This window comes from Tenrec ecaudatus, chromosome 8, assembly GCF_050624435.1.
Source record: "Tenrec ecaudatus isolate mTenEca1 chromosome 8, mTenEca1.hap1, whole genome shotgun sequence".
Taxonomy (NCBI): domain Eukaryota; kingdom Metazoa; phylum Chordata; class Mammalia; order Afrosoricida; family Tenrecidae; genus Tenrec; species Tenrec ecaudatus.
In genome coordinates, this window is record NC_134537.1 from 161827046 (window position 1) to 161970205 (window position 143160).

The 143160-nt window shown below is 49.3% G+C and overlaps 2 protein-coding genes across 4 annotated transcripts; one reads left to right on the top strand and one right to left on the bottom strand.

Annotated features, from left to right (window-relative positions):
* The first annotated feature begins 12457 nt into the window (after positions 1-12457).
* PDIA6 (protein disulfide isomerase family A member 6) lies at positions 12458-44991 on the top strand. The gene is made up of 13 exons (XM_075557099.1): positions 12458-12591; positions 19798-19939; positions 24227-24284; positions 24746-24872; positions 27803-27897; positions 30930-31060; positions 31607-31721; positions 32152-32292; positions 36512-36596; positions 36696-36768; positions 37858-38016; positions 44060-44156; positions 44555-44991. Exons 1-13 carry the CDS (start codon positions 12573-12575, stop codon positions 44621-44623), a joined length of 1311 nt encoding a protein of 436 aa, XP_075413214.1. The 5' UTR covers positions 12458-12572; the 3' UTR covers positions 44624-44991.
* A 587-nt stretch (positions 44992-45578) lies between these two features.
* ATP6V1C2 (ATPase H+ transporting V1 subunit C2) lies at positions 45579-110887 on the bottom strand. Of its 3 annotated transcripts, XM_075557101.1 has the most exons (14): positions 110759-110887; positions 109135-109202; positions 77527-77612; positions 73521-73550; positions 66576-66670; positions 61986-62077; positions 59449-59547; positions 58688-58756; positions 54020-54112; positions 53828-53921; positions 51317-51454; positions 50407-50504; positions 45937-46069; positions 45579-45668 (listed from the first exon to the last, which is right to left on the bottom strand). In XM_075557101.1, the coding sequence occupies exons 1-14, from the start codon at positions 110885-110887 to the stop codon at positions 45579-45581; spliced, it is 1314 nt and encodes a 437-aa protein (XP_075413216.1). The 3 variants fall into 3 exon arrangements, with proteins under 3 accessions (XP_075413216.1, XP_075413217.1, XP_075413218.1); XM_075557102.1 differs by lacking the exon at positions 73521-73550; XM_075557103.1 differs by lacking the exons at positions 51317-51454; positions 73521-73550.
* Between the last annotated feature and the right edge of the window lie 32273 nt (positions 110888-143160).

The following is a 143160-nucleotide window of genomic DNA, read 5'->3' on the forward strand; positions in this document are numbered from 1 at the left end:
GAGAACCCCTGCTCTAGCTATATACACCCACAGTCTAGGCATCTTGTCTTGCTTACTCCCTAGCCCAGAAAAGCCTTGGAAAGCATCCCACCACTGTAACCTCTGCCTACCCCAACGAAGTTGGCATGGGAGTTTGTCTAACTTGGATCCACAATCAATGCTCGTAGAAGCAGCAGTCAAGAGATCAAAAGACATGTCTGGCATTAGATAAATCTGCTGCACGAGACCTCTTCAGGGTATTGAAGAGCAGAGGTATTATTTTCAGGACTAAGGTGCACCTGACCCAAGCCATGGCATTCTCCATTGCATCATTTGCACGTGAAAGTTGGGCATTGAATAAGGAAAACCATAGAAGACTCGATATATTGAATTGTAATGCTGGTCAAGAATATTGAAAGTACCATGAACTGCTAAAAGGACAAACAGATCTGTATTGGAAGAAGGCAGGCCATAGTGCTCCTTAGAGTCCAGGATGGCAAGACTTCATCTTACATACTTTGGACATGTTGTCAGAAGAGACCAGTCCCCGGAGAAGGACATCATGTTCGGTGCAGGGTCAGGGAAAAGAAGGAAGTCCCTACATGAGATTGGTGGCCACAGTGGCTGCAGCAAGGGGCTTGGGCATAGGAACAGTTGTGAGGATGGCACAGGACCACGCAGTGTTTCGTTCTGCTGTGCACGGGGTCACTATGGGTTGGAGCTGACTCGATGGAGCCTCACAAGAACAACGTGCCTATGGTTATGATCCCATTGTGGAGGGAGTTCTCCGCCATACTAATAGACAGGATTAAGGCGGGATGAAGTCTCCGCTTTAGTAGAGGGTATGAACCAAGTCATGACCCTCTGTTTCCTTGAGGCGGTGGTCGACCGAAAGCTAACAACAACACCTACCTCACAGCCCCTCCTCTGAGTTGGGGGTGCCTGTAAGCCCCTTTAATCATGAATATTGTCTGGGAGTATTGAACCCGGCAGAGAAGTTGAGCGCCCTGGGAGGAGCAGGGGTTGTCAAAACAGGTGAAGGAAGACAGAGGGTGGAGGCATGTCTGGCCTCTGTCTCATGGCCATGGGGAAGCCACAGAGGTCAACCATGGCCCCCACTGTGCCATTTTCTCACCTCCTCAGCTCATCCACTGTCTCAAGTTTGTCAGTGGTCCAAGAGTTCACTAGGACCACAGGCAAAGAAAAGCTAAACTTTGGAGACAAATCCTTTCAAAATGCAAGAGTAAATCAAAAAGCCTGGCTCCAAAATCAAAGAAGCCTTAATCAGACCAAAACATAAAAGGGGAAATGATTGTTTCCCAACAGAGCCCCATCTAGAGTCGGACACGCCCAGTGTCTCCGTCCGTTGTGACGTGTGAGGGAGTAGTTGGTTGCTGCCAATAGAGCTGTGTCTGCAGTATACGTTCATCGGGAGAGGAGGCAAGCTTGGAGCCCGACCGGCTGATGAAGCCGACGGGACTGAGCGTGTAGCCAAACCTACCGGGATTCTTGTCCCGGGAAGTGGCTTGTCCATCGTCGCTCATCCCGAGCTTGTCCTTCAAGCGGGAACACTAACAATGGAAGAGTGAGCTTGCGGCTGTCTTGCACCATAAATGTGTGCTGTCTTAAGCTTCTAAAAAAAAAATGAGGAGCTGATACCAAGGACTCCAGGAGAAAGAAAATGTGTTGAGAATGATGAGGGCAACAAGATTTACAAATGTGCTTGACACAAGGGATGGGAGGATTGTGATAAGAGCTATATGAGGTCCCAATAAAATGATTAAAAAAATAAAACATCAAAGGAATTAAAACGAACCAAACAACAGCCCCCCCTAGTCTCATACCCTTAAGAGGCCCTGAGCAGGGAAGCAGCTCACATCAACCACCAATAGGAAGGCTGCCAGGTCAAACCTACTCAGTGGCAATGCAGAAGTCTGGGAGTCTGCTTCTGTCGACATCAGCCGTGGCAAAGCCAGCCCTCCTCGGGCCCGCAGGCAGTCACCATGAGCCGATCCACTGGATGGCAGCCACTGGATGGTTATCTCTGGAAGCGCTCTTGAGTCGGAGGTTGCTGGGGACCAACCAGCAAGGAGTACAATGGTGGCACAGCGCCACTCCTCCCAGCAGAAGTCACGGAAACAAAGTCTCTGACGTGAGAGGGCGGGGGACTAAATTATGGGACATTCAGAACGAGACTACTAGACTGCCCATCTAGGCTTACGTTATTGAAGTGCATTTAATCGTGGCAAATCTTCGCTAAATGTTATGCTTGGAAAAGCATAAGGCCATATATGAGAGGGGTCAAAAGGGAGGTCAAATGACCAGGCAGGACACTTTAACCAATTAATTACATCTGCCACAATCGAGTTGATAATAGTCTCTGTCTGACAGCAAGGGTGTTTGCATCTCTCAACTATGGTCAGGGCGATCCACCAGAGGCTCAGTCGATGAAGGGACCCTGTAGATGGATTTGGGGGTTCCCACTGTCATCTGTAGCCTTCTGCAAATTGGATGCCCACAATTTAAACTGATACCTTTCCTTCCTTTGAATTTGGATTTTGTTATTTATCATCTTTGGATGACGCCGGCTAATGTGCTTCTTCCATGGACTCAGTGGATGGCTCGTTTAGAGGGTTGTTTGTTTGAACACAGGCCTCTAAGACCCCAGATGCTATTCTTTTTGATAGCTGGGCACCACCTGCTTTCTTCGCCACATTTTGCTCACGCATCCATGAGGGTGAGCATCAATCAGGGCCACGTCATAAGAACTAATTGTTCTTGGGTTGAGGCTGGAATTCAGTTCGAGCCCCAAATCCACTCCCTTACTTATGGATTATGTATGTCTCTGGTTTACTTGAGAGGCCTCGATATCATTCTATGATGAATAACATTATCAATCATCCCCCTGGGGTATAAGGTAATTTGATTAATAGTGTCATTAATTCATCCAAAGGCATAGAAGTTAGCACACTGTTGAGAAAAGGAGGTTATGCCAAGTATAGACATGCTCCAAACGGTGATGCCCGAGTTGTTGATTTATGCAGAGTGAACTCATAAATGACTAAGCACTGTTTATATTGACCGTGGAGACTGATAGGGGGACTCTTCCAGGAACATTCATTCACAAGGGCAGAACCTTGCCTAGCAGATGCCGTAGGAAAGCAGAGAGGCTATTAAACTAGCAAATATACGTCCCATGCACTTTCACTACTCCGAAGCCTTCCCTGGCCGGAACATGCCCGACACTTCGCTCGCCCAGCAGCCCCTCTGCAATACCAACAGCCCTCCTCCGCACAGTGAGTGCGTTCTGACCATGAGGCCTCAGAACTTTCTGTAGAAACCTTTATTGTAGCTGTGTGTGTAACTGCGTGTGTGTGTGTGGTGGTGTGTGTAGTGGTATGTGTGTATGTGTGTAGCAGTGTGTGTACATGTGTGTGGGTGGTGGTGTTTGTGGTGTGTGTAGTGGTGTCTGCATGTGTGTGGCAGTGGGTGTGACTGTGTGTAGCAGTGTGTGTGGTTTTGTGTATAACTGCATGTGTGTGTGCGCTGTGTGTGTGTGGTGTGTGTGTGTGTAGTGGTGTGTATTAGCAGTGTATGTACTGGCACGTCTGTGTGTGGGTGGTGGTGTGTGTGTGTAGTGGTGTGTATTAGCAGTGTATGTACTGGTACGTCTGTGTGTGTGTGGTGTGTGTGTGTGGTGGTGTGTGTGTGTGGTGGTGTGTATGAGCAGTGTATGGACTGGTACGTCTGTGTGTGGGTGGTGGTGTGTGTGTGTAGTGGTGTGTATTAGCAGTGTATGGACTGGTACGTCTGTGTGTGGGTGGTGGTGTGTGTGTGTAGTGGTGTGTATTAGCAGTGTATGGACTGGTACGTCTGTGTGTGGGTGGTGGTGTTTGTGGTGTGTGTAGTGGTGTCTGCATGTGTGTGTGTGGTGTGTGTGTGTGTGGTGGTGTGTATTAGCAGTGTATGGACTGGCACGTCTGTGTGTGGGTGGTGGTGTGTGTGTGTGGTGGTGTGTATTAGCAGTGTATGGACTGGCACGTCTGTGTGTGGGTGGTGGTGTTTGTGGTGTGTGTAGTGGTGTCTGCATGTGTGTGGCAGTGGGTGTGACTGTGTGTAGCAGTGTGTGTGGTTTTGTGTATAACTGCATGTGTGTGTGGTGTGTGTGTGTGTGGTGGTGTGTGTGTGTAGTGGTGTGTATTAGCAGTGTATGTACTGGTACGTCTGTGTGTGTGTGGTGGTGTGTGTGTGTGGTGGTGTGTATTAGCAGTGTATGGACTGGCACGTCTGTGTGTGGGTGGTGGTGTGTGTGTGTAGTGGTGTGTATTAGCAGTGTATGGACTGGCACGTCTGTGTGTGGGTGGTGGTGTGTGTGTGTAGTGGTGTGTATTAGCAGTGTATGGACTGGCACGTCTGTGTGTGGGTGGTGGTGTGTGTGTGTAGTGGTGTGTATTAGCAGTGTATGGACTGGCACGTCTGTGTGTGGGTGGTGGTGTGTGTGTAGTGGTGTGTATTAGCAGTGTATGGACTGGCACGTCTGTGTGTGGGTGGTGGTGTGTGTGTAGTGGTGTGTATTAGCAGTGTATGGACTGGCACGTCTGTGTGTGGGTGGTGGTGTGTGTGTAGTGGTGTGTATTAGCAGTGTATGGACTGGTACGTCTGTGTGTGGGTGGTGGTGTGTGTGTGTAGTGGTGTGTATTAGCAGTGTATGGACTGGTACGTCTGTGTGTGGGTGGTGGTGTTTGTGGTGTGTGTAGTGGTGTCTGCATGTGTGTGTGCGCTGTGTGTGTGTGGTGTGTGTGTGTGTGGTGGTGTGTATTAGCAGTGTATGGACTGGCACGTCTGTGTGTGGGTGGTGGTGTGTGTGTAGTGGTGTGTATTAGCAGTGTATGGACTGGCACGTCTGTGTGTGGGTGGTGGTGTGTGTGTGTAGTGGTGTGTATTAGCAGTGTATGGACTGGCACGTCTGTGTGTGGGTGGTGGTGTTTGTGGTGTGTGTAGTGGTGTCTGCATGTGTGTGGCAGTGGGTGTGACTGTGTGTAGCAGTGTGTGTGGTTTTGTGTATAACTGCATGTGTGTGTGGTGTGTGTGTGGTGGTGTGTGTGTGTAGTGGTGTGTATTAGCAGTGTATGTACTGGTACGTCTGTGTGTGTGTGGTGGTGTGTGTGTGTAGTGGTGTGTATTAGCAGTGTATGGACTGGCACGTCTGTGTGTGGGTGGTGGTGTGTGTGTGTAGTGGTGTGTATTAGCAGTGTATGGACTGGCACGTCTGTGTGTGGGTGGTGGTGTGTGTGTGTAGTGGTGTGTATTAGCAGTGTATGGACTGGCACGTCTGTGTGTGGGTGGTGGTGTGTGTGTGTAGTGGTGTGTATTAGCAGTGTATGGACTGGCACGTCTGTGTGTGGGTGGTGGTGTGTGTGTAGTGGTGTGTATTAGCAGTGTATGGACTGGCACGTCTGTGTGTGGGTGGTGGTGTGTGTGTAGTGGTGTGTATTAGCAGTGTATGGACTGGTACGTCTGTGTGTGGGTGGTGGTGTGTGTGTGTAGTGGTGTGTATTAGCAGTGTATGGACTGGTACGTCTGTGTGTGGGTGGTGGTGTTTGTGGTGTGTGTAGTGGTGTCTGCATGTGTGTGTGCGCTGTGTGTGTGTGGTGTGTGTGTGTGTGGTGGTGTGTATTAGCAGTGTATGGACTGGCACGTCTGTGTGTGGGTGGTGGTGTGTGTGTAGTGGTGTGTATTAGCAGTGTATGGACTGGCACGTCTGTGTGTGGGTGGTGGTGTGTGTGTGTAGTGGTGTGTATTAGCAGTGTATGGACTGGCACGTCTGTGTGTGGGTGGTGGTGTTTGTGGTGTGTGTAGTGGTGTCTGCATGTGTGTGGCAGTGGGTGTGACTGTGTGTAGCAGTGTGTGTGGTTTTGTGTATAACTGCATGTGTGTGTGGTGTGTGTGTGTGTGGTGGTGTGTGTGTGTAGTGGTGTGTATTAGCAGTGTATGTACTGGTACGTCTGTGTGTGTGTGGTGGTGTGTATTAGCAGTGTATGGACTGGCACGTCTGTGTGTGGGTGGTGGTGTGTGTGTGTAGTGGTGTGTATTAGCAGTGTATGGACTGGCACGTCTGTGTGTGGGTGGTGGTGTGTGTGTGTAGTGGTGTGTATTAGCAGTGTATGGACTGGCACATCTGTGTGTGGGTGGTGGTGTGTGTGTGTAGTGGTGTGTATTAGCAGTGTATGGACTGGCACGTCTGTGTGTGGGTGGTGGTGTGTGTGTGTGGTGGTGTGTATTAGCAGTGTATGGACTGGCACGTCTGTGTGTGGGTGGTGGTGTGTGTGTGTGGTGGTGTGTATTAGCAGTGTATGGACTGGCACGTCTGTGTGTGGGTGGTGGTGTGTGTGTGTAGTGGTGTGTATTAGCAGTGTATGGACTGGCACGTCTGTGTGTGGGTGGTGGTGTGTGTGTGTGGTGGTGTGTATTAGCAGTGTATGGACTGGCACGTCTGTGTGTGGGTGTGCTTTCTGCCTTCTCATTTAGACTGAGATCTTTACGGACAGGAAATGTCTCTTCACCATCTTTGCGTCTCCCGGATCTAGTACAATGCCTAAAGTAGAGTGAACAGTAAACACTTGTCGAGTTAATAAATAAATAAATGTGTGGATCGACAGTTGTCCTTTCCTTTGTTTGCATCTGTAGTAAATGATTACAGTCTCCTTTAGTTAGTTTTAAGATTCAAAGTCTTTCTTAAAGGAGAGCCAGGTGGGGGTGAGTCTACAACCTTGCAAGCAATCATTCAAAGCACAATAATTTGTCTCTATTACCTACAGCCATTGGGTTGCTAATTTCAAGGTCAGCAGTTCAAAATCACGAGCCGTTCCTTGGGCAAGACAAGGTTTTCTCCTGTAAACAATTACAGTCTCAGAAACTCACAGGGGCAGTTCTACCCGGTCCTGTAGGGTCGCTGTGAGTCAGAATAAACTCCATGGCCGTGCGTTTTATTGCCTAGATCAGTGGTTCTGAACCTTCCTCGTGCGCAACACCTTTATACAGTTCCTCACATGTGGTGACCCCCCCAACCATAACATTATCTTCGTTACTTCAGCACTGTAATTTTGCAACTGTTACAAATCGACCTGTAAATATCTAATATTCAGGATGTATTTTCACTGTTACAAATTGAACATAATTAAAGCATAGTGATGAATCACAAAACAATATGTAATTATATATTGTGAAATATTTGTGTGTTTTCCGATATTCTTAGGAGACCCCTGTGAAAAGGGGTCGTGACTCACAGGTTGAGAACTGCTGGCCTAGAGCAAGAGGAAGCAGGAGCATGGAGAGCACAGGGAGGATGTGGAATGTGTGCTTACTCACCTGCATAAAAAACTACCTCCTTTGTCAGGGAAAAAGAAAAGCTGGCTCATGACACCATTACGGGACATTTTGTTCAAAGGTTCTTTTATAGAATGATAGATTCATGATCAGGACGGGGAATGTGCAGGACAGAATTTCAAATCCTCTAGACCATGGAGACCAGAAGAACCCTTGACACTTTGGCCCCAAGATCATCTTTAAGTTTTAAACCAGAAATGGTCCGCAGAGTCTTCTTAACATCAGACAGGAGTCTGGTTTACCTCCTACAGAATGTCTGCCGAGAGCAGTGATCGATCTTTCACAATCTAGCTGTATGGGACCAAACTGACCACAGCGATTCAACATTCAATCAGAAATGTAGGTGTCAGTGAATTTATATTAATAGGGTAGAAATCACTTGGAAGGGGGGGGGTGAAATTTGTTGCACAATTTGAAGAATGGGATCAATGCCCTGAATTGAACCTGTAAAAATGGTGTGCTGTGCTCTATGTAGTCTCAACATGAACAAAATGATTTCTTTAAAAGATGAGCCAAGCTATTTGTGACAGTTAGGTTTCTTTGGTGTCAACATGGTTCCTCCCAATCAGGCGCAGCTTGATTGGAGGGCGACTGAGACAAGGAGCTGGAGGGAGGCCTCCCTCTGCTTTCACCTTCCTGTTGAGGAGCCAAGCTGATGGCAGCCAGCGTCCTGGAGGGGTGTCCCCGCCACTGGATCCACCAGTCTTTAAACCCACGGGCCTGTGATCTCCCTGCATTCTGCATCATGGTACGAGGCTGCGTGAATCCGAAGAGAGAGTTATGGACTAGTATCGGACTTGCGGACTTGAGTTGGACTGGGCTGGGATGCTTTCTTGCTATTCAATGACTCCTGGATCTAAAGCTCTTCCTTACATACAAGTGTCTCTGGATTTGCTTCTCTAATCAACCAGGCTCAATACTTCTAATTCACAGTGTGCTTTTAAATCGGGTTTCTATGGTTGAAACCGTGTTGATTTTTGTTTTATTGGTCTCGTTTATGCTTCCCATTGACGATAGGATGAACTATGTGCCTAATTTCACGAGATATGCCAATTTTTTAATTTTTTTTGAACACACATCCATTGTCCTCAGTGAAAGCCCTGGTGGCATAGCAGTTATACACTGGGCATGGCACATACACTGGGCATGGCGCATGCACTGGGCATGGCGCATGCACTGGGCATGGCGCATGCACTGGGCATGGCGTGTATACTGGGCATGGCGTATACACTGGGCATGGCGCAGACACTGGGCATGGCGCATACACTGGGCATGGCGCAGACAGTGGGCATGACGCATACACTGGGCATGGCGCATGCACTGGGCATGCGTATACACTGGGCATGGTGTATACACTTGGCATGGCGCATGCACTGGGCATGGCGTATGCACTGGGCATGGCGCGTGCACTGGGTATGGCGCATACACTGGGCATGGCATATACACTGGGCATGGCGCATACACTGGGCATGGCGTATGCACTGGGCTGCCCACTGGAGGGTCAGCAGTTGGAGACGACCAGCCACTCATCAGAAGAAAGACATGGTTTTCTAGTCCAGTAAAAGAGTGACCATCTCAGTAAAGCACAGGGGCAGCTCTGTAGGGTCTATAGGGCCACTATGAGTCGGCACCGACTCCATGGCTGTGAGTTTGGCTCTTTTTGGTTTGGCTGGGTCAGGAGTCAGGATGGTTTGGCTGGCGAGGCCTGGTAATCCCCCCTGAGGTGACCTAACAAGTCCATGACAGGCTCTGCAGTGAGCAGCCAGTCATAAGGAGACTGGAGCGCAACCCTCGTATGACGTCACAGCCCTGATGCAATCGAAAGGAGGTGTCCTCAGGGATGTGGCCGACGTTTTCTGGAAACAGATGATGTGGAACTCTTGCTTGCTGCTTGCTGGGCCGGGAACATGCTGTGGCTTCCCTACCTTTGAGCTTGAGCCAATGGTCTGCCATCTGGTGTACTTGCCTCTGCAGTCACCAGCTTGCCACTTGCCTGCCAGTTGGGGGTTCATCAAACCCTGACTTGGTGAGTCAGGACAAGGCTCTAGACTACCATCAGGCCATGGACTTGTTACCTGCATAGACTTAGACATGGCCTCTTCTATAGCTGGGTGAGCTACTGTTTTGATATACAATCACACACTTCCGTAAACCTCACTGGTTTCGCTTCTCCAGAAAGCCCAGTCTAACACAAGTACGGAGAGTAGGTCCAGAAGATTTGAATCCTAAGGGTGAGTGTTCTGGATGGGTTTCGCCCTCGTTTCTGGGAGGCAGTATGTGTGCGAGATTGGGTCTTCTTCAGCTTTTCCCACTCACACACCTTCACCGGGAAAACTTGCAACCCAGGTATAAGTGGTGCAAGGGACCTCTGGGATTCACGGGATGTTTGATTTTGAATTCTTCTTAGGTTACTGCCCATTCAGAAGCCTTTTACCCTTGTCAAATGTTTGTGCTCCCCAACATTTATTTACATGGCCCCATATGAGGTTGAGACCCACAACTTAGGAAACTTTACACATTCGCACCCGATGTCTAGTGCCGTGTCTCATCACCAGGATTTGCAAGTCCAGGGACCAAGGGCTAGATATGAAAGCGGCATCACCAAACTGGTCCATTTGCAAAGTGTTTGCTCCTGTCTCTGCAGCCCTATGCTCTAAGTTTGGAAAGGAGAAACACTTCCAATGGAAGAGACAGCGCTGACTCCTTTGCCCTGAAATTTAAGAATGATTGCATCACTTAGGGCTCCTCGTGCCTCTGAATCAACTGACAACGAAGGACATTTGTTTGGATGGTGTGGTTGACCCTGATCACCAAAGGGTCATTTTATTGTTTGAAGTAAGGAAGCGTATGTCTAGCACACAGGGGCTGCTGTAGGGTGTCTCTGAGGACTATGATGCTCTGTGACTAAGGCCACTAGAAAACTACAGCAGAACCAATGCTAGCAAGACTTCTGGGAGCCCCAACCCTTCGGGAAGGCAGCTCTGGGTCAGTCCACCAGCAAAGACTCACAGTCAGCTAGGGTACTTTTGGAGGGAAAAGAGAATGGGGACCAGAGACAATCATGTGACTAGTTGTAGGGACAAGGACTGTCATTGTTTTGAGTATCCTCTTTGTTGTATTATGTTTCTGTGTGTATACACATCTATATAGGACAAATAGAAAAGATCTTTTTCCCCCTTCTGTGTACAAAATAGTCATCCTTTTCTTAAAATGTCTACATGTTAGTCCTATCATGCTGTGTAGAAGTGATGTAATTGTCATTATTTGGAATGTATATGTGGTTTAAGAAGACATGTATCAGCACCCCATCACTGGCCTGTCCATTTGATAGGCCACATCTGCTGTTATTTTATAATTACCCATGTGGTGTTGGCAGTTTGTTTGTTTTGCTTACTTTTCTGTATTGAGGTTTTTGTTGGTGAATTTACTTTTAATTTCTCTTGTTGGTTTTGTGTCTACTGAGTCTGTTTTTCTTCTGTTTTATGTTGATACATAGGTTTATGAACTGGGCTTGAGATTTACTTTCCTCTAAGGCCAAAGCAGTCCTTAATTTCTTCATAGCACCTGACTTGTCTCCATATGACTGTTCTAGAATGACCCCATCTATTGCCCCTTTTTGTTTTGACATTTTCATCATTTACAGATTGACTTGCCTGGTTCCGTGTTTGCAGTCTTTTCACTGTAACTGTGGAATTCACTTTGGAGTATCTGGGCTGGTATTTGGCTGATGCTAACCTGTGTCCTAATCCTAGATGGTTGTCTTGGTTTTTGGTATCAAGGACTCCCTTTCATCTTTCTTAAAGGTGTAGCCTAGCTTTCACAGTTTCCCCTTTCAACTTCTGTGCTTCCGGCATTATTCACTATTTTGCCATAGAATTTTTCAATACTGTAACTCAGTTCTTTTATCTTGAGAAGTGCTAAATGCATTCTTCCTTTTGGGTTTCCTAATGTCAGCTCTTTGCACATTTCATTGTAATACTTTTTTTCCCCCCTCTTCTTGAACCACCCTTTGAAACTTTCTGTTCAACTCTTTTGCTTCAGTGTTTCTTTTATTAAGTTCAGCTACATTCGAGACAGTTTCCCTCTCTTCTGCCACCCATGTTGGCCTTTTCTGTCTTTTTAATGAACCACCCGGCCCGCAGCTCCCGTAAATAGTTACAGTCTCAGAAGCCCGCAGGAGGATCACTACAAGTCGCATTAACTGGATGGCAGCGAGCTCTTTGGTGAGTTCAGAGCAAGCTGCTTGCATCCCACAGGAACCTAGAAAGCTGCTGCCCATGTGTCTTAGTCATCTGGTTCTGCTACAACGGAATAGAAGTGGAAACCAGAGGGGGGAGGTAACATTTGGTTTTCACCCGCTGGGCGTCAAATATTTAACTTTTGCAAATTTTACGACATTCTAGATCGTGTGAACCCCTTGCTAAGGCTCCTCCCAGGGTGCAGAGGGTAACCTCCTAAGTGAGGAAGCTGAAGCTCCCACCCCATGCTCCTCCCGGAGAATGAGGTCCTAACCTAAAGACTTTGCAAACTGTTATACTCCAGAGCATGGGGCCGTTTAAAAGTCACGGTACAACATCAATATTGGCTGGTTATGTCGTTATTGTATTTTTTTTGGACCGAATATCTGTCTGGACCCAAGGAACGTGACTACTGCTCTCCGTCTCTCGCCCCTGCACAAAGAGGATGAGGAACAGGGTGGGGAGGCCGGGGGCGAGAGAGGACCGGAGAGAGGCACGTTCAGGAGGGAAAAGCGCACAGTCGCTGAGCACGACGAACACCAAGAGCTCGACTCCAGGTGGAAAGTAAACGCACGCGCACGCAGCGCCCGGGAAACCCTGGGGGACCTAGAGCAGGACACCGGAAAAGAGAGGGTTACCCTTGGGTCAGCCCCAGCGGCCGTCAAGCCCCTCCTTCCGCCCATTCTCACCTCCCCTTCCCTCCTCCTCCCACCCAAAACCAAACCGGCAACCTATACCCGGCTACCTCCCATTGGCTGGGTCCTCGAGCGAAGTCTACCTGGACCAATGAGCTGCGGACACGGCGCGGCGGGCGCCTTGAGACACGCCCCCTGGGCGCGGCCCCGCCCCTCCCGGCTGCCTACCTAGTGGGACGAGGGCGAGGGCGGGGCGTGCGGAGCGGCGGAGGCGCGGCGCGGCGCGGCGGACGGACTGACGGACGGACGCAGTGTGGCGGCGGCGGCGCTCAGCATGGCTCGCCTGGTGCTCGGTAGGCGCCGCGGGGCCCGACCGTGGGGCCGCGTGAGGGGCGGGCAGGGACCGCGTGAGGGGTCGCCCGGTCCCGGAGGGGCGGTGTCCGGGAAGGCGCCCGGGGCCCGGGACGGGGGTTGGGGCGGGCCTCGCCCGGTGCCGGGGGGCGCGGGGACGCGCCTCGACCCCCCCACCGGCGCCCCGGGGACGCGGGCTTCCCCGCCGGCCGGCCCTGGGGGTGGGCGGGCGCGTTGCCCCTGCCCAGCCCACGCGGAGTGGGGTCTGCAGGCCGGACCCACGCGGAGGGTCCCGGGCTTTGTCCCGGCTGCGGCGGGGGCCGCGCGGAGGGGAGGGAGACCCTGGACCAAACTTTCCCCCGCGAAGAAACTGCTCTTCCCGGCCGCAGTCGAGCGAGCGTTGGCTTGGGAGGGTGCGGGCGCCCTTGGGTGGAAGGGGCTCCGCGCACACACGGGGCGGGGCGGGGCGCGGACCAGCGCCACGAGGACTCCCCCACCCCCTTTCTCGGTGAGCGGGGGCGGTGGGAAGGGGCGCACTTGGTCCATTCCCGCTTTTGAAGTAGCCCTACCGCACCCCCAGTTTCCGTGGCGGCGGCCGGAGTGGCGGGGACAAGGGGGAGACACGCTCCTGAGAAGCAGTTTCCATGTTTGGTGGGAGAGAGAGGTCCCTAAGATCTGCTAATGGCTTAATTCTTGGGGGTCATCAGGACCACCCCCAGCTTCCCGAGGCGGGGAAGGGGCCTGAAACCGGAAGGGAGGACCCTGTACCTCTCCAACTCTGTGCTGGAGAGCAATAACACGCTCTCCAGACACCAACTTTTTTCGAGGGTCCCCCGTTTTACATTGTTCCAGCCGACAGGAAATATGCAGAAATCGGTTCTGAAATAAAGACTTGTTCGTTCATTAGAAAGGGGCACAGCATAGTGCCGCCCAAAAATAACTCGCCCTAAGATGCAGGAGTACTTTAAATGTGATAAAACTTTTAAACGAAAAACTGAATTCAGCCCAGCCTGTGTGAGAGACGGTGATGAGCAAAAGTTGAGGGCCTGGGCTTGCCTTGACCATGTCCAGGACTCTGACTGTCAGTGACAGCCCATCTTGACCAGCCCGTGGGCCTGACCCCCAGCCTGACCTGAGCGAGTCCTGCAACCACTGTGCAGTAAAATGGGGCTGATGATGGTATTCCCTGGGCTGTCCTGAGCGTATGAGTTAATACATGTACGTGGAAGGTGTTTGCCAGAGAGCAGACAAGACATAGATGTCACTAGGAAGAGTCGATGAGGGGAAAGGATTTTATGTTGCTGTAATTTCCTGTGAGCGTACTCTGACTTATTTCCTGAACATTCTGAGATTCTGTTAATTAGCTCATTGTTTTAATAAATCTAATCAGGCATTTGGGAACTATCTTGGATACTTGAAGGCTGTTTGGGGACCATCTACTCTTGCGAGCATTGTGGGTGGCACCAGGCTATGACTGATGTGGATTTATAACATCCGTCAATTCTGTGGAGGAATGGGAAAGCTGCAGATGGGAAAACCATCTGCTCTCATCAATTCTGGATGCTCAGTTACTCCGATTTCCCGTTGGTGCTCATTATCAGTGAGTGGAGTAGTGCTGTGAATTTTAGAAACAGGTTTATTGGTCAGCACTGACCCACTTTGTCATTTTAAATGAGCCCACGGTGTTGTGTTTGGGGGACTTGCGGCGGGAGGTGGTATTGGCTACTTTATATGATCAGTTTATACATCATCTCTTTCTGTTTCATTTCATTGTTATCTGTACTAGGTCTTACTGTCGTAAGGATTTCAGTTTATCTATTTCATCGAATAACCACTTAAAAATAGGGTACTCTATTGAGGACTGGGCAAAATGAACAAAACTCCATTATCATAACTAGAAAAAAAGTTGGCCAAGCCCCCTGTTCTCCTCCATGTCTTAGTACGGAAGGGGAGCGTGTTCCTGAATTAAAATGCCCAGCTCTTTTGGGGCCCACAGTGCTTGAAACAACCGGAAGAGGCAAGTATAGCCATCTTCTTTATCGTTGGCCCTTAGTGGAAAGCGAAGGGAAAGAACTAACAACCTCACTGTCCTTTAGTTAGACACTTTGCTTGTAGGTTTCTTTTTAATTGTGAATAAGTTACTCGTTCTGTTAAACTGATGAGACATATCACACAGGTTATTTAAGGAGTTCATACTGTAGAGGTTTTAGAACAGTGCCCGGTACGCGGCAAGTGTCATGTACTCAAAATTCCAAACCCTCTTCGATTGACCTTATTTTGACTCATAGCAACCCTACAAGGTTTCTGACGCTGTAGATCCTCACAGGAACAGACTGCTTCCTCTTTGGTTTTGAACCCCTGTCCTTGTGGTTAGCAGTTCAGCACTTAACCCACAGGGCCACCAGGGTTCCTATGTGTCATATATACCTTAGCTATTAAAGGCATCCCTCAGACATGTGCGGTTAAGTTTAAGTTGGTAACAATTCGAGGTAGGCCTGTCCTGTTACTATGTTGTAATGCCAAGAAAAACCCACTTTCTGGAAGATAGTTGAGCATATTCAAGAGAACATCAAACTTTTTCTTGCAAAACTGGACTGAAACAAGGACTCCCTGCTGTCGAGTAGATTCCGACTCGGTGACTAGAAGACAGAAGAACTGCCATCAGGAAGGGTAGTCATCAAAATACTGTTCATTTGCGCAGGACTAGCAACTCTTCTTTGGCCTTTTTCCAAATTGAATGTATTGAGTTAGTATCAATACAATATCCATTTTACCCTCCTAAAAGACAAACATTTAAAAGTAGTGTGGGAGTTGTATAATCGTTTGTCACTTTGAGGATTAAGAGTGTAGGGGTGGAGTCTAGTCTGTCAATCAGAACACAGCCAGTGAGGCTTCTGTGGGCATGTCCTTCCCCTGAGGAGTCTGGGAAAAGTCTGGAATTAACTCCTTGGAGACAGGAGACATTCTTTCCTTTGGTTCACTCCCTGGGAGCCATTGCAGCTGACAAGACACGTGGAACTATGCTAGTGACCTGAGCTGGAGAAGCCACATGGACCCACCCTGATGCAGCCAGAACCCTGGGCCTGGAGAAGCCACGTGGAGACCCCTGCCAGCAGGAGATGCTTACAATGCCACTGGACGTGTAAGACTTCCCACCGGTGACCTGTGATCCTCCTGCATTCACCATCATTGCATGTATTTCCTGAGTCTGGAGAGCACTTTATAGTTTGGTATCAGACATATGGGCTAATATTGGACTTCTGGGCTTGGACGGGACTGGATTGGGATGCTTTCTCAATGTACTATTACCTTTATATAAAACTCCCCCCCAAGCCCACAACTCTCTCATACACATATGAGTGTCTGTGAATTTGTTTCTCTAGTCTACCCAGTCTAACACAAGTAGTAAGGTCCTTAGAGGTTTATTTAGCCAGGTCAGTCTTACTTTCAAGAACCAACTTCTGTCAACTTCTATCGTACTTTCAAACTTATTCCTAGTTAGAGCTGTCTCTGCTTCTAGTCTTGACATATCTCTTAAAGATATACTATTGAGATATTTTAAATCCCCCAACCACTCAAGATCCTGGAGAATTAGGTGTGCCTTTTATACTTCAACACATCTGTTAGGGTGGCTGTGTATGGCTCAGTCACTGCCATTGAGTCAAATTCTGGCTCAGTGAATCCTATAAGACGGTAGGTTTCCAACGCTGTAACTTTACAAGCGTAGAAAACTGAGGAGCCTGCGTTCCTGCTGACTCAGGGCATGGTCCTTTAGTCCCTGGGCTTCGTCTTGTGCTGCTCCCTAGATAGAGATACGTAAATTTCTTCCCTTCAGGCTCCCATCTTTTTAAGAACCTTCCTTCTGCCTCATTTGCTGCTGTCTATAATGAAACGTGTTTAAAGAATTCTCTGTACTCTCTCCAACATGTTCCCTCCCACTCATAAGTCTACGGCAAATGGGCTCCTCACTACACTGTGTACCAGTTGGGACCTTGGTGGCACTGTGGGGCACGTGATGGACCGCAAGCCACCACATTAGTGGGTCAAGCCCATCAGTTGCTCCAGGAGGGAAAGATGAGGCTCTCTGCCCCCATAGAGATTTCCCCCTCAGAAACTGTGTGTGTGTGTGTGTGTGTGTACTCACTGTAAGTTGGCAACCCAATGACAGTGGCTTTAAAAAAAAAAAAAAAAGCTAATACTGTCCTACCAACTCGGTCACTACATTCAATAGACAATTTTTAGCCTTTTCCGTGTAACCTCCCAAACTAATCATTAGCTGTTAGCCATTCCACCGTATCCTTTATGTGGGAACCACTCCTGGTTTTCCATTTTCTTTCCTCCATCCCGCCCTCCGCACGGCAGCAGGACTCTTTCAGACAGTGGTTTGATAACCCTTTTGTGACTTCACAACACTTTTCAAAGCCCCCACTGTAAGTTCCTAAGATAGTGGCAGCATCTATAACTCAGATATAATTGTCTATTATAGATTGTTTATTCGTGCCCATTGTATTTTGAGCACTTAAAAAACAGCGTGGCTTTAATGGAGAAAATTAGAAACAGGAGTTAGAGAGCAGGTCTGCCCACTCGCTATCGAGACAAAAAGCGGCTCAAAGCCCTGTGGCTTGCGGGGGCTCCGTGTGTCTTCCAGCAGACACATCGTGCATCTGTCTTGTGGCTCGGGTTTTAGAATGAGGTCTCCAGACTGTCTTCCAAGGTACTTCTGGGTGGATTCTGAGCCAAGCGCGTGAATGCTTGCTCCGCCCTCGGACTTCACTGGTTATGGGTGTGACCACAGCCCACTGGTCCCCTCCTGCCTTTGCTTCTTGTGTGAGGTAGGGATGATTCTAGTCTTATAACCTCCTGCTGTAACAAGTCCGGTCCGCTAACACATTTGACGGTGCTGTAGTGCTGGCGGTGCAACAAGCAACCTTGGTGTGTGCTCCTTCCAAAAGAAATTGATCTCTGGCTATTTTTACAAGTTTCATCTGCAATGTCCACATTCTCTTTCTGAAGTGAGCATACAGAAATCTAAGCAGCGGCTCACTCACACACACAGCCTTAGAGGGTGGGCTGTTTCCACTTATAATTTACTGTGTCAAAAGATAACTTCATCTTTGAATATTAAAAGACAGGTTTTCTAGCATGGAATGCAAACATCTTTTCAGCCCAAAGTCAGCATCATGCGTATTGGGAACATTTCTATTAAAGAACAAGCCAAAAATAGTATTATCTAGCATTATTCTGGAGATACTAAGTACATATATTAATCAGAAAAGATAAAGCCATTAAGATACCTACAAATTAAAAGGTGGTGAACTTGTATTCAACTTGTAGTATTACCAAGTTGAACAACTCTATGTTCTTACAATATTATTAGTAAGTTCAAAATTTGTTTTTTAATACAGTTCTTGAGCTACCAGAGTAGCCAACAAAAATACACTTGGTCAGCTTTCCCCACGCAGGCCGCTTGGAGTCAGCTTGTGGGTCTTGGCCTCAAAAATTGAGCGACACCTCTCACCCAGAGACCAAGTCCAGTGCTTTGCTGCCGTCAACATGCCACAGAAGCAGCATAACGGTTACACTGTTGTGCCCAGGGTACCGTCTGTGTTACCAAGCGAAAGAAGGAAGGTAAGCAGGCTCATGAATGCTCAGAAAAGACAAAAAAGATACCTGGTGTGCAAGCCAAACTGTAATAAGCTGCATCAGGCAAATGAGCAAGACCATCGAGGTGCATGAACAGACAAACACCAAGCAACTGGTGAGAAGGCTGTGCCAGGTGCAGTGCGTGCCTGTCTGCTGGACACACGGGCGGGGGGCTGGGGGGGTGTCTCGAGCTGCAGTACTTTGCCAGTAGGACTAAACAAAAGGAGAAGAGAAGTCCCTTTGCCCACCGTCTGTGCCCAGAGGAACTCAGAGCCTGAAAGTTACCTCAGCAGGAAGGAGAAAGGAGGAGGCATGGGAAAGGGCGGTTACCAGAGCCTGCTTGGATGGCTTCGGCTTGACACGAAACAACCGAAATACGAACGATCCATCAGACTTAAGGGGCGCATGTTAAGAGCCCTGAACTTAAAGCCATCCTTGCTTATCAATACTTGGTGTAAAGGAGAAACTCTTGACCCCACCGTATACAAGGTTGGTGTTATTACCAAAGGTACCGTCAGGAAAGTGACTGAGCGATTGGGCCTTGGGACACGGAGGCAAGGTTGGGAGAAATCGGCCCAGGTGACCACCTGTCCTGAAGATGATGGGTCCCTGAGTGCTCTCTTATGGGTTTGATGGCAGTTTCACACCAGGAGCTCCCTTTATTGTTTGTGAGGACACGACACCGGTCGTTACCGGGTTACCACCCGGCAGCCTTAAACGTTTGAGGTCAACAAGAAAACTGTTTAGATAAAAATAAAGCACCAGCGTGGAAGGAAAAAATACACTTGTTCCATAATGTGGCTAAACTGAAGACTTCCTGTAGAACTTCCTGTAAAATGCTTTCTGAGCTCACCCAGCAAAATTCAGAGTGCCTGGCAACCACCAAAGGATAGTTATAGATGAAATAGAAAAGAGAGCTATTGCCCCTGTTAAAGGCACGGTCTAGGGGAAGGATGGAGATTTATTTTCCCTTCTTAAAAGTGTTGCAATAAAAGGCATGTACTAATATCTGAATAGTAGCGGGAATACATGTTTGGTGGACGCCATGGTCACAGCTAGATACAGCCTCCTCATTCACTGTGTCACACAACAGAAAATGTCAGTAACTAGTCCCCATGCTTCAGATAGGTCTGTCTCTTGGTGGAGAACGATCAAGAGGAGGAAGGTTCTCCTGTTGGAATAATGCGCTCCAGTGTAGCCTTTGTGAGGGTGGTCTGAATGGGGCGGTAGTTCCTTGTTGGATGGAGACTCGCTATCAGTCGGAGTGGCTTGATGACACCTAGCACCAGCACAGCAGCAGCCCTTGGAGTGTAAAAGGTAAACATGTTCCCACATGTAAAGCACAGTATTTCTGTTGGTTTGCCTTGCTGCTCTAGGGACGAGAGTGAGCGCTGTGTTCCCTTCCTGCTGGGGCTGTCCCAGTGGGAGTGAAACTGCAGGGGCTGCTACAGAGACGGGAGAGGTTTGGAGACAGCTGGCCCAGGCTGACCAGCGGAGAAGGCTTTGTTGCCTGGCGGGCGTTAACCTCCTCTTGACGGTGTGTTTTTTGTGTGTTGTTATTCCAGGTCTGGTGAGCTGTACCTTCTATCTAGCTGTGAATGGTCTCTATTCCTCGGGTGGTGATGTAATCGAATTGACACCATCCAATTTCAACCGAGAAGTTATTGAGAGCGATAATTTGTGGCTTGTAGAATTCTATGCACCATGGTAAGTGTTGTAAAAGAGTTGTAGATTATCTATGTACTTCATCGTGTGTTGTGTAGAAAATACTACCTATATTAAAGTATGGTTTTATTCATCTAGCTTTTCCTGATTTTTAAGGTGAAGTCGGGCGGGAAATGGGAAACTCCCCACAGTACCTATTACAGTTCAGTAAAAGCCACGGAGATAGAGAGGAGAATAAAAAAGTAAGAGAAGTAGCTAATTGGAAGAAAGAAAAACTCAATTTTTCAGATGTAAACTTGTGCTGAGAGTGATAGAATGGAGATAAAGGGAAACTTAATTTTCTGAGGGAGGACTCCTGGGCAGAGGAAGTGGAAGAACCCGGGAAGGATTGACTTTATTCTGTTTGTGGAAGAGGATTATTTCTGGAACCATGTCATTAGGAAAAATCTGATTTCATTTTTAAGTTCTCCTGTTGGCTCATAAGAATAATCCATCGCTGGAGACAAGTATAATGGATGGTACACAATTCTATAACTTCTAATAGAGATTAGAGAGGAACCCGGCTGGCAGGGAGGGGAGCAGTGGGTGTCTACAAAAGGCAGGGAGACTGGGTGCAGGTGGTGGACTGGTGAGCGTTTGCTGTAGGTTCACCACAGCCACAGAGGCGTCATGGTGGGGACCACTTGGTTTATCTTCCCCAGTAGGTGGAGTTGGCTGTGTTAATCCCACTCAGGACTTGAGGCTTGATAGCGTTACAACAGTGTCGATCTCCTGTACATTCTGCATGATTTTCATTGATGAACTCTACTCTTGTGCTTATTGTTGTTTCTAATAAATCTTTAATTCCGTAAACATTTTAGTACAATACTGTATCTTCACTGTGCTCCAGGAAACCTGGAGAACTGGGACTCAAGACTCCTCTGCATTTCGGGTCTGCCAAGTTCTCTACCACTGCTAGGGTGTGGTCTTGCCACTTTGTCATGGCTCGGTTCATTGGGAAGTATCAGAAATGCCCTTCCTTGGCAGGCTCTGCCTTGTGCAGGTCCCTGGGATGGCAGGTTCATTGGCGTTCTCAGGTGGCCTTTTCACCTTGATCACGTATAGAGCTAAATCCTCAAAGAGCTAAATGCCCAGAGCAGACATTTTTTTAGTAAACTCTTGTTCAGTGTTCAAACTTCATGGGATATTTTTTGTTTTAAGGTTTAAAGATCTTGGGACAATATTTTGGGGGGTTCATCTTGCTTCCATGGCTCCAGAACGTCTGGACGTTGGGAACTTCAAATTCTTTTCTGTCGAATACTGCTTTTTTAATCAGAAGTTGCATCAAATAAAGAGTAAACATGATTTTTTTACATGTGAAAAATCCTTTAGAGGCTGAAGTAAGAATGGGTGTATTTTAGAGCATGCTGGGTAAAAGTTTATTGCTTTAGGATTTTTCTGTTGGAAACTCAGTTTGGAAAACTCAACATCAATCTTACTGGATTATTTCATGTAGCAAAGATGTCAAAGCCAAGCAGTAAAGAGTGTATTCACCCCGGGGAAACGCCGTCAGCTAGATGAGTGACAGGGTGACAACGATTCATCTTGATGCCTTCTGCTGTTTTTAAAAGACTCCTGATAGGTTATGTTGAATCCAAATGATCATTGCTGTGTGGGTGAGCATGTTAATGTCAATAAAACAGTACGGACAGCATCAAAAGGCAAGATGTGGGCCACGTAGTTATTAATTACCAGCGCCCAGGCGGAGTTGACTTCATGGTGTTCCCAGCAAGAGAACGGCTGACATTAACCCCTTCTTCCGCCCTGGACTCTTCTGGCAACCTGATAGAGACTTGAAGCCCTTGTGGAACAAGTTTCTTGCGTACAAAAATAAAACATGTAGGCTAATAAGCAAAACCTAAAACGGTGAACTTTAAAAACAACCCAAACCCACTGTTGTCAAGTAGATGCCAACTCACAGTGACTTGTGGGCCACAAAGGCCTTCTTGCTGCTTAGTTTCCCAGGTGGCCAAACATTAGAGAAGCAGACTGCCTCCTCTTGACCCAAATAATGAAAATGAATGACACAGAACAAGTACATCTTTACTTAGTCAACAGTGCCATCATTTTGAAGTCCTGATGGGTATAAACAACGTCCAAAGAGAAAGATGACCATGATAGGAAAATAGCTGTAACTTACCGTCTGACAGGTGTACACAGCAATCAACTGGCATGATGATAACGTTGCCTGCCTTTAGGGGGTTGGACAACTAAAATAGGAATAATGCCCTTCGTGATGGCCGCACAGTTTTTGTTACTAGGCCCTTAGCTAGTAAATAAACTGTAAACTGATATTTTCATACACTGAGTGTGAATGGTGTACAAATACAATGAATGCAAATGAAGAAAGTAAATCATCTAGTTACCTAATGCCTGAAGGGGTCTTAGATACCTAACAGGCTGAATGCTGCTTGCAAAAGTTCAAGGTGACTGTGCCTTGTTAGGCTAGCTGCCAATGCAGCTGCCTGTCTTGTCTCCTCCCTCGCTGCTTTGGTTCCGCTTCTACCTTAGTCAATATTCAATCCACTTCTCTCTCTCTTGTTTCCTTTGAAGCTGGGGCCTCCAGGGCGATCCTCACTGTTTGTCAGGCCTGGGTCAAAGAGGCCTGTGTAGTGTATCTGCCTAGTTCTTCATCTTGCCAGAATCCTGTGTATACAATTGTAAAATACTGTTTTGAGGTGTGGTATGCAAGGATAAAAGTCAAAAAGCATTGCTTCCAGGGTTCCACTTCCTACACGCACGATTATTGCAAACAAAATGTGCTTAAACCTGTCTGGTCAGTAGAGGTTTGCAGGCAGGTTCTCAGTAAAAACCTTCGGGTGAAAAAGTCCAATCAGGCGGCTTCCAAAAGGATCCGGTAGGCCAGTTACATTCAGAAGCCAATGGAAACTATTTGGGGGAATTCTGATCTTGATCAGAATGTCTTGGTGGAGAACATAGGATCACCACAGGAGCTTATTACAAAGACATTTAAAGCAAATTGATATTTGCTTTGGTGAGAGCAAAAGGCCAAGAAAGTTGTGCCGACTTAAGATGGAGCTGTTCATTCTTCAAGGGTAGCAAAGGCTGCCCTATGAGAACTCCACTGGGGACGTTACTCTGTCACACTAAAGCCCTGATCTTGCCTCTTCGGGCTTCTTTTTGCTCCCAAACTCAAAGAACACTTCCAAGGAGCAAGGCGCCTCGGTGGCCCTGTGGGATAAAGGCAGACCTGTGGACTGCAAGAATGGTGCTTCCACCTCCCAGCCACTCCCTGGGAGGAAGCTACGGGTGTAGGCTTCTTTAAAGATGTATCAACAACATAATGGTGGTTGGTTTGATTTGGTTTGGAATTGGGGAGTAATGGCAAAATTTTAAACTTTCTATCAGAGACCTGAGTTCAAGTCCCAGTTAATACATTTCAAGTGCAGTCACCACCTGGACGTTGGTGGGAATTTGCATGTTTGTGATGCTTAAAGGCTTCACTGAAGCTTCCAGACTAAGATGGGTTAGGAAGAAGCGCTTGGTGATCACCATGCAGAAAGCTGGGTGGGTTACGGTCTGATCTGCACCTGTCATGCCCTGGCGTAAGTCAGGGCAGCATTTTGTTTTGTGCACGTGGTCCCCAGATTTGAGAGCCAACCTGATGGCAGCTAATAACCATAGTATCTAAAAAAGGTCGTGCTTAGTTTTCCTTGTTTCTCTTTTTCGTCACCACCTGTAGTAGCACCTGCTTTTTGCCTTCTTAGAGGAGCTAACTTAGTCAATCTGTGCTTTTTTAATCTAAGAAGCAGCCTATTTTGGAAGCAGCTCAGCTGTAAACCCAGGTGGCTGGCCCCCACAATGCAAAGGCTGGATCAGGTCAGGGAAAGTAAGCCTTCAGAGGTGTAAGAACCAGTAGTGGCGCTTTGAACATGCAGCTTCCCGAGCCTCTGTCCGGGAAATCTGCATTTGCAGGGCGGCCCTTGCTTGTGTTTTACCAGACAACCACCCACAGAGGCACACTGGACCCAGTGAACTCTCGGAAGGACCTGCTTGGATGTAGTGTTAGGAATTGGTACGGTTTGTTGAAACTGTTTAAATATAATTGAGTAGCAACTTTAAAATTTTGTGCTATCAGGATGATAGGAAATACGACTTCAGTAAGAGTTGCACGCGGTCTTTTTGTGTAAGGTCACACCAGTCACGGACACCCCATTGCCGTGTGAGCTCCCTGGAGCCATCTGGACTGAAATGTTTTGTTGTGTAATTGAGAACCAAAGGCTACTGGAATGATCATTGCTTTGTGTTCCTGTTTATTTTCCCCTAAAGGTGTGGCCACTGCCAGAGGTTGACCCCAGAGTGGAAGAAAGCAGCAACTGCATTGAAAGTGAGTGTGTGACATGTTCATAGTCACCGTGCGGGTTTGCATATGTATTCCCCAGTGGACACTGAGAAACTGCTTTGCGTATTGAGGCTCAAACGGATCCTTTTCCATTGCGAGGTGGTTGTGTAAGGGTCATTGACATGCAGCTATTGATACGGTCGGTTGTTAATTTTCTTTTTCACCGGGTGGCTGAACGATGTCTTCATGCATCCTCGTTCAGGGGTTTGCACACAGCGCCTCCTCCTGGGCTGTCTTGTGTTCTACCCCATTTCATTTTAAGATGGTCCTGATGGTTTCCTAGACTAACACCCTCATGACTGCTTGTGTTAACTTCATCTGCCCTGGCTTGTCTTGTCTGGGTGTTTACATAAGTCACAGGACGGGCTCTGTGAAACACGGTGCTCGGTGAAACACAGCGTAATGCAGTTGCAAGAAATCCAGACGTCCCCTTACCCCTTTCACAGGGTATTATCAAAGTGGGTGCCGTTGATGCAAACACGCATCAGTCCTTAGGAGGACAGTATGGTGTCCAGGGATTTCCTACCATCAAGATTTTTGGATCCAACAAGAACAGACCGGAAGATTATCAAGGTAAGAATTATCTTCTCTAGTGCGTTGGTTGGAATTGTTACTTGAGCAGATTGGAAAAGCAGTAGCAGAGAACCTGTTAGTTCTTGTCCGCTCTGCTACCTGGCGGTCCCCCATCCCTGTGTACATTTCCTAGGTACAAAGTGGTAGGAGGGCATCCTACCCTCGGAGGTGTGAAGGCGAAATCCCATACGTGGCACACGTGGTAACACTTTTGTTATTTGTGCTCCCGCAGGCCACCCCGCCTTAGCAGTGACAGTAGGGGACAGTGAGTCTCCTGTCTTTCTCATCACAATTGTGTAATGCTTACTAAAGATCTACAAGTGGTCTGACCCACTGGCTACCTGCCCTCATGAAGAGATCGCTGGAGATACGGGTGATATGGCAAAGTGTAGTGAAGAAAAGCAGGTGTGCCCAGCTATCAGCAAGAATAGTGTCTGGGGTCTTAGAGGCTTGCCTTAACACCAACGGCCCCTAAGTGAGGTGCCAGTCAAGTCCACGTGAAAGAAGCAGGCCAGCCTGTGCGCCAAGGATTGTCATTACTAAAATCCGAATCCAGAGGTGGGAACATTCTTGCAGACAGCTGTGGATGATAGTGAAAGCCCAAATCCGTCTGACCGGGTCCTCGGGGGAATCAGTCCGCCTCTGGAGAATCCCCTTGACTTAGGATTGCTAACCACAAACAGATCTTTCTATTGTGGACGGTCAGAGTTACTAGCTTGGCTAGATTCATGCTTCTAATTAAAATATTGAGCATACTGTCCTTAAAGTTTAAATTACGGCTAATTTGATCCATTAACAAACAGATGTTGTGTTACATGGGACCCCTCCATGACTGGTCTCCGAGTCTAGCAGCTTTGTCTTCTGTGAGCCAGAAGTACAAGTCTCTTGGGAACCGCACACATGAAGCAAAGGGCTGTATGATCTGCGCACTGTCTCCTGTTGTACCACTCAGGAAGAAGGCAGTACAGGATCTTTCCTGTGTGGACACCAGCCTGTGCTTACTACTGGCTTCAGCACTTTCTCCCTCTGTGGCACCAACAGTGATACTGTCAGAGTTAGGTCTTTCAGCATCTCTTGATCTGTAAAATGGGGCGTGAGACCCTGGCTGGGAAAGTGAGACATGAGACATACTTGGTGAATGTCAGTGTATTCTGTGCGTCTCTAAGCGGGGGACCTGGTGGCACAGTGGGGTACTTGGTGAGCTGGTCAGCAGTCCTAAACCACAGCCCCTCATCCTTCCCGCCCCATAAAGAGTGAGCCTCGAGACCCACGGGGACGGTTCTCTGTCCTCTAGGTTTGCTTTGAGTCAAGCTGCACTTGATCGATGGCAGTGAGTTTGATTTTGGTTCCTGAAGCAGCCCTGGTGGCCTAGTGGGAAATGCAAACAAGGTCAGCATTTCAAAACAACCAGCCGCTTTGAGGGAGGAAGATGAGTTTCTACTGGTGGGAAGATTTAGAGCCTCTGAAACTCTGTCCTATAGGATGGCTATGAGTCGGAATGGAAGCCAGGAGCTGGGTGCATTTGCCATGTGACCCTCTATAGAGCTGGCTGAGTTTAGGTTAGTAAGAGAAGCTTCAGAGATTTCCCCCTTGGTTTGTACATAACAGCACTCCCTGTCTTTGCCCTGAATGCCCAGAACTAGATCAGAGCTCACACACATGGTACAGAGACCCTGTCTGTCCGACTTCCAGACTCAGGAGCCCATACAACAGCTTCAGCCCTGCAGGCCACCAACTCCGGATTGTCCAGCTACCTGTTGGGAATGCCACCTTCAAGTTTAGTCTCACTCTCACCCGTTGGCTCTTTCGGGTTTGAGAGTTGCAGACTGATGGTAGCAAGGGGCACATTTCTTTAGCAAAACCTCCAGGGGTGCCTTAAGGAAGCGCATCGTGCCTCAGTAAGGTCAGGGAGACCCCGCTTCTCTTGGAATTGACACCAGTCATTACCTAGTTATGTTTAAAACCTCACTACATGTGCATGCTGGGTAGTCTTTCTAACCTAGCCAGCTCCCCTCATCAGCACTTCTGTTACTAAATGAATTCTGTTTTGTTTGCTTGTAAGATGTGATTACTTACGGATTGGAGAACCTTTTTGTAGGTGTGAGTTTTGAAAACAGCAGGACTAAAAACACTCTCCAGGTTTCTAAACCAGAAAGTATTTCCTAACCATTCAGACAGCCCACAAGGTAGTACTGGAGTCCCTAAGATGTATTGGGCACTGAGCCAGGGCTGGCAGAAACGAATGGCTTGCTGATGAAGCAGTGGGGCGTGAAACCTTGAAAGGAACTGGACCCTCACAGAATCCTCAGAAGCCTGATCTTCTAGGATCAAGACCGAACACCATGCTGTAGAAGTGTGGTGAAGAGAAACCTGCTGCCAGTCCTACCCTCTCCCTGAGCTTCGGAGGATGGCGGCTCAGCCTGCGGAGCCACTTCCACAGCCTCCTGCCCAGCTTGCCAGGGCAGAATGAGAGACAGAACGAAACTTCGGTCCCATCTTTAACGATTCATCTGAACCATCTGTTCCTCTCAAATCTTCCTTCTATTGAAATTCAAGTCTTTTTTCTGTTAGCCTCAAGGCCACACAATACTGTAGCCTACGGCCTTTCTAAACTTCTCGAGCCACTGTGCCACCCCTTGATCTACAGTGACTCAGGGTGTGCTCGGTCTCCTTTTCCTCATTGGCCGGTGGTATTTACCAGTTCACAAAAAGAACAGATCTGAAGAAGAGTTTATTTCCAAGCGTAAAATGCATTTGGGGAGCAAGTGTGCTATAGCTTACACACAGGTGTTGTGAGTCAGAGGTGCTGTACATACGTGTGTACAGGTGTAGGCCTGCAGATGTGAATGTCAGGTGTGTGTGCAGACGGGAGGGATGAGGACTCAGACTTCCCACTGTCACCACCACCTGACAGCCTTTGTCTCCTGTAGGTGGCAGGACTGCAGAAGCCATCGTGGATGCAGCACTCAGTGCTGCCAGACAGCTCACCAAGGACCGCCTCGGGGGAAGGGGCGGTGGAAAACAAGTAAGGCTGAGCGTGGGCCCTGTGGGTGATTGATTTTTGTTTGTTTGTTTCTTAATCTTTTAAATTGGTGCAGTGTCCATTAAAATGGACCTCCAAGGGTGCCTGAGTCAGAGCTGATCATCCCAGAACAGCCTGTCACACCTCCAGGCCAGGAACCTAGCCCCCAAAGAGGTGTCCGAGATCCTGAGTGAAACATAAGAATTTGGACTCCAACGTTTTGAACCTAGAATCAGGACAGAGCAGAGTTGAAATTTGGATAATTTTTTTGGCTTCTCTGTATCTGGTAGTTAGTCCAATATCCATAGAAAATTCCACATCACTGGTCAGGGAAAAAACAGGACAAAAAAAGAAATTAAGGTCCCACAACTTAGTATTGTAGATGCTTTTGTAGGAAATGTGTTGCTTAACCATAAATTGTGAAAGTCCTTACATTTTTCTGGGGTGTGTGTGTGAGAGTGATCTTCACTCCTAAGAAAAACTAGCTTCTTTATATAGATCCAGGACTTATCCAACGTTTAGGCATTTAATGAGCACAGTTGTCTGTCTTTAAATATCCCCGTGGTTTTTCGCCCAGGCAGCAGAAAACAACATAACACTGTCAGCTTTTTAGATTCAGTACTAAAGGAAATTCTTTGGGGTTGGGGTGAGAAGGGAGATGTGATTTTTATCTTTCTTGAACGATAGGGCCTTTATTTATGAAAAGACAGTCATTGCCATTAGGTGTAACACCCTGGGCTAAAGCAGTCATAGTTCGTGGATGTGACATAGTTTTACAGAGGTGGTTCATTATGCTACATTATGTTTTCTCTTAAAAGTAGCAGGTGATCAGGAAACCAATAGAGAGGTCTTTAGGGACGGCTCCAATCCCAACTATGTAGATAACACCCCCCCCCTTTAACACCGCCTCCCCCCAAAAAATGTACTTCAGAGGACAGTACTGGGGCTACAGCTTAGGGAGATGGGCGCTTCAGATTAGACCACATGAGAGAAACGAGAAAGGATGGAGAGGGAGGGGAGGACATCCTGGCCCACCAAGCCCTGAGGACGATGTTTTCTCTTGGAGCAGACAACGCAGGGGGAGGACCATAGAGCCAGCCCCACCACAGGACACGGCGTCCCTCACTGAACCATGGGGTTGCAGGGGACCGCTTTGTGCACGGTCTGGCTCCATCACGCTGGGGCGAGGCACTGAGGGCATGCCGCAGAACAGCAGGGGGAGCAGAGCGATGAAACCCCCGGGGATACCAAAAATAGACTTGGGAGACAGAATGTGGCACCCCATCCAACTCGACTGGAAAACACATGTAAAGACCAACAAACAGACTTTGAACTATTTATAGGCTTTTCCATTTTTGTCAGTGGTTTTCTTTTTGTTACTGTTATTTTGATTTTTGTTGTTTTTGCTTTGTTGTTTTATTTGGCTTTGCCTGGTTTTTGCACTTATTACTGTATCTCCATGGCTATCTAGATAAGAAAGACGGGATAATAATTCGGAGATGTAAAGAATGGAATCAGTGGTTCTGGGGAGATACAGGTGAAGGAGAGGTGGGAGAAAAGAAGGTGGACCAGGAGTGGGGGGGGGGGTGAACCAAGGGAACAACAAATGAACTAAAATCAATGGAAGGAAGATTATAAGATGCCTGTTGGCTTAATCAAGGACAATGTAGCAGCGAGAAATTACTAAACCTGAATGAAGGGCAAACGTGGTGGGACAAGAGAGAAGTAAAAAGAAAATAGAGGAAAGAACCAGGAGACAAAGGACATTTATAGAGGCCTAAATACAGGCATATACACATGTGTATGTATATATATATATATATATGAAACTAGAACTATGTACTCATCTATCTGTAAAGAATTACGGTTGCAGATGGACATTGGACCATGACTCAAGTACTCCCTCAATGCAAAGAACACTTCCTTTTAACAATCTGGCATTCTGTGATGCTCACCTTCCCGACAGTCACTGAAGACAAAATGGGTGCATAAGCAAATGAAGAAAGCTTATGGTACCTGGGCTAGCAAAAGATAGAGCATCTGGGGTCTTAAAGGCTTGAAGATAAACAAGCGGCCATCTAGCTCAGAAGCAACAAAGCCCACATGGAAGAAGCACACCAGCCTGTGTGATCATGAGGTGTCGATGGGATCCCGTATCAGGCATCTAAGACCTAGAACAAAACCATTTGAATTGGGGTTGGGGGGAGCAGGAAGACATGGAGTAGAGACCCAATGCCCATCTGTAGACAATTGGCCTTCCCCTCACAGAGGGGTCACAGGGAAGAGATGAAGCCAGTCAGGGTGCAGTATAGCACTGATGAAACACACAACTTTCCTCTAGCTCTTAGGTGTTTCCTTCACCCTACTGTCATGACATGATTTGTACCTTACACATCGGATTAGACCAGAGCCTGCACACTGCTACAGATAAGAGCTGGAAACACGGGAATCCAGAATAGATAAACCCCTCAGGGCCAGCAATTGAGAGTAGAGATACCAGGATTAGGGGAGGCTGGGGGGAGAAAGGAAGATTCAATCACAAGGATCAATCTAGAACCCCCTCCCAGGGGGATGAACAACAGGAAGTAGGTGAGGGGCGGTGGAGGATGATGTGAGATCTGGAAATAATAATCTATAACTTATCAAGGGTTTTGAGGGGGAGGGGAAAGAAATGGGGAGCTGATTTCAGGGGCTCAAGTGGGAAGAGAATGCTTTGAAAACGGTGACGGCAAATGTGCTTAACACATTGGAGGAATGCATGGATTATAAGTGATATAAGAGCCCCCAATGAAAGTGTTGTTTTTTTAAAGTAGCAGGTGAGAGAACTCAGGTACAGATCTATGATGCACTGCATGTATTGGTCATGCATAGGAATATAATGTAAGGAATGCCCTCGGGCTTTTACTTGAAATTCTAAAGCTTCCGTAAGGTGTAGCAATGATCCACGCTTTCTAGTTGGGCTCATGTGTATTGGGGCACGGCTGTTTTGTTTGGGCCGAGTTGTGATGGAGGCTTCTCGTGTACTTCCATGACAGGGCAGAAGTGAAAGTTCCAGTAAGAAAGATGTGATTGAATTGACAGACGACTCTTTTGATAAAAACGTCCTTGATAGTGAAGACGTCTGGATGGTTGAGTTTTATGCTCCTTGGTGTGGACACTGTAAAAAGTAAGTGTTGTTACAACCGTTCACTTGTTTTGTGTGGAAGAGCTGAACTAGATAACAGATAACCCTGGTTCTCAACCTGTGGGTTGTGACCCCTCTGGGGGGTCGAGCGACCCTTCCACAGGGGTGGCCCAATTCATGACAGTAGCAAAATGACAGTGATGAAGTAGCAACGGAAATAATTTTATGGATGGGGGATCACCACCACATGAGGAACTGTGTGAAAGTATCATGGCATTAGGAGGTTTGAGAACCACTGCCCTAAGATCTCTCCCAGAAAAACTGGCTCTTAAGTTAAACCTTGGCACTAGTGTGTAGAGTACTTACGCCATACATGAAAAAAATTAGCAAGGGGGTGAGTATTGTCAGATTTGGGGTAGATGGAGTGGGAAGCGGATGTGAAGGGAGCATCAGAAGTCTGTAAAGCCACGTGCAAAATACTTTGCAAGTGTGAGGTAATCTGGATTTGACAGAAAAGTATACAAACTAGTTTAAAAATGTGAGCTGGGAGTTGAAATGCACGTTTAAAAATCACATTTTTTTCTATAGCCTGGAGCCTGAATGGGCTGCTGCCGCGTCGGAGGTCAAAGAGCAAACCAAAGGCAAAGTGAAACTAGCAGCTGTGGATGCTACAGCTAGTCAGATGCTAGCCAACCGGTACGGGGTGAGTGTGTTTAGAAGACTCGGTTCTTTGGCAGAGCGCAGGATCGGAAGTGGTGCCATCGAGTCGGTTTCACCCCCCTGTGCGGTCAGCAGAGCGTTGCTGGCATTTCAGGCCTCCTTCTGTTCGTGCATTCGATAAGTTCTAAACTTACTACTTGCACTGTATGCGTCATGGAGTTCAGCTGGCCCCAGCCTTGCAGAATTTCTGTGGAGCTCTCACAGGTCCGTCCGTGTGTTCCGGAGCAGGTAGGTCGGATGCTCTGTAGACCTCGGGCTTCGATCAGATTTGATTCCTTTCTTGACACTGCCTCTTGGTGGTCCCCTGTGGCGTTGATGCAAACCGGGAAGGTTGTGTGAAGTTGCCCAGAAGGTAGACTGAGGAACAATATTTTATTATCTTAAATGGTGATACCGTTTATTTATTTCAACAGATCAGGGGATTCCCTACAATCAAGATTTTTCAGAAAGGCGAGCCTCCTGTGGATTACGATGGCGGGCGCACAAAATCTGACATCGTTTCTCGAGCCTTGGACTTGTTTTCTGATAACGCCCCGCCTCCTGAGCTGCTTGAGGTGAAGCGGGAAAGCGGTCCCGACCTGGTGGTGGGGGGCGAGGGCCTGCTCAGGTCCTGGCTGGCAGCGCTGAGATCACAGCCCTGGGAGTGAAAGCGAGCGGCTGTTGTGGGTGGCGCTGAGTCAGTTCAGCTCTGGTGACCCTTGCCTCGTCCTGTGCTGTCGGCACAGTCCTTGCCGGGCTGGAGCCCATTGCTGTGGCTCCGCGTCGGTCTGCTCCCTCCCTGGGGTCTTCCTCCTTCCTCTGACCTCATTTTCCAAGTGCGGGGCTCTTCTCCGCGTCTGCTCTCCTGACACCGAGTCAGGAGAAGTACGTGAGACAGACACTGCACATTCTAAGGAGCATTTCTGGTTCTGGCTTCCTTTCTCCCAAGACATTTGTTTGTTCTGAGGCCAGTGGTACTTTTCAATGTTCTTTATCAATACGCATCAGTAGACGATTGTGTTTTAAATTCATTTTCCAGGTTTTCCATGCATATGTGAAGCGACTGAAAATACCATGACGTGGTCAGGCACACTTTAGTCCTCAAGATGACTGACTCCTTTGCTTTGTTGATGCTTATAAACAGACCTTTCACAGCAGGATTGCTCAATGCGATGTGTGGTTGGATTCCTTGACCGCTGCTTCCAGTGTGCTTGTGGATTCAAGTAAGATGAAGCCTGGACAGCTTCAGTGTGTTCCCTGTGTATCGTGATGCTGCTTCCCGGTCTGATTTTGTGTCTTTGTGGGGTTTTCTTGACATTTAATTACAATCTCTACTAAAGGGTCCCGTCTCATCCTCTTCTGTTAGGGCCTCCAGTCTTTGCTTTCAGCAAGCAGGCCTGTGTCGTCTGCATGTGGCAGCTGTCCCTGCGTGAGCCTCCAACCTTGATGCGCTGTGCTCTGCAGGGAGTCGGCTGCTCAGCACACAGACAACAGGGATGGGGACAGGGCACAACCCTGCCATGTGCCTTTCTCGATTTCAGACCGCACAAGCGCTCCTTGTTCTTTCTGAACAGCTGCCTCAGCCTGGGTGCAGGCTGCACAGAGCACAAGGAAGCCCTCTGCAAGGCCTGTTGTTTGCTATGGAAACAGGTCATTCCTTTGCATCGTGAACAAGACATGGTGCAATGTCTTTCTGGTCGTCCCTGCCTTCTGCCCAGGGCCATCCACCTGACCCTCGCAGTGCCCAGCTCCCTCTAGCCCAGCTTGCCCTTCTGGTGCTTCCTTAGGGTGAAGCTGCTGCCGCTGGTTTGGTTTGGCTTCTTTCATCCTATGATCTGGTTTGTAATCGGTATGACTTACCGTATAAAATCAAGTCTGAGCCGACCCAAATCTCAGCCGAGGCACCTAATTTGACCACAGAAACCGCATTTAAAATGTGCTGCAGAACTCGGCTTATACTTGAGTCTATATGGTACTTGCATGTGATAGTAAAGATGCTGCTTGATCATTTCTTTTTTGCCACCATTCGTGGGCACAGTGTGGATCTCTCAGTCAGTAGACTGGGCTGCGTCTGTGGACGCACTTCCGTTCTGCCGACGGCGCATCAATGCAGCCTGGACTCGTGGCGGCGGCGTCATCGGTTCTTGCCCATGTGCTCCGTCTGAAGGGCTCTGTAGTAACCAGGTCTCCCTCTGTCTTCTTTTTGTGCTCCTGCGTTGTTGGGTGTTTTGCCCTTTGACTCCTTCGGCATTTCCGCCCTGGGAGCTGTAGGGACGCCAGGCCTGTTTTCCCGTGTGGTGCTCTGAGTGCAGGTGTCGGTCTGCTTCGTTCTCGGACTACCCTCTGCAGCAGCCTTCTGCGCGGCTCTTGACCCACGTCCTCCTCAGAACTGCCGCGCACGGTGCTTGCTGCTCAGCTGCAGGGCTCGAGACGGCCTCGCCTCTCTTCTCCTGAGTAAGCGGTGGGTTGTGTTGCGCTGCTTAACCCACTGTGCTACCAGGGCTCGCATGGGCCGTCCTCTTAAAAACAGTGTCTAGTCATTCTCTCCACGTGCCATCCTCAAAATAACCTGCTTATTAAGTATGGATACATCATGTTTACGTGAAAAACTGTGATGCCATTTTCATCCCCGCGAGGAGACTGAGGCGCAGAGCGCTTGCTGAAGTCATTTTCTCGAGTGCATGAAAGAGTGAGTGGCCGAGCCCTGAAAGGACGAGCCCCAGCCCCCGGTTTCAGGGTTCTGTGTACATCCTCAAAGTGACCAAACAGAACTGTATCAATTCACGAAGGCCCAGAATGAGGATCCACCCAGAGTTGGTTCCTACAAGGCACGGCCCGCTGTACGGCTGGTCTGGTTGTTGGACGCCATTGTCGGTTACAGGGGCCGCATTCAGTGATGTCCTGTCTGGCGGGCAGCTGTTGCTGACTCAGAGCGGCACTGTGCGCAGCAGAGGGGAACGTCGCCGGGCTGAGCCTCTCATGTGGTCCTGTTGTCTGAGCCCAGTTTCCAAACCACTCTGTCAATCCCAGTGGTCAGGGGTCTTCTGTTTTGCTGGCCCTCTACTTTGCCAAGTATGATGTGTCCTTCTCAGGGACTGCTCTCTGGACAACATGACCAAGTGTCACCATCCTCATTTTGAAGGAACGTTCTGGCTGTATTTCTTCCGAGGCAGATTTGTCCTTTCATCAGTCCATGGTACTTTCAGTATTCTTGAGCGCACCGTAATGCAAATGCATCACTTCCTCTTCAGTCACACACACACACACACACACACACACACACACACACACACACACACGAGGCAATGGGAAATACCTCGGCTCGGGTCAGCTGCACCTTAGTCCTCAAAGTGACATCCTTGCCTTTCAGCACTTTACAGGGGTCTTGTGCGGCAGTTTTGTCCAGTGCAATTAATCCTTTGATCTCTTAGTCAAGAGATCATTGATTGAGCATTGATTGTGGACCCAAGCACGATGAGATCCTTTGACAACTTCCTTCTTTTCTCCATGACCATGATGTTACCTATTGGTCCGTTGTGAGGATTCTGGTCCTTACACTGAGTTGTCATCCACACTGAAGGCTACCATCCTTGATCTCCATCAGCGAGTGGTTGAAGTCCGCCTGGCTTTTCAGCAAGCAAGGTGGTGTCATCTTCATGTCCCAGGTTGTTAAGCCAGCCTTCAGTCCTGAGGCCACGTTCTTCATAGAATCTTCACTAGTGGATTGTTTGCTCGCGTACAGATCAAATAGTGTGGGAAGAGGATCCAACCCTGACACACACCTTTCCTGAGTTTAAACCATGCCATATTCCCTTGTTCTGTTCACTCAGCTGCTTCTTGACCCACAGACATTCAGGAAGTAGCAGACTATAACTTAGACTCAGGCTCTACTTGGAAGTAATGGAACATTTTGAGATTTCGTGTCTAGACCAGCATTCTCAGCCTGTGGGTCTCGACCCCTTTGGGGGTTGAACGGCCCTCTCACAGGGGTCACCCAGTTCATAACAGTAGCAACATAACAGTGATGAAGTAGCAACGAAAATAATTTTATGGATGGGGGGGTCACCACCACACGAACTGTCTGAAAGGATCGCGGCATGAGGAAGGTTGAGAACCACTGGTGTAGAAGGACCTAGGTAAGGCCTGGAAGGTGCCCAGGGTGGGGAGCGCATGTTTGCTTGCTTTAGTGCAGGACAGCTCCCGGCACCGGCAGCTCTCCTAACTAACTGGGGTCTGTGCACAGCCACCACCCTCCTCCAGTGGCAGCTCTGCCGGGCGTCTGACTGCTGGCAGGTAGGCTCCTGACTGACTGCCGTCCATCTCCGAGCCACACTGCCCCTTGCTCAGCTCTCAGCTGTCAGCGCGCGCCAGCACCCCTGCCATCAACCTCTGCCAGCACAGGTCTTGGGCAGCAGCTCTTTCAGTCTCAGCTTTTTTTAAAAAACCAAGCCTAGGGAGGGCAGTCAGTGCCCAAGGACACCCCTTCACCCTGGTCACCGTCAGCCCAGAGGCCTCTGAAAACACCTGCGCTACGGCACATTGCTCCTTCAAAGAACTCAGACAGAAGTAGCAGCCTAAGCTTAGGGAAACAGCTCCACCTGGGTTTCCAAGGACCAGGAAAGCGACAGGCCTCCCTGAGGAAGTCGGTGCACAGCATCTGCGGATGTCGCGCCACTACCCCAGCAGATGTCTTAGAAAGACGGCGTGTCGTTTCTGTGAAACCCATCATGACGTGATGTTTACGCCGTCACGATGGTTTCAACACCACATGGCTGACTGTCTCTGCGTCCCCAGATCACCAGCGAGGACGTCGCCAAGAAGACGTGCGAGGATCACCAGCTCTGCGTGGTGGCCGTGCTGCCGCATATTCTCGACACTGGTAAGATGGGCGAACCGCGGCCTCGCCTCAGAATGTCCGGGACGGTTTTACAGACTGCTAGATTCTGACCTTCTCTTTTCTTTTTTGTCTTTAAATTAGGGGCCTCAGGCAGAAATTCATATTTGGACGTTCTTCTGAAGTTGGCAGAGAAATACAAAAAGAAAATGTGGGGGTGAGCTATTGGGCTTTTTAAACCTCAGTGTCACAGTTGAGTTCACGTAACACCCAGCAGGTTGATTTTAGGAAGGCTGTAGAATTGCTCTCGCCTCCGATGCCTTAGTAAGTCTGGGTTCGTAGAGCAGCTGCTTGAAAAAGTGGAGGAAACTTTTTAACTAACCAGCCAAATGTTTGAGTCTCGTCTAACTGAAAGATGGCCTCATGGTGTGTGTTGTGCACAAAGGTTGGACTCTCAAGGGTACAGGGGCTTCTTCCTGTGTACCACGGTGTACGTTTGTTTTCTCATAGAAATCGTATTTAGCGGGTGACTGGGGCCCGGGGCCAAGTAACACCGTGATCACATAGCTGACCTTTAGCATCCAGGCCAGCTCTGCAGAGTGGAGCCGGTGTCTTGATGAACACATAAAATAAGTTTCTCTCTTCGCCTTTTGTCATCTTGCCCTCACTGCCCAGAGCTGCTTTTCCAGCCCCCTGGTGCCCTCCTGCTGTCCCTCCCAGAGTGCCCTTGTCCTCTGTCACTGGCAGAACCAAGCTTTAGGTGTACCTAGAGACTACTGCACTCCTGTGAGGGAGGGAGAGAGAGAGAGAGAGAGAGAGTGTCAGTATTCAGGAAGTTAGCTGCCGATCCTGGCCAAGCACTTGTAGAGTACTGGTTAATAACATATCCACAACTCTTTTTCAAAAGACAGTTTTACAACGTCGACAAAATGACCCAAAGGGTGGATCCTGGTGGGGTTTCAGATAACGGCGAAGGGGGTAGTCTGTAGTTTAATGGACAGGTGGGGGTCGGGGAAGACAGACCCATTTGTTGTGGAGGCTTCTCAAAAGTTTCTCAACTCCAGTTGGCTTAACACCCGGCAGGTTGACTTCAGGGATTAGGCGACCAAACGGTAGGAACCTTTAGTTCCTTAAAAGCACATAAGGGACCCATGATTTTAAAATGCATCATTTATTCCTAATTTACTTACAGACCCATTTCATCCTACACAACATTTGAAGAGTAATCGTTTTTCCTGTAATCACAGTCCCTGGATTCTGACGTTCCAAAGGGATCTTTGCCCTAAAACCCACTGTGTTTCCCTAGGTGGCTGTGGACGGAAGCTGGTGCCCAGAGTGAACTTGAGAACGCCTTGGGAATAGGGGGCTTTGGTTATCCGGCAATGGCAGCCATCAACGCACGCAAGATGAAGTTTGCTCTTCTAAAAGGGTCTTTCAGTGAGCAAGGCATCAATGAATTTCTCAGGTAATTTCTTCAGTTGTTAATTTTTGTTTCCTTTTCTCAGGTGGGGATGGTTTTCTTTTTTCTGCTTGGCTCTGTTGTACTTTTTAATTTAAAACTCGATTTATGTAGACCGGACAGCAAATGGAATTCAGTCATTTCAAATTACAGCTTTTAGATCATCTTTCGTGCCTTTGTCCTTTTTCCAGTGGAGTACCCCATGCAGTGAGTGATGTTCGTACTTTCCTGCCCTCAGGACGCCCTGTTGTGTGCCTGGTGAGGGCCCCGCCACAGAGGCGGGTGCTGTAAAGCTCTTGCCCACCAGTGCCAGCCCTGCCTAGCCCTTTCTTACTGGGCACGCTCTGCACACATGCCTTTGAGGCAATTTCTGGACACATGACTGTGAGGTGTCGTTATATGAGAATGATATGTTTGCTTAAGTGACTCCGATGATGGTCTAATAGCACGTTAGGTTATGTTTCTTTGACTCGTTGTGGAAACCGCTAGCTCCTTTGAGGTCGTACGAAGCACCAAGCCCAAAGAGTTGTGGGTTTTCATTCGCCTTTTCTTCCTTGTCCGTCGGTCACCTCTTTGTGAAAGCGATCCGGCACACAAGGGCGTGCAGAGGATTGACGAAGAGTGACGCGTGTTAGGGTGCTTTGGAAAGTCTGTACGCAGCTTCCTCTAACCTTTACCATTTTACGTCTCCAGAGGCTTGGGGACCATCCTGTATGGCCCCTGGAGTGAGACACTCAAGGGTCACATCTCAGTTTTGCCAAATTAGCAAGGACTGGTGGCGCCGTGGCTGAATGCCTGACTGCTAACTGACAGTTGGTGGTTCCCGGCCCCTGCTGGGAAGAGGTTGCAGCAGTCTGCTTTAGTAGAGATGACCGCCTGTGCTGGGCCATCCTACACATGCGCAAGAAGTTGGCATGGATGAAACTGCCGCGGGTCCAAACTGACCTTGAGCCAAACAGAAGGCATAGCAGACTGGGTGAGAGAACCTGCTTGGCTTGGGCACGTTACAAAGCTGCTCTGTGCCTCAGTCTCCTTGTTGTCGAAAGAAGCAATAACAGAATTTCCTAGAGGATTGTGTGTTTTTCATGGTGGGTAATCCAAAATGCTGACCAGAACAGGAAACATTACGGAGGCTTGGAAGAGACGCAGAAGCTAAGATGTAGTATTACTGCCAGGACTGGACACAGCACACATTCCATCGTTGAGTCAGCAGCTCTGTAGTCCACCCGGCTGACAACCAACAGATCTGGTTGCTGGGCAATGTGCACACTGCCTTGGTGTTCTGAGAGGGAGTTCAGGTTTCTGAGAGGGTCTTGACCCTACTGTTCCTATTCCGATTCACCCCAAGGACTTCTCAAGTGTCATGTTAGCCACGATTGAACCGAGAAAAACTGGTTCAAAGCCCGCACAGTGACACCTGATGAATCAGTGCCAGGAGAGATTGTGTCTGCAGAGTTGACACATAAGCTTGTCTGGATGCCGCTTTGTCACTTGAGGTTCTTATTCTGTGTGCCCTGCTCTTCCCTCGCCACCACTGGCCTGCTCTCGCTCTCCCATCCTGTCCCATGTGTGTTAGTGTGGGTAGACAGAGAAAGAAATCCATAAACACACGTATGTATAAGAAAGGGCTTTATATACAAGAGCAATTGAATATTGAGTGAACAGCCCAGTTCAGATCAAGCCCCTAAGTCCAATATTAGCCCATGTGCCCCATACCAATCTAAAGTCTTCTGACTCACGAAATACATGCAATAACGCTGAACACAGGAAGATCACAGACCAGTGGGTAGAAAGTCTTTGGATCTGGTGGCATGTTGTAAGCATCTCAACGCTGGCCGGGGTCTCCATGTGTCTTATCCAGCACCCAGGGCTGCATCAAGGTAGGCCCATGTGGCTTCGCAGGGATGTCTCGCAGGGAGTCAGCCTTGTGAGTAGAGCGTCTCCAAGGGAGAGAGCCGAATAAGAGAAATGCCTCCCACCTCCAAGGGGGTAATACAGGAGTTCCCAAAATTCTCAGGGGAAGGCCATGCCCACACAGAGGCTTCATTGGCTGTGATCTGATTGACAGACGCGGCTCCATCCTTTCACTCTTAATCCTCTTGAGTCCCAAATTGACACCAGATTATTGCAACTACCACACCATGTCCTTGTTGTAGCCAAGCGTGTCCTCATTTGTGTGCTTCTCTGAGAAACTCCACACCCACTGCCATGGCGTCTACACCCACTCAATAGCAACTGTACTTATGCTTTCCAAGATGTACTCTTAACATATAGCAACTCTGTCTAAGGCTTCCCAGACTAAATCTTCAAAGGAGCAGACAGTGTCGTCTTCCTCTAAGCCACTGGTGGGATCGAACCACTGACCTTGGGAATTAACAGTCCACGCTTACTTGAATCAGTACTCTTTACTATAGAGCCTGGCAAATAGTAAGCTCTTATGGGAAACATTTCATGGAAGAATGGGTAAATTCTCATCACTGGGATATCAGCAGGTAAAACCAGACTAGGGGCCAACTGGAACAGACCATCAATTAATTGCTCATATGTAAGTTAAGAAAATTAAAAAGAGACCACGAGAGCCAGAATATAACCTTGCGTCTATCCCACCTGGATTTCAGGAGCAGATTTGACACACTGAATTTTAATGACAGAAACGGATGGACCTGTGGATGACTACATGAGGAAAGTTACAAGGTCATTAAAAAGACAGGAGAGAAAGAAAAGATCAAAGTGGACATCAGAAGAGACTCGGAAAGTTACTCATACTCGTGTAGTAGCTAAGGCACATGGAAGAAATGATGGCATCAATGAGTTGAAGAGAAAATTTCACAAGAGAGTTGTAGAAGATAGCAAAATATAATGAAATATGAAAAGATGTAGAGTTAAAACCCGGAAAGAAAGAACACGCTCAGCGTATCTTAAAGTAAAACCTCAAGTCTTAAGTTGCGTTACTGAAAGACTCCAGCACAAAACAGTGAACCATGAAGGAAGCATCAAAAGACGATGGGGAAGAATACACAGTCGCTAGACCAAAAAGAAATAGCGACATTCAGCCATTTCGAGAGTAATGAGGAAGAATGCAGAGCCAGACTCGGAGGACTGACGGCAGTCACCCGGGCAAACAGCTTAGTGTGGTGGTGGCATGAGAAGCCCCAGCGGTACCGTGGTTGCGGATTGGGCTGTGGCCTCTCTGCGGGCTGTCTACTCCTGTGAAGAACTGCCGTCCCAGAATCCCACAGGGCAGCTCTGCCCTGCCCCCTAGGATCGCTGTGAGTTGGGTTGGTTTGGAGTACTCGAACAGATGAAAACCTTAATGTTAGCGGTCTCTCGGACAGAATAGACTGTAAGGTGCACCAGGATCCATTAATGAGGCAAGGGGGCGGGAGTGGTATCATAGAAGAGTACACATTCTTTATCAATCCTTCCAACTCATTGGAATCTTTAAAATATGACCTTGACGTCTAAATTTTAGATTATCTCATTCAGCTTGCACAAATTGGAACCTGAAAGTAAGAAGGTCTTTCTTTTTCTTTGGTCTTCCACTGGCTTGAGGTTTGCTTTCAGGGTCATAAGAATAGTAAGCACCATGTCTCCTCACCAGTAATGAACTTGGGGAAAAGCCTGGAATGCTTTAGAGCTGTTCTTTCAAAGCAAGGCATGTTTCCACTTGATGGCGCTCTATATCCTGCTCGTTTAGAACCCAAGGCACAATTTCACAGCGACCCTTCTCATTCCCAAATCTTCTGTTAAAATTGGCTGAACCAAGGCCCAAGATAGTCAAGATAATGTCCCCATCTCTTCATAGCCCGTCATTGGTCTTTGAGCACAAGTGCACCAATTTTGTCCACATTTTCGTTCCGTGTAGGAAGTTGAAGGATGAGGTTTGCCATCAATCAACATTTCACCTTCTTAGAAATAAGAAAACCACTTGTTTTTTTCCCCTTATTGCTGTCCTTGTAAGCCGTGTTCAACATCAAAACAGTTTCTGTGGCATTTTTCCCCGAGCAGGAAACAGAATTTCACAGCCACACACTGTTCTCTTAAGTCAGCCATCACAAAAAGAGGTGTGAACAAAACTGCTTTTATGAAAAATTCTCTTTGACCATAGAGAACATTCCCAGGTGATGCCACAGGGTGCACTAAGAGTTGCCCACCTAGTGGGAAAAATGGGTACTAAGAAAGCTCTGCTGGGTTTTCAAGAACTTTTACAATACACAGATGGCACAACCTTGCTTGCTGGGTGTGAAGAAAACTTGAAGCACTTGAGCTGAGGAAGAGAAAGATTGTAGCCTTCAGCCTGGATTACAACTCAACTAGACAATAGGTAACACGATGAACTTGGATCTCTATTAATTGCTCACGGAAACAGCATGGTGAGGGTCAGGAGATCAAAGGGTACACCGTCACATTGGAGAAATCGGCACTGGATCTTGATAAAATGTCGAAAAGCAAGGATGTTACTTACATGCATGTGCATTGTGGACACTGAATAAGGAAGATCAAAGAAGAATCGGGTAGGTTTGCATCTTGGTGCTAGTGAACCATATTAAAAGTACCGTGGGCTTCCAAAGGACAGACAGGTCTGCCTCGGAAGAGGTACAGACAGAACGCTCACTAGAAGCAACGTTGGCGAGACTTGTCTCCTACTTTGGACGTCGTGTCAGCAGACACAGCACTGGAGAAGGACAGGCTTGGCAGAGGGGGGGCGAAAGCCAGGAAGACCTTGACTGGATGGTTGACAATGTGGCTGCAACAATTGGGTTCAAATGCAGAACAGTGTGAGCCGCGTCCCGCTCCTAACGACATGCAGAAATAATGGTGTCACATACATAACAGGCAAGTTCAATACACTGCGTTTTTTAGGTCCCTCCTCCCTGCAGCAATAGTTAGGTTATCCTTCACCAACGCATATTGGGACTGTCCTTTTAAAGGAATCTCTGGTCACACCCTCGTGTTCGTCCCTACGTGTTTCTGGCGAAATGCTCTCCTGTCAAGAACATGCCGCTGCTCGGTGTACAGGGGAATGATAAAACACGCTGCTACCAAATCATGCCCTTTTTAGAGTAGCCATGTCGGAACTTGAAGCCGCCGTGTCTTGACACATTTCCCACGTAGGTCTACACACTCCTGAAGCCAGTGCTTCCATCTCTCAATTCCCCGGCGAAGTCTGTATTCTCTGGTTGACGCCAGGCCAAATGGCTGTTTTCAAATTGTGTTCCTTGAGCTTTGAGGACAGGAATCTGAAAGAGCCAGACCAGGCTGGAAGGTTCCTGGAGGGAAGTCTTGCAGCCACTGATCCCCTGGGAAAGGCGCGGTGGGTTGGCGTCGCAGGAACGTCCTTAGGTACACCTGCCTGCCCCTCGTCTCACCCACACGGCCTCATTCTGCCTCCTTGAGGAAACTACGTCAAGACTGTGCTCTGGGGACTGAAAAGTCACTTGCCAGGACCACCTTCACTTTGAGCTGGCCCGGATTCCCCTCGGAAGGCACCCACCTTAACGAGGCTACAACAGCCATCGCCGAGAGAACCTGTTGGCAGCCTTGTGCTGATCACAGACCTCTCTGGACACGCTTGCTGGGAATAAGCCTGTGCACGTGTGCACGGAGGCCTAGCTGCAGTCCTGCTGGGCTTGCTTACGTTTGTACTCCTCCTTAACACTCCACATGCTTGCTACGTACTAAAAACGTAGGGAATGGAACTCAATTTTTCGATACTGGCGTCTTTCAGAAAGCCTCTGGAGCTCACCCTCATCTGGGGTTTTGCTAATCCAGTGTCAGTACTGGTCATCCATGTTTCTCCATCAGTATTGATAGCTCTGTACGTGGTGTGCATTTCAGCCTGCTAATTAGACTCGTTTGTCAGTGACCGATAGGAACTGGCTCTCTGTGACTTGTGAATTACTGAGAAGATGGCACCGCTTGTCCCTGCGTGACAGTGAGAGAAATACTTGGAGGTGCACATTGCGGGGAGATCACTGGTGTGAGAGTTGCTTACTCCCCTGCACTGACTGCCAGCTGACAGTCTTGTTCTGGCCACTGTTTCCCTCAGGGAGCTCTCTTTTGGACGCGGATCTACAGCACCTGTAGGAGGCGGGGCTTTCCCTAAAATTAGCACCACGGAACCTTGGGATGGCAAGGATGGTGAGGTGAGTCAAGTGCCCAAGCCTTGTTTGGAACCCATTTTTCCTTCCAGAATCCTATGGATTTTAAAAGTTTTTTTTTTTTTTACTCTACAATTATTACTGTTCATAAGCTTAGCATGCCAGGATATTAGCATAACCTCATAGTCCTTGGTTAGCATCCTCAGGACCCTTTGCTCCTTCCGCTGTGTCGTGGGGAACACTCTTGACAGCCTTCCAAGTGCTTAGATTCCCTCATAATTAGGTTGCTCTCCTGTCACCTCCCTAGTAAACATTCAACTTGGACCCATGCATTTCCCCAAGGAGATCCCGAGAGGCTTTGGTAGAGGCTCCTGGGAACGGCTCTCAGTGTTAGGGGGGCGCTGTCTGCACTGCCCTCATGCTGGCTCTCTGCTCGCCCGCAGCTTCCCGTGGAAGACGACATCGACCTGAGTGACGTGGAGCTGGACGACCTGGGCAAGGACGAGTTGTGAGAGCGCAGCGTAAGGTCCGGCTCCCTTTTCTGGGGAGCAGGATTGTCCGGCAGGGAGGACATGTTCTTAGTGAGGTCAAATGGATCGCCGGGGGTGCAGCGCCTGCGTGGCCGTCTGAGACCTCTGCAGCAGTGAACTTTGGCATCTCAAGAAAACACTGAAAAATTCTATGAATTGTGGTAGCAGGTGAATTGGATTGTGTCCTGCTAAGTAGTACTCTGAGGAAAACTGATGGCTTCTTGAAGCGCTTCCATCCCTACCTGCTGCTTGAATGCTCTTTGAGGCTGTTCCCTACGGTTTTTAATGTGATTCCCTCGTTTGAATATTAATGGATTTTCCATTAAAGAATAAAACAATATTTTGGACAATGCTGATAAATTTATGAAATTAAGTGTCCATATCATAAATCTGAAGTTTAACCAGTAAAGCCGTAGGCGTAGTCTGATGTGTCCGTGATGCCATTCTTCATAAAAGTAGTCAAAGACCACTGTGACAGAAACGCCATCATTGGGACGCGCATTCTCAACGTCAGCCGTTTCTGGAAGGCGTCTGAGCGCTGCATTTCACTCCCGATAGTCTGTCTTGGGGGGACACTGACTGCTACCTGGGAAGAATGGCTCAGGGCTTTTCTTGTTCTTGCTAACCCTTCACTGAATGTTCCTTAAGATGTGAGAGACGGCCGCAGGCGACCCAATGTATAGGTAGTCCACGTTGATAAAAAAAAACCAAAGAAATCACAAAGTTCCAACAGAAAACACTGAATTGTGCTAAAGTTATGTGAGGAGACAATTCAAAGGACTGAGAACATTTCTTTATTGTAACTTTACAAAACGTAATAATAAATACATCTGTACCTAACAGTGTGAGCCATTTCTCTGGAAATCTAAATTACACAGGATGGTCTGATGGTGCTCTTAAGACACAGCATCTTGGTAGTCCCCCCGGAGGTAGTCAGTCAGTCGAGGAGGCCGAGGTCAATGTGGAAGTACACATACGGAAAGTAATCTTGGTGATTAAACTGTAATCCGGGGATCTCCACAGATGCCTGCGGAAGAACACAGGACACTGTAAGTTAGCGGAATGAGCTGCGCTTTCCTGGACGTGCGGCTCTTCATCATTTTGAGGAGGCTTGGCAGCCATGGACCCTAGTTTCCGCCTTGTCCTCCCATTGCCCAGTACCACCCACCTCTGCCTCCGCAGTTCCGCTTTGACTTGGTGAGGCAAATGCCCGTCACTTCAATTCGTATTGAGCAGTAATCCCCCAGGGGGGTGAGTGTTGACCACGGAATAGCCTAGCGCGCTTGCAAACCTACGTCTAGGATGCTCGCAGCTGCTACTTCATCCAGGTGCTTGAAGGTGGAGTTTAGCACTTGTCGTAAGCGTTTGGTGGACGACTTCTTATGGGGTTGAAGGAGCACAGCATGAAAGTTGACCGGCAGTCCATACCTTCTCAGACAAGAGATAGTCAGTTACTTCAGATACAAGGATGGGCAAAGACATACAGTAAATTTCATTAATGAAAAACGTCAACCAAAGTAAAATCCAGTTGAGCAAGATGTCTGCGGCAGAGGGGAGACCACTAGACCTTTCTGGGTGGAAACGCCCTGGGTGCGAGCCCACTGCAGCAGCGGTCGTTCTTGTCAGCAGAGCCAGCGCCATGCCCTGACCAGGAGCGGGCAGGAAAGCTCATGCCGAGTGGAGGCGATTGGACCCAGTGCTCAACGCCAAAAGCCTTTCTTTAAAACCTTGCTCCACCCAAGGAAGATAGGAAAAAATGGTTTAAAGTTATCAAGACTTGAGAGTTCTTTCTTCGATTTTTGAGTGGAAGGAAAAAAATTTAAATGTACTTGGCTGTACGTCTGATAAACTGTTGGAAGGGTTAAAATACGGTGTTAACTGAATTAACATGCATTTGTGATGGGCGAGGTCTTTTTTTTCCTGTACATTGCAAATAGTCGGATGCTCGTACTCCTGTTTGTTCCTTCGTGCCCTCACCAGGTATGTGCAGAGTACCCTGGTCTGTTAGACAGGGGCTTGCTGTGTAAATGGTAAAGGGTAACAGGAACTGATGTCCCATCAAGGGTTTAGCTCCCCATTAGCCCCTGCCTGGCCCCCTCATTTCAGGCTGCTAATGGTGTAGTGTAGCCACTGAAAGATGACCAACTGTAACCACAGGTGCGAGGGCCCTTCTGTATCACGGAGCAAAGACCTTCCTAAATCATGTCTGAACGCGCTGGGCAAGCAGGATAAGATAAAGTGAACAGAACAGAATTGCAGACTCCCAGCTAAGTCTTCCTGCCAACCACCAATTAGACCGGTTCCTGCCACTTTCTGTGATGGCCCTGGACTTCTAACCCTCCGCTGGACCCACTCCAGTGGACACTCGCATTCTGTGCAGAACGTGACGGCCTGGGGTGACTGGCCGGCCCTCCACGCAGTCTCTGCACAGCTGGGCCCCGCCCGACTCCTCGGCTGCTCAGTGGAGGACACTGAAGGCATCTGGCGGGAGGCCTGTGCCCGCCATGGCTGAGGCGGTGCCCACTCCAAGGTCCCTCTGCTGCATGCTCGTCTTGGGATTTAAAGATTTAAAGTAGCACCCTGAACTCCCTAGAGCACCCGCACTTGGCCTTCCTCTAGAGCAGCGGTTCTCACCTTCCTCATGCCGACACCCTTTCATGCAGTTCCTCGTGTGGTGGTGACCCCAACCATAACAACATTTTCATTGCTGCTTAATAACTACTTTTGCTACTGTTGTGGATTGGGTGGCCCCTGTGAAAGGGTTGTTTGGCCCCCAAAGGGGTCACAACCCACAGGTTGAGAACCGCTGCTCTAGAAATGGCCTGTCTACACCAGGGTCATCTTGTGTTCTGCTCCCACCACCACGGACACTGAAGCGCATCTGACACAGGTCACCAGTGGCCCCCTAATGTGCAAATCCAAGGGACACTGGAATTCCCAACCTGGCCACCTCTGACCCTTGATGCCACCTTTGACTTCATGGCGTATTTTCTCCGACGCTTGCTCCGTGGGTTGCGGGGTCCCTCTCTGGCTCCTTGGGGGGGCTCACCTCACTACTGATGGCTCCCTGGTGTTTCTCCTCCACCAAGACTGCCAGCTACCTGAACCTAATTTTCCTGCTACCTGGCAGACTTCACCTGGAAGCAGCAGCAAATTCCTCCCGGCCTCGCCACTCACCCAGGGCCTATTTCCATTTTCTCGACTAATGTAAACACTACTTCATCTAAGGAGGAACTAGCTATCCTAACAGGCTCGTATCTGCTTCACAATAGTGACCTCCGTTCAGTCAGCATTTACCATCTATTCTTTGTCCAGCTCTGGACTGGGGGACAGGTCCGAATGAGGCCCCTGTTAGGAACACAGAGGACTCTGAGACAAGCAAGGCAGAGCATGATGGAAAGGGCAAGTCGGTGTCCTGGAGCGGACACGGATATGTATGTGGAAATGGTTCACTTGATATATGTTCTGTGAGTATTATTTTAGAAAAAAGACCATGGGGCGTGAGAGGCAGAAAGAAATGGGTGACTTCCACTCCCCTTCACTCGCCTATTGGCTCGAACAGACCTGCTGTGTTGACGCCTGTTTTCTTTGAAGACTGTGTCTGTCATGTGACGGTGTGAAAAAGCCACCCAGAAGGGCCACGTAGCTGGTGAGGCAACAACAGCATGTGGAACGAGGACGGGGCCTAACATTAGGCATAAGTGATCCCATTTGAAGGATCAGAAGAGCCCACAAAAGACACCCATTGGCTGCGCGCATCTGACGAGTGCTCAGGAGGAGCTCTGCGCACAGTGAGTTGTTTAGTGCTCGTGTTTGCCCTCTGTGTGCTAGAGAAACAGTGACGACAGAAGTACTACAAATGAGAACCACTTTTCATATATGCTTTTTGAGCAGAATACTTTTAGGGGCTGAAGCCAAATACCCGTTGAGGTACATCGCTACCTCTAGCAGACGGGCATCCTGAGAGATGGGGCCTTGGGGACCACGGGGCTCTGCGGCAAATAGAGTCCGTCTGGGCCTCTCTAGAGGTGGTGGCTGGAACACTCCGGTTGGACCACACATTTCAGGACCCCAGGTGGAGGGGCTGCATCTCGCCCAAACCACAGCCGACGGGAAGACCAGTGGCAGAGACAAGATTGAAAGCCAGGGGAAATGAGCAGAGGTCACTGTGAGGTGGCCAGAGTTGGGGAAGGGTCCCAGCTGCCCCAGGGGTTTGGCACTGGTGATGAGAAGGGATGGAGGAGGAAGGAACCAATGGGGAGAACAGGCCCAGCATCCTGGTCAAGCCTAGGACAGCCTTGGACAGGAGCAGGGAGCTGTGGCCAGGTGTCTGGAGGGGGTTGAGAGGCAGCCTGCCGCTCAGGAAGGGAAGGAGAGAGGGAAGGTGACCACCGCCAGGGAGGTCACAGGAGGCTCTCCAGAGGGGCTACCTCAGGAAGAAGGGGCAGTCAGATGGTACTCTACTCCATAAACTCACTGTCCAGTCGACAGCGACCCTGGCGCCAAGGGTGTCTGAGACAAACTCTTGACAGGAGTAGAAAGCCCAGTCTTTCCCCCAGGAGCTGCCGGTGGCTTCCAACTGCCAACCATGCAGATCGCAGCCCAGCACGTGACCACAACACCCCCAGGGCCCCTGTGCAATGCTGCAAAGAGCTGAACACACTGAACGACCCAGGGCACATGCACAGCACTGGGCAGAAAAGCAGGCTGCCGCCCACTGCTGTTCACTTCCACTGGAGGAAGTGGAGGAGGGAGAGGGAGGAGCCCCCGCCCCACACCTGGAATGGAATGCGGCAGAACTTCCTCTTGGTGGCTGCCGCCCATGCCTGCTCTGCACCTCCCTACAGTTTCCAAAGGTCCCTACAGGGGCCTCCTCTGCACTTGTTTTTAAAAAGGTCAGATTAAATTTCGTTTCGCAGGGGTGGAGGTGTGTTTCCGGTTTATGTTTCCCAAGGCCAGAGGCTGGAACAGGTTGGCCTGTCTAGGACCCCCCAGGGAGGCAGGTGGTCTGCAGGAAAGGGCCGAAGCAGGAAAGGGTGGCAGGGAACCAGGCAGGTCCTGGGAGTTACATAATCTGGTGTCAGTTTGGGACTTGAGAGGATTAAGAGTGAAGGTGGGGGAGTCTATCAATCAGGTCATAGCGAATGAGGCCTCTGTGTGGACATGGCCTTCAGAGGATTCTGGGAATTCCTAGATTTCCTCCTTGGAAGCAGGAGAGACTCTCCCTCAATGCACTCCCTGAGAGATGCTCTACTGACAAGACACATGGCACTCCGCTGATAGACCCTGAGCCTTGGGAACTGGAGAAGCCACGTGGAGACCCCTGCCAGCACCACGATGCTTACAATGTCACTGGATCCACAAGACTTCCCACCCACCAGTCTGTGATCTTCCTGTATTGGGCACCATTGCATGTGTTTCGTGAGTCCAAAAAGGACTTTATGGATTGGTATTGGACATATGGGCTAACACTGGACTGATGAACTTGATGATCTGGACCGGGCTGGGATGTTCTCTTAATGTACAGTTATTCTTTATATAATGCTCTTTGTTATACACATATGGGTATCTGAATTTGTTTCTCTGGTCTACCTGGACTAACCCAGCTGGGTCAAGGAGACTCTGTCCAGTATGTCTCAAAGAGGTGAGTTGTAGAGGTGGGGGTGGGCTGCAGAGAGCAGGGAAGGGGCAGTGGGAAAGGGAGGGAGTGGCACCGCCCCACCCTCAGGACAGCACTGGGTGGGGACACCGCCGCCTCCACGCACCTGAGCACGGACTCCACGAACACTCTCAAGGCCTTCACGTGGACCCAGGCGATGAAGGCTTCACTGAAGTTCACCTTGAGCCAGCGCAGCAGGGGGCCCTGCAGAGACAGGAGTGCCCCCACTGACTCCTGGTCCCGACCCCCAGGCAACATGAGGCTTGCCAGAGCAAGCCCTGACAGAGCAGAGATGCCCAGGCGCCCGCAGAAGCAGCAGAGAGGAAGTCCGGCAGGCACGGCCTCGGCCAGGCGCAGGGCCCTGTCTCCAGAAGCTTAGCAGCCCAGCCCAGCTACCTAGCACGTGCCTGGCGCCGCCACCAACAGGGTGGAGGCTGGGCCGCCCCTGACCTCCAGGCCTTTCAGCAGGAGGCCCACAGGCTGCCCCACTAAGGAGGCTACCACAAGCCAGCAGTCCGTGGTCCCCTGGGTCCTGGGACCCACTGACAGCTGCCCACCTCTGCAGTACCCTCTCACAGCCCCATCTCCCCAGTGCTCAGAGTTAAGAGCCATAAATGCCTGCATGGCCAGTTCGCCTGGGGATGGGGGTGGGCTGAATCTTCTAGTAAGAGCCCCCAGCTCCCACTTGACACCTCCAACTGCCCATAAAGGTCAGGGGTGAGGGTCCAGCCAGGGTAGCCACCTCCACTTCCCCATTTGGTGGTCCAGCCAGGGGCCCAACTGTACCAGGTCACCATCTGCGGCCACCTCCAGCCAGGGCAGGGGCAAGCACCACTCCTCACTGGGAGCAGAGGAGACAGTTCCAAAGAGACCCTGCAGACGAGGAGGAAGCCAGGGGGCTGGGCTCCTTGGGCTGCGGCCCTCAGAAGCCATGTGAGAGACAGGAAACACCAGGCTGCCTGAGCCAAGGCAGAGCCGTGAGCCAGGGACCCCAGGGTTGCCAAGGGGTTGCTTACCTCACCCTCGCCCTCACTCTCTCTCTCTCTGTCCGTCTGCCCCGCGGTGGGCCTATCAGGGTTACCTAGCGGGGTTACCTTAACCACGTGGTCCGGGTAGGTAGACGATCCCTTTTTAAGAGCAACACAGGAAGTTTGCTAAAGGCACAGAAATGATTGATTACTCGTAGTGGCAAACATGCATCACAGACAGACAGACTTCATTCTCTTCGCCTGGAAAGAATGGGAGGGCGAGCTCGGGGACTCTGGTCCACCCAGTAACCCAGCAGGGCGCCGGAGCTTGCCTGTGGCCAGGTGCTCACGGTGGTGGTGGGAGGGGGAAGTGTTAGTCTTGGGGTTCTACATTCTAGAGATAGAACCAATCACAGGCAGAGGAGCGGGTCGCCAACACTCCCACCAATCACTGGGACCGCCATGATTGGCAGGCAAGGTGGTTAGTGGAGAGGCTGTGGGGCTCCGGGCCTGGCCTCCGGGGAATGGCTTGTGCCAAGCCCAGCCACGGAGCCCACCGGCACTAACTGGTGTGTTTAATAAGCATACTACATGCAGAACATTAGTCAAGCGTGCTGTTAGGGCGTCTCGACCTTGGTTTTCCTGTCTCGGCCGAGAGGAGGCGCACACAGGGAAAGGTGGCCCTGGGCTCTCTAGGGAGGATGGGTGGTCAGTGGTCAGAAGCCACCAGCCACTCCAGGGGGAGAGGTGGCAGGCTGCTTCCGGATTTAGATCTTCGGGAGCCCTTGGGCACAGTTCTGTGCTGCCCTATAGGGTCCCTAAGAGCTGTCCCTGATTGGATAGCAATGAGCCGGGTTGAGTGCTCCAGTGAACAAGAAGCCCGGGACGCACCCTGCTCACTTGGTTGCTCGAAGCAGCTTCCCAGAGCCTCTCAGAAGCCAGGCCAGCTGGCCCAGCATGGGCTCTGTTCAAAGGTACCCAGCAGCTTCTACAGGGCTCTGCTGCCAGGACCCTGGCCGGGCTCCCCCAGGGCCGCGCTGGGAGGTGCAGAATCTGCGCGGTGTTACAAAAACCCAGCTGGCCAGCAGAACCCCGGCTCCAGGCTGCGCAGCCTCACTCTGAGCTTCTAGGTGGGTTCTCTTCTATAGGAGTCTGGAGAAAGGACCGCCCCTCACAGTGTGTGGCTGAGGAGCTCAGGTCAGGCTCACCCAGGGGGAGGGAGACCGCCCGCCGCGGGGGCCCAGCTGGTGTGGGTGAGCATGTTTTATAGCGTGCCAGGCCGTGTGGCGGCACGGCTCGGTCAGATCTGTGACCCCTGCTCTGAGGGCTGGGATTCCCAGGGCTCAGGCCTTTGGTCCCCAGCTCGGTGCTTTCTGTCCTCCCTGAGCCCCAGGGGAAGCTGGAAGGGCTCAGTGTCTGAAAAGCATAGATGCCCACTTGGCTTACAAATACGTGCACATGCAGACATGCGTGCACCCACACGTCCACGTGTGCACGGACCTGTGTTGATGTTTGGGGAAGGAAGGTCGGAAATCTCTGACGGGAACTTTCCGCTGCCTGTTTCCCCACAAATGGGGACAACCAGCCCCAGTGAGCTCCCTGAGAACCCCAGGAGCGGGGGGAGCTTCATGGCTGGTGCCCCATCCTGGTGGAGAAGGGCCCTTGGCGGAGAGAGGTCAAAGTGGACGTGCAGAGCGCCCCGGGCCATCCCGCCAGCTAGAAGCACAGGCCGCAGACAAGCACTCCACCTCGGAGAAAGCACTTTGGCTTTGATGTGCCGCCCAGTGCTCTGGCCCACAAGCACACACTTGTAGCTTTCCCACCGTAGCCTCCTTCCCTCCAAGAGCACTCGAAGACACTCTGCTCATTCCTCCCTTCCTCTCTCGCGAGGAGCTCAGAACCTTCTGGTGAGGACAAGCTCCCCCACACTCGCCGGCCAGGACTGGCGCTGCTGCGGCCGGCACTGCAGGGCTTGGGCGTCCTCAGTGGACATGGGGGTAAAGGGGACCCCCAAGGCACGAGTGCTCGTGTCTCACAGGCGAGCCTGGGCTCATTCGCCAACCCGGCTGCATCACACTCTATTCAGGCTGCTGTCAGCAGCCTTGCAGATCAGCACCCACTTGGCCCACTTGGACATGACGTCCCTCAGTGCCATTCCCTAGAAACCACGGCTGAGGACAAGACCTGAGTGCTCAGTGCACTTTCCAAAGGGCACCATCATTCACGGGCATCCCCCACCCCGCCCCGCCCCTCAGGGACCCGCAGGCGCAGGCAGGGCCCTCTCCCTAGGGGAAGAGTCATGAATTCACCTCTCTGAGCCCCACTCTCCCATCTGCAGAACGAGGGCCATCAACCCATAGACTACCACCTGCTTACTCTTGCTCTGGCGGCCCCTTGAGAGCATGGGGCTCCTCGAGGTGGGAGCCCACAGAGGGTGAGAGCCACGTGGCCTGGAGAGCTGAGGGCCAGGAAGGGCTCTATGTCCCCACCCCCCAGGCCAGGTGCCAGGTGGGGGCCCTGCACCGCCCCAGCCCCACCCGGCAGCCCTTAGGCACTCACATACTGTTGCTTCTTATCAGAAAGCAGTCTGGTCATCTCTTCCCTCTCCCTGTTCATCTCTTTCTCGTCAAAGTAAAATTCACGGACCATGAACCTGAAAGGAAGCACGTGGCAGGCTGTCTTGAGCAGGTCCCCAGCCAGCAGGGGCATCTCCAAGGGGGAAGAAGCCCACCAAGGGGCCCGTTCACGTACTTGTTCTCCTTGGCCTTGGCCTTGAAATCATCGATCACTCTTCGAAACAGAGTCACGGTGAAGAGGCCGCCCTCGTTGTCCTCAGCAATCAATCTGTGGCAGAGAACCCTGTGCTTGTGAAGCTGGTCACCAGGGCCCGACGGTCAGCTCCCCTGTGGCCGTCAGTCGGGTGGCCTGGCTCAGAAGCACAGGCGGCGTGGGAGGGCTGGGGACTGCAGGTGTCCCTGATCATGCCCTGACCCGGAGCTCGGGGCTGCTTCTCGCTGAGCTCCCCCTTCCCTCCCTGCGCCCTCTACTCACCCCTCCGGACGACAGAATACAGGGTCTTAGGCAGAGAGAAAGGATCTGTGGTGGCGCACCAGCTACATGTTGGGGTACTAACCACAAGGTCACCAGCTTTTTTTCAGGAGAAAGATGGGCTTTCTACTCCTGAAAAGAGTTATGGTCTCGGCACTCACTATTCCACCCTGTCCTATAGGGTCACTACAGGTCGGCATCAGCTCCACAGCAGTGAGTGGTTTGTGTGTGTGTTTGTTTATTTGTTTGTTTTTAACACAGGGAAAGGCTAGAGATGAGGAGTCCAAAGGGCCTTAGCTCCAGCGTATCTCAGCCTGGTCTTGGTTGTCTCATCTGTAGAATGGACCGTCCAGGTCTGATATGCTGCAGCTAGAAGGACGCAGGGTAGATTTCCTGGGGCGGAAACCACTCCCTAAGGCCCACTTCATGGTGCTCTAATGAGACGTGGCTTCCCCGGTACCCCTCATTCAGGACCACTGCAGCTGCTGTCTCGGGCAGGTTCCTTGCAGCACATACTGGGTCCAGTGGTTTAAGCATCTTTGAGTCCTTGGAGCGGGAAATCCTGCCCACAGGAGGGGTTTCGGAGCAGCAGCTCTGCCTCTGAGCAGCCACCTCACCAGGGCTCTGAGGCCCCCTCTGACCGACCAGAAGAGGATTGGAGCCTGCAGGCTCGGCCGAGGGATGCTCCAGGGCTTGGCAACAGAAAGACCTGCTTTGAGAGCAGTCTCCGGAGCTCCACTGTAGCTCCCCCTTCAGCCTCCCCACCATGGGTGACCTCAGGCTGTGACTGTCCTGTCCCTTTCCCCCCTCGCTGGAACTCCTGCTTCCCATCTGCTCTGAGCCAGTGACCCTGGAGCTGGCCCTGGCACAGGCCTGGGGCAAGGGTAGGTGGGCGGGGTGGAGGGGTGGGGGCAGGGACTTAGCCAGAGTTCTCTGTGGGCAGTGGGGCAGAGACTGCACAGGGACCCGTGTGACACGTTGAAGAAGACGTGCTCTTTCATTGCAGGAGGAGTGCGATGGAGGTCTGTCTGGGGGGCATAACACAAAGTGGACAGTACCCTCCAGGAGAACATTCTCCTCGGAATGAAAACATTTGCCCAAAAACAGAGCTCAGAGGCATCAAGGGCTCCTGGGAAGGAAGGCCGAATGGAAGGTGAGAACTTGGGGGACACTGTTCCCCGAGGAGGCAGCAGCCAAGAGGGAAACACACACTTCACGTGGTTGAGTGGGAGCTACCCTGCTCTGTCAGTGTCCCTCCCTCACCATACAGTGTCCAGAAAGCAGGCCCCAAGAAGAACAAATGCCCGTGGACTCGGAGGGCACAGGAGCCCTGGTGTTGCAGGGGGTGATACAATGGACTGCTAACAGTGAGGTTTCACAGTTGGAGCCCACAGGGAGAAAGACGGGGCTTTCTGCTGCTCAGAAACTGGGGGGGGGGGGGGGGGCGGGCGGGCAGCTCCACTCCGTCCTGGAGCGGCACTCTGAGTTGGAATCGCTGGGTAGCAGTGAGTTTTGCCCCCGGGGTCACTGGCTTAGAGCAGATAGGAAGCAGGCGTTCCAGGGAAGTCATAGCCTGAGGTCATAGGTGGTGGGGAGGCTGTGAGTTCAGGGAGTGGAGGAGGCATTCAGGAGCTGGGCCAAGGGGCTCTGGAGACATGAATTCCTCTCAAAGCAAAGCCGGTCTGTCACCAAGCCGCGGAGCATCACTCGGGCCAAGCCTCCAGCACGAGCGACCTGGTGTTACCAAGGTGAAAAAAGACCTAAGCAACCAACCGAACCCACCCCTTGGCTACATGAGAGCAGACTGGGTGTCTGCTCCCCCAAGGTGACAGCCCAAAAAACCCTCTAGGGGTCACATGGGCCCATGAGTCAGTGTGGACTCTAGGCACCCAGCAGTACAACAAATAGCTGGTATCCACGCCCAGTGTAAGAAAGAAGCATGGGGACATAGCCAGGGGCCCTGGTGGTGGGTGATTGAGAAGGGGAAAGACTTGACCGCATGGGAAACGCCACTGAGCAGATGCCCATCAGTGTTGTGTTGATTCAGTGGACTTGACAGCAGTGGGTTTGTGGCCATCTCCTTCTCTCTCTGCCCCTCAGGCCCCCCAGCGGGCTGTCTGTCATCCCCACTAAGCTCTGTAATTCTGCCCAAGTCACACAGAGTTTACAAGTCTTATTAAGCGGCCTTCAATAAACCCTCAGGCCAAGGCCTAGTCATGAAGACCCAATACGATAGGGTAGAAATGCCCCTGTGGGTTTCTGAGACTGTAGCTCTTTACAAGAGTAGACAGCCTCATCTTTCCTCCACAGAGTGAATGGTGATTTCGAACTGCCAACCTTGTGATTAGCAGCTGTGGTAGTTAGATAATTTCATGTCAACTTGAAGTGTAGGGGTGGAGTCTAGCCTGTCATTGAGCTCACAGCCTGATGGTGCCTTCTCCTAAGGATGCCCTCTCCCTTCACCTTCCTGTTGACACCATGCAATCACCTGCGGGAGCCCTAGAGATGCACCCACCGCCATTGGATCCATGGGACTTTTCACCCACCGGCCTGTGATCTCCCTGCATCCTGCATCATTGTATGTGGCTGTGTGAGTCTGCAGAGGGACTTATGGACTAGTATCAGACGTATGAACTTGCCTGAACCGGGCCTGGATCTTGGCTCTGGCTTACACACAGATGAATGTCTCTGGATTGGTTTCTCTGGTCAACCCAGCCTCACACAACAGCCCAACTCATCACCACTAGGCCAGCAGGGTGCCTGCCTTCCACAGAGGCCCCTCGAAGCTGTGCCTCATGAGGAGAGCTCCCGGGCCAGTCAAGTTCAAGGCACAGAGAGAGGTCAGCTCAGAAGGTTATGGCAACTGTTTTCAGGGGAATCCCACAGAGGATTGAACTATTTTCTGAAAAGATTCAGGGTGACCATCGGCTTGCTAGAAAGAAATTTTAAGAAAACTGAACATTGCAATGGTGAGAAAAAGCCACAGGAAAGTTGCACTAAGGAATTTTTTCTTTCCATTCCAACAATGTACCTGCTAGTTCTTTGAGGGTAGCAAGGCCCTCCTAGGAGAAGTACTTTTTGTTCCCCAAACTCAAAGAATGTGTAAAAGAAATAGCAGGCGAGTCCTCGGAGGATCCCCAAACCGACATTCTGACGTGGTACCAATCAAAGGTCGCAGAATGTGGGGAAGGGTCAGGACAGGGAGACACGGCTTTCAGGAGGGTGTAGACCCAGATGGAGGACTTGTTGGGAAACAAGAGCTTCACATTTGTACGTTGTTGTTTAAGACATTGCTATGATGTTGTAGTGATGCCCGTGGACATCACCTCGTGGTGGGGCCGTGAGGAGGGGTACGGGTTGGTGGGTCAATCTCAGTGGCTGCTCCGGAGCAGGAAGTTAGGGCTGTCTGTGCCCTGCACATTCGCAGACTCAGAAGAAGCAGCGCAGAGACAGATTGCTGTGAACTGGAGTTCAGGATGAATTCGATGGGGTCGAGGCTTATTCCTGGGGACACACCCATTTCCCAAATGGTGCTGTGTTCCAGTGTGTGGCTGTGGCACGGTGGTTTCTATCCATTCTCCTGATATTTCGCCGCCCCCAAGGCTGACCCTGCACTGACAACCCTCTTGGCTCTCTGTGGTTATAGTGAGAGACTGCATTGTATCCCCCTAAATATGCACTGCAAAGCCGAACCTCTACACCTGCAGCTATTTGCAGAAGGGTGGCTTACATTATGTTGATGAGACATAATTAGTACAGGTGTGCTACTTCGATCCACGGAGCCCTAGTGGCGTGGTGGGTTACATGTTGGGCTGCAAACCACAGGTCGACAGTTCAAACCGACCAGCCACCTCTGGTAAAAGAGGAGGCTGTCGACTCCTGTAAAGCGTCGCAGTCTCAGAAACCACAGGCTCCTGTACTCTGGCGTCACTCTTATGTCAGAATCAACTCAATGGTTATGAAGTTTGTGTAGTGTTGGGTATTTTAAATCACTCCCCTTTGAGCTATGAAGGAGTTGAAGAACAAGCAGAGATGGGGGAGAGAGGCCAAGCCACTTGCAGAGCAGCCGGAAGCAGATGAAAAGGCACAGGGACCTTTCCCCAGAGACGCAGAGAGGGGGCCTTCTCCCAGCACCCTCGCCCTGGCCTTTATCTGCCCGAGACAACACAGGAGCACCTGGCAGCTGTGCACTGGCAGCGGCCCAGACCAGGCCCTTGCTGGGCCCTCCAAGCCGGGAAGGAGCAGTGAGCGCAGGAGCCAGGTTGGATGCATCATGGAGGGTGGGGGGTGGGGGACGTGCAGGACCAGACTGTCTGGGTCTGGGAGCCCTGCACCCCTGGTGCCCCCAGAGTGTCCCGGCGTCTCACTCACTTGGTCGACCGAGGCACCACCATGTCCGACAGGGATTCGTAGGTTTTCTGCCACTGTGTGTAGCTTGGTCTGCGAGCACAGACAGAGCGAGTCAGCGATTTCTGCACAGGAGCCTCGTGGGAACGGTGGTGAGCAGAGTGGGGTCAAGGCCTGGCCTTGGGTACTGGATGCCCCTGCCTGGTGTGCACCCAGGGTCCCACGGGAGAGAGCAGGTTCTGGAGGCCCTGCACTTCCTGTGTGGACCCTGCACTTCCTGTGTGAAGCCCTGTACTTCCTGTGTGGACCCTGCACTTCCTGTGTAGACCCTGCACTTCCTGTGTGGACCCTGCACTTCCTGTGTAGACCCTGCACGTCCTGTGTGAGGCCCTGTATTTCCTGCATGAGGACCTCAGCTACTGATACTTGCCGGAGGCCTGGTGTTCATACCCCTCCTGATCCTGGCCCCCTGTGACCTTGGCAAGCTCGTTGACCTACCCAGCCTCAGGACAATGAAAATGGTGACACTACAGCCCACGCAGTTAGAAGGAAAGTCGCAAGCTGACACCCAGCAGGTGCTCCAGATATGAACTGTGCTGCCGTCGCCCTTACCATCAACCCAACTTCACCATGATGCCCGATATCACCAACAGGGCTGCCGCCCGGGGTCACTCTGCAGGGCTGGCTGCCCCCACCCACCTACCCCAAGTAGATGGTCTTCCCTTGACACTTCTTGCCATTGGGAACCCCCCAGATACAAGCCCCACACCTTCCAGCTCACTTACTTGGGAACAATGACCAGAAGTGTAATGAGATATTCTGAATCCAACACAAAATCGTCTTTGTTCACGATATCGCTCAACGTCCGGGTGAAGAGGTTGCCCCTGGATCCATGGGAAACAAACCGTGTGTGATCAGCAGAAGACCCACGGCACACCATGGGCTTGTGCGTGCAGAACACACAGGCCCCAGGCACACCCACACACCCGGGACAGGGGACAGGCAGCAGGAAGTCTCATGAATGTCCCCTGGAGAGCCACAGCGGCTCCCTGGGTACTGGAGTCTAGAGAGTAGAGTGAGAGGCCTCAGGGCATGCCCAAAAGATGAGTTTGCCCTGGCCGTGGGCTCAGGTGGCTCCTGGTCTCTTTTTGGTGTTTGGCCAGCCAGGGCTGGACCTCCTCCCCTCCTGGGGCAGGAGGCTGGCAAGACCTCAGTTATTGTCACCAGTCACTGGGCGAATCCAACACCTCAGTGCCCTGCTCTGCCCCGATGCCAGCCCGGGCTGCTGGAAGGGGACCTCACACAGCAGGCAGCTTAAGTGGCTCGAGTGTCAACAGGGCGGCTGGCTCAGGAAGCCACTTGGCCTGTGGTTGATCCAGATAGACTCCGTTTCACTTTACAGATGCCCAGGTCCGGTGGCTGGGGACACTCACCTGAAATAGCTTCTCTAAGTGCCAGGGGCGATCTGGTGTGCACTGAGAGCAGGGTAGACAGCGGCTCAATGGTCTCATGTCCACTGAGCCAAGGCCTTGATAGATCTGTGCCCCGTCACCATTCAGAGCTCCCTGCCACTGACACCCACCCTCTCCCACCCCCTGCTCCTCAAGAGAAAGAAGGATCAGCTCACTCACTGCCATCGAGTCAACTCCTACTCCTGGGACCTCGTGGGACAGGGTAGAAGTGTCCCTGTCGGTTTCCTAGACTGTAACCCTTGATGGGAGTAGAAAGCCTCATCTTTCTCCCAAGGAACAGCTGGTGGTTTTGAACTGCCGACCTTGCAGTTGGTTACTAGCCCAATGCATAACTACCATGCCACCAGGACTCCGACAGAGGAGGGAGTAAAACTCAGTTTGTCCATTTCATTGTGATGCAAAATGGTGCCCAAAAACTAAGTTCCTCCTTAATGTGGCTATTTCCCCCTCGGTTTTCAATGCACTTTTCACAAGAAGAGAGCTGCCCCAGTGACTCGGCGGGAGAGCAACAGGTGTGGGGAGACCTCTCAAATGCCCTTTCTTCTCCTCCCAGCAGAGGGCCGCCAGCATGACCCATGCCAGCCCTACCTGCTCAGAAACACCTCCCGGCTCTTTGGAGCAGCTCGCGAACCACACCGCCGATGACAGGACACTTACTGCCTCCCAGGTTGGCACTGCCACCAGGACACCGAGCTTACACTTTTCTCCTGAGAGCTGCACCACCACCACCCCCATCATCTGTCTGCTGGGCCTCGCAGGGCAGTCAACTCTCCTTCCTTCATGCTGGTCCTTCAGGTAGGTGGACAAGGCACTTAAGCCTCTGAAACTTCCCTCTGCCCTCAGTCCTGGGACCTTGGTACCACAGTGGTTACATGGTGGGCTGCGGACACAGAGTGGCAATCTTTATGGCCCTGCATGAGACTCGCCCTCATGGAGAGGTCACTGAAGCTACAGCAAAGTGGTGAAGAAATTAGAAGGTGCCCACCTATCAGAAAGAATAGCGTCTTGGGTTTTAAAGGCTTGTCTTCAAACAAGCAGTCATCTAAGTGAGGTGTTCACTAAGTGAGGTCTTAACTAAATCCACATGGAAGAAGCAGCCAGCCTGTGTGATCCAAGGATTGCAAATAATGAAATCCAAATCTGAAGGAGGAACGGTATCAGAGTTTAAATTCTGAGTATCCGGTTTGTAGAAGGCTGTGGATGACGGCGGAAGCCCAAAGCCCATTTGCAGAGCCCCCCTCGGTGAATCCCCTCTGACTACAGTCCAAGGATGTGAAGAGGCTTCTATCAGACATAGAGCACTGTGAAGTCAATGATGGATGGTGTTGTTTAGGTTCAAATGAACACTTTATTGTTTCCTGCCCCTTTTGAGCTATTATGCAATCGTTTTGTGGTTGTTGGTTGCTTCTTGTTAGGGTTCTGCATGGTTTTCTATATAAGAAATCCAGGATAGGTCAATCTCCAGAGCCTGTAATTAGATTAATCACGACTTAGGGGCACAGCAGAGGAGGTCGGGGGGAAACGGGGAGCTAGCAAGGACGAGTACAAGAGAGAAGACAGTGCTGTGGAGCTGACTGTGGTGACCGCGCGACTGTTCCTGATATGACCGAGCTATTAAATTGTGTGCCGCATGAATCATATTCCCCCCCAAACTATTTTTTTTAAAACGTGCAGTCTCGGGAACTCACAGCGTCCCAGGGACAGGTCTTCCTGTCCCATAGCGTCACTAGGAGTCGGAACTGACTCGATGGCCGCGAGAGCTTCTCTGCCCTCTGTTGCTGCCCCCAAGGGCCAGGCTGCAGCCCCCCTGCCCCAGGCTGTAAAGCCTCTGCAGGAGAAGGATCACTCACATAGACTTCTTCTCCAGGTTCTCCAGGTTGGTCTTGAGCGTGTTGTAAGTGGCGGTTCGGGACTTCAGATCCGTCTCGATTTGTGTCAGCTGCTATTGGTCAACAGCACAGAGATTCCAGTGAGAACCTGAGACCCCAGGAGGGCTTTTCAAGAGTGGTCACCAACTGCTCAGAGTACACTTAAGAAAAAGAGCAGGCCCCTTCCATGTGCCCAGGGCTGGCTTCTGCCCCCACTCCTCAGACGGCAGACATGGCTGCGCAGGGCACTGGGGCAGGCAGGCAGGGTGGGGACTCATTTCCCTTCTCCACGGACCTTCAGGCTCAGATGCAAAGGGCTTCCACTGCGTCACACAATTGGCCGGGTGTTATCCTGGCATCAAGCACATCCTGTGTAGGGGGAAGCCCCCCAGCCACCAGCCCCCACTGTGCCGGGACTTCCGGAAGTGGGGCTGACCCCTATGCAATGTCTCCACGCCCTGCCCATGCGGGATGCAGGCCCCTCCCTGAGCTCCGGTAGAAGGCTCCTTTCCGCTTCCAGCCAGGCCATGCATGTGATGGCCTAAGGCAGGGGTGGACTGGTCCCCTCACACGGCCCGGGACATCACCCACACCAGCTAACACCGCACGCCTCGCCGAAGAGCAGTAGATCCAGCCATCCCGTGAGGCTGCATCTAGTCATTGTTGAGCCAACAAGCTCGACAAGAGTTGATGTATTTCCAGCCACAGCCCCTCCCTCTCAAGGTGCGGGACGGGCTTGTCCTCCCCACACTGGAAGTCGGCTGTGCCCGGCAGAGCCCTCGAGCGTCTGCATGGTGCCCTTCCCGCAGCAGCCAGGACTCTGCCAGCTGCTGGACCGACAGCGGCCCTTGGCCCCACTCCCCAGGGAGTCACCGGGGGAGCGGTGCCCCTCCAGCCAGCAAGGGGCATCCCCTGCCCCCACTGAGAAATAAGCCAAGACTGCAGTCAGCCTGCTGGGTCTGGGCTTTTGTGAACCTGCAGTCTAGCTTGGCCCGTGGGAGGACTGACCCCAGTCCAGCCCACTGTGGGCCACCCTGCAGGAACCAGTGGAAGGAACTCAGGGCACTAGGCCTGGCACCTCTAGAGAGAGTCCCTCCCACCAACACCCGCAACAGCCTCTCACCTCTATTTGGGGGTGGGGGGTGAGGGCCAGCTTTCCCGCTCAGTCCAGCATCACCATGACTGGGTGGGCCTCCAGCCCCTTCTGCAAATTGGAGGTATTGCCCCTGCCCAGCCTCCTCTCCATGACCTGAACCCCGAGTGCAGGGTGCACACTATGAACCCCGGATCCACCACTCCCTATCAGGCTGCTGGACTGTGTGGGCTTGCACGGTGCTGGCAAGCCAAGAACAAGCTCCAACACCACCGTGGACACCTGTCAGCGGGGCTTCCAGACTAAGCTGAACTAGGGAGCTGGAAGAGGCAGTTCACTTCTGACCAACCAGCCCCAAGAGCCTTCAGGAAAGCGGCAGCATGTTGTCTGAAGGTGAGCCTCAGAGGGTGGCCCCCAAAATACAGACAGTTTCAAAGGGACCCGCGAAGACTCAAAGCCCTTGGAGTCTGGTGTAGGTAAGCTGTGCATAGCCAGAAGAAATAGAGCTAGAAGGGAGAAGAGCAAGACTGTATCTCATGTCCTGTGGACATGTCATGAGAGGGGGTCAGTTCCCGGAGAGGGGCTGGGCGAGTGAGAAAGAGGAAGGCCCTCGGAAAGACGGACGGACACCAGGAACTACAGCTGCTCTGCACAGGACAGTGTCCTCAGCATTCAGACAGGGTGTTGGGATTAGGGAGTAGGCCTGAGCCCAGGTCCAGGGCACCGTGTGCATGTCCCTGGTACAGGAAGGAGTGAGGATGGCCCTGCCCAGCAGATGCTCCCAGCACACCTGAGACCTCCTGCCCTTTGACCGCAGTGACAGTCATCCCTGGGTGTCCTCTGAGCCTGTGTGCAGGTGGAGAAAAAGGGGATCCTTAGACGGGTGGCCCCCTGCCTATCCATCAGCCACTCCCTCCCCTCTCTGAGGCCACCCTCAGCTGCCCGGCTCTGCGCTCTGCACGGTGCCCTAACTGTGCTTCCATCCCTGGCATGGCCCAGCTGCCAGGGCTTCCCAGCTGGGCTCTGGGAGCCACACTGACTGCCCTTGACTGGGCTGGTGCTCTCTGGGAAAGCCAGACAGGAGCAGCCCCTCCTTGAAGGGCCTTCCAGAATCACTGCCCAATTGTCCAGGGGGGGCTCAGGCCTCTGTGAGAGAAGCTGTGGCCTGAGGAGCCCCGCCCAGATTCCGCAAACCTCCCAGCGTCCCTTAGTTCACAAGAGGCAGGCTGGGTCTCCCGACACCCACAGAGCTGCACAGGGCTGGGTTCTGGAGGCCCATCTCCTGCCCCTGACCTGCCCACCCCTGCTGGGAACAGGGAGGCTTTGTTCCCAGTCATCTGGCCATCTGGAGGCAGTCTCACCCAACCAGCCAGGACAGACAGACCTGGCATTCCGAGGTATTCTGGTGGAGTAGTGGGTTACACACGCACCAGGCTGCCAACCACAAGGTCAGCTGTTCAACCCATTAGTCACCTGAGGGAGAAGGACAAGCCTCTTTTGTACCTATGAAAAAAATTCACCCTGACCTATAGGGAGTTGGCCTCAAACTGAAGCAGTGGATTGGGCTGTGCTTGTAATCCGGGGTGGGAGGGAGCAGGCAGGCACTGACCATCCACTGGGGTCTCGGAACTTTCTTTAGCGCCCACCCTCAGTGGAGACACGTAGTCCATCCCGCTGTTAGATGCAGTCTTCTACCGACCCATCACAGCGTGTACAGTTTGTTTCTGTACCAGCACAGCGGGGATTGTCAGCACCGCTTACTGACTGCTGCTGTCATGGGGAGCTCGAACCAGGAGTGGGGACACACGGGGGCCCCTGAGTGATGAGCAGGAGCATAACACTCCCTCTAGCGGTCCCCCTAGGCGTGGGGGAGAGAGGCCCTGGGCTAACCGCAAGGCCACTTCTACTCTGCCCTGGAGGCTGGCAATGCGTCGGAATCAGCTTGATGGCAGTGACTTTGGTTTTTTGGAGGCGTTAAGGCTCTGGAAGTAGCAGGAGAGACACTGAGACAGGCAAATCGCCTGAATGGGGTCAGGTCCTCAGAGGGAGATGAAGGTGGGGTGGAGCTGCGTTGTTATCAGAAAATTTGACAAAGTAACAGCACGGCTCAGAGACCTCAACTATCCCTGCAGAGGGTGGAGAAGAGGAGGCAGGACAGAGCTTACGGAGCCTTGGAGGCACCGTGGGTGAACGGAAAGGTTAGTTGTTCAAACCCACCAGCTGCACTGAGGCCGTGTGCTTCAGTAAAGATGCACAGCCCCAGAACCGCAGGGAGCAGTGTACCTCCATCCTCCTGAGCCGCTCCGCAGCAGAAGGGGCGCAGGGGCAGCGGGTTTTATTGGTTGGTGGGAGGGAGGCAGGTGGTTGGCTGTCCTAGTTCAGGACTGCCATGCGGTCCCTGACTGTGGACATGGAAAAGAGTCACACCTTGGAAGTTCACCTGGGGAGGCCTGGGCTGTCTGGATCAGAGCCAGGAGGGGGGACAGCTGAAAGGCTGCAGCAGGGGGCCCAGCCCGTCTCTGCTCTGCAGAGTCACAGCCACCAAGCGGCATCTTGGGTAGACACGTAAATTGAATGCGTTCCCAAAATATGTGTCATAAATCCTAAACCTGTCCAGGAACCGCGAAGGCTCAGTGGTTAAGCATCAGCTGGGAAAGGCAAGGTGAGTGGTTTGACCCCAGCAGCTGCTCATAAGGTGAAAGAGGCTGCTGCCGGCTCCCCTTCAGGGGACAGACAGCTAGCTGGTCTGGTCTGGTCTGCTTTATAGACCTGACTTGCTGTTCGGTGTATCTGTCCACGTAACCCCACTTGTGAATTGTTCGCTTCGTGATGTTCATGTGGCCATCGTGTCTAGGGTGTGTCTTCAGCAAGTCACTCAGGGACATAAAAGGGCAGATTAGTGTGGAAGAAAGCTGAGCTTCTGGAAACCCTGTGGAGCTCCTGAGAGAAACTTGAGAGCCTACCCACACCCCCACCCCACCACTCACTGCCAGCAAGTAGATATTGACCCTTTGTGACCCTCTATCAAACCAAACACCAAACTCACTCCCATCCAGTCCACGCTGGCTCACAGCGACCCCATAGAACAGGGCAGAACTGCCCCTGTGAGTTCCCCGGACTGTAACACTTCACGGGAGTAGAAAACCCTGTCTTTCTCCCGACGAGCGGCTGGGGTTTCGAGCTGCCCACCTTGCATCAATGCTTACCCAGGAGCCAGCAGAGCTCCTTCAGCCATGCTTAGCATAGGAAATCCAGGTGCACAAAACCATGGGGTTTTCAGTAGTTTAGACCTGTGCTTAGCGGCCCAGCGAGTCGTTTTCAGTAATAATAGAGCCCTGATTTTAGCCGTCTAGGCACCTGAGTTGTGAGCAGGGGCATTTCTGTTTATGAGATCACCCTCCTGAGGCACCAGGACCCAGGCGAGGTGGCGCAGCTCACAGAGGCTTCCTGGCTCCGCAGCAGGCAGGTACGTGGCCTACCTTTGTTAGCGTGTCCACCACGGTCACCAGCGGCTGCTTCGCAGGGTACTTGGCCATGTCCCATTCAAAGTGTGTCACGAAGGATGTCAGGTCAACTAGGACACAAACACATTTCAGGAAATAAGCAGGGCTCGCCAAGCCTCGGCAAGGCCGACGGCAAGCCCAAAGCCCTGAAGGGACCACGGGGCACCGACTCGAGGGCTCTGGGAAAGCACGCCTGCCCCGAGTAGCTGAGAGTGCTGAGGGCACTGTCTGTCTGATCACCATCAGCCCCACCTGCCAGCAGCACCCCTATGACCCCAAAAGGAAACGCCCCCGGATGGGACTCCAGACGCCACCCAAGTGTCCCACGACCCAGCGAGGGAAGGTATGCAGCCTGGGCATGTGCCAAGATCCACGCGACGGCCCAGAGGAAGCGTTCGCCCTGACAGCCTGTGGACTTGAGCCCACCCTCATGCACCAATGCCGGTCCCTTGGCTGTTAAAGCAGCCCCTTAACCAAAGCCAGGAGGGGAGTCTGGGGGGCACAAGCAATCTGCCACTGAGCGCCAGCCTCCAGGTGGATGGTTCAAATCCACACAGCAGCTCCCTGGGGAGAAATGACTGGCACCCTTCTGTAGAGGCTGCAGCCAAGAAAACCCCAGGGAGTAGTCCTGCTCTGCCACCCAGGAATCCTCCAAGAATCGGCGCCGGCTGGCCACAGCTGACCAGGACAATCTCAATACGGGAGAAGGGTCCCTAAGTGGCACAGGGCTTTGCAGTCAGCCTCTACCCTCCATAGGTGGCAAGTACCAACAAGAAGGCTGGGGGGACAGTGAGTAAGGGGGAAGCAAGGGATGCGTGGACAGTCTACATCTCTGTGCCATTTCCCTGCCAACCAAAAACTGCCCTAAAATATAAAGCCTGTCACGTTAAGAAGAAGAAGAAGAAGACTAATAGTCTCCATCAGGGGAAGGGTCGCTACGCAGCCGCACTTCCATGGTCAACACTTTCGCTCTGATGGCCGCCACCCTAGAGCCCCGCTAATACAGACTCTGCTTTCCCAACGAGGGGAGCCAAGTGGAGGACCCCTGGGCGCTTTGTTTTCCCTTGTTTGGTTGCTGTGTTTCTAGGGTCACCAGAGACATAGCAGAGCACCCAGGGGTTGGGGGGGGTGGGCCCTGCTGGGCCCTGCAGCCCTGAACGGACTTCCTAGGCCCATCAGGCACAACCAGGCTACCTCCCGGACAGGCTTCCCGAGCCCAAGCCTTAGGTAGCAGACAATCTCAAAATTCACGGTTTGTATTCACAAAAGCAAGGGCCTGTGCGGATACAATGCTTCTTTACACACTGGTTCAGACAGGGCCTTCTCAGTGCATGTTCCTTATTGACGGAGCCCTGGTGGCACGGTGGTTAGAGCACTCCATTGCCCATCAAAAGGTCGGTTCACACTCACAGCTCTGGGGAAGATAGAGATGGCAGTATTGCTCGCTTCAGGACCGACAGCTTGGGACATGCTACGGGGCAGGTCCATGCCGTCCTAGAGGGTTGGAGCCTATGGGACAGAGGTCAGTGAGAGTTTGGGTTCTTTACTTAAAAGTGGATGTGTTCATTCATAAGGTTAGATGGGGATGGGGGAGCACTTGAAAAAGGACCCCCCACATGCAGACTACAATGAACGCCCTAAAATGTACGTGTAGAGATGGTCTGCTTACACTGGCATGTGCCGTGCTGTGTATTTTCTCAACAGCAACAGCAGACAGCAAAATCCGATACAACTCAAAAGAATGGAGTGAACTTGAGTATGTATCGACAGAAAGCAGACAGGTTTATCAGTGGTCGCCAGGCTTGGGCGGGAGAGATGGAACGGGGGACTGACTTCGTGTAGAGTTCTGAGCTTAGATTAATGATGATGGGAAAATTGCATTAGAACTAGGGTTATCTTGCCGGATATTAAAGCAGCCGTCAATAAATTGCACACCTGGGAAAAGTGGAAACAGCTGGTCACCCTGGCAACACAGAAAGGTAAGCCAGAAACGGAGTTTGAGGCTTAATGAACTATTCACACAACAGCCCCACTTGTCACGAGACCAGAAGAACTGGATGGTGCCCAGTAGCTGTTATGACACATTTTGATCAAAGAATCCATAGAAAAATTCTGATCACCGGGAGGTAGTGGTGGAGGGGGTCTGGGGATGGAGGGAGCAGGCATGCGGAAAAGAATTTCTAATTCTCATGGAGTCCAGTCTTTCTGGAAATGTGGAAAGTCTTTACACCACTGGGTCTCAACCGTCCTCATGCCACGACGCTTTCATCCAGTTCCTCATGTTGTGTTGACCCACCAGCCATTAAATGATTTTCCTTGCTACTTCATCGCTGCAGTTTTGCTACTGTTAGGAATTGTCCTGTGAATATCTGGTAGGCAGGACGTATTTCCCCTGTTACAAAATGAACATGATGAAAGCAAAGTGGGGAATCACAAAAACAAGATGTCATCATGTATTGTGAAATATTTATTTCTAATGACAAATCAGTGAGATTTTGTCTTGAAGCGTGGTGTAGTATGGATAACAGTCTTCATACCAAGTACTCACATGTGGGTGTATCCGCATGTGGGCAGACCCACCTGGAGATGGATAGAGGAGCGGTGTCTGGGTTCCTAACACCATTGGAAATATGTATTTTCTGATGGTCATAGGCGGCCCCTGTGAAAGGGTCGTTTGACCCCCACAGGCGTCTCAACCCACAGGTTGAGGACCACTGATTTACACCTTACACCAAAAATGCCCCCTGAGGGGTTCTTAAACCAAACAAGAAGGGGCTTAGTAATGAACAGCCGCCTGAAGCTCTTGGAGAACTGCCCGAAAGGGAGCAAGCTGACACAGGTAACTAGAAAGGTTAGAGAGAAACCTTGGGGCAGTGGGTGTCTGTTAACATGGCAAGGAAACAATGAGGCAAAGGGGTAATGCTCAATGTTACTGAACTGTGTGCACTTGGAGAAACTTCCAGGGGGTTATGTGCAGCTCCCTCTTCTCCACCACAACAAAAGTACTCTTAAAAAGATGAAGAAAAATAAAGGCTCAGAGTCATTCAAACACACAAACAAACACCTCTCGGGGTTTCTGCTGTAGGAGGCCTGGTAGCCTGGTGGTTACCAGTCGGGCTACTCCCCAAAAGGCCCACAGTGAAAACCACCAGCTGGTCCCTGGGAGAAAGCCAGGCCTTAGTGGTCAGCTAGTTAGTCTCAGGGACCCAGGGGCCAGCTCTAGCCTGTCTCGCTCAATGGCAGTGACGTGCTCCTGCCAGACCCTGCCAGCTGTGGGGCTCAGGAAAGAGCCCTGGGTACATACACAGGGGGCTGAAAGCCACTGGGCTGCTGCAGAGGCCTTGGCCCTGGAGCAAGCGAGTCACAGCAGCACCTCTCTGGAGCCTGCTTCCTTACCTGAGAAATGGGGCCAGGGAGAAGGCACGCCTTGTTGAGGCTGCGCTCCAGGTTAGTTAGTTCTGACCATCTCCAGTGTTCCCTGTGGGCACCGCTAGGAGGCACCAGTCCCTGGAAGAGGACATCATGCTTGGTTCCCAAGAGGCTCAGGGAGGATCCTCAACGAGGTGGATTGGCACAGTGGCTGCCCGCACTGTGAGCATGCACTGTGGGCTGCTGGTGCCCCGCGGGTCGCCGCTGTGACTCAGGACCAGCTGGTGACGACACATGCCCCTGCTGTGCTGCTTCTCTTAACAGATCACCTCATGGGGTAACAGGTGATGGACTTCCGGAAAATGGGCCACGGAGAGCCCTGGAGTCCACTGCTACTCAAACACAGGCCGGCCAGCCTACGCTGGAGCCGACTGGGTATCGGCAGGTCACCCCGTGGAGGCAGGAAACTCGGCTCAGGTTTCCGTGCAGCTGCGAGCCCTGGAATGCCTCCAGCCCAAGCACAGCCGGCCTCTCTCCATCCGGGTGCATGCCTTCTGCACGCCCCGTCTCTCCTGCATGCGAGGGCACCCTGCACATTGCTCACAGGACCCGGAATCGCCTTTACGGAACCTGGCTCCTTACTCAGACTAGATAGACCACGCCCCTGATTTCCGCCCCCTGTTTACTGGGGGGAACGCAAGCACAGAGCATACTTAGGTGAGCTGGGTAGCAGAAGCCAGCCAGGTGCTGTGTGGGGGGTGGCATGGAAATCAGGGGAGGGTTCACTGTGGATACAGTCCCTGCCCAGAGGCTTAAAGGGGCGTGGGAGTTTGCATGTGGGCCGGGGTGGGTCAGGCACCACAGGAGGAGGTGGGGGGGACGAGTTCTGGGCACAGTGAGTCACTGGGCAAAGGGAACGTGGACAGTGGAAGAACAGGAAAGCCCAGGGCAGGGTCCAGAAAAGTCCTGCAGGACCCAGGAGAGTGAGGGCGTCATCCTGCGATGCGCCAACTAATGGCTCACACACGGAGGCCTCGCGGTGCCAGGACGTGGACAGACACAACCTCCATCAGGCCTGCCAGCCGCTCTCCAAGGAGGGGCACGCTGGGGGCGATGTGCATCAACTGACTTCCCTGGAGCCGCTGCGAGTGGCTTTGAGGAGAAACCGGCTGGGAGGTTTGCTGAGTGTCAGAAGGAGGAGGAGGAGGAGGGAGAAGAAGGAGGGAGAGGAGGGCCGACTCAACAGGATGCAGCTCCCACTGGGGCGGGGGTGGGGCACGGGAGAGGTCCAGGTGTCAGGCTGGTGGAAGAAGTCACTCAGCCAAGCTGGCCCAGAAGGGGGCAACCGCAGGAGGGAGCAGAGGAGGGAGAAGCGGGATCCACTTGGGACGGGTTGAGCTTCAGGTCAGGAAAGGGCGAACAACATGCTTAATTGGGAATAAAATCGAGGTCAGAGAAGGGATCTGTCCTGGACGTGCACTCGCCCCAGAGAGCAGCTAGGAAGTGCCGCACAACGATGACGATGGTGACAGCTAGCATGGTTGACGCCGGCTCATTCTTCCTAGAGGTCAGGGATCGTTCTGCGTAGTGTACACTGGGTATTTGCAGGAATCAACCCTACTTGGGCCTAGTATTGTCTTCATTTTCCAGAGGCGTGGACTCGGGCACAGAATGTGTGTGCCCGCACATGAGTAGAAACCCTCCTACCAGCCGTGGGAATTGTGTTCACCTATCCGAGCGGCCTGCTTAGAAAAGAGCAATCTCAGGTGGAACTTGTCTCAAAGAGATGTTCACAAACTCCATGGCATGGACAGCGTTCAGACAGAGGGTGGGTTCACCCTTTCCACTCGAAGAACTCCTGTCGGTCCTTTAAGATGTAGCTCATGTCTCTGGTATCCGGAACACTGTTCCCGACCCTCCCTTGCCCCGCCCCCAGACTGAGAGCCCTTTAAAGCCTTGCAAAGACGGGATGCCAGTCAGCCCCTCTGTATCCTCAGCCCCCAGCACAGTGCCACGTACTTGTCTGGTGACTACATGAATGAACGATGCTAGACACGGACAGGGAGCTTTGGTGGCACAGTGGTTGTGCACTGGGGCACCGACTCAGTGGCAGTGAGAGATATGGACGCATGGTGGAGACCTCTGGTAAGGCCAAGCGAAACCTCTGGGTTCGTCACTGTGACCACCTCCTCTTCCATGTCCAGCCCCAGCCCTGTGTCAAGCATCCAAGGGCAGCCTTCCCCACCCTTCGGCGAGCACGTAGTCTGGGGGTGACACTGTGTCTTAGAAACTTGCAGCCTTGACTGCCCTGTGGACACCTTTCTTGATCTGTCTCTGACTTCCTGGTCTGAAGTCAGGGAAGCCCTGCCGTTGGGAGGCAAAGTGTCAAGTCAGACCAGGATGCAGGCAGGCTTACACCCAACAAAGCACACTGCACACAGGCCAGCCCTGTGCCTCCTCTGAGAACCAAACAAGGCCTCTCAGCACAAGTCCTGAAAGTAGCCTGGCTGCAGCAAAGGTACCCGGATGGCCAGATGGGCCTTGCGGTTTTGACGTCTGCTGGGCACAACCTACTTAGCCCAGGCCGAGTCGCCTCTCTGCTTAGCATTGGCTCTAATCAGATCTATGTGTGTCCTTCCATGCTCCCATCTCGGCTAAAAGCTGAAGAGCAAACACCAGCAGATGATGTCTGGCGAAGCAAAGCGCCTGCAAAGCTGTTCTTATGAACTCTGCCTGCAGGGCAGAAGACGGATCCCCAAAGAGGTGACTTGCCAAGGTTACATTTAGCAACAAGACCGGGTGAGTACCCCCGTCTGACAGGTTCCTAAGGTTCCCCTCCTAACCCGAAACCCCTGGGTATCGTGCAGTGGTGGGGAAGGCCTTTATCAAAGGTGTCTAGGCTGCAGGGCTTTTAGGAGGCTCTCCCGAGCCCATGTGTGTGCTGACTGCCCACAAGGGCACTGTGAGAGCGCAGTGACCAAATCCAGGCCCACTTGGGAGCACGAGGCGAAAGCACCGCCCACACGTGCCTTTCCCACTCATCCTACCAGCGAGAGCAGGCTGGAGAAAACCCGGAGTCAGCACTTTCTAACAACCAAACCAGGTCCGACCTGTGTGGACAAACAGACTTCCCGATGGGGCACAAAAAGAAGTCTCCCCGTGTGAATGAGACTCATCCCCACCACGCCAAGCTAAGCCCCAGCATGGAATCAGCCTATGTCGGCAGCCCCAACGAGCAGGCAGGCAAGGTGGCATGGACGGGCAGGAAGGCAAAGGGCACACAGCAAACAAGAGGATTTCTCTGCAGTATTTCCCTTTCCCAATTTCCAGACAGCATGGAGGACCACTTGCGACAGCCAAGAAATAAGAGGAAAGGAACACAACCGTTGCCGTCTGAGTCGCAGGGATCTCGTGACCCAGCTACGAGGCTATGGCTTGAGAAAACCATCGTAAGCTGCTCACTGCACCCCTGCAACCAGACCGAAGCTTCCCCTTCCCAGGGGCATGCGGAGGCCACACTGAGCATAAACACGGCATACACACGTGACCTACTCTTTAGACATTTCAGTTTTTCCTTCAAACCTGCAATATAATAAAGTGGAGTCAGTAACTCATTGATACAGTAAAGTTCCGATGTGGGGGTAGGAACAGTTCCATCACACAACTTAAGCAAATCAGAAAGCTTTCTAATGTTTTCAGGGCAGAAAAATACAAATATACGCATAACCAATGATATTAATGCTGTACACACAATATGTCTCTTCACATTCCATGTTCAGTATTCCATTTCATTCCATTCGCCCAGGGACTTTTTGAAGCTCCCACGTTTCAGCATGGCTGTACTCACACGTGTAATTTTCAAAGACTATTGCTACAGAGCCGTAGAACTCTTTATGAAAGAAAGCTGCCCAAATGCGAAGCTATTGCTTCGAAGTATATCCTCCCTCTAGGTCTGTGTGCTGCGGAAGGTGGGGTTTCCATCTCGCTGAGACTTCCCCTCCTCCATGAATTCTGAGCTCGCTCCGGACACCATGTCAAACGGAACTCAAGTTCGGTTCCTTTAGAATGTTCTTTAAGTCTTGGGAACAAAAAGAAGTCTGAAGGGGCAAGATCAGGGCTGGCGGATGGTTGGGGTAAGATTTCCCAGGACAAACCTCACAGGACTGCCCTTCCTACCCTCAAAGATTGAGCAGGTGCATTGTCAACGATGGAAATGTCTCTTAGGCGTGGCTTTTCTGGCCTTTCTCTCATCCGTGAGGTTTTCACTCTCCTTGAAACTTCTTCCTAGTAAGCGCCCAGGACCATGCTGTGACCATTGGGAAATCTCTCCAGATGATCCCCCTGAAATCCCATAGATCAGTGGCCGGAATCTTCACTTAGCTCCAAATCCTTGGATCAAGTGCATTGCTGAGAGAACTTGTCTGCAGGCGTCCAGTGATCACAGAGACGCAGTCAAAGACACTTTGTTTGGAACACGGTCGTGCATATCTGAAGTGGGACCCAGGCAGCAGTGTTTTCTTGCCATTGGGCACCGACTCACAGTGACCCTATCGCCTGCAATACAAAGCATCGCCGTCCTCAATATGGTGAAGCTGGAACTTGCTGTTGCAGCCACCGCTGTCATTCCACGGCATGGAGGCCTCACTGGATTTTGCTCTCCTTCCACATTATCACGGATGAGGCCCTTCTCCAGGAACTGGTTTTCCTGACACCTCCCAAAGACTCGAAGTCTCCCCACCCTCTATCCCGAAGAGCATTCTGGCCGTACTTCTTTCAAGACAGATTCTGTTGTTGTTGTTGTTGTTGTAGCAGGCCATGGTTCTTTCTGTAGTCTTCAACCAAACCATCATGCAAATGTATCCACTCTTCTCCCCTTGTCCAGCTTTCACGAGCGGATGAGGCGGTGCAGAATGGCAGGGCTCCGTCTGACGCGATTCGATCCTCAGGGCGACAGCCTTACTCTTCCACGTTTTAAAGGGGCCCTGAACAGCCAATTTTCTCCCTCATTTTCTTTCCTGACTACTCCCTTGAGCCTTGATGGGAGATTTGAGAAAAACGAAGCCCTCAACAACTCCCGTCTCTTCTCTCTTTACCATGATGTTATCTGTCGGTCCAGTGGTGACGATTTTTTTGTTTTCTTTACATGGACTTGTAATCCACACTGAAGGCTGCCACCCTCGGGCCCCCTCAGCAAGTGCTTCACGTCGTCCACGCTCTCAGCAAACAAGGCTGTGTTGTCTGCATGTTGCAGGTTGATAATAAGTCTGCCTCCGGTCCTGATACAGCTTTCGTCTTCCTCTAGTCCGGCTTCTTGGGTTATCTACTCAGCAAACAGATTGAACGTGATTGTTGTTGTTGGGTGCCACCGAGTAAGTTTCAACCCATGGCTACCCATACTGAAAGGACACAACCCAGACACACATCCTTCCTGATTGTTACCATTCAGTATTCCCTGGTTCTGGTCAAATAACTCGCTCCTGGTCCATGTACAGGCTCCACGTGAGCACAACGGGGTGCTCTGGAATTCCCATTCGCCTGCACGCTAGCCGTAGTTTGTTTGACCCACAAACTCAAATGTCTTTGCACACTCAATGGGGCACAAGCAAACAGCTTTCTGATACACGGTGCTTCCGCCAAGATCCAGCCGACATCAGCAAGGATAGCCTTCGTTGCACATCCTCTTCTGAATCCGGCCTGAATTTCTGGCAGCTCCCTGTGCTGCTACGTCCGTTGTTGAGTGATCTTCAGCAAACTTTACTCGCATGTGGTAGCAATGACCTTGGTCCATAGTTTCCACATTCTGTCGAGTATCTTTCTTTGAATGGGTACAAATATGGATCTCTTTCAGTCATTTGGCTAGAGAGCTGACTTCCAGGTTTGTTGGCATAATCGAGTGAGTGAGTCCAGTGACTTGTGAGCTTGTTAAACATTTCGATTGATATTCCATCACTTCCTAGCGCCTCGTTTATGGCTAATGCTTTCAGTGCAGTCGGGACTTCTTCCTTCAGTACCATAGGTCCTTGATCTTATGTTACCTCTTGAAAGAGTGGAACATTTCACAGTGACTCTGTGCATTCCTTCCACCTTCTTCTGTTGTTTTCTGCATCATTCAATATTTTTTCCCGTAGAATCTTTCAGTATTGCAACTTGAGGCTTGAATTTTTCTTCAGTTCTTCTGTCTTGGGATGTGCTGTGTTCTTCCCTTTTTGATTTTCAGACTCTTGATCTCTGCACATTTCATTGCTGAGTTTTACTTTATCTTCTCCAGTTGCCCTTTTCTGTTCAGCTCTTTGACGACATCATTTCTCCCGTTTGGCTTATCTAGTCTAAGATTAAGAGCACGTTCCAGAGTCTTCTGATATTCGTGTTAATACCGTCTTGCTTTTCAATGACCTTATGCTCTCGTCACGAGTGGTGCCGATGCTCTCCCACAGCTCATCTGGTCTTCTGTCCTCCGTGTTCAATGCATCAAAGCTGTTTTGGAGGTGTTCTCAAAAGTTGGGTGGAACATCCTCAAGGTCGTATTTTGGCTCTTGTGAAGGATTTGTTTTCATGTTCTTCAGCTTCAACCTAACATTACATATGAGCAAGTGACAGTTTGTTCCACAGTCAGCCCCAGCCCTCATTTGGGCTGCTGATCTTGAGCTTCTCCGTGATCTCTTCCCATAGGTGTTGTTAGTGTGATTCCTGTGTATTCCATCTGGGGAGGTCCGCAAGTTTAGTCACCGTTTATGTTGTTGAAAATGGTATTGGCAGTCAACTTGTTAGAGGAGGATATTGTTTGTCTTGCAGATTCTATCATGAGATCTCCGGCTTTGTTTCTGTCGCCAAGACCAAGCTTTCCAACTATTACTCCGTCCTCATTTCCAGCTTTCCCATTCAAATCGCTAATACTTATCAATGGATCTTGATTGTATGTTTGATCCATTTCAGACTGGAGAATGTCGAAGAAGTCTTCCATTTCCTCAGCACTGGTTTTAGTAGTTTGGGTGTAAAATTGTATAGTAGCTGTATCTATTTTGACAACTTCCAATTTTCCTAGATTCCTACTTCATACACTCCACATGCCAGTGATTAATAAACATTTGAAGTTGTTTGCTCTCACTTCAACTCATGCCCCATCAGCAAATGAAAGACCTGAAGGCTTTACTCCTCCAGGTGTGTCCTCCATGCCAGGATGCTCTTCCTCAATGGCATGGTGAGTATCTTCCAACCTGGAGGGATCCTCTTATGGCACCCTATCTGACAATGTTGTGCTACGATTCATGAGATTTTCAGTGGCTAATTGCTCAGAAGAGGACAGCCCATACGTTCTCTGTAGTCTGTTCTTAGTCTGAAACCTCAGCTGCAACCTATTCACCTTGGGTGACCCTGCTGTGTCTGAAATACCAGTGACACAGCTTCCTGCGTCACAACCACATGCGAGCCACCACAGGACAGCAAACTCCCAGACAAGTGATGGAGAATATATATTTACTTACTCACATATAAACAACCACTGACTGTGGCTACAGGACTCTAAGATGAGCACTCACAATAAGAAATTTCATCCACCTACCTCCGTTGGCCAGGAGGTTCTCCTGAACCTTTCCTTTTGCATCTTCCATCACTTCTGCCACGCTCTGGGCCATTCTCTTTATGAGGCTTTTGGTAAAAGAAGAGAAATAGTTGGTTAGAGGAAAGAACTCGCCAAAGAACCTCTCATATACTGCTGGCAAGAGAATGCATGGATACAGCCCCTTGGGTGATTATGCATTTTGGCAATATGTACGAAGAGACTTAATATAGTAAGTAGCCTACGAACCAGTAATTCCACTTCTGGGAAATTACTTTAAGGGAACAGCATAAACAGAAAAGACTCTCTGAATAAAAATGTATTCTTCACAGTACTATTGCTCACAGTAAAAACTCGGAAACAACTGGGAGATCCAATAATAGTGTATTGTTTATGTTAAGGGAGGTAGCTCCAACTGAGGCCATGGTTCTCAACCTGTGGGTTGCGACCCCTTTGGGGAGAGCCCGACCCTTTCACAGGAGTCACTTGATTCATCACAGGAGCAAAACGACAGTGATGAAGAAGCAACGAAAATAAGTTTATGGTTGGGGAGTCACCACAACATGAGGAACTGTATGAAAGGGTCTCGGCATTAGGAAGGTTAAGAACCACTGAAGTAAGGGATTTTGAAGTAGCTACTGAAAATGAGGTGTATAAAGAATTTCTAATACCATAGAATAAGGCATGTTTTATAATGTTACCTGGGGGAAAGAAACAAAATTATGCATACACTAAGGCTACACCAGTGGAGAGGTCAGAAAAGGAGCTGCATTGGGTAAATCTGCTGCATAAGACTCGGTAAAGGAGTGTTATTTTGAGGACTAAGGAGTGCCTCAGGCAAGGCATGGTGTGTTCAACTACCTCATTTGCATGTGAATGTTGGACATTGACTAAGGAAGACCGAATCCATGCATTTGAATGACTCTTGAAATCAACATGGACTGCCAAAAGGGCAAGCATCTGTCTTGGAAGAAGTACATCAAGAGTGCTCCTCAGAGGCAAGGATGGCCAGACTTCATCTGACATACTTTGAACACTTGGTCAGGAGAGACCAGCGCCTGAAGGACATCGTGCCTGGTAAAGTGGAGGGGCAGCAAAAAAGAGGAAGGCCCTGGACAAGAGGGACTGACCCAGTAGCTGCCACAGTGGGTTCAGGTGGAGGAACAATTGTGAGGATGGTGCCGGCCTGGGCAGTGTTCCGTTCTGTTGTGCATAAGGTTGCAATGGGTCGGAACCAACTCAATGGCACCCAACAGCAAGACTGCAACTATGTAAAAAGTGTTCCTGATCTGTGAGTTTCCTTTTGTACTACAGCACTGCTGTGAAAATAATGAAAATATTAATTAGAAGATAAAAGGCTCCGACACACACAGAGGAAGCTTCGGAAGTGAGAAACAGAGAGGAAGTGTGGTGTTGGCATACTTTAGGAAGGAGTTTTCAAACTACCTATTTCGCTGCCAATTGCTACTTGCATGGCCTCAGCCAAATGTCATTCATCTCTTTGAGGCTGTTTCCTTACCTGTAAAATGAGGCGTTTTCTTACTTTTCAGGGTTTACTGTTATTAATATCATCAATAAAACTAAACGGTCACCAAGCAAATCATGGTCTGTTCTAGGAGAGTGATCAATGAGAAAACCCACCAAACCAGGGGCAAAGGATAAACTCTCTGGTAATCCAAATCTTTGCTTCAGGTCATGTCTCCACATTCGCCCGGGCCCCTGGGGAGGGGAGTCATGTTCCCAGGGAGGAGACACTTGGTGGGCCATTTAATTCGAACGTTATACAGTCGCGTGTTGCTGAACGTCTACGTGTGTTCTGTGACATAGGGCACTGGATGACCTGGACATTGTGTTAAGGCTGTCTCATATCCCCAAATGCTATCATACAAGTATGAAGTAGTTAACCCAAAATGAATGAGTACCTTCTTCCAACCAAGAGAAAATACATGCTTAGCAGGTGGGCATATTCCACATGGCTTAACAGCTACCCAATTTGGGTTGATAATCTTTTGGGACCAGCTACCATTTGGCTATTAAGGGACAAACATTCTGTACTTGTCTCAAACTCAAAAATCATAAAAGAGACCAGGCTTACTGGTCAGATAGAGACTGGTAGAAACTGTGGCATTGAAATCACCCTCATGCATCCATACAGGCAGGTCTATAAAGTGAAAGATAGCACTCGGGGATTGTGTTAGGGCTCTTTAGAGAAACAGAAACTAGGACACTTATGATTATATATATATAATATTATATAATATATATGATAGATAGATACAACATAAGAAATAAACAGCTAATTAGTCCACAGAACAGTACAAATGGCTCAGTTCACGTCACTTCTGTGACACAGTTAATATACTGGCAGTCCTTCAATTCATGAGGGCTTCTGGGTGCAAGTCAAGGAAATAGACAGCTGAGTCTTTTGTAGAGCAATACAGGCAGTCTGGCTACAGGCAGCAAATAGCAGAACAGGTCACCAACAGTCAGCCAGAATTCAGGATCCAATAGTCCCCAGCTCAAGTGTGGTGAAGCAGGTCTTGAAGGAACCTCAAACTATAGCAACAGGGCCCACTGGTTGGGTGTCCCACAGGTAGGGTAGCTCGCAAGTTGAGGCAGAGAACTAGCTAAGGCAGCCATTCAGTGGTCTGATCATCAGACAACAAGAGACAGAAAGGCAAGGCTCGCCAAGCCCTTATCTATTAGCCCTTCAATTAGACTACAACCTTATTAACCCCACATGTGTTTATTGGCCAGGTTGGCACAACAAACCTACCTATCACAGGGGTGTGCATGCCTTAGAATCAGCCTTTGAGACAAAGGGGCTGGATGTGCCCAAGGACAACGTTCCAAAGGCAGGAAGAGGTAGGGGAGGAGGACGGGACACAGGAACCTAAGGAAGAAGTAAGGCACGTGGGGATTGCAACCAGTGAGGAAGCAACATGTGTGAATTTCTGAATGGAATGTTGATTTGCTCTTTACACCTTCACCCCATTCACCGGTTCTCAAGAAGGCCTTGTTCTCGGGGAGCTTCAATTTTAATGCTGCTGATGGTTCTAATGGCTTTGTTATAGTGAAATATCCAAGTTTTGGTGGTCTCGGATCCCCTGCGATACTTCCAGCCATGATCCTCAGTAGTTCATCTCAGCTCTTCCACACAGCAGCTGCTCAGGAAGTGTGTGCTGAACAAGTAAAGCAACCCTCCCCCTCACCCCCCTTCAACACCGAATATAACATGTGCTTACATCCTAACATGGGTAGATCTAAACACAGTAGGTACGTATCGTTTCTTTAAGTGATTCTCTGCTGCTCCTGACTCTAGCTTCCGTGAAGAAGTGTGACTGCACATCTGCCCTTCGGCCAGGTGCCTAGTTCTGGACTACCTCAGAATAACTGCTGGAAAAGAATGCTTGTTCCACACAGCCTAAAAATCAGCTCTGACCTTTGATCATTAACCAAAACCATCATGCAAGGCGATAAAGGTGAGTCACTTAATTTTTTCTCATTGGAAGGCGCCTGAAAGTTATCCTTATATAACCTGTATACAATTTTACATTTCCTCTTTTCACCTTCCACTCACTTTGCACATCCTCTCCTGTAAGAACAGGGCTTCCTAGTTCCATTTAATCATGACTTTGAATATCACTGCTGTAACATGACCAATTCCTTACTAGTTGGACATTTGGGGCATGTCTACTTTGGTATTAAAAATAATGGTGCAATGAGTATCCACGGAAATATATTTTGATCACGTATATGAGTGTGTATGTAAAATGAATTGCTGAAAGAACAACTCCTGGAATAAAGGGTATGAACATTTCATTTACAGTGTTGATCATTAAGGTCAAACTACTTTCCCAACATACTGAGCCAATTTATACTTCCACCAACAATGTGTGGACGTGCCTGTTCCTCTGGATCCTCACCCACACTGCTGTTGGCTCACTACTATCCCATGCAAATGCAGCCTGGGCCTGGGCCTGGGCCATGCTCACAACTGTGAGGATGCTTAAGCTCATTGTGATCGTCATCACTGTGTCGATGCATGTCACGGAGGGGCTCCATCTTTTTCTCTGACCTTCTACCAAGCATGAGATGCTTCCCTAGGGACTAGCCCCTCTTGACGATATGTCCAAAGTATGTCTGAGGAGCATTCTGGCTAAATTCCTTCCAAGGCAGATGTGTTTCTTCTCCTGGCAGCCCACGGTCTATCAATGTTCTTTGCCAGCACTGCTGTTCAAAGGCATCCATTCTTCCACTTCCATATTCACCCACCAGGTCTTGCGGGTAGAAGAGGCAATGGGAAACACCATGACGTGGATTAGATGTTCTCTTCTTCTTAAGGTGACATACTTGCTTTTTGACACATTTAAGAGGTCTTTTGCAGCAGATTCACCCAATGCAATGCATCCCTTGATTTCTTGGCTGCTGTTCCCATGGACATTGACTGTGGATTCAAGTAAAAGGAAATTCTCGGCAGCTTCAATCTGTTCTCAGCGTGGCAATGATGTTGCGTATTGGTCCAGTTGTGCGGAATTTTGCTTTCTTTAGGTTGAGGTTTACACCATACTGCAGGCTGTAGTCCTCCATCTGCTTCAGTAAGTGCTTCCAGTTCTCTGCACGTTCAGCCAGTAGGGTTGTGTCATCATCACATCACCAGTTATTAAGGAGTCTCCCTCCAATCTTAAGGCAGCGTCTTTCTCTATATAGCCCAGCTTCTTGAATAGTTCGCTGGTGATGCAGAATGAGAAAGTGTGGTGACAGTGAAGGATTGGGAAGCATGCGATCTGAAGTTAAAGGGAGAGACTAGTATCAGAGCCGAAAGTCTGATAATCTGGGTTGCGGAAAGCTGTGGATGTCAGTGAGAGCCCACGATTCATCAGTGGGACTGTAGAGGAACTAAATCTCTGGCGAACTCCCCCTGTCCACAGTAGAGGGATGAGTGGAAAGCGGTCACTAAACGGGGTGCATACTGAGTGCAGTGTAGAAGGTCAGAGGCAGAAGCCTGACTGGAACAGTGAAAACTTGTCAGCAGATTCCCGCTAGGATACATGCTGGTTTCGAAATCTTATCTATTTGGGGGCTGTATTGTTTTGTTTTGGTTTTATTGTATATACTAGGGGGTATCTCGGGAGTGTTATGTCACTGGGGTCACTCTCTTGAAGTTGCGGTACATGATTTTTTCTCTTTTGGGGGTATAAAAGCCAGGCCCGATGAACCTATGGAGTCAGCCAGTGGAATGGGGGTTTTGAAGTGGAGAGCAACATAGAAAGGGAGGCGGGGTGAAGGGGTGATGATGGCGAAGGGTCTGAATAGAAAAAGAATGTTGCAAATGGACTGTGGTAGCAAATGCACAATTCTGCTGGACGTGATTGAACTATGAGTTATTTAATATACCGCATGTATCAATCCCAATTAATTTTTTTAAGTATGGTGAAAGGGTACAACCCTGACCCCACATTTCCTGATTCTCAGTTCCCCCTTGTTTTGCTTGAATGACTCTCTTTTGGTCAATGCACAGTTTCCACAAGAGCGCAATGAAGTGTTCTAGAAATCCCATTCTTTATAGTGTGATCACCCACACAGTTCAATGTCTTCCCCTAATCAATGAAACATCTTTCGTGTGGTCTCTGCTTTAAGCCCAGACTCATCTGGCATCAGCAATGACGTCCCTCATCCCACATCCTCTTCTGAATTGGCTTGGATTTCAGCCAACATTATGTTTTATGATTCCTTTATCTTTGGCAATCTGATAGCTGAAAAGTTACAGCTCATTGTGGTTCAGATTTGGATGTCTTGGCTCACCACTGAGGCTGGACATCTTTTGATACCTTGTTAGTTCTACAAATGGCGTTGAGCTCACCTTCCTATCCTTTGATTTTTCAGTATTTTTATCAGTCTTGTCTGTATTTTCCTTTGAGGCTTTTTTGTGTGTGTGGGACTTAATTTTTCAGGAAAAGTTTTTAGCTAAGTTATAACCTTATTTTAAAGAAGAGAACATTAGGACTTAGTGAGGTAAAGGTCACTCCACATAGCTAACTAGTGTCAAAACGGGGGTTGATCCCAAGTCTGCATGACTCTAAATTTCATGCTAATCATTGAGAGTCTAAACTAAATTCTGACAATCATCTCTAAAATAATCCATAAAAATGTATGCACATCCATCAGGGAAGAGCACCAATAATATTTTTAATTTAGAAAGAAATGAAAGAACAGCATTCACAGAGATGGGATTGGGGTACTGGTTATACTGATATGTGTATATATAGCTGTCAAAACTCAATCTGTTCACTTAAGACAGTGATTCTCAACCTGTGGGTCAAGTTCCCTTTGGGAGTTGAACAACCCTTTCACAGGGGTCGCCCAATTCATAACAGTAGCAAAATTACAGTTATGAAGTAGCAACAAAAATAATTTTATGGTGGGGGGGTCACCACAACATGAGGAACTGTATGAAAGGGTTGAAGCATTAAAGAGGTTGAGGATAACTGACTTAAGATGTGTACATGTAAATGAGGTATGTAAATTTTACCTCGTTAGAAACACATCTCTTGAAGCTGGCCGATACCTTAATAAAACAACCTACTTAACATCATCAGTAATGAGGGATGAGTGTGGGCGGGGAGGATCAATATCCTGGGCTTTATAATACAAAGCGGCAAGATGAAGACATACCACTTCCGTGTTATTCCTGCGAAATATGCATCATCAGATGTGTTAAATTACATATCATTTTACAAAATAACTCACTTGTCCTCTCAAATCCCTAATGTCATAAAAGTCAAAGACAAGTAGGAGTAACTGTTACAGATTAAGTGAGACAAGAGACATGGAAGCCCCTGGGTAGTATACCTGATGAACTAATGCAGTTGCTCACTAAAGGCTAAGCTTTTCAAGATCAACGGCTTCTTCATCTTTGCAAATATTTTCTTTCAACAACACTAACTACAACTATGTGCGTGGACTTCTCCAGATGGAATACACAGGAATCAAATGACTGACAGTTGAGGCTTGAGGAGATGGCAGAGAGGCTCAGTATCAGCAGCCAGACACTGTCAAGGGGCTGAATGTAGAACAGACCACCAATCAGGGGATGACTATAGAACAGACCACCAATCAGAGGGCTAACTGTAGAACAGACCACCAATCAGAGGGCTAACTGTAGAACAGACCACCAATCAGAGGACTAACTATAGAACAATCCACCAATCAGGGGATGACTATAGAACAGACCACCAATCAGAGGGCTAACTGTAGAACAGACCACCAATCAGAGGGCTAACTGTAGAACAATCCACCAGTTGCTCATCTGTATCTTCAGATGGAAGTGAAAGAAAATGGAAACAACTTCACAAGATCCGGAATACAAACGTGAGTATATCCCACCTGAATTTTGAGCATATCTCAAGAATATATTTGGCTCACTGAACACCAATGATAAGAGCCCTGAGAACTGTGCGATTACATCAACAACACCATGCATGAAGAAAGCAAGACGGTCCTTTAAAAGACAGGAGAAGACCGAAGAAACCAGAATGGATGGTAGAAGAGATTCTGGAACTTGCTTTTGGTTATAGACTAGATAAAGCAAGTGGAAGAATTGATGAAGTCAAAGAGCTGAACAGGTAATATCAAAGGGCAGCTAGAGAAGACAAAGTAATGTAATGTTCAGAGATCACAGTCAGGATATCAAAAGGGAAGAACATATCAAGGAAAAAAATTCAAGCCTTGAGTTTAAATGTGGAAAGATTCTGTAGGCAAACTATTGAATGCTGCAGGAAACGGCCAAAGAAGATGGAAGGAATACACAGAAACACTGTATCAAAAGCAACTGATCAATATTCAACTATCTCACGGGGCAGCACATGATCAAGAACCCATGGGACTGAATGAAGAAGTCCAGACTGGGCTGAAGGCATTAGTGAAAAACAAAGCTCCAGAAATTTACAGACTACCAACTGAACTGTTTCAACAAACTGATGAAGCACTGGAAGCACTCACTGCTCTGTGCCAAGAAATGTGGAAGTCAGCTACCTGGCCAAGTGACAGGAAGAGATTGAGATTTGTACCCTTCGAAGAAAGATGATGCAATAGAATGCAGAAATTATCAACCCATATAATTAATATTGCATGCGAGCAAATTTTTGCTAAAGATCATTCAACCATAGTTGCAGCAGTGCATTAGAGGGAATGGCCAGAAATTCAGGCCAGCATCAGAAGAGGATATGGAATGCATGCTATCATTGCTGATATCAGTTGGTTCTTGACTAAATGCACGGAATACCAGAAAGTTGTTTACTTGTGTTTTAGATGCAAAGGTATTCAACTGTGTGGATCATAACAAATCATGGATAGCACGGATAAGAATAAGAATTCCAGACCACTTGATTGTGCTCATGTGGAACCTGTACATGGACCAAGAGGCAATTGTTGGAACAGAACAAGGGTGAACGAACACCAGGTAGGGTGAGTGTCAGGGTTGTATGCTTTCACTTTACCAATATAATCTGCATTCTGAGCAGATAGTCAGAGAAATTGACCATATGGAGAAGAACATCGCATCAGGACTGGATTATTAACATCCTGGGGTATGCAGATGGCACAACCTGGCTTGATGAAAGTGAGGTGGACTTGAAGCACTTCCTGATGAAGATCAAGGACTACAGCCTTGATCTTCAGTCGTGATCCCCACTACGGTATGGATTACAACGCAATGTAAAGAAAACCAAAACCCTCCCATCCAGTAGGAAACATCATGGTAAATGGAGAAAATATTGAAGTTGTCAAGGATTTTGTCTTGTTTGGAACCATAATCAACACTCATGGAAGCAGTAGTCAAGAGTTGTAACAACTCTTGCATTGTGTTGCATTGCATTGGGTACATCTACTGCACAAGACCTCTTTAAGGTCTTGAAGAGCAAGCACAGCACCTTGAAGACTAAGTTCACTTGACCTAAGATATGATATTTTCCATTGCCTCATATGTATCTGAAAGTTGGACATTGAGTAAGGAAGAGCGATGAAGACTTAATGAATTAGAATTATAATACTGGTGAAGAATACTGAAAGTACCATGAACTACCAGAAGAACCAACAAATCTGTCTTGGAAGAAGTACAGCCAGAATGTTCCTTAAAGGCAAGGATGATGAGACTTCTTCTCACATACTTTGAACATGTTCTCCAAGTCCTAGAGAAGAATACCATGCTTGGTAAAGTAGAGGGGCAGCAAAAATGAGGAAGGCCTTCAATGAGATGGATGGACACAGTGGCTGCAACAATGGGCTTAGGCAGAGGGACAATTGTGAGGATGGTGCAGGACCAGGCAGTGTTTCGTTCTGTTGTGCACAGGGTCGTTTGGGGTAAGAGCTGACTCTATGGCACCTAATAACAACAACAGAGGAAGTCTGTGCAAATTAAGAAGGCATCTCCCTTCCTCTGAGTTTTTTGGATAATTCAAGTAAAAGCAGACTAGGGTTGGTTTGGTTATTAGAAATTATCTGCATACCTGTGAGGAGAGGGAAAAGGAAGTGGCACACTGGAGGTTCCTCAGGGTTTTGAATAGTCTCTAGCTATAAAGCACTTTGGCCGAACTTTAAGAAAGGTACTTGGCATAGTTCTACCTACAATCCTCAAAACCAGCCACCTGCTGCTAATGGTCCAAGAGCAGAGGTTCCTGAGGCTTAGAAAGATGAGCAAAGCAGTGTCAACGTTAGATAGTGCCTGCCTCACCCCACCCCCAGTAGCCCTGACTCTAAACAAGTCTGTGGCTGCTGTATTATACACCCTGCAGTCAAAACTGCCCAGCATGTCTCTTACTGCATAATGAAAATTCCAAGCTCTGTTCATTCAGGACCTAGCAAATCCTTAGAGTTTTCAGATTGGAGGAGTCACTCCCTCCCTCCTGCAGCCAGAGGTGAGCCCTGAAAACTAAAGAAGTTCAGCACAAAGAGCGGGAGAGTCTGGTTCCTCTTGGCTCCCCTGCTGACTCCTAGAACCCCCTGGCACCTCAGAGAGGGCCTTTGTCACCCTGCTTCCCCTTCAGCTAAGACCTTGCAGCAGGCATTAGGAAAACGAGCCCAAAGAGCCATTAAATGACTTTTTTTTTTTTCAAAACCAGCAACAAAAAAAGAACCAAAGAAGCTTCTGGAAGTTTTGGAGCCCAGGTGAACTCTGACTACAGACACACCATGGTTTGAATTGTAGCCATGCATCTCCCAACGGGAAGTCTAAATATTCAAACAAGACTGCAATTGATCCAAGTGTTCTGGGAGTCTCCTCTGCCTCCTGAAGTCATGCAAATAAACAGTTACCAGAAGGTTGGATGTTGAAGTCCACTCCAAGGCCTGGAGATCTATTTCCAAAAGATCAACTATTTAATACCATGTGGAACACAGTCCAGCTCTGACACAGGGGACATGCACAGAGCCATTCAGCAAAATCTCTTTTTGTCAATCAAAACAGAATTCTCTCTGACCAAGGTGGAATTACACAGCTCTGTGGGGCTTGCTCAGAAAAGTAAGCCTTGGTCTTCACAAAAGCCAAATCGTCTGTGGAGAGGGACAAGGAAGGCGCCCGGTTCTGAACTCAGCTCCCAGAGAAGAGCTCGCACAAAGCTCTCGGGTCCCACAGTCTGTGAGGAATTACTAGGGCCTGCATGTGTGAGGAGTCTTGGTGGCAGTGTCAAACCAGCTTTGGACTGCTAACCACTGAAGGTCAGAGTTTCAAGGTCGCCAGATATTCCACAAGAATAAAATGAGGCTGTCTGCTCCCATAGGATTAAGCAAGCTTCAGAAACCTGCCTAGATAGGTTGGCTACGAGTCAGAAGCCACACGGCGGCTGTGATTCAGGCTTAGTTTTGGTTGGAAAGGAGCAGTGCACCTCAGGTCTATGCTGTTGGTGTCGTCGGGTCTGTTCAGAGTCGCAGCAACCCTAAGTGGCACAAAACAACACTGCCCGGACCCGGGTCACCCTCACACGTTCTTGTGGTTGAGCCCATTGTTGTAGCTACTGTGTCAGGCCACCTCCTTGAGGGCTGTCCTCTTTTTCACTGCCCCTCCACTTTACCAAGCATGATGTCCTTGGGCAGGCAAGAGTCTCTCCTGATAACTCGTCCACAGTATGTGAGATAACGTCTCACCATCCTTGTCGCCTAGGAAAGTTCTGGCTGTACTTCTCCAAGAAAGCCTTGTTTGTTCTGTTGGCAGTCAGGGTACATTGCATGTTTGTCAACAGCACCGCATTTCAAATGCACCGATTCTTCTTCGGTCTTCATGATTCAGTGCCCAACTTTCACAGGCATAGGAGGCAACTGAAAATACCCTGGCTTGGGTCAGGCACACCATAGTCCTCAAAGTAACATCCTTGCTTTTCAATGCTCTAAAGAGGTTTTGTGCAGCAGATTTGCCCAGTGAAATGTGTTGTTTCATCTCTTGACTGTTGCTTCTATGAGCATTGATGGTGGATCCAAAGAAGATGGAATCCTTGGAAGCTTTGATCTTTCCTCCATTTATCATGATGGAACCAGTTGTGAGGACTGTGTCTTGACTCACTCACTCTCCCACTCACTCACTAACTCTCTCACTCACTCACTCACTCACTCACTCACTGTCTCACTGTCTCACTCACTCACTCTCTCACTCACTCTCTCACTCACTCTCTAACTCTCTCCCTCATTCTCCAACTCACTAACTCTCTCACTCACTCACTCACTAACTCACTCACTCACTCACTAACTCACTCACTCACTCATTCCCCAACTCACTCTCTCACTCACTGTCTCACTCACTACTAACTCTCTCACTCTCTCACTCACTCTCTCACTCACTCTCTCACCCACTCTCTCACTCACTGTCTCACTCTCTCACTCACTGTCTCACTCTCTCACTCACTTACTAACTCACTCACTCACTCTCTTACTCACTCTCGCACTCACTAACACAAATATTTTAAAAAGAAGAAAATGGACTGTGTCTTCTTGGTATTGAGTTGTAGCCCATAGTGAAGACTGCAATTCTTGATCTTCATCAACACAAGCATTTCAAGTCCTCTTCATTTTTAGCAAGTAAGATGTGTCACCTGCAGATCACAGGTTATTAACAAGCCTTCCTCCCACCGTGATGCTGCATTCTTCTTTGTATAATCTAGCTTCTCTGATGATTTGCTCAGCATACAGATTAAATAAGTATAGTGAGACAATACAACCCTGAGCCACATCTTTCCTGATTTTAAGTCATGCACAACTGCCTCTTGATCTCTGTACCAGTTATGAATGAGCACAATAAAATGTTTCAGAATTCCCATTCTTCTCAAGATTAGGTACAATTTGTTATGAGCCACACAGCTGAATGCCTTTGGATGTCAATGAAATGCAAGGATGCACTTGCCTGGTATTCTTTTCTTTCAGCAAAATCCCATCTGACTCAGCAGTGATGTCCCATGCTCCATGTCCTCTTCTGAATCCAGTCTGAACCTCGGCTATCAATGAGCAGCTACAATTGCTATTGAATAATCTTTCATAACATTTTGTTCCATGTGACATAAATGATATTGTTCTATAATTTGCATATTCTGATGGATCACATTTCTTTGGAATGGGTAAAAATATAGATTTCACAGTCCAGGGAGAGTGGCAGGTCTGCCCAGAGTGCACAGAAACAAACTAAGAGGGAGAGAGAGGATGGACCGAATCCTGGCCTACCAAGCCCCAAGGACAACATTCCTACTCAGAGCAGCCAAGGCACAGAAAGTGCCGTAGAGCCAGTCCTACCATGAGACACAATGTCCCCTCACTAACCCACAGCACTGCAGGGGACAGCACTGGAGACAAAGTGTGAGACTTGTGCCTGGTCTGACACACACACCCCTTCCCCCCCCCCTCCACAACTGGGGCAAAACATGAGGGGAGTGCAACAGAGCAACAAGGGGAGCAAAGCAATTAAGTATACAAAGAATCCCGAAAATAGACTTCAGATTCAGAGGGCAGGGATTGGCACCTCATCAGACTCTATCGGAAAACATACATAAGGGCCAGCAGACAGACCTGGAACTATTTATAGGCCTTTTTGTGTATATATTTTTTAAGGTAGGCAAGATAAACAATCCCCAAAAGAAAACAATGGCTGGGGGGAGGGAGGACCAAGGGAGTAGGTGGGGAAGGGAGGCGGAGCCATCAAACCCAGGGACAAGGGAAAAACAAGAGATCTAAAATTGATGGTGAGGAGGGCATAGTGGGGTTTGATCAAGTGCAGTGTAGCCTAGAGGAATTACTGAGAGCTGAATGAAGGTTGAACAGGATAGTGGGACAGGAGGAAAGTAAAAGGAAATAGAGGAAAGAACTAGGAGGCAAAAGACATTTATAGAGGTCTAAATATAGGCATGTGCATATGTAAATATATTAATGTATGACAATAGGGATATAGGTCTATGTACATATATTTATATGTTGATTATTAAGGAAGCACAGTGACATTGGGCTTCTACCCAAGTCCTCCCTCAACACAAGAACACTTTGTTCTAATATCCTGGCATTCTGTGATGCTCACCTTCCGGACATGATTGCTGAAGACAAAATGGGTGCATAAGCAAATGTGGTAAAGAAAGCTGACAGTACCCGGTATTCAAAGATACAGCATTTAGGGTCTTCAATGCTTGAAGTTAAACAAGCAGCCATCTAGCAGGAAAGCAACAAAGCCCACATGGTAAAAGCACACCAGACTGCGTGATCACAAGGTGTTGACAGGATCAGGTATCAGTCATCAGAAGACCCAAAACAACCATACCCAATGTGAATGAGTGGTGTTGGAGTGCAGACCCAAAGCCAATCTGCAGACCATTGGACAGGCCCTCACAGAAGGGTCACAAGGAAGGGACGAAACAGCCAGGGTACAGTATAGTGTCGACAAAACACACATCATTCCTCTAGTTCTTTAAAGTTTTCTCCCCCACACTATCCAGACCCCAGTTCTACCTTACAAACCAAGCTAGATGGGAGCATGTACACTGGTACAGATAAGAGCTCTTGACACACAGAATCCAGCACAGATACCATCCCCCGAGTCCCCCAAGAATAGTAATGGGAGTAGCGATATCATGAGGGTAGGGGAAAAGTCGGGGAGGAAGGGGAAGAAAGGAAGAACTGATTGCAAGGATTGACCTATAACCGCCCACCCTGGGGAGGGGGCCACAATAGAAACGTGGGTGAAGGGAGACAGTGGATAATGTAAGATAGGAAAACAACAATAATTTATAATTTAACAAGGGTTCAGGAGGGTGGGGGAGGGAAGGAAAAAGGAGGAGCTCATCCCAAGGGCTCAAGTAGAAAGAAAAATGTTTTGAAAATGATGATGGCAACGTATGTACAAATATACTTGATACAATTGATGTATGGATTGTTATAAGAGCTGTAAGAGCCCCCAATAAAATGATTTATTTAAATATATATATGGATCTCTTCTACTCAATTGGACAAGTAGCTGGCTTCCAAATTTCTGGGCACAGGCCAGTGGTATTCCATCAATCCCTGGAGCCTTGTGTTTGGCTAATGCCTTTTGTGAAGCTTGGACTTCTTCCTTCGGTACCATGGGCTCTTACTCGGGCGTCTTCAAACTAAGGCCCGTGGGCCACATGTGGCCCACCGAGGACATTTATCTGGCCCGCCGGGTGTTTTTGCCCCACTTGTTTTTTTACTTCAAAATAAGATATGTGCAATGTGCATTGGAATTTGTTCATAGTTTTTTTAAACTGTATTCCAGCCCTCCAATGGGTCTGAGGGACAGTGAACTGGCCCCCTGTTTAAAAAGTTTGTGGACCCTGCTTACTCATGTAGAATAGTTCTTTTTGGTACACTGTCTGTGTATTCCTTCCATCCTCTTTCTTCATTTTAATCATTTTATTGAGGGCTCTTACAGCCCTTGTAACCATCCATACATCCATTGTGTCAAGCACATTGGTGCATATGTTGCCATCGTCATTTTCAAAGCATTTTCTTTCTACTGGAGTCCTTGGTATCAGCTCATTTTCTCTCTCTCTCTCTCCCCCACCCTCTCACTCTCATGAACCTTTGATAAACTATACATTTTTATTATTTTTATATCTTACACCATCCATTGTCTCCCTTCACGCATGTTTTTGTTGTTCATCACCTTGGGTGGTGGGGGGCGGGTTATATGTCGATCATTGCAATCAGTTCCCCCTTTCTCTCCCCACCTTCCTGTAATGGAGTCCGTGTATCAAGAGCTCTTATCTGTACCAGTGTACATGCTCTGGTCTAGCTGGATTTGTAAGGTAGAACGGGGGTCAAGATAGTGGGATGGGGAGGAAGCATTAAAGAACTAGAGGAATGTTGTATGTGTTGTAGGTGCTATACTGCACCCTGACTGGCCTGTCCTTTCCTTGTGACCCTTCTGTGAAGGGAGCCCAAATTGTCCAAAGACCTTCCATCTTCTTTAGAGTCAGTCTGCATCTTTCAATATTTTGCCCATATAATCAAGACTTGCGTTTTCTCTTGAGTTCTTTCCGTTTCAGATATGCTGAGTATGTCCTTCCCTTTTGGTTTTCTAACTCTAGGTCTTTGCACATTTCATTGTAATACTTGGCTTTGTCTTCTCATGCTGCCCTTTGAAATTTCTGTTCAGATCTCTGTTTTTATCCTTTCTTCCATCTGCCTTAGCTACTCCACAATCAGGAACAAGTTCGGGGTCTCTTTTGACATCCACTTTGATCTTCTCTCCTGTGTTGTTAATGACCTTTTGCTTTCTCCATGTTCCTGATGTCATCCCACAGCGCGTCTGGTCTCTGTCAGTGCTGATTAATGCATCGAATCTGTTCTTTAGATGTTCTGGACACTTAGGTGGGATAGCCTCAAGGTCATATTTTGAGTCTTGTAGGTTTGTTTTCAGCTGCAAGGTGAATTTACTTATGAGCAATTGATGGTCTGTTCCCCAGTCAGCCCCGGGTCTGATCTTAGTTGCTGATGTTGAGCTTCTCCAGGCTCTTCGTATAAATGTAGTCAAGTTGATTTCTGTGTAGTCCATATGTATAGTTATTTTGTGTTATCAAAAAAGGGTATTTATTATGAAGACAGCATTGGTCTTTCAAAATTCTATCATGTGATCCTCCAGCTTCATTTCTGTCATCAAGAACATATTTTTCAACTTCGGTTCCTTCCTCTTTGTTTCCAACTTATCCCTTCCAATCACCAATAATTATCAAAGTATCTTGATTTCCTGTTTGATCAATTTCAGATGGAAAATGTTGGTCAACTTCTCCAATATCACTAGATTTAACAGTTGGTGCATAAATTTGAATGGTGGCTAGATTAATTTGATTTTCTTGTTTGTGGACAGACACTGTCCTGTCACAGATGGCCCTGTATTTAATGATAACTCTGGAAATGGCCACTCTCGTGATGAATTCAACATCATTCCTCTTGATTATGTCTTTCCCGGCATAGGAAACCCTATGATTTTCTGATTTAAAATGGCCACTAGCAGTCCATTCCAGCTCATTCACACCTAAAACCTTTCATGTTTTTCATTTCTTCTTTAATGACTTTCAGTTTCTCTAGTTTCATACTTCACTCACTGCAATTTACAACCATCGATTAATATTTGCAGATGTTCCTTCTCATTCTGAGTCATGCCCAATCAGAAAATGAAGGTGCCGAAGGCTATAAACCTGAAGGCTTATTTCCTCCATCTGTGTCATTAAGTTAATTCTACTTTGAGCAGGCAGCTCTTCCTCAGTCATATTTTGAGTGCCTTCTGCCAAGGGGCTCATCTGCTGTCAGTGCTCTGCTTCTATTCAAGAGGTTTTCAGTAACTGACAATGTCCCATGCTAGCCATGGGTTCTCAGTGGCTAATTCCTCTGAAGAGCACAGTCTTTTCCTTCTTCATAGCCTGCTCCTAGTCTGGAAGCTCTGCTGAAATCTGTTCGCTTTGGGTGACCCTGCTGGCATTTAAAATACCAGGGACCTAGCTTCCAGCATCACAGCGATACACAGGTCACCACAGCGTGACAAACTGACAGGCAAGAGGCTAAGTTCTGCAGAGTTTGCCAAAGCCAGTCCACCAAGCAGCTGCCTGTAATGCTCCCCCTGCCCCGCCCCCCCGCCAAAGGGAGCTGGAGGGGTCACACAATGCGTGCCCAGGTGCAGTGAAGTGAAATTTCTTAATATGGCTTGTCTATCCATGTCTCTAGGAATCTTGGTGGCATAAAAGATACCCGTGGAGCTGCTAACCACAAGGTCAGCTGTTCAAAACCACCAGCTGCTCTGCTGGAGAAAGTCTTTCTATTTCTGTGAAGAATTACAGTCTTAGGGACCTCCAGGGGCTCTCCTCACCTGCCCTGCAGGGTGGTTATGAGTCGGAATCAACTCGATGGCAGTGAGTTTCTGAGCTTTATCCATGTCTCTAGGGAGCCCTGGTAGTATAGTGGATTGTGTGTTGGTCTTCTGTCCCTAAGGTCAGCAGTTGGACACCATCAGCCGCCCCTCAGGAGAAAGATAAGACTTTCTACTCCTTTCTACTCTACAGTCTCGGAAACTCACAAGGGGCAGTTCACTCTGCCTTATGGAGTCAGTACTGCTTCCGAGGGTGAAAGAGTGAGTCTGCTGTTAATCAAACTACTTGGAACTCAACATAATTTAAGATTTAGTTGTTAGAAATCCAAAATGTAAGTGCCCCCCTTCCTTGCAGTAAAACTTCCTTTTAAGCTTAATCAGTAGGAATGTTCTAACTCAGGAAAGAGGTAAGCCAGGCCACAAGATGGGTACCCAGGTACCAGCAGCCCTCTTTGAGATACGGAATGGAATATGGTGCTTCAGGGAATTGTGGTCTAGGAACCTCTGAAGAAATGTAGGCAGAGATCATTGCTTCTGGTTACCCTTGCAAGCCCGGTTTTTGGTCACGTAGTTCGGAGTATAAATTAGTTCCTGTGATGATTGCAAAAATCTGTTTTTTGTCTCATAGTTTGGGGCATATAACTTGCTTGATTTTCGAAGCAATCTGAAGGCAGCAAATCCCACTGTTTCCTTCTATCTCACGCTCACGGGACAATCTAAAAAATGTCTCAAATCAACCAAGTCTTCGGCTGAAACAGTGACCAGCAATTCTGTATCCCGGCTCAGAGCAACATGTGACTCAGAAGCAACGAACTGGCAGAGTTTGAAACCTTGTCTCTGTAGCACCCCCGAAATGAGGGGGTGGAGCCATGCCATAGATGTGTGGAACCCTGATGGAGGGGATTGGTCTGCTCCAGTAGCCACTCCCCTGCGTAGAAGGGATCAGCAAGAGCTAGGGTCCTGGGACAACTGAGGATGAAGAATCACCAGGGGGCATATTCAGGCCCTGGCTTAGAGTGGAGGAGGCGGAAACCAGAGGCACTGTGGCACAGAGACAGTGGGGTGGAGCAAAGGCGGTCCCCATTTTTTACACAGAACCCTCACCCACTGCTGATGAGAAGGGAAATTGGCACCCAATCATTGTGGAAAACCATGAAGGTTCCTAGAAAAAATCTAAACTTAGAGCTACCATAAAAAGCCAGTTCAATTTCCAAGGTACATACCAAAAAGACTTGAAAAGAGGTGTTTATTACATCACCATGCACGGCAGCCCAAAAGTGGAATCAACCTAAGTGCCCATCAGCAGCTGAACTGGTCAACAAAATGCGGCACGTTCAGACAACAGAATGCTAGTAAGAACAATGAAATCTGGATACACGCTGCAAGATGCACGGAGCTTGAAGACATTATGCGGAATGAGAGAAGTCATCCACCAAAGGACAAGTAGTATATGATCTCATTTCTATAAAAAGACAAACCTCGCCCTCACTGCCATCGACTTGATTCCAGCTCACAGAGAACAAGCAGATGCACACAGAGACCAAAGCTAACTAGTGGAGATCCGCGTGAGAGGGACCGGGAAAGGAGGAATTAGCGGCGGTGAAAAATCCTCATGGACTGAGGGTAGATTCGCACAGGCAAGTATACAGGCAAGTATTGTCATTGCTGTCAATTCGTTGTACACTCGTAAAAAGCTGATCTGGCAAACTTTGTGTGATAGCTTTAATAATGACCCCCCAAAAAACAAACAAACAAACACAGGAGTAACTATTGAGTCTGCTTAGGTACAACCAAAAACTTCATGCAGTCTGTGTCTGTGGTTGGAGATTGAGTCGTGATTTCATGAGCCATTCCAGTTCATGGACCTAATAACCTGCTCCTCAGTACTTCTTTCCTACCTAGTTGCTTAGTGTTTGGGTCCTGAAAGCTTGTAAGTAACCATTCAGAGGCAGGCATTGGTCTGCGTTTGCCTGGAACAACAGAGGAAGAGATTTGGAGATACAGATATGTGGTTAATTACGTCCAGGAGCCCCGAGGAGCTGGGTGGTGCCCGGCTATCTTCGTGGCACATTTTGATGAAAGATTCTCTAGCAGAATCCTGGTCCCAAAGGAGAAGATGCAGAAGAGAATTCTAAATTCTCATGACATGCAATCTTTAAGGAGCCACGAAGGCTGAAACTATAGCCCTGAGGTAGTCTTTAAACCTTAAACCAAAAATACTCACTGAAGGCCTCCCAAGACACAGCACACTTTAACTAGTAAACCATGTCAGCCCCGAGCACTCGAGCACTGTGCTTTCCAAAGACGTATCTCTAACTCGACAACGCCACATCCACTGCCTTCTGGTCGATTCGAGATAGGGTTTCTGAGACTTTGAATCTTTAGGGGAGAAGGCAGCCTCCTCTTTCTCCTTGCAGTTACTAGCCCAATATCTTCATGAGATTCAAGTGGACTGCAGCCACTCAGAAGATGACGGCAGCACCCCAGGAGGCAGTGAGCTTCGGCTCACGAGGGATGAGCCGCTCCGAAAGGAGGGGTGAGAACAATCGCACAACTGGTGGCGTGTACACAATGTCAATAACCAGGCACGCCGAAACTGTTGGGCTGGGTGTGTGTTTGACAGTGTCTCGTCTCAACAATGTAATAAAATTAAAAAGAGAGGCACATTTGGAAAGAAAACTGCAAATTTTTGCCTTCTTATATATCATTTAAGTCTCCATGAAACTGAACAACAGCTACACTGCGACAGCACACCGTGATGGATCCCAAACTTGTGTCTGCCAGCCCATTGCAACTCACTGTGACCTTCCAGGACAGAGGAGCGCTGCCCCTGTGGGTCTGAGACTGACACTCTTTACAGAGAAGAAAGCCTCATCCTTTTCGCACAGAGCAGCTGGTGGGCTTGAACTTCTGGCTTTGTGGTTGGGAGCCCAACTTATGACCTGCTATCAGGTTTATTAAAAATATATATGTTAAAAATATATATATGTTATGAGAATATATTGATGCAGTTAAAATGCTAAATAGTCAACTATGGGAGCAATTTTGAAAAAACTTTTTATTGTGAATTAGGGGCTGGGGGTGGTTGCATAACAGGTCATCAGGTTGGCATTTGACAACTGAAACAACGTATCACACCTCCACCCCCTCCCTTTCCCCCACCCCCTCTTTTGGGGGGGCATAGTCTTGCCCTTCAGCAAGTTCATCCCCCGTCTACCCTCTATAACTGTCCCTCTTCTCCCTCCCCCACCCCGCCTAGTAACCATAGACGTTGGTTTCCTTGTTATAAAAATCTTTTCTTGACTTTTTTCCTAACAATGGTCTAAGACTGTATCTGCCCCCTTGTGATTGACCAATGTCACTCAGCATGACCGACATCCTCCAAATGAGACACTTCACTGCTCACGCGTGCACCAAAGCTTAATTTACCCACCCTCCCACTGATGGGCATTTTGATTTTCCCCGATGAGCAGAAGCTATTTTTGACATGTCTATCAAAATTCTAAAGGCCCAGGCTGTGCTTCCGAGAACCCATCCTGTGGGTAAACGTGCACGTTGCTATGTGAAGGGGCTGCACAAAGTTCGTGGCATGAAAAGATGGTGGCATTTTCCCATGAACTTTGGGCAGCCTCCTCGTGCTCACGGAGAGCTCCACTGTTTTGAGCAACACCCCCTCCCTAAAATTGATAAATAGATAAGTAACCTAACTCTCCAACTATATGGGGCTAGATCATAAACTACAATATTTACACATAGTGGAATGCTCGGGAGGGGCGGGGGGGGGGGGGCACGAGGGAGCCTCAGGCATCAAGTCAATTCTGACCCAGCACAGCCTTCAAGGACAGAGCAAATTGCCAAGGCTGTAAGTTGTCACAGAAGCAGACGGCCACAGCTCACTCGCGTGGAGAGGCTGGTGGGTTTAAACACAAGCCTTTGACTTGGCAGCCCAGTGACTACCTGGCGTGCCACCAACGCTCCTGGGTGGGTTGGAAGGCAACCTGAAGATGGGCATGGATGCAGCAAATATTTACTGCCTATTATGAGTTGAGCTGCTAACCACAAGGTCAGCAGTTCGAAACTACTGACAGCCATTCCACAGCAGAACGATACGGCTCGGTGCTACGGTGAAGATTTAGTCTTGGAAACCCACAGGGACAGTTCGACTCTGTCCCATAGGGTCGTTATGTGTTGCAGTTGACTCGATAGCAGGGATTGTACCCCAGGGTGGATTATGAGTCAAGCACTCTCCCAGAAGCAAGGCATACAAATTAGATCCCTTGGCAAGATACCAGTAAAAGAGGTTGAAAGGGTCGTCAGAGAAAATCAATGTTTGATAAGGGAGTCAGAAAGGCAGGCAGCCTCTAGATCAGTGTTCTTAACCTTCCTAATGCCATGACCCTTTAATACAGTTCCTCGTGTGGTGGTGACCCCCAAACATAAAATTATTTTCGTTGCTACTTCATAACTGCCATTTTGCTACTGTTATGAAAGGGTCATTCGACCCCCAGCGGGGTCACGACCCACAGGTTGAGAACTGACTCGAGACCCATCCAAAGGCAGCAAGAACCACACTCTGATAGCTACCTGGGGCTGGATTCCATCAAGTAACTGGAAAGAGCTTGGGTGCAGATGTTCTCTCCCCGAGCATCCGGAAAGGCACTCACCGCACCACCATCCCCCACCCCCACCCCCTAAACTGTACCTCAGCTGATGAAGCTCACAAGGGAAGCTCTAACTGAGTCTCCCTGGACCTGAACTCCTGACCTAAACGCAAACAGTGGTCCCAGGAACGTGTGAGAGCCCTGCTTTCTCTGGCACCTATTTTGAAATAAAAGACAGACAACACAAGGAAAGGAGTAAACAGTGGCATTTGGAAAGTGAAGATTTAAAAGAGGGAGGTTTTGAGAGACTGGGTAGGAAGTGGCATTTAATTTGAGATCCAGATGGCAAGGGCGGGGTTGAGGGGTGGGGAGGCATTCCAGGCTCAGGACACACTTTGTGCCGAAGCAGAACAGGGGAGTAGTATAGGCCCTAAGCCAGGAAGCCCAGGGCCTGATCTGGGCCCTAGCCAAGCTAGAGTTGGGATTTATTTTAAGGACATTGGGAAGCGCTGAGGCGGGCAGAGAGAAGTCAATCGAGAGTCTGGTTGTATTGCTTCTCAGTCTTCGGGGCTAAGAGAAGTGAAGAGTCTGGTTGCGTAGTGCTCTTTTAAAAGATGCTTTTGGGTGGCAATGGGGTTGACTAGAGTCCAGTGCAGTGATATCCGAAAGGGATGCGGGCGACTCCCCTGAGAGGAAGCAGGGGGTGGGTGTGCTGGTAAGCAGGTAGGTGTGGAATGGGTTACAGAGGAACACTCTCCTGGGCTTCCTGATTCATATTGGTTTATTTCCATTGAAGGGGAGCCTAATGTTTTTTGGTGAGAGCTAAGTGCTGGGTCCTGGGGACCTTTTCTTAAGATGGCAAAGAGCTTATGAGAAAGAAGACTATACCACGAGGCTTCAAAAAGTTTGTGGGAAAAATGCATTCATGTTTAATCCCCATTTCTCCATGAACTTTTTCAAGTCCCCTCTACATTTGAACTGTTTGTTGACAGTGATTTTTTTTTAAAGCCTGAAAAATAACCCCTTAAGCCAACTGCCATCCAGTCAATTCTGACTCACAACAATGCTACAGGAAAGAGTAGAGCAGCTCCCCAGGGATTTTGAGGCTGTAAATGTGGTTAGCAGCCCAGCTGGTGGTGCACTGCACCCCCAGAGCTCTGGAAAACAGGGAAAGCCCACACAGTTGCCATTTATGGAGGGGATTAGAAACACTGATACAGCTATGATACCACATGAAAATGACCGGGTGGAGATCTGATAACTACTGATCTTGGTCCCAGGAGGAGTTGACCGCAGTCCGAAATGGAAGTGCCTCATGCCAAAGCTAACCTGCCAGGAGCTCTTTCTTTGGTGCGCTTCACAAATTTGCCTCCAGCCAGCTCCGAGCCTATGCTCACTGTACATAAAGCTGCCGGCCGACATTCCTTCCTTCCCTGCATCCTGGACTTCTGGTTTGGTGAGGGTTGCTGGGAGCTGAGCGGGGGGAGGGGCGCCCTGCCAGATACTGGGTCACCTAGGACACAGACTCTCTCCCACCATGGTCCGAACGAAGGGATCACGACAGGGATGAAACAAGAGGCTGTCCTGCCAAGGGGCCTTTGACAGAGGAAGGGGAGAGTACCAGGGTGGCAGGAGTTCAGGCCTGCCACCCAGTAGCTGGGCAATTTTGTGCAAGAAACGTAACTCTGAATCTTCCTGCTCTGTCTACTATGGCTGTTAACCTTCGTGGGGCTGTGGTAAAGATCCCCTGAGGAAATAGAAAGAACCTAACCCAGGGCCGGACAGTCAGTAGTGGGCAGTACACGGCAGCTCTCACATCAGGAGACTAATTCAAGAACCGGACAATATGAAGAAGAACGGGGCATCCGGGTCGGAGGAAGGCCCGTTAGCAGCCTGCGATGCCATTCTCTTCCGCCGTGCCTCGACCGAGCACACCACACACACACCACACACGGGACTTCAAAAAGTATGAGGGCAGATTCCAGTATCTTTCCATATATGTATTTCAAAATGAACAAAATGGAATTTAATGAGGATATTCAAACGAAAGTCAGGAACAAAACAAAAATGTCCGTGTCCGTGACTAACAGACATCTTTCTGGAGTATCCATCCGCCTATGCACTTAAACAAGGAAAGAAATGCAACCAAAGGTGATTACGTTATTGTTTGTCAATAATATGACCACGTATCTAGATAACTGAGAAAATCAACCAAGAAGACACTGGGGGGGGGGAATTAAATAAGTTAGTGGGACATAAAATTAGTACATGGCAGTCAGTAGTTTTCCTTTTTAAAAGAAATAAGTATATAAAAATGCAATGAACAACTATACCGTTTACAATGACAACAAAATAGAAAATAGTCAGAAAGCACTTCAATAGCATACTGTGCAGGCCCATTATTGAATCACCTGTCTGAGAGGAACAAGAAAAAGGCATGGAGTCAATGAACAACCAGCCGTGTTTACGGAAACAGAACAGCGTGTCAGGAGTCTCTTCCCTGAAGAAGTGCCTCATTGAGCCTTTCTGCCAAGACATCTCTGCGAAGCTAGAGCTTCAAACAGCTAACCGTTCGGCTAGTAGCAGAGAGCTTAACCATCTGTGCTACACGGGACAGTATGAGGCTGTGAATTTCCCTAATTTCCGTGTGATCGCAAATATATCACCAATAAGTCTTTGTAGCAACTTAGATGCGAGGGTCCTACAGAAAGTTCCCGGGCGATGAGAAGATTATGGCATATCCAAGAACTCCCCTGCCCTCCTGACTTTTTGATTCAGTGGGGCTGTACGGACCTAGGACTTGTTTGTTGGTTTAGTATTTTATTGGAAATTGGGTGAAGGTTTACAGAGTTGATCGATTTTCCATTCAACAATTCATGTCTGTTTGGGTTCATCACATGCATCGCAATCCCCACGCTGTACATGGCTTATCCCTCTCCCTCTGTTTCCTGCTCCCATCCTTCCCCCTTCCCTATACCTTCTGAGCGTGGCCAAATACCGACTCTTGAATTTCAAATGGCAATGGGTTTGGGATCATTAACAAATACAGCCTATTGATTCTAAAGAGTGCACACCTCCCCAGTGTAATCATTCCCGCCATAAACCTGCCTATTGTTTGACTATGAAGTCACGGGGAGTTCTGGTACAGATCTGAAGGATGGTTCAAGGTCATAGTATCGGGGATACTTCCAGTCTCTACCAACCAGTAAGCCTGGTCCTTGCTATGCTGCTCAGTCCTGTTCCATAGTTCTCTTCCACTCAAGCCAGGACTTTGTAAGGCAGTGGTTCTCAACCTGTGGGTCACGACCCCTTTGGGAAGGGTCTAATGACCCTTTCACAGGGGTCGCCCGATTCATAACAGTAGCAAAATTACAGTGATGAAGTAGCAATGAAAATAATTTTATGGTTGTGGGGGTCACCATAACATGAGGAACTATATTAAAGGGTCTCGGAATTAGAAGGTTCTAAGGTGATTCCTTCCAGAAAAGTTGGCATTGGTAGCCAGGTACCACCTAGGTTTATGCTGACAGATTTCCCTACAACCCATTGACCCATTGGACTAATTGTTTACAGGTGCACAGGTGGAAAAAGCTTGCCCAAGATTTCTCACTTAGGGTTGATGTAAGACTTTGGGGAGGCTATGATAAGGCGAATGTGTTTGACATATGGCAAGGACCTACAGGTGGGATGATCAACAGTGTAGAATGTTATCAACAGAACTGTGTCCCTGCAAAATATGGCTGGGCCTGAGTGAACTTGGTGAGACCATAATTCTCGTTATTATGTAATTATCCTTCATTTTGCATTAGAATGAACTTAACCTATGTTATAAATCCTTACCTCTATGTTAATGAGACAGGATTAGCAGTTGAATTAGTAAAGCAGTTAATAAGCTGGGTTAATTAGTTCAATCAATTAATAACTGGCCTGTCAGATTCTGATAGTCTTGAATTTTTCTTCCAGTCATTGATTCATGTGGTCATTCAGGCCAGGGTATTACAGGGGCTAGGGATCTGTGGAGCTGGGAAGCAGAGACCAATGAGATAGTCCCACAAGCAAATGGAAGCACAACCGGGGGAGCTAATAAGAATGAGAGGTGACCAACTCACTCACTCTCTCATTCACTCACTCTCTCACTCACTCACTCTCTCATTCACTCACTCTCTCACTCACTCACTCTCTCTCTCACTCACTCACTCTCTCTCACTCACTCACTCACTCTAAGAAGAAAAAAAAAAAGAATGAGAGGTGTCTTCTGTACTGTGGGGTGGGGAGGGTGAAACTGAGATTGGAAGTGAGTAGGAAAGTGCAGCCCAGTGGCGTAGCAGTTACGCATTGGGCTGCCAAACATAAGGTCAGCAGCTTGAAACCATCAACTGCTCCAGAAAGACGAGGCTTTCTACTCCCGCAGGAGCAACTCTATCTTGTCCTGTTGGGTTGCTACGAATTGCAATCAACTCAGTGGAAGGGGACAGGGAGTGTCTGGGACGTGTGCAGGGTGAGTGAGGTGTTCCTGGAAGTGGGTGGGAGAACAGAAGACGGACACTGGGAAGGCAGCTGGCCGAGAAGTCACGTGGTAAAACGAGCAAGCAGCTCTGTGGAACTGGAAGGGCACGTTAGCTTCAGTAGGCCTTCAGTCCACAGGGGTCGAACCCATGGATGAATGCCTTGCGGGTCATCTCAACATGGAATTCCTGCTCGGGGGCCACTTTGACTTGAATTGCGGTCCGTTTCTCACCAGAATGCCTTTGAAAGAACCAATCCACTCAAGTCTCTACAGAGACATCCACACCAGCCATCTCCGCCAACCAACCTTCAGTAAACTTCCGGGAACCAGGTGGGTAAAGAAAAGGGCACCAGCTCTTCCACACGCAGACCATGCTCTTTGGGACTAGGGACAGTCACCAGTGCATCCTCTAAGCCCACTAGGTGTGTCTGAACGCCCAAGCACCCGAGGAATGGAACAATTCAACCAGCAGGGCACATGGGCGGAGATTCTCTGAAGGACCCAGGCTTTCTTTTTTTTTTTTTAAGGGTATGGGAGGGTTTGTTTTTTTTAAAAGATGATATTGTTTGGTTTCTCAAATGTTCTCGGATGACAGTGTAAATAAAGCATGGATGCATTAAGGCAGCAGGGGGGCATCCATCACAAAATAAAGAGAGACCCCAAGGAAGCAGAAGCTGCCTTCCAGTGACCTGGAAAAACACCCCCATGCCCTGAGTCAATAAATAATAAAAGGCTGTGGAAACCATACACCTTGAAACTGCCCTCCTGGCCAGGAGCAGTGCTGACAGGTTTCGGCTGCCCAGGTTACATGCCCAGTGAGCCTCTGTTTCTCCAATAACACCACGTCCTTCTCAAAGAATTAGAGCATTCCCATGTTTGATTCCTTTGGGCCACTCTGTCACTCTAAGCCCCCATTTCTAACTCCCAAGACAGGGTCGCATTGCCCTCTGGACTAGGTCAAAGGCTGGAGATGCCAGTTGTGAGGTCCTGAAGCCACGGCGGCGTGTTCTGTTTGTGCCCCCGATGGGAAGGCTCTTGAACTACAGCAAGTACCCACAAGGAAAACATGAAATCCTGCACAATGACTTTCATTCCTGTGCTGCCCAGCCCTGTGTTTGTTTAAAACACTTTCAACTCGGACATGTCTCTCTGCCTCTCGGTGTGCTCGCACACTGGCCCGGCGTCTGGTGACTGAGCCGCAATTCCCTCGCAAGCAACTCGTGGGACAAACGAACACCAACGTGTGCAGAAACAATGTAACCCAAGCGAATACGTTCATCCAGAACCACGGAAGCATGGAGCCAGCCGGGTTTGGATGAATAAGACAGAGGTTGGAGAATTTGCCCTGGGGCAGACAGTGATACACAGCAAAGACGGGTCTAGAAAAATAAAAGATTAAATAGCTGTCATTTCTGCAGGAGGCCTTGGAACCACTCATTCTTAAGTCAACAAGAATGTGCCTGATTGGACAACCTCCTGTGGTGTGCCCCGACTGCCTGAGAAAACTCAGAAGACCCACTGGCCCGAGGCAAGATGGGCTTGCCTTGCTCGTCACTGCCAGACCCCCTCCGTGGTGCTGAGCCCCCCCCCCAAACAGAAGCAGATAGGTCAAGCCCACCCCAACTCCACCCCAAACTCCAGAAGAGGCTGGCACCTTCTTGGAGATGTTCGGTTTTCACAGGCAATGCCCTTAGATTCGACCTCCTTTCATTCTCCTGGAAAGCAGAAGCTTTGCTGGCCGCTGGGAGGTGGGCTCTCAGAGTCACCCCAGATACTCGTGTGCAGAGTAACCCCAACAAAACGTCGCCGGGCCCTGTGCCAACTTCACAGTTGTTGGATGAAACTGCCCTACTCTGTAAATCCCTTACAGCAGGTCGCTCGAGGCCACTGTACGTTTTGAGTGCCTTCCCACTTTGTCATCTTCCAGCACGTTCGTTAGCAGACAAGACGATGGGTTTTCACTGGCTGACCCTTGGCAGTGGACTGCCAGGACTTTCTTCCTAGGCTGTTTTAGTCTGAAAGTTCTGCTCCTAATCTGTCCACATTGGGTGTCCCTACCGATACCTGAAAGACTGATGGTGTAGCTTCCAACATCATAGAAACACACAAGACACCAGAGTACAACAAACCGAGAGGTTATGGTCAAGGGCAAAGAGATGGTCCCACTTTACAGATCTTAAAGCCAGATGTCAGTTTTCTTTCTCAAAGAACATGAGCCTCGGAATATCCAGTATCCCACATATTAGTAAAATGTTCTTCACTAGGTTGGACCACCAGTAAGTGAACAGCAGGTAAGATAAGAAGAGCTGACTTCTAGCCTGTGGCACCAATCTGCCGGCAAGAGAGCCCCACAGAAGAGGCGCTTGAGCTTCTAGTGGCGAAGCTTCCATCAGCATTCAGTGAGTAGGGCTGTCGCAGCTACAGTCCCTGAAGACAAAGAGGAAACACTTGTCCGCAGGCTCTGCAAATGTGAAACTCCCCAAGAATGCAGCAGGACCAAGCAGGCAGCACCCCGGCTCAGAAGTGGGGTACTGCAGTGCAGTAGGTGGTCATCTGAAGGTGCCCTTGACTTTATTTATTTAGTCAAGGGGGAGGTTGGAAATCTTTGGTAAGCACTAGATTTCCATTCACACACAAATAAAGAATGATTGCTTCCAAATCACCTCCTAGATAAGTTGTAGCAAACCCACGACACACTACTGCAACCAAACCATTTGTGTGAAGGCAAATACAGTCAAGCTGCAAAGAGGAAAAAGCAGGTTTCAAAAGGTCTGTATACTATAAGCTGCCTCTTTAATAGTAGACAGGCATCAGCAGTATTTGTGTGCAGGAAAAAAGTGGATGGACACACAGCCAAGTCCCCGGAGCGGTTGTCCCCATGTCACAACCTTGTTTGTCACGCGTTTCAATGGCCTGCTTTTCAACCATCACAACCAGATTCGTCATCGTTTTTTAAAACATGATTTTAAGACTGAAAAGCCCTCCTATCCTTTCAGCCGTAGTGCAAATGGGAACACCTTGTTTTGTTTGTGGTTTTGCTTGAGATCACCTTTTCTAAGGACAAAGCAAGGACATGATGGTGAAATTTTACAGGTGCATATTGACTCTTGGGCTCGACAGTTTATTTGAACAACAGTTTATTAAAAAATAAAATGTTTTCAAAGTTTATTTTGTGGTTGCCATTGAGAAGGCACACAGCACAATGTAGACCAATTCAACAGTTTCTGCAAACACCACCTAGTAGGCAAGGGTGGCATTCTTCGGGTTGTGCAACACACCCCCCCACCCTGTTGATGTTTTCTGCATAGTCTCTCCCCTATTAACCCTGACCCTCTCCCTAAGGTCCCTATCTAATCCTTCAAGAGGCAGTGGTCAGTTTGATCCCATATAAGCAGTTCTTAAAACAGCCCGGCACTCCAGGAAGGTCCCCTTCACTAGTTAAGCTAAACTATTATTTGCTTATACGAACACTTCAGGGGACGTTTTAACATGCACGGTGCAGTGACGATCTCAGACCAGTCTTTTCAGAGGTTCACCCACTCTCCACGGCACCTCGAAGTCTGGAGTCCCTGACCAGCAATTTCACTTTTAGTTCTCCCACCCTTACAGGTGCACAAAGAAGGACAAAAAAAAAGGGGGGGGGTCATCGGGGCACGTCGGGCCAGCATCAGTCAGAACCGACTGAAGGCAACTAATCACATGGAAGCACGCTGCTCCCAGTAGCAGAAGATTACAATAACATAAAGATCCACCAACAGGAAAATACAAATAAACTCTAGGACATCTAGCCAAGGTAACAGGAGCCCTGGTGGCAGAGTGGGTTGCACTCTGGGCTGTTATTCACACGGCCAGAGGTTCAAAACCACCAGCCACTCCCAGGGAGAAAGACCAGGCTTTCTACTCCCATGACGAGTTACAGCCTTAGAAACCCTCAGAGGGCAGTTCTGTCCTGTCCTGTGGGGTCCCGAAGAACCGACATCGAGTTGGGGGCAGGGAGTTTGGTTTGGTTTTGGAGTCAAGGGAAGGCAGACAGTAAAGTGGACGTGGTTATGGACGGGCACAAAACCATCTCTAAGACGCGTGAGCACCGAGGAGACATACAAGTTTCCCCTAGTTCTTTAATGCTTCCTCCCCCGACTATCATGATCCCAATTCTACCTTACAAATCGGGCTAGACCAAAGCATGTACACTGGCACAGATAAGAGCTGGAAACACAGGGAATCCTGGACAGATAAACCCCTCAGGACCAGTCTTGAGAGTAGTGATACCAGGAGAGGAGGGAGAAGGTGGGGAAGAAAGGGGGAATGGATTGCAGTGATCTACATATAACCCCCTCCCCAGGGGTGGACAACAAAGTGGGTAAAGGAAAACATCAGATAGTGTAAGACATGAAATAATAATTTATAAATTATCAAGGGTTTGTGAGGGACAGAGGTGGGGAAGGGCGGGGGGGGGGGTGATGAAGAGCCAATACCAAGGGCTCCAGTAGAAAGAAAAGGTCTTGAGAATGATGACGGCAACAAATGTACAAATATGCTTGACCCAGTGGATGGATGTCTGGATTGTGATAAGAGTTGTATGAGCCCCCAGTAAAATGATTGTTTTTAAATTAAATGAAAAACTGTGCAGCAGACAGCCTACCGCCGACATGTGTACAAATTGACGTCAGCTAGATGTGGGTGTGTCCATAGTTTACTGTCTAACACTTGAGGTCACCGTTAGGTGGGCTGACTGGGCAGCAGTGGGTTTGCGCCTTTTTTGATGTTGAAGCTTTTAAGCTAGCCATCCCCAGACGGCTCACCCCAAACTGGTCATAACACTGCCTCCAGAGATGGGACTTCAGAGACGGGGAGGACAGGAAAAGAGGTGAGAGGAAAACTCTGTGTTTCTACTGTATAACCTTGTCAGCAGCTCATAGCGTGGCCCTCTTCAGTCTGAAGGCAGGACCCTAAAATAGAACGCTGCCTTCGTGCCCCCCCACCCCGCCCAGCCCTGCCCGCCCCTGTGGACAGGGCACCTTAGGCCGACCTGCCTGGCCTCTCTCAGCAGACGCCCAGGGCCTAGTTTAGACAGGCATGGGTTGAGTCAAAGCAAGAACACTGTGTCCTCTGACAGCCATGTCAGACTGGCACTTGTATGTAGTAAACAAGAAATGTTTTACCTTTCAGCAAAGTTATCGAGTTTGCCCAACTCATCAGAGAGACCAACAAGGGAGTCCAAGGTCCCCACCTAGAGAGAGCACAGAGAAGTTAGAAGCCCCACATTGCCTGGCTTCAGGTTAAATGTGACTTACTAATTCAAAGGTTGGGGGAGGGGGTATGTCATTTCCCTCCTGAGCTAGTAGCCCTGAGTCAATGGCCAGACGAGAAGGTGAGGCAAAATGTGGTGGGCTTTGGCACTGTTCTTCTGCCAACAGGAGAAACGGTCATAGGTTTGGCATCAGAGGGGATGATTTTGGGGTCATGGTCTGACCTCAGCTCTTTTTCTCTTTGAATGGCAATGAGCTGTTCATAGGACAAATCCTCATTGCCAAGGTCAAGGCACACGGAGGAAGGGGAGCGGGGGAGGGGGCAGAGCATGTCTAAAAGTCCTTCTTCTCCAAGACAGTCCTACCAAACCCTTCCTCTGGTCTTCTTAGCTGTTTTGACAGGGGTCTGGTCAAAGGGGAGGGAGGGAGAGCCCCACTTCATCATTTTTGAGGTCCTTCTCAAATCACTTTTAAATGCTCTTCTTCCGGGTGTGGAAACTATGTCAAGACTCATATATAAGAGTTTATTTGTAGATTCCAAAGGGGGCTATCGTGTGACCAGCCCCCACCCAGACATGCACGGGTGACTGCACTCCGTGTCACAAAACAACGCGTGCATGCACTGTCAGTGGAAAACCAATTTGCTCTGTCAATCTCCACCCAAAGCCCGGTACAAGAAAAGGCCCATGGGGAACTTCCTAACCCAGAGAAAAAGAACAGCTTAACTGTGATAAGGAAATACATAAATATGCAGGTTATGAGGTTTCGATAGCTCTAATTAGTGACGTTTCTTCTCTTAGAGTACCTTGCCTGACCTCTTAGCAACATGTAGCTGGACCAGGTCTTTTTGCCTCTTTCTATGTTCCCAGAGTCGGGCACCGTCGCTCAGGCACAGTATAGAGCAGGCTGAACTTCCACACCTTTGATCCACCTTGCCCTTGACAGTGGCAAGCTTTAAAGTCAGCCAGATGCAGACAATGAGCTCAGCACCCAGGCTGGTTTGATGTGAACTCGGTTCTCCCCTTCAAGGGCCTCCAGACTCCCCAGCATTTCTCCAACCTCCTTCCGTCGCTCACACAGTTGTTGCCAACCACCCCGCTCCCGCTCTCGCGCTGGCAGACCCAGAAGGATCCCAAGCTGCCTCCTTCGTCCACTGGGCATGAGCACGATCGAGGCTGAGGCCTTCCACGTTCCTACCTCTTACTATATAGCCGGCCTTCCTAGATGCTGAAGACAAAAACACGGAGATGCAGAGGACAGCACGCGGAGACGCCAAGCACATGGAACGCTCCTTCTCCTTGTGAGGCACTAGCCCCGCTCTGCATCATCTTCTTGCCCTCTCCGCTCTTACGATGGCTCGCCACAATTCATGTCAAGCTCCGTGGTGAAGCCCCATGCAGACCATCAACTCCCTCCTCACCCTCCACCCAGTGGTCCTGCCTTGGCCCTGCTTTTTTGTTATTGTGTTTATTTTCTCCCCGTTTTCCCAGAGAACACCCACTCCCACCCATCGCCACCCTCCTCCCAAGAACCGTACCTTAAAGTCGGGAATGGCAAACTTGGTATTGTAAGACAGGTTCGACTTGGAAGTGACAGTATTCATCCTCTCCAAGGCTTGTAAATTTTCCTTATCTCCGGGGGCAGAAATTAGCCAAAACTCCGACATGCTTCTGGTCTTATCTCAATTTGGGAAGCCCACAGGTTTTCCTTAAGTTAAAAGACTTCCCTAAAGTCCTTCTCCTTCCGGTGGTTCTGACGGGTTCTAAGGCAGAGAGGAGGGGGAGAGATGTAGGATTTCTGTTCATACAGTTTTCCCCGCTCCACTGAACATCCTCTATCAGGACCACTCCAGTGAGCATCCTCTATCTGGACCACTCCAGAGGGCATCCTCTATCTGGACCACAAAATAGGGAGTGAAAAATTGGACTTGGGCACCTCCTTCAATAACATGTTTCTTCCTCCTCCGTTGCTTCTCTTGGGATGGTGGATGGGAATGGACGGAGGAAGGAGGCAGGATTCCACAAAAGGCTGCCATGCAGACTCCAGACCTTAACTAACTCCATAGCGATGCAAGTTTAAAACACACACACACACACACACACACAGAGAGAGAGAGAGAGAGAGAGAGAGAGAGAGAGAGAGAGAGAGAGAGACTTCAGAAGGACTCCTCTTTGTTTACATAAGGGCCTACCTGCAGCAGTGGTTCTCAACCTTCCTAATGCCACTACCCTTTCATACAGTTCCTCATGTTGTGACCCCCAACCATGACATTATTTTGCTACTCTTATGTATCAGGTGACCCCTGTGAAAGGGTCGTTTGACCCCCAAAGGGGTCGCGACCCACAGGTTGAGAACCGCTGGTCTGCAGCTAAGCCGGGTGGGAGGAAACAGGCCCACTGAAGTCTTTTCTCCACAACACACGGTATAGTCACTTGGCCATGCTGAGCAACTAGGTGGGCTTGGCAAGTAGATTCCATTCAAAGGTGTGCACATCCAGGGCGCTGCGCTTCTCTCCTGTGCATGGTCTCCCCAAAGTGTCAGCCAACAAGCAGACCAGCCCGAGTACTAACCCTCAGCAGGTCTGTGGTGGCCCCTCTGTCTTTTTCACTCCCAATCTCACCCAACGACAAAGGAATCCATAATCCGTCCGGTGGATTCCGGCTCCTGTGGAGCCTGTGCACGGTTTCTGGAGCCAAGAGCCTCACGCTGCAAAGCAGCCGGTGGGTTTGAACCACTGAGCAGGTGGTCAGCAGCCCCCCACCCTCACCCGACAGCGCCGCCGGGGCTCCTCTGGCCCTTCAAATCCTGTGCAAACCAAATTCAGTTTCGTTCTGCAAAACTGCTAACTGCCTGGGGACAAACTGCCCCTCTCGGCCCCCGGGGAGATGCCCTCTGCCCGCAGCACCCAGGTGAGGTGCCCGGTCTGGCGCGGGGCTGGCTCCCACATTCCCACTCGGAGTCTGGACAGGACAGGCGAGCGCCTGGGCACGGAAGGCGCAGCCGGCCTGAAAGGGGTGCCAGCGTGCCTCCCCGCCCCTCCGCCGTGGTCCGCTTCGTCCCCTCTTGCCCCCGATCCCACAAACACGCAGCCCGCGGCCGCGATACGCTGCCCGCCCTTACCAGGAGCCGAGGCTGGCGCGGGGCGCGGGGCCTCCGCGGGCGGCGGGGGACGGTGCGACCCGGAGCGCACGGCCAGCTCCCGACGCGTGGCAGTGGCTTCTGCGGTGGCCGCGCGCTCCGCCCCGTCATTTTATCCCGAGCGGCTGAGGAGGAGGCGGACGGATGGACGCACGGCCCCTGGCGGGACATTTGCATACCCGCCCGCGAGCTCGCCCCTGGGACCTATGGACTAGGGGTCTGCAGCGACCGCGTCCCGGCGGAGAGGGTTGCGGGAGACTCCGGGAGCAGCTCGTGGGATCGCGGTGAGGGAGGGGTACACTTGGGGGGGGGGTGCCGGGGGCTTTCCCACCGAAGGTTTGGACCCATGTGAGCCGGGCTCGGTGGGCATTCAGGGTGCATGTGACATCCCTGCCACGTAGCAAAGAGCGGGACAAAACGTGCAGACCACGAGCAGGCGGCAGAAGGAGGGGAAGGGCTGCGGACAAGGATCAGCCGCCACTGGGGGGCCTCCCGGGACCCCTCCGGTTTCAGCGCCATGAAGGGTCTCAGGAGAGATCGCCTGCCCCAGGCCAGGACCGAAGAGAGTGCACAGCCGAGCCCAGGAACCGGCAGGTTCCCATATGTTTCTGAAACGCACGCTTGGGAAGAGTTACACGTGTGTCTTTTCCTGCGGGGGAGCCAAGGAGACCCCACCTCGCCGCGTTGCCCCCGGCCCCCCACGCTTTGCAAGCGGCCTTTGGTAAGAGAGGCGTCTCTGATCTGATCAGCGCTGGGGGCGCCGGCCAGGACGGACCGAAGTGAGCGCAGGATCCGTGCTGTAGGGAGGAAGAGGTGGGTTCCAAGGGCTTAAGGAGTGAACCTCTTTGTTTTTTCATCTCCGAATTCATTTCCTTCTCCATCCAGGAGGAAACGGGGCGCACCGTGCTCTGCGGCGGTGTTCTCTCTCGCAGTGGCTTCGGAGAAAGATAAAGATCTCAGAAGTGTCCCTTCAGGGGAAGGGGGTGTCGGGGCATTTGTTGCTCCCTCGCTCCCCGTACTATCTGTGGACCTATTTTCAGGTTACACGTTTAGAACCTTGGGAAAAGAACTGGGCTGGACCCAAGACATCCATCAGAACCCTGCGTGCCAGAAGCAGGGCAGAAAGGTGGCCTTCGGGTCACAGCACTTCAGAGGACACCCACCGTCCGGAATGGAATGGACAATTGGGAACTCCCTGCACCTGCACTCTGCATCATGTGATTGGGACACTCCAAGCGTGAGTCAGTGCTTGTGACATCTTCCTGAGGGAGTGCACCTGAAACTAGGCATGAGGAAAGCTGTTCCCGGGAAGGAGGGGCCTGCTTGCCCATGGAAGGGGAAGTGGTCTCCAATCCTGGGCCTTGTCCAGCCACGGGAACATTGTAGAGCTGGCATGCGCCCCACTTTACAAAGACGTGTAAGGAAACCCACTGGTGTTGGGTAAATGGCCAAGTGTTCGCACGAGGAGTTAGGGGCTGAGCTGGGAGGAGAACGGGGGCCTGGGGTTCTAGTGGTGAGTTCCCTAGTGCTCCTTGCAGGCTCACAACTTGCTCACAGCTTCAGTCAGCTGACAGTCCTGGCTCCTTAGAGATTGGGTAGCACATTTAGAAGTGGCCCCCTTCTTTCTTTGTTCATGTCACCGCTCCTTCTACACACATGGTTTCCTCTAACTCAGTGGTTCTCAACCTTCCTCAAGCCATGACCCTTTCATACAGTTCCTCATGTGGTGGTGACCCCCCAAACCATACAATTATTTTCGTTGTTACTTCATCACTGTCATTTTGCTACTGTTATGAATCGGGCGACTCCTGTGAAAGGGTCGTTCGACACACACACAACCCCCCCAAAGGGGTGGTGACCACTGCTCTAGCTAGTTTCATGAGGGGAAAAAAAAATCAGGGACCAAGACACACACACACACACACTCACAAACACACACCTCCTCGACGTTTGATTAAGAAAGCCACCAGAATAGACAACTATAGTGTTGCTTACCTGGTGCAAAATCCCCCTACGCACAATTTAAAATCCTCTGCTCTCTCACATCTAGCGCTTTTTAAATATTTGAATTGCTAATAGTTGACGTCGACTAGGCTCTGTAGCTTAGATTTTTGTCAAGAAATCTTATTTTTATTTCTAGCTTATAAAAGTCACTCCATGCTTTTCGAGAACCAGGGAAATACAAAAAAGGTGAACAATGAAATGTAAAAATTCTTGTCATTCCATGATTGGAAAATAACCATTGTTAACATACAAATTTCTTATTGTTCATTCCTATTAATATGTATGCATATAGATTTTTTTGCATAGCTTAGATTATATACTAGATGTAAAGTTTTGCAACTTGCTCTTGGCTGCTTTTTAACAATAAAGCTTATCAAATAAATCTTATCAGGCTGGATATTCCAATGTTATGAACAATTTATCATAAATCAGATACTGCAGAGCTTGCGTCAGATACATTTGATGTCAACGTCAAATAAAGATACCTCATTGGACACTTTGAGAGAGAGAAACAGCCCTGCCTGGCCAGAGGCGGGGGTTGGATTTGCAATTCTCAAAAGCAACCCCATGAACACTTAGCAGTTTTCACTGACTTAAGTCACCTACAAAGTAAGCTCAGTCGTTAATAGCGAATAAGGGTGAGAAACTGACCCAAAGCTGTGTAACTCGCTCCCTTGAGAATATACGATAGTATTCCCCCTTCATAAGAAAACCTTTTCGCTTCCAACATCAGCCTGAAACAGCTTTGACCAACCCATTTCTAGGCTTCCACCGTACAGCCACCCCCACCCCCACCCCAGTCTGGGACATCTGCCTACCAGTCAGTCACTAACTGACTGCACCTGTATGTACACTGACCATGGCGTTCAGGACGGGCCTCACCAGCCCTAGCCCTGTGGAGTAGTGGACAACATATTGCGCTGCTAGTCAAAAAATGGGCCTCACCTTGTGAAAAATGCTTCATGTATACACTCCTCAAACCTAGAGCAGAGAGAATACCATTCCCCGCTCCCCACCCCCTGCAAGGAATAAAGGTTGAGGAGGAAATGCCAGTGGCCTTAAATCATTTCTAGCTTACTCTGAGTTTGGCTTTAGCTAGATGTTCCAGAAACGCTTCTGCTGTTGGCACTGTTGGTGCACGGAACCAGCCGAGGTCTGAGTGAGATCAAACAGTCCCGTCTGGTTTGGGAACCGGAAGGACGAGGTTGACCCAGTTGGTCTGTCGCTCTCCAGCCGCGCGCAGCTGATGCCCTTTCTGGACCCCTTCAATGACTGCCTCATACAGATGGAACCAATCAATAGGGCTCTCTTTCCAAATGGGCACAGGCGCACCGTGGCACCTATAATTGGCTCCGGTGGATTTTTCTAGGTGTTGGTTCGATGAACCCATGGACGTGTTTCTGCCAGAGACACTCTGCAAGTGGAGGGAAGGAAATGAGAGCAGGATCGGGATGGTCTCCCCAAAGGAAAACTCACTGCCGTCCGGCCGATCCCGACTCATAGCCACCCTAGAGCAATAATATAATCCGTCACTTGTTGAGCCTCAGGTTGCCCCACCTGAAAGAATGTAGCCCATTATGCCCATTTCTCAGGCTTCTGAGGACCAGAGAGAAGCTCAGAGGACGCCTGATGGCAACTAGAGTGTTGGCGAATGCTCCCTTCCCTTCTCTCGCCCCCTCTTTTCTGCAGTTTACACATTAAGCGAAGCTCATTATAGTAACCTTTTGAAAGAGTCCAGCATCTTTCTTCCTGTAGCCACTGTCATTTGATGTGTTTTCTCACTCAGGAGCTCTGGTGGCAGAGTGGTTACACATTGGGCTGCTAGCTGCGAGGTCAGCAGTTCGAAACCACAGGCCTTTCCTCTGGACAAAGACAGGACTCCCTAATTCCATAGTTAGTCTTGGAAACCCACGGGGGGCCCCTCTGCCCTGTCCTGTGGGGTCTCTCTGGAGTGTCATGGACTCGATGGGGTCTCTATGGGGTGTCATGGACTCGATGGGGTCTCTATGGGGTGTCATGGACTCGATGGGGTCTCTATGGGGTGTCATGGACTCGATGGGGTCTCTATGGGGTGTCATGGACTCGATGGGGTCTCTATGGGGTGTCATGGACTCGATGGGGTCTCTATGGGGTGTCATGGACTCGATGGGGTCTCTATGGGTGTCATGGACTCGATGGGGTCTCTATGGGTGTCAAGGACTCGATGGGGTCTCTATGGGGTGTCATGGACTCGATGGGGTCTCTATGGGTGTCAAGGACTCGATGGGGTCTCTATGGGGTGTCAAGGACTCGATGGGGTCTCTATGGGGTGTCAAGGACTCGATGGGGTCTCTATGGGGTGTCATGGACTCGATGGGGTCTCTATGGGGTGTCATGGACTCGATGGGGTCTCTATGGGGTGTCATGGACTCGATGGGGTCTCTATGGGTGTCAAGGACTCGATGGGGTCTCTATGGGTGTCAAGGACTCGATGGGGTCTCTATGGGGTGTCATGGACTCGATGGGGTCTCTATGGGTGTCAAGGACTCGATGGGGTCTCTATGGGGTGTCAAGGACTCGATGGGGTCTCTATGGGGTGTCAAGGACTCGATGGGGTCTCTATGGGGTGTCATGGACTCGATGGGGTCTCTATGGGGTGTCATGGACTCGATGGGGTCTCTATGGGGTGTCATGGACTCGATGGGGTCTCTATGGGGTGTCATGGACTCGATGGGGTCTCTATGGGGTGTCATGGACTCGATGGGGTCTCTATGGGGTGTCATGGACTCGATGGGGTCTCTATGGGTGTCAAGGACTCGATGGGGTCTCTATGGGGTGTCATGGACTCGATGGGGTCTCTATGGGGTGTCATGGACTCGATGGGGTCTCTATGGGGTGTCATGGACTCGATGGGGTCTCTATGGGGTGTCATGGACTCGATGGGGTCTCTATGGGGTGTCATGGACTCGATGGGGTCTCTATGGGGTGTCATGGACTCGATGGGGTCTCTATGGGGTGTCATGGACTCGATGGGGTCTCTATGGGTGTCATGGACTCGATGGGGTCTCTATGGGTGTCAAGGACTCGATGGGGTCTCTATGGGGTGTCATGGACTCGATGGGGTCTCTATGGGTGTCAAGGACTCGATGGGGTCTCTATGGGGTGTCAAGGACTCGATGGGGTCTCTATGGGGTGTCAAGGACTCGATGGGGTCTCTATGGGGTGTCATGGACTCGATGGGGTCTCTATGGGGTGTCATGGACTCGATGGGGTCTCTATGGGGTGTCATGGACTCGATGGGGTCTCTATGGGGTGTCATGGACTCGATGGGGTCTCTATGGGGTGTCATGGACTCGATGGGGTCTCTATGGGGTGTCATGGACTCGATGGGGTCTCTATGGGGTGTCATGGACTCGATGGGGTCTCTATGGGGTGTCATGGACTCGATGGGGTCTCTATGGGGTGTCATGGACTCGATGGGGTCTCTATGGGGTGTCATGGACTCGATGGGGTCTCTATGGGGTGTCATGGACTCGATGGGGTCTCTATGGGGTGTCATGGACTCGATGGGGTCTCTATGGGGTGTCATGGACTCGATGGGGTCTCTATGGGTGTCAAGGACTCGATGGGGTCTCTATGGGGTGTCATGGACTCGATGGGGTCTCTATGGGTGTCATGGACTCGATGGGGTCTCTATGGGGTGTCATGGACTCGATGGGGTCTCTATGGGTGTCATGGACTCGATGGGGTCTCTAAGGGGTGTCAAGGACTCGGTGACAGTGGGCCAGTTTGTTTGTTTGTCCTTTGGGTTTTCCTCATTCAGCCGCAAAATCTTTGCGTTCTAAGGATTGTCATCTCACTGTGGTCTCCACCTTTTCCTGCAGAGAGTAAGGCCCGAGCATTCTCAGGGAGAAGCTCCTCTGTGTGTCCATCCATTGGACAAGCCCTCCCATGACCATGCCCACCCCAGTATGTGTAAGGCGCTACAAAACCCACAGCTAGCTAGTTGATGCTGACTCATGTGGCCCCTGTCTGTGCCAGAGTCGATCCTGGTGGAGGCCCAGGGTTTCCTTCTGCGATGCACTGTAAACCACCAACCAAACTCACCACCACCAGGTGGATTCTGACTCAAATGGTGACCCTTTACACACTTTTGGAAACTGCACATCTTTCTGGGAGCTGGATAGCAGGGCGGTTGGTAGATTTGAACAGCCGACCTTGAGGTTAGCAGGCCAATGCTTACTTGACAGCACCACCAGGCCTCCTGCAAAGTATTATGGGACACACACAAACACAAACTGAGTCAGAGTTTTTAGACCACGAGTAGAGTACATAGGCTAAGAAGACTATCCACAGTCCCAACTCATGGAAATGAAGCATAAACACTGAAGCAGGTGTAATACCTGTGGGAAAATGTGGGGTAGCACACAAAAGTACCATGAGCCTCATTTCACAGATGAGGAAACAGGTTCAAGGGAAACACGTGATTTGATCAAGAGGACAGTTAGGAGCAGGCCTGGAACTTGGACTTCATTCTTTTGCCTTCAAGTGCACATCGTGGTACAAGAAGTAAACGAGCCCTCTGGTGGCTTTTCCAAAGAACTAATGATTAACAGGCTGCCGTGAGCTAAATTCCTGATTTTTCTACTCATTAACTGAGGGCGTTTAGACGAGTAACTTAATTTCCATGGGCTTTTCTGCATCTGTGAAATGGAGGTAATAACTAATAGTGCCCCCCTTGCAGGGATTTGTGTAGGAATTCCATGAAATGGCACCGTGGCCGAGCTGTTAGGTAATCGGTCATGGGGTGCTAATGGTGTTTTCGTTATTGGCTTGTGGTGCCATTGAGTGGAGTTGCCAATCACACAAATCCTATATGACAGGGTACCGTAGTCTTATAGGGGCTTCTCGGCTGTAGTTTACATGGGAGCCTATCTGGATGGCTTTGAACCACCAACCTTTTGGTTAGTAATCAATTGCTTAGCCGTTGTGCCACGGGAGTGTTCTTTGCTGTGAGCCGTAGCTACCTTAGATGGTTCCTCTCCTCACTCCTTTTTCCCTCCCATCGATTCTCGTTTCCTAGTTCCTTCTCCGACCAGAGGGGACTCCTGTAGAAGGCGAGTGTCAGTTTGCTCGTGCTACTGGAACAGAAAAACACAGTGGATAACTTTTATAAAGAAGCACAAACTACGGACAGCTTAGAAGACTACAAGTCCGCATTCAGGGCACCGACTTCAGGGCAGACCTCTCTCTCTCTCTCTCTCTCAGCAATCAGTGTCATGGCATCTGCCTTCCCATTTCTGCTGGCTTAATCTGCCCTTTAGACTCCCCAAAGAGACTGATTTTAAAACACACCCGCCCTAATCCTCCCTAATTAAGTGGACAAAGAAACGCCATTCCTAAATGAGATGATAACCCCAAGAACGGGGATTAAGACACAACTCAGCCTGTAATCACATGGCTCTGCCCTGCTGTAACCATCTGACACATGGGTCGTCTGTGCACCGATTCACTTCCCGTGTGTCAACTCTGCCCCACTGGTGGTCAGCTCTCTGCCCCACCGGGAACAGAGGCAGCCCCTGGCCTCTAGAAGATTGCAGTTCTGAACTGAGGGTAGGGACGGGGTCATGACAAGAGCTTTGGGAAGAGTCTTTGAACTGTAGTGAACTGTCCCCTCCCCACCTAATGTCTCCTCTAGCCTTGGAGATCTGAGGCCTGCAACTCTCACCTCAAACCCCAGTTCTGCCACTCAGCAGCCGTGCCTTTCCCAAGATCCCCACCTCTGAAGTGCTGTTCACTCTTTTAAAAAGCAGGGGTTTCAAGGCCTAAATGGAGAGTTACAATCAAATGGGAAATGTCTACTGGCCTAGCCCTAGTACACTTTTGACAAGTGGTCCCAATTCTGTTTTGGTTTTGTTCTAGATGGTTGTTGTGAGGTGCTGACTCGCAGGGACACGATGTCCAGCAGGATCAGACCCTGCCTGGGCCTGCACCATTCTCACAAGGCCATGGTGGCAGCCCTCGTGTCAATCGCCTTGTTGAAGCCCTTCCTTTTTTTCAAGGATCCTTTACCAGGCATGATGACCTTTTCTAGGTTTAAAAGGTCCCGGGTGTCACAAATAGTGTGCCCTCAGGTACTCACTGGGTCAAAGGTTGGCAGTTCACAGGCCCCCAGTGGCATCATGGAAGGAATGTTGGAGGATTTGCTTCTGTCAGGATTGCAGCCAAGAACACGCCAAGGGGCAGTTCTACTCTGTTAACAGCGGGTCACCTTGAGTGGAAATCAACAAGAGGTTCTTGAGGGCAGGGACCGCAGCATCAACTCTGCTTGCTGTCAAGTTCTTAGTGCTGAGTCACCATTGGACTATCGCACCTGAAGCAAAGGGCCTGAGTGCTAGAGACCAACTCCAGAGTCAGCAGAAACTAAGTGGGCTTTGGTGTAAACCTAGTGTGGTTCAGATGTTTTGAAAGGGTCAGTAAGTTATGGCACCATGCATATTAATATTGGGTATCTGTGTGATGCGTGACTGACTTCCATAGTCACTCGGTTATATCTATAAAACTGAACACTGGAGATAGCATACGGACACTAGGCCCAATGGTATGATCATGCTGTCCCTCAAAAGTGTATCAGAGGACTGTTTAATGACATAGAAAATGGTCATAGATTTTTTTAATGGAAAATCTAAAATTAGGATTCCAATTTTGAAAGAAGTTATATGGAACATTCTCCTGAACAGATCATAGGTTAGGCCACAAAGCAAGCTTTAATCTATTTAATACCATCAAGATATTATAAGCTATTTTCTCAAATCACAATGCTATAAACTTAGAAATCAACAAAGAACAGTCAAGGGGGGGGGGGACACGAGGGGGTAGAATACATGGAAACTGAGCAATTCCCTGGTTAAAAATTAAGAGGTAATTAAAGAAACAAGGAATTGATTTTTAATTTCTTGATTACAGCAATACACACAGCAAAAAAGAAGAAAGAACCCAAATCTGCACCTTGCCCCAACAGCTTCAACAATTAAAACAAGAACAGCCAAATAACCCTTCAGTCACCAGAAGACAAGCAATGACAGCGACCAGAGCAGAAACGAATGAATGAAAGAACAGCAGAAAATATCAACGCCAAGTTCATTCTCTGCGAGGCTAAGGACATTAACAACCCACTGGAAAACCTCACAAGGGAGGAAAGGGAGAAGATGAAAGTGTCACAAGTAAGCAATGAAATGGGCAGCATCACAACTGGAATTGAAAAATAACATAACACCAAATTTGAAAACCTAGACGACATGGACCCATTTCTAGAATCATACCACCTACCTCAATCAGTGCAGGCTGACGTAGAAAACCCTAACAGAAGCATAACAAAATAAGAAAGAGAGCAGTTATGGAAAACCTCACAGAGGCAACAAAATGCCCAAGAGCAGATGCGTGCACTGGGCACTTCCCCCACGCGTGCCGGGAAGAGTCGACTCCAGTCCTACTCAAGCTACTCCAGAATTAGGGCAGGCAGCACCTCTCAAATTCATTTTAAGAAGTGAGCAAAACCCTGTTCCCAACCAGGGAGAGGCATCGCCAGAACAGAAAACCACAGAGCAACAGCCTCAATGAAGATAGATGCTAAAATTTCCAGCAAAATCCTACCCAATACAATGCAACAGAATATTAAAAGAATAGCATATCATGATCAAGTGGGATTCATGCCAGGGCTGCAAAGATGGTTGAACAGTAGAAAAACAATGAACGTAATCCATCATATAAATAAAACAAAGGAAAATAATTGCATGTTTCCTTTCTTGTGTCCTAATAAGCAGTTTAGCAATTGATCATTCCCACTCTTTGCTCTTAGAAAGGCAGAGCAGGACCAATACTTACTTCATGAAGCCAATTGTTTAACACAATGTTGGAGTTGTGTTGTTGTTGTTTTTTTAAATCAGCTACATAGTTTCACTTCAAATTATTCAACCTTGTTTTGTGGCTACTATTTGTATCTTTTCTCCTACTGGATTTTAAGTGCCTTGAATTGCGTTTTTCCTGCCTGATCTTTTTTTTTTTTTTAATTCAAAGATCATTTTATTAGGGGTTCTTACAGTTCTTATAACAATCCATACATCAATTGTATCAAGCATGTTTGTGGATAGATTATCATCATTATTTTCTAAACATTTACTTTCTATTGAGCCCTTAGTATCAGCTCCTCTTTTTCCCTCCCTGCCCCGACCCTTGTGAATCTTTGATAAATCATAAATTATTATTATTTTCATATCTGACACCAACCCCTGTCTCCCTGCCCCCATGGTTTCTGTGTTTGTCCCCCTGGGGGTGGAGTTGTGTGGTTATGTGTTGATCGTTGAGATTGGTTCCCCCTTTCTCCTTTTCTCTCCCCACATTCCCCCTACCCTCCTGGTATCACTACTCCCATTCCTGTTCCTGGATTCCGTGTGTTGTGAGCTCATATCTGTATCTGTGCACATGCTCCAGTCTACCCCACGGTGGAAGGTAGGACTGGGGTCATCATAGTGGGAGTGAGGAAGCCTAAGGGAACCAGAGGAATATTGTGTGTTTCATCAGTGCTATACTGCGCCCTGGGTGACTCACCCCTTCCTTGTGACCCTTCTGTGAGGGGATGTCCCATTGTCTGCAGATAGGTTTTGGATCTCTGCTCTGACACCCCCTCATACTCAACAATGTGTTTTCTTTGTTTGTTTGCTTTGGGTCTTCTGATGCCTGATATCTGATCCCTTTGGCACCTCATGATCACACAGGCTGGTGTGTTTTTTCCATGTGGACTTTGTTGCTTCTCTGCTAGATGGCCACTTGCTTATCTTCAGCCTTTAAGACCCCAGACGCTATATCTTTTGATCACCAGGCACCATCAGGTTTCTTCACCACATTTTCTTATGCACCCATTTTTCTTCAGCGATTGTGTTGGGAAGGTGAGCATCATGGAATGCCAGTTTAATAGAGCAAAATGTTCTTGCATTGAGGGAGTACTTGAGTGGAGGCCCAATGTCCATCTGCAACCTTAATACTAAACCTATAAATATCTGCACATAGATCTATTTCCCCATTGTCATATATAAATATATGTACATATGTATGTGTCTGTATTTAGACCTCTATACATGCCCTTTGCCTCCTAGTTCTTTCCTCTATTTCCTTTTACTTTCCTCTTGTCCCACTATCATGCTCAGCTTTCATTTGGGTTTCAGTAATTCCTCTCGGTTACATTGCCCTTGATTAAACCCTGCCAGGCCTCCAACACCCTCCTTGCCATCCATTTTGGATCACTTGTTGTTCCCTTGTCCCTGGGTTTGTTAACACTCACTTCCTTTGCCCCGCCTCCCCCTCTCCCAAGTCCCCCTGAACCATTGTTTATCTCGTCTATCTTATTTAAATAGACCTGTGGAGATAATAGCATGCACAAAAGCAAGACAGAGCAAAACAAAGCAACAAAAGAAAACAAGACAGCAACAACAACAGAAAAACAATGACAAAAAAGAAAAGCCTATAAATAATTCTATGTCTAATTGCTGACCTTTAGGAGTGTTTTCTGGTCAACTCTGATGGGGTGCCACACCCTGGCCCTAGTCTATTTGTTGGATTCCCTGGACCTTGTATGACTTTAAACCAGGCAGTGTTCCTTTGTTCTACTGCACACCTGGCTCTTGATCCATGTACAAGGAGCAGAGGGAAGTGTCTGGAATTCCCATTCTTGTCACGGCTGTCTATAGTTTCTTATGATCCGCACAGTCAAATGCTTTGACAATAAGTTGAAGACTCCATGTTCTTTTTCCCCCATGTTCTTTTACCATTGTCCTCTCCAACCTTGAAACCACATAGTCTCCCACTAAAAATCCTTTAGTGGAAAATGGTATTTAGAAACCTAAATTTGAGATATTGATGTGTTAGTATTCCTGGTGAGTCATTAGTTTTATGCTCTGTCAGCAACGGAACCAAGGAATAAATATGTATCCACACATTTTAAGAGCTGTAAACTCACACGGATTGTGACAGTTAGGTTTATTGTGGCACCCTGGCCAGTGAACCCATGTGGGGTTAATTGAAGGGTAGAGAGAGAAATGGCTCGGAGAGTCTCCCCTTTCTTGTCTCTTATTCTCTGGTGGTCAGAACAGTGTGTGGCTGCCTTAGCCAGTTCTCTGCCTCAGCTGGCAAGGCTCACTTCCTGTGAGACATCCCTGAGTGGACGCCATGAAGACTGGGTCGTGGCGACCGGGAGGCCAGGACAGGGCTGTTTTGAGAGCAACAGTAAATGACCAGTGCTTAAGGAGGCCAGTGAGATGTGCAGATGCATTACACTCCGTCATTCTAGACCGGGGAAAAGTGACTGGCCGGTGGCCTGGAGTGTGACGGGGTAGAGAGGTTTAAAATATGAGGGGATTCAACATATTCTTAAAAAACACACACACACTATCTTTCTTGCCCCCCCCCTTAAACTCTTTATTGTGAATTAGGTGATTTACAGAGCAGACCATAGTTTTATATCTAATAATTATACACATCCTAATTCAACTCATCCATTGCAATCTCCTGAATCCATTGCGATCCCCAGTGGCCTCCTCCCACCTCCTCCCTATTTTCCTATGCTCATTCCTCTTGCTTTCTTAACCCTCTGAACTTCGTCCTTTTGTACTTTTGTACATGTCTTTTGTTCATGGAATGGCTGATTATTCTAACAAAGGGGTGAATTCAGTTCCAGATGTGAAGGGAGAGAACTGTACACTCTGGTCCCCTCAGTCTCAATCAGACCAGTGAGCCTGACCTCTTCTATGTTTCTGAGTTCTCTGCCACCTTGTCCTCCCACTCTGTCCAGGACCTTCTAAAACGATCCTTTCAGAGCACTTGGTAGTGGTAGCCGGGCACCAGCTGGTTCTGGTTTCAGCACTGTGGAAACTGATGTTCATAGGGTCCATCGGTCCATTGGATTCATTGTTTCCTTGTGTTTCCATTTGTGTCACTCTTCATTGCTCTGGATGAGGCGAGACCGATAGCGGCACGTTAGATGACTGGTCACAGCTCTTACGACCTCAGTTCGTTGTTTTTCAATTCCACTTTCACACAACTTTTTGAAGCTCTTGCATGTGTTCTGGAGGTAGAACCTGGACAGCATGCTTGGGGTTGAGTGTTACAAAGCTACTCAATGTATAAAACATGTAGAAATGGTCTGTTCATGTTTTGGTAAGATGCAATAAAACTCCCCAAACCAAAACAGTTGCCTTCGAGTTGATTCTGACTCATGGCGACCTCATGGCGAGAGAGCAGATCATTGCTCCATAGGGGTGTGAAGACTGTGGTTTTTGGGGAACAGATCACCAGGCCTTTCTCCCTAGGCTCTTCTAGATGAGTTCAAGCCACTACACTTGGTTCGTAGTCAAGTGTTTTCCCATTGGCACCACCCAGGGACTCCATCAGAAACCTAGAAGAAAGTATTTTTTGTTTGTTTGTTTCAACAAACACTTGACTCATTCAATATATAATTTTAGGATGTCTTCTACATAGCAGGCTTATTCTAGATTTCTTGGAAGTGTGAAGGAAGGAAAGATAGATAGATAGATAGATAGATAGATAGATAGATAGATAGATAGATAGATAGATAGATAGAAATAGATAGATCCTGGGGTGTTGGAGCAATGGCAATCTAGTTGAGAGGAATTACTAAGAGGTGGAAGAAGGGTGAGTATGATGGTGGGGCAGGAGGAAGGTAAAAGGAAACAGGAAAGATATAAGAAACAAAGCCATGGATAGAGGCATAAGCATAGATATGTACATATGTAAATACATTAAATCATAAAACTATTGGCCTATGTACATACGATTTTAAGGCACTACACTGAGGTAGTGGACGGACTTTCAGCCACTGCTCATGCACTCCCTCAATGCAAGAACACTTTGGTCCAATAACTGATGGGATCAGGTATCAGGAATCAAAGACCCAGAACAAAAAATCATATCAGTGTGAATGAGGGGGAGTGGAGACTCAAAGCCCATCTGTAGCCAATTGGATGGTCCCTTACAGAAGGGTCACAAGGAAGATATGAGCCTGTCAGAGTGCAGTATAGTACTGATGACACATACAACTTTCCTCTAGTTCTTGAATGCTTCCTCCCTCCCCCCACTATCATGATCCCAACTCTACCTTACAAATCCACCTAGACCAGAGCATGTACACGGGTACAGGTAACACTGGAAACACAGAGAATCTAAGACAGATAAACTCCTCAGGCCCAATAATGAGAGTAGTGATACCAGAAGGGTAAGGGTAAAGTGGAGTGGAAAGGGGTAGGGTATCACAATGATCTACTTATAACCCCTTCCCAGGAGAGTGGACAACAGAGAAGTGGGTGAAGGGAGACAATGGTCAGTGTAAGACATTAAAAAAATACTAATTTATAAATTATCAAGGGTGGGAGGGTGGAAAAGGGAGGGGGAAATGAGGAACTGATACCAAGGGCTCAACTAGAAAGAAAATGTTTAGAGAATGATGATGGCAACAAATGTACAAATGTTCTTGACACAATGGATGTATGTACAGATTGTGATAAGAGCTGTCTGAGCCCACAGTAAAATGATTAAATTAAAATAAAATCATAAAAGGCGTGTGTCCAGTTGCATCCTCTCACCATACTTGTTCAATCTGTATGCTGAGCAGATCATCCGAGAAGGGCCATGCATGGATAATATGTGGCATAGGATTGGAGAAAGGCTACAATCATAAGGAAGTCTTGTTGAGCTGTGACATGGAGAGGACACAACCTTGCTGCTGAAAGTGCGGAGTCGTTGAAGCACTTGCTGAGGAAGATGAAGGATTATAACCTTCACTATGGGCTACAACTCAATGCAAAGAACATGAAAATCCTCACAACTGGACATCATGACCAATGGAGAAAAGATTGAAGTTGTCAGAGGTTTTTGTCTTGCTTGAATGCACAGTCAACGATCATGGAAGCAGCAGTCAAGAGATCGAAAGACATTGCACTGGGTACATCTGCTGAACAAGACCTCTTTAGAGAGTCGAGAAGCAGGGATGTTACTGTGAGGACTAAGGTGTGCCTGACTCAAGGCATGTTCTTTTCAGTGGCCTCAGATGCATGTGAAAGTCCAACATTCAATAAGGAAGACTGAAGAAGAATTGATGCATTTGAATTGCGGTGCTGGAGAAGAATATTCAAAGTAACATGGACTGCCAAAAAGACAAGGACGTTTGTCTTGGAAGAAGGGCAGCCAGTGTGCTCCTTGGAGGCAAGGAGGTGAGGCTTCTCACGTACTGTGAACATGTTGTGAGGAAAGACCAGTTCTCAGGGAAACACATCATGCTTAGTAAAGCAGAAAGGTGGGGAAAAGAGGAAGGCCTTCAACAAGATGGAATGACACAGTAGCGTCAACAACAGGAACAAGTGTGACGATGGCTCAGGACCGAAGAGTGTTTCATTCTGTTGTGCGTAGGGTCTCTATGGGCTGGAGCAGACTCGGGAACGCCCAACAACAACCGCACACAAGGACAAGTACTGCGTGAGACCATTGTTATGATGATTTCTTTAAATCAAGAAAGAGTTGTCATATGCAGTGAAAGAGACTTTGGTGGTTCCCCAGTTGGGGCAGGGGGCCGGGGCAGAGAAGGGGAAGCAGTCAGGCTAGAGGGTCCACAGGTGGAAATAATATACAAGTGGGAGATGAGCGGGAAAGGGTAGGGAGGAAAGTAGGCAAGTCATTGGGCGGTTTGATAAGTTGCTTCAGTTGTCGAATGCAAAAGCAATGGTCTGCTATGTAAACCCAACCTCAAACCCCAAACCAAACTCACTGCCAGTGAGTCCATTCTGATTCATAGTGGCCCTAGAGGACAGAGGAGCATTACCTGTGGGTTTCTGAGACTGTAACTCTTTACAGGAACAGAAAGCTTCATCTTTCTTCTGAGGAGCAGCTGTTGGTTGGTTTCGAACTGCTGACCTCCCAGTGAGCAGCACAACAAATAACCGCTACCTGATTCACAACACAAAAAGTTTAAAAAGGGAAAACCCCACATATTTACAACCTCGGAAACCTGATATAGGGTCACTATGAGTTGCAATTAATCCCATGGCAGTGGGAATGAAAAAGGAAAACCTCTGGGGTTCATGGCCTCATGGGCAAAATGCCCGGTACCCCAACTTCTCTGAGTTTGTCCCCATATTCTTGTGCTAACTGCAACTCAGCTTCTGCTTAGGCTGTTCTGGGGGTAGGGGCTGTTTTCTCTCCCCATGCTTCTAGCACTGGGCCTATCATGGGAAGTGTCCTCCTTGCTTCCTCTTGCCACTTCCGCTCCATTCTCCCTCTCAGCCTTGACGCCCGCTCTTCCAGTTTGGGATCTCAGGTAGGGAGACCAGTACTGTCCCAACAAACTTTATGCAAGAATGGAGACATTTTCTATGTGCACTGCCCAACACGGTCCCTAAGATTACAGTTCTCAGTATTGGCCACAGTTCAGTGTGAAGGAATCAAAATCCTCCCAACTAAACCAAAAGACAAGATGTAATAAACGGGGACAAGATCAAAGCTGTCAAAGAGTTTATTTCACGTGGTTCAAGGCTTGATCAAGCTTAGTAGGGCTTGATCAAGGGCAGTGTGACCGAGAGCAATTACTGAAACCCAAATGAAAGCTGAGCATGATAGTGAGATAGGAGGAAGGTAAAAGGAAATAGAGGAAAGAACTAGGAGGCAACGGGCATATATACAGGTCTAAATACAGGCACATGCACATGTAAATATATTTATATATGACAAGGGGAAAATAGATCTATGTGCAGAAATGTATAGGTTTAGTATTAAGGACATTGGGCCTCCACTCAAGTACTCCCTCAATGCAAGAACCCTTTGTTCTATTAAACTGGCATTCCATGATGCTCACCTTCCCAACACGATCGCTGAAGACAAAATAGGTGCATAAGCAAATGTGGTGAAGAAAGCTGATGGAGCCTGGCTATCAAAAGATATAGTGTCTAGGGTCTTAAAGACTTGAAGGTAAACAAGTGGCCATCTAGCATAGAAACAACAAAGCCCACATGGAAGAAGCACTCCAGCCTGTGCGATCACGAGGTGTCAAAGGGATAGGTATCAGGCATCATCAGAACAAAAAAATCAAATCATTGTGAATGAGGGGGAGTGCAGATTGGGGACCCAAGATCCATCTGTAGGCAACTGGACATCCCCTTACAGAAGGGTCGTGAGGAGGAGACAAGCCAGTCAGGGTGTAGTGTAGCAACGATGAAACATACAACTTTCCTCTAGTTCCTAAATGCTTCCTCCCCACCCATCCATTATCATGATCCCAATTCTACCTTACAAATCTGGCTAGACCAGAGGATGTACACTGGTACAGATAGGAACTGGAAACACAGGGAATCCAGGACAGATAATCCCTTCAGGACCAGTGCTGAGAGTGTCTATACTGGAGGTGTGGAGAGAAGATGGGGTGGAAAGGGAGAACCAATTAGAAGGATCTACATATAGCCTCCTGCCTGGGGGATGGGCAACAGAAAAGCGGGTGAAGGGAGATGTCAGACAGTATAAGATATGACAAAATAATAATAATTTATAAATTATCAAGGGTTCATGAGGGAGGGAAGGAAAAAAATGAGGAGCTTTTACCAAGGCTCAAGCAGAAAGCAAATGTTTTGAGAATGATGATGGCAACAAATGTACAAATGTGCTTGACACAATGGATATATGTATGAATTGTGATAAGAGTTGTATGAGCCCCCAATAAAATGATTTCTTTTAAAAAGAGTTTATTTCACTTGGATCATGTATTAGTCTGGGTAAACTAGAGAAGCAAATCCATAAACACACATGTGTATAAGAAAGAGATTTATATACAAGAGCAATTAAACATTGAGAAAATCTCCCTGCCCAGTCCAGATCAAGTCCATAAGTCCGATATTAGCCCATATTCCAATATTAATCTATAAAGTCCTCTTCAGATTCACGAAACACATACAAGACGCTGAATGCAAACGATCACAGGCCAGTGGGTAGAAAGTCTTTGGATCCGGTGTCACTGTAAGCATCTCAGTGCTGGCAGGAGTCTCCCTGTGGCTTCTCCAACTTCCGAGGTCTGGTTGAGTCCATGTGGCTTGTCTTCTGCAATGTCTCCCAGGAAATGGCAGAGAGAGACTGGTGTCTTCCACCTCCAAGAAGGAAGTCCAGATTTCCCAGAATTCTCAGAAGTCCATGTCCACCGAAGTCTCATTGGCCATCTCCAGATTGACAGTCTAGACTCTACCTCTACACTCTGAATCCTTAAACTGACACCAGATCAGGTGACCGCTACAGATCAGCACTCATGACAGCAGCAGTCAAGAAACCTAATGATGCTGGGCAAGTCTCCTGCACAAGATCTGTTTAACACGCAAAGATGGCACTTTGAGAACTAAGCTTTGCTGAACTTGAGCCATGACGTGTTTAATAAGCCCCTGTGTGTGTGAGAGTTGGACGGTGAATGAGGAAGACTGGAGAAGGATGGGTCCATTTGACTCATCGTGTTGGCAAGGAATATTACACGTATCATGGTCGTCCAGAACCAACAAGTATGTCTTGAAGGACGTACAGCCAGAGAGCTTCTTAGCAGTGAGGATGGCGAGACTTGTCTCAGGTACTATGGATACTGTGATGTTAACTGGGGGGCAGGGGGGTGGGACGCAAGATTCTCCTGTGATGTAATGTATGATGGACAGTGTGGTCAACTCCATGATGGGATCTTCTGGGAAGAAGCTGTGTTAGGCTGGGTTGACTAGAGAAACAAATTCATAGATACTCATATGTGTATAAGAGAGAGCTTTAAATAGAAAGTAATGTACATATCAAGTCCATAAGTCCGGTATTAGCCCGTATGTCTGATAGTAGCCTACAATTTCCTCTTCAGACTCATGAAATGCATGCAATGATGCCGAATGCAGGCCAGTCACAGGGCAGTAGGTGAAAAGTCTGTGGATCCAGTGGTGGTGTAAGCATCTCAGTGCTGGCAGGGGTCTCCATATGGCTCCCCCAGCTCTGAGGCTCTGGCTGCCATCAGCCTGTTTCCATTTGGCTTGTCAACAAGAATGTCTGGCAGGGACTGAGAGAGAGCACGTGTGTGTCTCCCACCTCCAGGGAGGAAGACAGAAGTTACCAGAATCCTCACGAGAAGGTCATGCCTTCACAGAAGGCTCATTGGCTCTGACCTGATTGACAGGCTAGACTGTACCGCTTCGCTCAAATTGACAGTAGATTATATAACTGCCACAGTCAGGGACAAATCGGAAGAACCTGACGAGATGGTCTGACACAGAGGCTGCAACAAGCAGGCTCACCAAGTGTGAGGCCAGTGCAGGACTGGGCAGTGTGTGGGTTCTATTGCTCACTGGTCCCTACGAGTCCGCGCCAACTCAGTGGCACCTGACGGCAGAAGGCCAGAAGAATCAGTGCCTTTGAGTTGCGTGTTGATGAAGAAGAGGGTACTGTACCCCGCACGCCAGAAGAATGAGCAGACGAGTCTCCGAAGAAACACAACCAGAATGCTCCTGGGAAATGAGCATGGCTCACTCACTTTTTACACGTCGTCAGACAAGCCCGAGTGCTGCCTCCGCGAACCTCTCAGAAAGAGGAACTGACGGAAATCGTTAGTCACGGAAGCAGAATGAGCACTGATCGTGAAGACGGCACAGGACCAGGTGACCGTCCGTCGTGTTACACATGCGCTCTCCGTGAGTGGGAACTGCAGGGACGGCGGCTGACCGCGGTGCTCTGGGGCTGGGGAGGAAACGGGGAATGACAGGTATGGAACTGGGGGGCCTCGTAGGGGGAGTCACAGGGATGTTCCACAAGCGATGGTTGCACGTTTCTAAATAAGCTGAGACCATGTCACTGTGCATCTACATTGGCCAATGGTATGATATGCGAAGCCTATGAAGAGTCCTGAAAAGGTATCGTTTCTAGGTGTGATGATTAGGTTGATTGTGCTACCTGGCCAACAGGGACATGTGGGATTAATCAGGTCTCCGTCTGATTGAAGGGCAAAGGGATAAATGGGTCTGCATGTCTACCCCACCCCCACCCCCCTTGCTCTCTGGTGATCGGAGCATGTGGTAGCATGTTAGCCGGTTCTCTGCCTCAATGTGTGAGCTACACTACCTGTGGGCCAAGACAACCCATGGATCGCATCTCTAGAGCTTGAGGCTCCTTGAAGACCCGCTTCACCACACTGCTGGTGTGTATGTACATCGCTTGAGCTTGAGGCTGGTGGGTCTTGTCGCCTTGCATTGCTTGCATTTGAGATTCCATCCGGGCCTGACTGTTGGTGACCCGCGCTGCTGCTTGCTGCCTGTGGGCAGACTCTGCCTGTCTTGCCCGAGGGAGGACTCTGCTGTCTGCTTCCTTGACCTACAAGCCAGCAGCCCATGTGAGTTGAAGGACTTCTAATATATTGACTTTTCCACAGAAGTGAGTTGAACTGAGCCCTCTGTGCTGCTGTGTGGACGAATTAGCTGCTATATTCCTTCTCGCTGTCTAAACCTATCCTCTTATAGAGAGAGAGTCATACGTATCCTGCTTTGGTTTCTTTAGAGAACCCTGCCTAACACTAGGTTTCCATCCATACATCAACAAGTCTATTCCAAACAAAACATGCGTAAACACGGCCATGGTCTCTATGGCCGAGGTCAGTGGAGGGCGGCAGACAGGTTCTCCCAGTACTACGTGAGTCCTGGTCCAATCAAAACAGGGGTTTTCTGGGGAATCTGCCGGGAAATTCAAGTCAGAGCAGTCAGCTCCAAAGGTGATAGTGGCCCCTCTTGGAATTCCAAAGGGGTAATCATGATAGATTTTCCTGAGGGACCTAGAATGATCCTGGGGGCTTCTTGGGAAGAGGGTTTAAGCAAATGGAAGGCCCCTTGGGTGAGAAGCAGGCCGGGGAAATGGCTGTGAGGACCTCCGTCATGACGAGGTGCCGCTCATGTCTCAGTGGCAGCCAGGGCTGTCCCGGGAGCATGTTGCTGGGAGCCTTCCAACCCACCCACCAATCGACCCACGCTTAAGCTCTATCTCGTCCCTTCTGGCTCCATGTGCGCTGAAGAGAAAGAATCTGCGTCCCTGGCGGGCGGGCCCCCTGCTCTTTTGATGTCCTGTGTAGGAAAAGGCGCAGAAACCTGTAGGTCAGGCTTAGGGAGGGGACATTGGCCTCAGGAGGGAATCGACCTAGAAGGAGTCTGTGCTGAGAGACAATCGCTTCACACTCTGGGATGCTTGTTTAATGACGGTTTCTATGGTTATTTTTATAAAAGAAATACGCCTTGCCAATAAAGCTGTTTTAAAAAGAAGTCACTGCAAAGACAACCTACTGGGGGTGGGGGTAGGGGGTTGGTGGAAGTAAACTTTAAACCAAACCTCAGCTCAAGCATCACTCTCTGTGAAACGTTCTCTGCTCCTCATCTGAGCCCCCGCCCCACTCCTCCCGCCCTTCGCCCCCCCTCCCCCATGCCCTAGCCTCTAATAGCAGCTGCGAGGACATGAAGCCGGCATCCCATGTTACTCATGTGTCTCCACCTCTGGACTGTCGGCTACTAGTCTTACTCATCAAGGCTTGGCATAAGTAGGTTGCCAGCGCATTTTAGTAAGTGAATTCTCATCATTATTTTGGTAATTGTGATTATATTTAATTATTGGATAAATACATTGATAACATGCATCATTATGTGATCAATATAGAACCTTCATTGCCATGCGTATGTCCAGCCCAACCAGTTGCCCTTCAGTTGGCTCTGACTCATGCTGACCTCACATGTGCCAGAGTGGAACTGGGCTCCGCGGGGTTCTCGAGAGTGGGTCATTCGGAAGGAGCTCACCAGGCCTTCCTGTAAGAGGCGCTCCTGTGTGGTCTCGAACCTCCGCTCTTGCCCTCAGCTGCAGAGCATTCCATGTTTTGCCCTCCAGGAGCTCTAGTGCCATGAACAGCTTACCCCAAATAATAGACTTTGCGGAAACGACCCCTGCTGGCTTTGGCTGCTCTGCGCTGCCGAATGCAGTCCGACTCGCAACCTGATTGCACATGGCAGACCAAATCTGCCCGCGGGGCTTCCTGGGCTATCCTTGCCTTAAAAAAACTGTAGGGGAAGGTTTACAGGGAAAACCATCACCTTTACCTGGACCAGTTCAGACACCCTTGTCTCCGACTCAACCACTGCAATCCTCTCCGGGCACCAAGGTCACGTACCCCACTTTCTCCCTGTGTTGCCCATTTTCCTACCTCCTTCTTTCCCAACCCTCTGAGCTGCGTCCTTGGGGAAATGCTGCCCTTTTCATCACTAAGGGATTCCTTTCTGATTTCCAGACACAAAGGACGACTAAGGCAGGGCACCCTGTCATCCTCACAGAAACAGGCCGGCACTTTGGCAAGTGGATTTGACATGGGTCAGCGTCCAAGCTCTTAGCGTCCACACCACAGGGGTTCACCTGCAATCAATTCCAACGCAGAGTGACCGAGAGGGCATGATCGAACTGCCTCATCAGATTTCTAAGGCTGAGCTCTTTACCGAAGCTCCCTGCTACATCTTTCTTCTGTGGGCTTGAACTGCTGACCTGTGGGTTCTCAGCTGAATGATTAGCCCACGTCTCCAAAGATGTAACCTCCATTGTGATCGTGGGCAAGCAAGGTTTTCAGCGTGTGTCGTGAGTGGCTGGCTGGGCCTTAACTTTGGAGCCCATCCAGCCCAGCTGCTTAACACCTGTAAGCTGTAGCCCGGCTCAGCTGATGGCCCAAAGCATCTGAGTCATCTCTGTGGCCCGTGTGTAGGCCCAGTGCCTCATGCAGAACGGGTCCTCAGGAAATATGGTCATTAGCCTGATGGAAGAGACCTCCTCCCAGCCAGTGGGAGGAGGTTGTGGGCAGAAGCCAGTGTGCACACTCTGGTTTCTGGAACCCAGTCAACAAGGGGTGGAATTTGTGCCTGGTCCAGTCATCCTGGTCCTTTCCCTGCTCTGAGCTCCTCCTGCCAGTTGAGAAAGTCGGCACGCCCTTCGCCCCAACATCTTCGGAGGACGGTGTAGGCGGTTCCACAGGGTGCCAAGTGAGGCTCCCGCCCCATACTTTTCTTAAAGAGACTTTAAAGATTCCTTTTAAGACAGCTGGAGTCACCTATGCAAATGTATGCGAATGTTAGTCATCTTGTTCTCTCTCCCAGTGGATGGATATGGGAAGCAACATATGGTAGAGACACAACATCATCGTAATAAACTAACACGAAAAAATCTCACTGTGCTATCATTTTTTTTTGGTCATTGTTTTTAGTCTACAACCAACTTTTTTTAAAACCAAATTCACTGCCAGCCCAGCTGACTCCGGCTGAGAGTGAATGTACAGGGCAGGGAAGAGCTGCCCCGGTGGGTTTCGAGACTGATTTAAGCAGAAAGCGTCATGGTTGAGCCCTAAGCCACCTGCGAATCTGCGACTATAACCAACTTTAGTAAGATGAGACATGCACACGAAAGTTTAAGACGGTTGCGTTGGCATACAGTTCACACATCATATAATCCAATAGTCCTGCAGCATCAAGAAGAGGTTACAGTCAATGCCGCAGCTTTGTGCGGTTATCCTTAAGGTGTATCCAATTGGGAAGAGAGTACCGTGATCATAAAGAACGTTGAATAAGAGTGTTTATAGGAACAGTGGTTCTCACCACGCGTAAAACTATGGGATAATTGCCCTCATTTCCCACAGCTCTATTGACCACTTAATGGAAGCCGTTTATGACTCTTTGGTCAGAATGTACACCTTCCAACAAATGCAATGAGACTTTTGTGTAGTTCTGGTGGCAATATTGGCAGCCAACGGTCAACGAACCCTCTCAGGAGAGTAAAGGGTGGCTTTAGCCCTGTAAAGAGCGACAGTCTCAGAAGCCCACTGGGGCTGGGCTCCTTACTGAAGCTGACTGCTACATCTTTCTTCTGTGGAACTACTGGTGGATTTGAGCTACTGACCTGTAGGTGTGGTTCGCAGCCGAATGCTTAACCAAATTCTCTGAATACGTAGCCTCCACTGTGATCATGGACAAGCAACGTTTTCAGAGAGTAAGGCAGTGTGCGTGCGTCTTGAGTGGCTGGCAGTGCCTTGACCGCTGAGCCCACCCAGCTGTCCCACAGGCTCACGAAGAGTCAGAATGGACTCAGTGGCAGTGAGTTTGGTTTGAGTGTCAGTTCACTCTGGGCCTTTTGAGGCCATCGTTCAGAGAAGCTCTGGGGACACTCACAGATGAGTGGATCCCACTCTATTCCATTCCCCACCATCCCTCGCCTCAGTCGCCTTTGCTCCCTCCCATCCTTCTCTTGCTCCTCTGTGTCCTCCCATCCACCCTCCATCTGTTCTTAAAGCCCCGGGGCTCTCTGGAGCCACCTCTCAGGGTAAACCAAGCCCTCTACAGCGTTAGTCTTCCTTTCTCCGAGGACAGCAGGGGAAACACCCAATCCCTTCGATCGCCGCTGCTGCTGCCGTTCCATGGAGCCTCCCTGAGGTGTAGGGATCCCTTGTGATCCCTCTATCATGCCACCTGAAATGACAGATCCTAAGGAGATGATGACGTCTATCTGGGAAAGAGACTTGTTTGATGTGTCATGAGGAATCCTGTAAAGATGGAGTATTTGCTAAAAGAATGAATGATGGACTCATGAAAGGTTACCACGTGGTCATGACTCTTGGCTCAGCGAAGGGATAGACATCTAGCATCGGCACTGTATTTTTCCTGCAGCCTAAGACTTACTGTCTCCTGGGGTGACCTCAGTGTCTACAAGGCCTCTACCCTCCTTGACCTCCCCCACTCCTAGGACCCTCCCTTTATTTCTCTTCCAGCTGCCCACTCTTGTGGCCACTCCCTGCTCCTTGTCATCGCCTGAAACTGCTCCGCCTCTGAAACCTTACACACCAAATCTCACTCTGAGCACAACCCACTCTCCCATGCCTACCTCCCACTCCATCCAGCCTGCCACGGAAACGCATGCCTCTGCTTTCGCCAGCCCTGCCCTCCTCCTCTTCTTGCTTCTTTCCTGCCCGGCGTGGACCCAAAGCGGCCTGAATGTCTCCCGCGTCAGTAGCTCCTAGATCAGTCTTACAACGTGTCTGCTCCATGAGAGCTAAGGAGCCAAGTAGTGCTGGAAAGGACCACGCAGCAGCACCGAGTAGGACTTCCCTGGATAGTTGACCTCCGACTTCAATGGGCAGATCTTGTCCCAGGTCTCTCTCTCCTCCAGACACTCACCCATTCATGCATTCAAGATGTACGGACTGAGCACTTTCCCTCTGCTAGGATCCTTCATGGCTCTGGGAACACAGAGTTCCCACGGAATCCACGTGCTGCAGGGAGGGAATGGTAAATTAGTTCATAAATCATTGTAATTGAATCAATCCTAGTGAAACCGAGGTTAATTTCTTGGCTGCTCACCCAAAGGTCAGTTGGTTCAAACCCACCAGCAGCTCTGTAGGAGAAAAGTGGGCCAGGCTAATTCTGTCAATGGGTGTGTGGCAGTTACATAATCTACTGTCCTCTTGAGGAAGGGATGGAGTCTAGCCTGTTAATCAGGTCGCAGCTTGATGACCTCATTTGGAGGTGCTACAGAGAAAAATAGCTGACTGGAGGCCAGATACACACTCTGTGCTACGCATTCCTGTTGACAAGCACATGGAGCTAGAGTGATGGATCCAGAGCCCTGGAGCTGGGGGAGCCTCGTGGAGACCCACACTAGGGCTGAGATGTTTCCACCACCACTGGATCCACACGACTCTTCACCTACTGGCCTGTGATTATCCTGCATTCGGCATCATTGCATGCATTTCATGAGTCTGAAGAGATTGGTAGATTGATGTCAGACATACGGACTAATACTGGACTTATGGACTTGATCTGGACTGGGGCTGGGATGCTTTCTCAATATACAATTACTCTTGTATATAAAGCTCTTTCTTATAGACATATGAGTGTCAATGAATTTGTTTCTCTAGTCAACCCAGACTGACCCAAGGTGCCACCTTCTAAACCCCATGGGGCAGTTACCACTTGGTCGGCATCAACTGGAAAGCAACAGCCTTGGCTTGTGTGTGTGGTTGTGGTGGTTAGCTGCGATCATGTCAACCTGAGGTGACAGCGCCTGGTTTGCACCTCACCACAGTCAGTTATAGATCACAGGCTCCATAGCGTTTTCATGCATTGGTTTTTTGAAAGCAGTTCATCGGATCTCTTTTTCCTATTCCCTCTTAGTCTGGAAGCTCCGCTAAATCCTACTCAACGTCAGAGCGACACCCAGGCCTCCGCCAACAGATGGACAAGTGCTTGCTGTGCATGAGGAACGCTGGCCAGAAACCAAAGCTGAGTCTCCTGCGTAGAAGGTGGACGCGCTACCAAGGAACCATGAATGCTTCATTAAAATAATAATAATAATAATATAGCCACTTGAGTATCGTTATCCTTCCAGTGCTCCCTCCTTGGGCTTCATGGCCTGTGCTTTGTAGATGAACCGTCTGCTACTTCTAAAGAAGTGGTGCCCTGAAGTGCCATGTCCCTTCCAATTCTGCCCGGCTGTGACTGTATCCCTCAGTGAACTCCTGGAAGGAGCCCCGAAGACTTAGCTAGTGGGTCATGCACGGGGCTGCAAACCCCAAGGCCAGCAGTTTGAAACCACAAAGGCGATCCTTGAGAGACAAAAGAAGCTTTCTCTTCTCGTAAAGATTGACAGTCTCGGAAACCCACAGGAGCAGCTCTTCTGTCTTCTCAGTTCGCCCTGAGTCAGTGTCTGAGTTTTTGTGGTCTTGAATTCAACTGTTAATTCATTCCTCTTATCTCAAGTGATAATATGCCTCCTATTCAAGGCCAACACCAACACCCATGCTTGGGTTGGAATGTCTCCCAGCTTCCCACAGCCACTCTCCTCCTCAATTTTCCAGCTGTCACCCTACAGGCTCCTCCCCACAGCTTGCACGCGAGTCCAATGGCCTTAGATCCTGTCTCAGTTACCTAGTGCTGTCGGTAACACAATGCCAGCGGGGGGCTTTAGAGAACGGGAGTGCGGCTTCTCACAGTTCTAGAGGCGAAAACCCAAGCCAGGCTCTCCGCCACTTGCTTCTTCTCTGTCAGCAGCTAAAGGCCCTCCTTGGCTCCTGGACTTAAAGATAACCCTGTCAGTCTTCCTCCTTGTGCAGGTCTCCTGAAGTGATTAGATGTAGAACCCACCCCCCTCATGATAATCCAAAGAGGACAGCATCCACAGGTATAAGGGTCAGGATGACAACACATATTTGGAGGGTTCACAGTCCAACACCCCAAAACAATCTGCCTTGGGCCCTGAGTTCCCTTGAGCTAACACCGGGAAAATCCGCTTAAATCGGGTAGACCGGACAGTTCCAGCTGAAAGAATAACAGGACCTGAAGGTTCGAAAGGAGCCCTGGTGACCCAAGGGGCCCTGGAAGGGGCGTGGGTAGGCATTGGGCTAGGATCCGCAAGGCCCACAGTCTGAAGCCACCAGCAGCCCTGCTGGAGAAACACTGGGCTTTCTACTCCCGTAGACAGAGACAGCTGGGAAAGTCACAGCGGGCAGTTCGACCGTAGGAGTTGGTGTCGGCCCAATGGTGGTGAGCTTGGAAGTTGTGAGATGCGCAGTCTAGGTGAGGAGTAGAGGGAAGAATTTGGGCCATGGGAACAGCAAAGGCACAGACCCTGTGCTCGGAAGTTGGATCTCCCTTTGGATTCTGGGCTGTCTCCAAGCCACCCTCTTGGGCCTCTGCTCTGCTGGTCTGCAGTGGAGGCTTGTCACTCGGTTTTAGAGTCACCGCGCCCTTGGGCTCTCTGATGAGCTATTTTCTCAGAAGAACATTGCGGTTGCTGGGAAGTGGCATGGAGTGGGTTCTGACTCGTAGAGACCCTCTGTGCCACGGAACGGAGCAGCGGCCAGTCCGGCAGCATCCTCAGCCAGGGCTCTATGGCACGCAACGACTCTCTTTGGTTCTTGATAGGAAAAAAAAAAATACCGAAAGCTCATACTAGACCGATGATGGGGAGAGGGGGAAGGAGGAGGACAATGGGAGAGGTAGAGGGAGACGGAGAAGAAGAAACTAATGACTACAAATCGTATGACAGGAAGAAGTCTGAAATGATCCCTGCTATGGATTGAACGGTGCCTCCCCAAAGTCTTCATCCCCAATACCTGTGAACATGCCCTTGTTTGGAAACAGATTCCCTGAAGATGTCAGCAATGACTGTGAGGCCATACCTGGCTACAGAGGGCCATAACCCCCTGTGAGTGGCGACTGGTGAAAGAGGAGGCCAGGCAGACCTGGACAGTGAGGTAGGAGACTGGCCGTGGAACTACGCAGGGGTGCGCAAGCCAAGGAGTGACATGGTTTTCTGGAAGTCATCAGAATCGTGGGATGTGGGGGAGGGATGGGACAAGGAGGGGACGATGAGCTCTCTCTCAGAGCCCGCAGAAGGAACCAACCCAGCCAATATCTCGATTTGGACCTCCAGCCTACAGAACTATAAAACAATACCTGTCTGCTCTTTAAAAGCACGCCCTTTGGGGTGTTTCGTTAAGATAGCTAAGGAAATACAGATAATGCCTTGAGAACATGAGGTATGATGTTACATGGGGGACCCTCCCAGCATTTGAAATACCAGTGACAGAGCTTCATGCATGACAGCAGCATGAAAGCCACCCAGCACAGTATGACCCAAGGACAGATGAGATATCTAAGACACAATATAGTACCAAGAGGTAGGTGCTACTCTGATAAACACCTGAAATGTGGGGTCCGTTTTGGAATTGGGAAAGGGTAGAACTTTATTTACTTTTTAGGTACCGGTACTTTAAAACTCATACAACCTCTACCCATGAGTGCTGGTACCCCAATCTGTCCTAGTTATCTAGTGCTGTTATAAAAAGAAATATCGTGCGTGGGTTCTTTTCACAAACAGAAATTTATTTTCGCACAGTTTAAGTGGCTTGAAGTCTGAATTCTGGGCGCCCAACTGTAAAGGAGATCTTTGTGTCTCTGCTGATTCTGGAAGAAGGTTCTTGTCTTGTTGAGCTTGTCTTTCTGGCGATCTTCATGTAGGTTGGCATCGCTCATCCCTTCTCTCTACTCTCTGGTTTTCTTGTTTAACCTCTTTTATAGCTCAGATGAGATGGACTCAAGGCACACTCGGTAGCAATCCTACCTCATTAATGTAGGAAAGATAATCGATTCCTAACTAGGATTATAATTATAAGCATAGAATGTAGGACTTGCAACACATACTTTTGGGGTAAGTCATTATCTCCTGTATTTTGGGCACATGATCAGAAGTAATTATTTCCTGGAAAAGGACATGCTGTTTGGTAGAGGCTCTGAGAAGAAGGGGAAGACTCCTCCGCCCTCCAAAAATGAGATAGGATGGCATAGTGGCTGCAGCAGTGGGCTCAAACATAGCAACACTGGTGAGTATGGCACCGGACTGGTCACTAGGGTGTTCTGTTGTACGCAGGGTGGCTATGAGTCACAATCTACTTGACGCCATTTGTGTTAGGCTGCGTTGTCAAGAGAAACAAAGCTAGTGACACTCATATATGTACAGGAGAGAAGTGTCCCAGACATGTGCAACTCAAGTTCATGGTCCCCAACTAGCTGGAGCCCTCTTTGATGAAGCAGAAGTGGGAAGCAAAGAGATCACAGGCCAGTTGATGGAGAAATGGGTGACTTCACGGTCAATGGGAAGGTGGCAGGGTGCTTGCGTCTTCCAGGGCTGGTGTCCCACATGGGATCAGCCCTGGAGGCAGACACAGAATCCCCAGCAAGCAGGGAGAGCGAAGAAGAGAGAGAAGTTGTCCGTGTCTATCTTATAAAAAGGCCATCCTCCTGAGGAGGGTTCGCCAGCTCACCTGGTTGACATGTTGGAACTCTACCTGTCTATCAAATCGGCATAAAATTTACCCATCACAAAACACTATGATATTTGGGAGGAAGGCAAGAATTCAATCCATAACACATAGCACATGAGATTTTGGAGCTGTAATTATGTCACTACGAGGTTGACCTAAGGAGAGGGCCAAACCTGACTGCATGAGTCTTGCAAACATCCATGCTCCAGATAACAGTAGAGATGGAGATCAGAAAGACACATTCCTGCACACCTGGAAGAACGCATGCTTCCACACCAAGAGCTGCTGCTCGGGCCCGTGTGAAAGCTACCTGAGAGCAATGCTGAAGAGTGGTACCCAGCAGACAGCCTGCCCCCAACCAACCAACCAGCCAGCCAGCCAGCCAGCCAGCCAGCCAGCCAGCCACCCACCCAACCAGCCAGCCAGCCAACCAACCAACCAGCCAGCCAGCCAACCAACCAGCCAGCCAGCCAGCCAGCCAGCCAGCCAGCCAGCCAGCCAGCCAGCCAGCCAGCCAGCCAACCAACCAACCAACCAAGCAACCAAGCAACCAACCAACCAACCAACCAAGCAACCAGCCAACCAACCAAACAGGGGCCTCTGCCCTGTAACTAAAACAACAAGAAGAAACTCAGAAGCACCGCCTACATTCAGCTCCCAGATGAGCAAGTGCTACGGTGACGTCGGTCTTGTGATGCTTAGAGTAGGAGGTCCAAGTTCACACGGCGCATCGTCTAACCCCCAGAGTGGGGAGCTCAGAAACAGTGACTTTTGCTTGCTTGTCTGACTTGTTGTTAATGTTTTATTGTGATTTGAGTGAAGATTTACAGAGCAATGGTTGGTTTTCTCATTCAACGATTTGTACACATTTTGTTTTGTGATATTGGCTG

Coding starts and splice junctions, on each gene's coding strand:
- PDIA6 (XM_075557099.1), top strand. Junction 19,940..24,226: donor GTAGAATTCTATGCACCATG/GTAAGTGTTGTA, acceptor TTTCCCCTAAAG/GTGTGGCCACTGCCAGAGGT. Junction 27,898..30,929: donor GAAGGGGCGGTGGAAAACAA/GTAAGGCTGAGC, acceptor CTTCCATGACAG/GGCAGAAGTGAAAGTTCCAG.
- ATP6V1C2 (XM_075557101.1), bottom strand. CDS start 110,887: ATGTCGGAGTTTTGGCTAATTTCTGCCCCCGGAGATAAGGAAAATTTA. Junction 53,922..54,019: donor GCCAAGGCCAAGGAGAACAA/GTACGTGAACGG, acceptor GCTTCCTTTCAG/GTTCATGGTCCGTGAATTTT. Junction 50,505..51,316: donor AGAGTGAGGGCGAGGGTGAG/GTAAGCAACCCC, acceptor CTGTCTCTGCAG/GGCCCCCTGCTGCGCTGGCT.